This window comes from Cottoperca gobio, chromosome 3 (genome assembly GCF_900634415.1).
Source record: "Cottoperca gobio chromosome 3, fCotGob3.1, whole genome shotgun sequence".
NCBI lineage: Eukaryota > Metazoa > Chordata > Actinopteri > Perciformes > Bovichtidae > Cottoperca > Cottoperca gobio.
Window position 1 is genome coordinate 6,255,054 of NC_041357.1, and position 118,680 is coordinate 6,373,733.

At 41.1% G+C, this 118,680-nt stretch overlaps 3 protein-coding genes across 7 annotated transcripts; 2 read left to right on the forward strand and 1 right to left on the reverse strand.

Moving 5' to 3' along the window:
- The first annotated feature begins 685 nt into the window (after window positions 1-685).
- cep89 (centrosomal protein 89) lies at window positions 686-67,042 on the forward strand. Of its 5 annotated transcripts, XM_029428461.1 has the most exons (18): window positions 686-951; window positions 1,527-1,633; window positions 2,225-2,371; window positions 2,771-2,963; window positions 4,777-4,828; window positions 5,549-5,656; window positions 6,019-6,258; window positions 11,006-11,148; window positions 13,695-13,745; window positions 15,379-15,462; window positions 16,505-16,608; window positions 18,483-18,598; window positions 19,910-20,090; window positions 20,732-20,899; window positions 22,789-22,930; window positions 26,549-26,638; window positions 52,571-52,719; window positions 65,841-67,042. In XM_029428461.1, the coding sequence occupies exons 1-18, from the start codon at window positions 910-912 to the stop codon at window positions 66,148-66,150; spliced, it is 2,427 nt and encodes an 808-aa protein (XP_029284321.1). In that variant the 5' UTR covers window positions 686-909; the 3' UTR covers window positions 66,151-67,042. The 5 variants fall into 5 exon arrangements, with proteins under 5 accessions (XP_029284321.1, XP_029284322.1, XP_029284323.1 ...); XM_029428462.1 differs by lacking the exons at window positions 52,571-52,719; window positions 65,841-67,042 and adding an exon at window positions 38,201-39,160; XM_029428463.1 differs by lacking the exons at window positions 52,571-52,719; window positions 65,841-67,042 and adding an exon at window positions 38,205-39,160.
- Window positions 32,198-52,547, reverse strand: LOC115006309 (E3 ubiquitin-protein ligase RNF182). The gene is made up of 2 exons (XM_029428466.1): window positions 52,410-52,547; window positions 32,198-35,517 (listed from the first exon to the last, which is right to left on the reverse strand). The coding sequence occupies exons 1-2, from the start codon at window positions 52,471-52,473 to the stop codon at window positions 34,772-34,774; spliced, it is 810 nt and encodes a 269-aa protein (XP_029284326.1). The 5' UTR covers window positions 52,474-52,547; the 3' UTR covers window positions 32,198-34,771.
- A 9,685-nt stretch (window positions 67,043-76,727) lies between the features above and the next one.
- On the forward strand, window positions 76,728-118,041 carry abcc12 (ATP-binding cassette, sub-family C (CFTR/MRP), member 12). Its single transcript, XM_029426735.1, has 31 exons — window positions 76,728-76,849; window positions 78,706-78,762; window positions 79,035-79,183; window positions 79,766-79,912; window positions 80,371-80,518; window positions 82,219-82,455; window positions 83,277-83,450; window positions 83,961-84,108; window positions 86,862-87,010; window positions 87,768-87,875; window positions 88,469-88,699; window positions 88,785-88,856; window positions 102,850-102,974; window positions 105,392-105,464; window positions 106,009-106,212; window positions 106,933-107,067; window positions 107,204-107,300; window positions 107,861-107,911; window positions 108,903-108,995; window positions 109,104-109,207; window positions 112,403-112,585; window positions 112,730-112,956; window positions 113,392-113,529; window positions 113,782-113,971; window positions 114,055-114,144; window positions 114,254-114,443; window positions 115,117-115,276; window positions 115,380-115,458; window positions 116,181-116,294; window positions 116,922-117,086; window positions 117,167-118,041. The coding sequence occupies exons 2-31, from the start codon at window positions 78,712-78,714 to the stop codon at window positions 117,257-117,259; spliced, it is 4,125 nt and encodes a 1,374-aa protein (XP_029282595.1). The 5' UTR covers window positions 76,728-76,849; window positions 78,706-78,711; the 3' UTR covers window positions 117,260-118,041.
- Window positions 118,042-118,680: the final 639 nt, after the last annotated feature.

Sequence of the window (118,680 nt, forward strand, 5' to 3'; positions counted from 1 at the left end):
GAAAATGGCTGTATCTCAGAAACTACAAGGTGCACAATCAAGTATTTGGTTGGCCTATGTATAAACTCATAACAAGTTGAATATCAAAGACATTTAATGAACAAAATGTTTGAGTTTTTCCTATTTCTTTTCAAAAATTTCCTTACTTTTACTATTGATAAAAGTGTGATTTTTCATGTAAAAATCAAAGTTGTACTGTTGGTTTAGCTACTTACCCAAAGTATGTCTGTACCAGATTTCAAGACGTTAGATTAATAAGAACAAATGTTGTAGCATTTTTCCTTATATTAAATAGTCTTCTGAGCACAAATGGGTTAACAAATGTTAAGAACAAAGTGGACTGGGTTGAAGACAGATTTGTATGGTCTGTCCTGTGATATATATTTAAAAACTACTTTTAATATGTATTGTATGCTGAAGAGTGTGTGCATATAGTTGTTTTATCGTCGAGGAAAGAAAGAAAGAGAGTTTAAAAAGTGTTCCTGCAGTGTGCTAAATGGAGGAGACATCTAATCAACAAATGGAACGACGTCGCCTCCTATCGGCCTGGCCGGTGGTCGGTAAGGACGTCGTTGCTAGGTGAATCATATCAGTCTCTGATTGGCTTCTCTCCTCACTGTTAGCCAATCAGCACTACTTTTATAACAAGGTGCCTTTTTGTGGTGAAGCATCTAGATACGAGAAATCCAGGCAGCCTGTTGAATACAGTTAACCTAGCGTGCGCATTTTTCTTTCTCTTTTAGGGTAAAAGCGTAACGTTACAGATAATTTCAAATACGTGTCAATGTCAAGTAAACCTTTCTAATGCTATTTGAACGAAATAATGCTCGGCAAACGAGCCAAGCCGCTCGCCTGAACTGAAACAATACCTTTAGCCCGTGAAGCAGGAGTCAAAAACCTTTTTCCACTATGTTAAAATTCAGCTTCAGGAGGGAGAAGGACAAGGAGTTTGTAAGTTCCTAGTCTTTTATAAAACTAATTTACCTCGTCCTATTTCTAGCTAGCTAAACGTCTATCTTAAATGCTTTTTATTAATTTGATAATTTAGCTAACACTAACATAGTGTTAGATAACTTTACGGCTATTTAACGTTAGCAAAAGTTATAGGTTTCAGAAATGTTTAAGCTAACACCAGTTTTGCATCTTGTGTGGTAACTTTATTCATTTTGTTGACAGAGATAACACCGAGGGATTTATTGTTCACTATGTTACTGCTCTGCTGTTAGAGAGGCAGTTGAAGTATAACTGACGACTGAATACTGTACATGTTGTGACCAACATACAGCAACAGTCGTGTTTCTAGGAGGAAATGTCCACTGATGTAACTTCAATGTTTAGTGTCTTAAGTGGTCATGTTGTGATTATGTAATAATCCTCTCTCCCCTTCCACCTATATAGCCTCTTTGCTTTTCCTCAGTGTGGCTGTGAAACTTTTCTCAACCATTGTCATAAGACCCACATTGTGAGTGTTAATGTCTATGTGATGCTAAACTTCTCCCTAACCTTCCTCTGTGCGTGTTGTGTAGAAGCATATAGCTCATGGTTTGATCCCTGCCGCCTCCATTGCTCCCAAGCCTGCTGTGCCTCGCACCCCGCCCCCTCGCAGCCCAAACCCCTCACCTGAGAGACCCAGGTACCCAACACGTCTCCATCACCTCTAACCTCCAACATCCTTACATGTAGTTGTGTTTCCTCTGACATAATGTCCTTGTAAAACCACTATTTTAATATAATATTTGGCCTATTTGTTGATTTCAGTGGGAATTGAGCTCGTTATTCACATTTGGTTAAATTCACATCATCATTTGCAGTAGTGAAAGGTTCTTGCAGTGTTTGTGCACAACCACTGAATGAATTCAGAGAAAACACAGCTTCTCCTTTCTGTCTTTATCTCCCACAATGCAGTGTCTTTCAGGGGGTCTTTTGGGGAAATTAATGGGCAATATTCTAATAAAAGTTGAGTAGCATCTTGTTTCTAGATTGTAACAGATTGTTGAATCATTTACTCAAGTTGATGCCTCTATGTTTTCTCAAAAATGTACTCATGTGTCACGAAAAATTCAAATATCTGTTGGAGAAACGGTAGAAGTTGTTTTCTAACAATGTATCGCATCAATATCAACATTAGAAATGATAAACTATGACATGACATTTTGAGGCGATAAGCAGCATTTCTCTATTAAGTATCCGTCTCTTCATATGAATCACGTCTTTCCACTTACAGATCAGCCTTAGCAGCAGCCATCTTGTCTTCTACGCTCACTGGACAAACATGGGCCATCCCCCCTGTCCGGCCGAGATCTTTCTCTGAGAGTGGCCTTTCAGAGTCTTTCATATCTGAACCAAACATCAGCACAGCACTTTTCAACAGGTAAACTCCCTCTGACAAATACACCAGTTTTATCACAAGCTTTGTGACAAATTATTCTAACCTGATTCTGGACAAAAGCGTCGGCTAAATCAACTGTAATGTAACACAAGAGGAGACTCCAAGTTTCAACCTGACCTGGGGCTGTATTGATCAAGTGTGTCACGGTAAAAAGGGACAAAATAGTACACAATTGGTCCTACTTTAAGGAACAGCAGTAAGAGTATTTTGAGCCCTCTCAAATAGAAAACAGGATTTACAAGAGCAAAAGATGTGTCTTTGAAAAATTAAGTAAGATCTTTTTTTATGCAAACATTTTATTTTAGATTTCTCTCAATATCTTTAAAATATAGGTCTGGCTTTTCTTCTGGTTTCAATAATCTGTTTTGTTACCTTCCTCAGAGACAGATGGTCAGAAGATTTGGCGAGCCGACCACGCCTGTCCTCCCCTGACCATTCAGAGGAGGAGTTGGAAGACAAGGAAGAGGAGGTGGAGAGTGAAGAGGACAGGGAAGAACATGTTTACCAAACTCTTGACAGAGGGAATAATTGTTCAATCACAGAACCAGTCTATTCCCGGCCACTAAAACATAAGGTGAGCTTCTACAGAAAGCTGTGTAAGAACATTTTTGCGAGTGTTGCTCGTTCTAAAGCTGGAGTCGCTTAGTGGCCAGCAGAGCACTAGAACCAATAGACCCGTTTTATGTCTGGCATAGCAGGAACAGCACAGGTGTAATTAATAGCCTTAATAAGGACATTAACTGGAATGACCTGCTGAGACATTGTTAATCAGTTCCACCTGTGCCTTTGTTGCTATGCCGAGTCAGAATATCTGCTTATGAATGTTTGTGTTGAGGGAGGATAACTTTTCTTTGAGTATTGCGATACCAGTCTGATCCACTGGGAGGCCCAGTTGTACACAGAATATAGGTAATGTAATCTATTGAGTCTTTTTGAGTCCTTTTGATTGAAGTCATTTTTAAGGACTGAGCTTGCAGTGTTCAGATGATGATTCAGTGTTCCTGAATCACTGCTTATTTCTCCGTAAAGCTGTTTTTTTATGTGCCATTGCAGGTTTTCTATATTTGGCATGTATTTCCTTTCTTTGCTGAGACTTTAGCCTTTGTCACATAACATAGGTTTGCAGTGTTTGCCTCAAACTGACTTTGTAATTGTGATTTAGGATAGTCACTGAGAAGGCTAATAGTACTACTTGTTTTCGCAACAACATGCCGGCAATGTCTTTCTCTCTCTCCCAGGAATGCCTTTTTTTTTTTACCCCACCCAGTTAATTCTATTCCATGGTCTGTATCTGTAATGTCTACCTGTGAGATTTCTTCCCAATATCCCAAAGGTTATATCTCAAGAGTCTGCTCTCACAGACTTAAAAAACAAAAAACTTAGTTTATTGCTTTTTTAAGCAATATGTTGTGTCCCACCTGTGTTGCTATCGGGCTCCTGGGATATACTCATTGGGATATTGTTATCTTTTATTCATGTCATTATCCTGTATACTGCTACGTTGGGTGGCTAACCTATAACGGTCCCAATGGGCTCTGTTTCCCCCTGTCAGTTGTTTTTTCAGGCTAACAGGTCTAGCAGCCTGCTGCTTAATTCATCAGTTAACGTTAGCTGAAAATATTTTAGCAACACAGAAAACATGATGTTTCCATTCCCTGTACCATAAGGTGAGCACCCAGTATAGCACCCTGTGTTGCTATACACATGTAATCCATAAGAAGCATCAGGCCTTCTTTGTCATTCAGGGTGAGGATGTGATTTTAATGCACTAAACAGTACTTGTTTACGAAGTTGCCAGTTTATTAGGTATACCTTGCTAAAACTAACAGCTGTTTTTTAATTATTTGAACCATCCCATTTATATTAACGAGGGCGGGCTAAATAACAGGAACACCTCTCCATCTAATGCAATACAGTTCAACAGCACCACAAACTGCAGCCTCGGAAATGACCACGAATCAACACCTCTCTAAATAACCTTCTTGAAGGTACAATGTATTGCACAACTGTTGTATTAAACTGCATTAGATTTAGTCATAAACTGCAAATTCAGTGTATATGAATATAGTTTATTTTCTAATCATAGGTTTTGTCTCAAACTATTATTCTTCTGTCTGCCACATTCATGAGTTTCATTCTTTCTTTGCTTCTTTCTTGCTCTTCTGTTTCAACTCTTCCCTCCACCGAACACTGTGACTCATTCACACTTTGTCTTGCAACAATAAACGCACTGACAAGATCTTTTTCCCAACATTTTGACAATAGCCATGAACGCAGCAGTCTCTGAAATAGCATCGCACAAAAGGGATGGAGGCAGAGGGGCTTTGGAAATCTCTATCTGTCTGACTGACTGCCTGTCTGTTGGTTTCTCCCTGTCTGTCTTTCAGAACAGTACACCCCAGTTTTTTCAGATGTCTGGCAGAAGAGGGCCTTCTCCAGGTACAAGTGTATGAAAACAGTAGTAACACACTCATAAGCTGTCAGTAGTGGCAAAATAGCCCCACCTACAAATAGAACAAAATGCTGAGTATAGTGTAATTAGGTAATCCATCGTAAACTTACATTATATTGCGGTTTATTTAATAGTTAGCCTACATATTGTACAGCCCAATAAAACAGCCAAATATCTCTCTTTATAATAATAATTATATATAACTCTCAGTAATAACAACACCTCCATTAAACCTGTCTATTTAAAAGGTAATATAAATCGAGACATGCAAGTGAATTTTAGAAACTTCTCCCATACAAAGAAAAAGGACAGAATGGTAGATATGACTCCTCCTCAGCCTTTAGCGAGAGACGAAGTTACAGCTTTTATTCAAGCAAAATGTAGTTTCACAACAGACATAATGTAGCCTTACATCATAAACGAAAAGCCTCATTATAATTTGTATCACCATAGCTGCCCTCAGGCTGACGGTGCTAATTCAAATGTTTTATGTGTCCCTAAATGCTCATACCTTAATCACTAAATGTGGTGTGTGTGGTCTAAAACTGTGAATGCTCCATACAGACTGGCTGTTTTCTAAAGCAACACATTAACTCACTTTTACACAACAATATGCAGTTCATGGTAAATAAAGCACACGGGACCCAGTACTGCTTCTGCAATTGTATTCATTCAATAATAATGACATTATTTTTCTTATCTCTCAGATTTCTCTGAGGAAAGCAGTTTCCAGCCTCCTGAAGCCAGCGGGGATTCTTCCAAGAAGAAAGCCTGTGTCAGGAGGAGCCTTGGAAGTCGGAAAGAAGATGTGCCGGGTAGGTGTAAGTCCTAAAGTAGCCTGCTGTGTGTCCGTCTGCTTGTTATTTTGACTTGTTTTTTCTTTGATAAATAAATAGATAGCCAGCTTTTGAGTTATAGCACATCAGTAAAAAACACAGCTCAGATCAGACAAGATACACGTATTTCTCTTTCTGTGTCATTACATGACAGAACACTGAGATCAAAGTAGTAAATGTATGAGAGGAAAACTCAACCATTTTCTGAGATATTTGCATATTCCCATTAGTATTGTGTATTGAGACTACATTGTTTAGGAATACAGTACATTTTCACATTTTATTCAACTTAAAATATGTTTATGTACTGCCATTACAAGTATTTACCTTTCCTTTTACAGCTGCGCTACCCATCCTAACCACTGCCCATTCCAGCCAAGCTAAAAACCCAAAACACCCGACCCGGCTGTCTCCAGAGCCCAGCAAGTCATGCGATGAGGTGCACAGGGAGGTAGCGTGGGCCTTGCCAGAGAAAAACACAAGGATGGTAGATGAACAAAAGATTCTGGAGGAGAGGCTGCAACGGCTGGAGCAAGAGATCAATAACGGCCAAGCCGCATCAAACGCCAGGTTATCAGCAGGTAGTGTGGAGCCACTGGAGCTGTACGGAGGGACGGGAAGAAGAGAATCAATATAATGAAATAAGGAGGGGGAAAGGGATGAAGGGAGAGGGAAGGAAGCAGTGAGTCACTACAGATAGATGCATTTGCAGGGGGCAAATAAATATGGCTCTGATCCTTGAGCTCCACAGCACCTCCTCGACATGATGAGAAGAAGAGGGGGAGGGAATAATGTAAAAGAACATGAACAGGAAAACATCAAATAGAAAAAGAAATTGTCAGTTTAAATGGGTAGCAGGTTGATTTGGTGGTTGGAGACTCTGACTTCCTGGTGGGCAGAAAGAAGCAGCATGGAAAAGTACTAGTGCCATTCTCTGCAAGTGAATCATTAATTACATTCTCTTTATTATACCCAAAATTCTGTTGACGTTCAGGTTCAGCCGGCAGACCACATAGACAGTCAGAGCCATGTTGGAGAAAGACCAAAGCATCCTGCCATACACTGTAGTCGTGTCTCGTTTAGATTTCACCAGCCCTCTCTTCCTCCTGAAACTATCCATCCATCCATCCATCCATCGTCTACCGCTTATCCGGGATTGGGTCGCGGGGGCAGCAGCTCCAGTAAGGAACCCCAATCTTCCCTTCTCCGGGCCACATCCTCCAGCTCCGACTGGGGGATCCTGAGGCGTTCCCAGGCCAGAGAGGAGATATAATCTCTCCACCGAGTCCTGGGTCTTCCCCGGGGTCTCCTCCCAGCTGGACGTGCCTGGAACACCTCCCTAGGGAGGCGCCCAGGTGGCATCCTTACTAGATGCCCGAACCACCTCAACTGGCTCCTTTCAACGTAAAGGAGCAGCGGCTCTACTCCGAGTCTCTCACGGATGGCTGAGCTTCTCACCCTATCTCTAAGGGAGACGCCAGCCACCCGTCTGAGAAAACCCATTTCGGCCGCTTGTACCCGTGATCTCGTTCTTTCGGTCATGACCCAGCCTTCATGACCATAGGTGAGGGTAGGAACGAAGATCGACCGGTAGATTGAGAGCTTTGCCTTCTGGCTCAGCTCTCTTTTCGTCACAACGGTGCGGTAAAGTGACTGTAATACCGCCCCCGCTGCTCCGATTCTCCGGCCAATCTCTCGCTCCATTGTCCCCTCGCTCGCAAACAAGGCCCCAAGGTACTTGAACTCCTTCACTTGGGGTAAAGGCTCATTCCCTACCCGGAGTAGGCAATCCACCGGTTTCCTGCTGAGAGCCATGGCCTCAGATTTGGAGGTGCTGATCCTCATCCCAACCGCTTCACACTCGGCTGCGAACCGATCCAGTGACTGTTGAAGGTCACAGACCGATGATGCCATAAGGACCACATCATCTGCAAAGAGCAGCGATGAGATCCTCAGGTCACCGAACTGCAACCCCTCTCCTCCACGACTACGCCTCGATATCCTATCCATGAAAATCACGAACAGGATTGGTGATAAAGCGCAGCCCTGGCGGAGGCCAACATTCACTGGAAACGAGTCCGACTTACTGCCGAGTATCCGGACACAACTCTCGCTTTGGGCGTACAGGGATTGGATGGCCCTCAAAAGTGACCCCCTCACCCCATACTCCCGCAGCACCTCCCACAGTATCACCCGGGGGACCCGGTCATACGCCTTCTCCAGATCCACAAAACACATGTAGACCGGATGGGCGTACTCCCAGGCCCCCTCCAGGATCCTTGCGAGAGTGAAGAGTTGGTCCGTTGTTCCACGACCAGGACGGAATCCGCATTGTTCCTCTTCAATCAGAGGTTCGACTACCGGCCGAACCCTCCTTTCCAGTACCTTGGAGTAGACTTTACCAGGGAGGCTGAGAAGTGTGATACCCCTGTAGTTGGCACACACTCTCTGGTCCCCCTTTTTAAATAGGGGAACCACCACCCCGGTCTGCCAACCCCTAGGCACTGTCCCAGATTTCCACGCAATGTTGACGAGGCGTGTCAACCAAGACAGCCCCTCAACACCCAAAGCCTTCAGCATTTCTGGACGGATCTCATCAACCCCTGCGGCTTTGCCACTGTGGAGTTGTTTGACTACCTCAGTGACTTCCATCAGGGAAATTGACGATGATCCCCCATCAGCTTCCAGCTCTGCCTCAACCATAGAGGGCGTGTTAGTCGGATTCAGGAGTTCCTCAAAGTGCTCCTTCCACCGGCCGATAACCTTCTCAGTTGAAGTCAGCAGGGTCCCACCCTTGCTGTACACAGCTTGGATGGTTCCTCGCTTCCCCCTCCTGAGGTGCCGGATGGTTTTCCAGAAGCACCTTGGTGCCGACCGAAAGTCCTTCTCCATAGCTTCTCCGAACTTCTCCCACACCCGCTGCTTTGCCTCTGACACGGCAGAAGCTGCCGCCCTTCTAGTCCTTCGATACCCTGCAACTGTTTCCGGAGTCCTCCCGGATAACATAACCCGGAAGGACTCCTTCTTCAGTCGGACGGCTTCCCTGACCACCGGGGTCCACCACGGTGTTCGAGGGTTACCGCCCCTTGAGGCACCTAAGACCTTGAGACCACAGCTCATCACCGCAGCTTCAGCAATAGAGGTTTTGAACATCGCCCACTCGGGTTCAATGCCCCCAACCTCCACAGGGATGGCTGAAAAGCGCCGCCTGAGGTGTGAGTTAAAGATCCCCAGGACAGGGGCTTCCTCCAGACGTTCCCAGTTCACCCGCACTACCCGTTTGGGTTTACCAGGTCTGTCCAGAGTCTTCCCCCACCCCTTGATCCAACTCACCACCAGATGGTGATCAGTCGACAGCTCCGCCCCTCTCTTCACCCGAGTGTCCAAAACATGCGGCCTCAGGTCAGATGATACGAAATCGATCATTGACCTTTGGCCTAGGGTGCTCTGGTACCACGTGCACTTATGAGCATCCTTATGTTCGAACATGGTGTTTGTTATGGCCATTCCATGGCTAGCACAGAAGTCCAATATCAAACGACCGTTCGGGTTTAGATCAGGGAGGCCCTTCCTCCCAATCACGCCTCTCCAGGTGTCTCCATCGTTTCCCACGTGTGCGTTGAAGTCTCCCAGCAAGACTACGGAGTCCCCTACTGGAGCCCCCTGCAGGGCTCCATTCAGGGTCTCCAAGAAGGCCGAATACTCAGAACTGCGGTTTGGGGCATAGGCACAAACAACAGTCAGAGTTTTCCCCCCCATAACCCGAAGGCGTAGGGAGGCGACCCTCTCGTCCACCGGGATAAACTCCAACATAGCGGTGCTCAGCCGGGGGCTAGTGAGTATCCCCACCCCGGCCCGACGCCTCACACCTTGGGCAACTCCGGAGAAGAATAGAGTCCAACCCCTATCCAGGAGTACGGTTCCAGAGCCAAGACTGTGCGTGGAGGTAAGCCCCACCAGATCCAACTGGTAGCGCTCCACCTCCCGCACTAGTTCCGGCTCCTTCCCCCACAGAGAGGTGACGTTCCACGTCCCCAGAGCCAGCCTCTGCTGCCCGGGTCTGGTCCGTCGAGGTCCCTGACCATCACTGCCACCCATGTGACAGCGCACCCGACCCCAGCGGTTTTTCCCATGAGTGGTGGGCCCACAGGATGGATGGATGGGAGGCACCACGTAGCTTCTTCGGGCTGTGCCCGACCGGGCTCCGTGGCAAATCCGGCCACCAGGCGCTCGCTGTCGGGCCCTCCCTCTGGGCCTGGCTCCAGACGGGGGCCCCGGGCTTCCTCCGGGCAGGGTCTCTCCTTTCCTTTTCCTTTCTTTCATGAAGTCGTTTTTGAACCATTCTTAGTCTGGCCCCTCACATGAGACCAATTTGCCTTGGGAGACCCTACCAGGAGCACTAGGCTCCAGACAACACAGCTCTCAGGTTCATAGGGACACACAAACCTCTCCACCACGATAAGGTGATGGTTCCCAAAGCATCCTGCCATACACTGTAGTCGTGTCTCGTTTAGATTTCACCAGCCCTCTCTTCCTCCTGAAACTATAATAATGAATATGGCATTGTACTGTATATGTTAGACCACTAAGCTGTGATTTTGACTTTTCTTACTTGTAATTAATGCCATTCTTTGAGATTTCTGAATTATTATAAAATATTCTATTAAATATCATGGTATTCAGAATAAGAGTAGGGCTGTACCGAATGCTTCGAAGCTTCATTCATAACATAGATATTCAAACTCTAAATCAACATTCGAATGCTGTGCAGCTTTTTATTTTTTCCCTATTGTTTCTGTTTAAAGCCAGTATTTCTGAACTGTGTTAGATAAAAATGAGGCTACAGATTCCAGTGGAGGCTGCATAGGATTGTTTCCAACTAGTGTGATCCAATAACTCCAATATAAGTCCAAAAGTCAAACTTTATTGACAAAAGGTAGATGTAATCATTTCCAAAATTCACAACATGTTTTTATCAAACCAAATATTCTGCTTCTATCTATATTTGGTGGTGTTAATCCTTAAGAAAAACATTTTCACTGCGGTCAAAAAACAGTTTGCTCTGCCACTTGCCACACACAGAGAGGCACACATCTGTATTTATGGGCAATCTAACAGCACCGTAACTTAATGACACAACAATAACAAATGATGATGTCATAAAATATGACGACAGACGTTCAAAAATTCATTCAAAAACCTGAATAGAAGATTTAAATGTAAAAACAATGACATTCGGTACAGCCCTAAATAAGAGCGATATCTCAAAAGTATGTATGTATGTATGTATGTATGTATGATCTATAACCTGATCTTCCGTGTGTACAGGCACTCAGGCAGAGCTACTGAATTTGAGGCAACACGCTCAGGAGCTGGTGGATGAAAATGACGCCCTCAAATTGACAGTTCACCGCCTGAACGTTGAGCTGAGCCGTTACCAAACCCACTTCAGACCATTGTCCAAACAGGAGGTATAACCCGCTACAAGATAACACTTCTTACCTCAGCTCAATCAAATTCACAGTTTATGAATGAGACCTCCTGTAACCTGATTGTAGCCCCATTAAATGGTTATAGGCTCGTGCCTTGCTCAAGAGAATGTTGGTCGAAGGCTAATGTTGGCAGCCTTAAAAAGCTAACCTGTACAAGGAGTTCAACCAGGACCCTTTCTTAATCACTCAGTCTGTGTCACTCCAGCTCATGTTGCCAAAATTAAATGGAAACAAGTGTATGTGTTATAGTGTACTCCTCTGCTCTCTACAACGGACAATTTTTAGTCCGTATTATTACCTCCGCCAGGAATCCGTCGTGTGTGTGTGAGTGTGTGTGTGTGTGTGTTTGTCCACAGCCTCATATTTGGTGTGCTTATTTGCTCACTGCTCACTACTCACTGCTCTTACCCGTCAGAGGCCACTGCTTCAGTTTGGAATGTTTGGCTAACAGCGAACCAAACCAAACCAACTAAACACACAGCTGAGTATATCACCAGTTGTTTACTTCGGACGATTATTGTCTATTCGTTTTTCTAACTAGTTAAGTGGTCTGCCTCCGATGGATTCTAGCCGCTCAGCCTGTCCTCAGCGGAAAGAGAGAGGTAGCGGGATAAGTTGTAGAGCTGGCATATTTAACTCGTGCATTCAGGGTTTATTTTGACCAAACCAGAGTTGGTGATTGTTGGAACAGTTTAAGGTCTAATCAAGACTAATCATCCATCCATCCATCCATCGTCTACCGCTTATCCGGGGTCGGGTCACGGGGGCAGCAGCTCCAGTAAGGATCCCCAAAATTCCCTTCTCCGGGCCACATCCGCCAGCTCCAACTGGGGGATCCCGAGGCGTTCCCAGGCCAGTGAGGAGATATAATCTCTCCACCGAGTCCTGGGTCTTCCCCGGGGTCTCTTCCCAGCTGGACGTGCCTGGAACACCTCCCTAGGGAGGCGGCCAGGTGGCATCCTTACTAGATGCCCGAACCACCTCAACTGGCTCCTTTCTACGCAAAGGAGCAGCGGCTCTACTCCGAGTCTCTCACGGATGGCTGAGCTTCTCACCCTATCTCTAAGGGAGACGCCAGCCACCCGTCTGAGAAAACCCATTTTGGCCGCTTGTACCCGTGATCTCGTTCTTGACCCAGCCTTCATGACCATAGGTGAGGGTAGGAACGAAGATTGCCCGGAAGATCGAGAGCTTTGCCTTCTGGCTCAGCTCTCTTTTCGTCACAACAGTGAGGTTTGTGTTTGTTACTTCGTATTTTTGTACTTTGTTAGCTTCGGCTTTGTTTTCAATAAAGCTCGTTTTTTGTTAAAATCATCGTACAGTGTACTGCATTTGGGTCCTCACCTTCACCTCAGCGTGACAGTACAATCCGACCAAAGAAATGGACCCAGCACTTTTTGAGGACGATGATTTGTTTGATCTTCGGGTGGATTTAAGAGATCTTTCGAGGGAATGGAGATTGGCCGTCTGTGGAAGGGACCAGCAGGTCCTTCTTCGAGAGGCCCGCGCGCGGGCAGGTAGCTAAGAAGCCTTGGTTGAGGAGTCTTCTGCCTGAGGTACTCAGGGATTTCCTCAACCTCGCAGATCGGTCTGCCTTTCTATCAGCTCGGTAGACCTCCGTTCCTGCAGCCGGACCTCCACAGACCTCCGTTCCTGCAGCCGGACCTCCGCAGACCTCCGTTCCCGCAGCCGGACCTCCACAGACCTGTGCGGTCCTACTGAGCGGCTCCGCCCGCATCCTGCCCGGCCTCCCCGTCGGCCTCCTGAGTGACTCCGGCCGCATCCTGCCCGGCCTCCCCGCCGGCCTCCTGGGCGGCTCCTCCCGCATCCTGCCAGGCCTGCTTCGCCGTCCTCCAGCCTGCTTCACCGGCCCAGCCCACTTCGCCGGTCTCCAGATCGGCCTCTTCCCGGCCTCCTGCCCCGCCTCCTGCCCTGCCTCCTGCCCCGCCTCCTGCGGGCCTTGTTTTACACTGCAAAAGAAAGCTGGCCTGTGGTTTTGATCATGGCTACCTCATGCTATGTCTTCACACCAAGAGATCTCCTGCTCTCATCACCACCAGATTGCTTCGGCTGTCGCTTGATGTCTCTGCTAGTCCTCATTACTGGCAGCTGAAGTGTGGCAGGGGAAAGAAGAGATAAAGGAAAAGATTAGGGAGCAGTTTTATAGTATGATATCGTAATACAAGATAGGAATTGGTTTACTTAGCCAGGCTATAATTGAGCTTAGTCTGCTTCCATAGATCAAACAAACATTGTCATTTACTTTTCATTCCCCATTTGTTCTGTGGTTATAAAACTGTAATATTCTTTACTAGAAAAAATGTTGGATTAGCTTCCCTGTGAAATTCCTCAAGCTTCAAAATGTAAAACATTTTCAGACTTCAATCCTCTGGTTATATCAACATATGTTTATATATGTTTACTTTGTGTGAAAGACTAAATGTATAGCTATCATATTAACCATGGCTATGATAGTATGAAGACTAACTTTATTTTCTTTCTCTTTCCTACGCTGTCTCATCCAGGGCTCCAGAATCAGTGGCTTACCAAAGACAGGGTCTCCTCCTCCCTGGCTGGTCAGTATCTTTATATAGCTGTACACTACATTACTTAATATATGGCAACAGTCCAACCCTATGGCTGGTTCATGGTCACATTTACCTGATCAATCTGTTTAACATGGCTGGCTAATCCTTCATTTAATATGGCTTGTAGCGTCCAATAATGTCATAATCATTTCATGAAAATGTAATAAAATCTTCACTTAACTTGATCAATAACGTAGTAAAACCCAATAATGTAATCACTTCACTTGACCAATAATGTAATAAAATGTCCTGATTGATATTGTGATAACATTTAATTGAGCCTTAGTGTCTTGACAGGAGCTAAGCAGTTGCTTTATTCTCCCGTGCTTGCCAAAACAATTAGGCTGTGTGCCCACAGACATTTGACTGTACCATTCTCAATGCTAACTTTTCCTTATCAGACAAAAAACACCACAGTTGTAAAAGCACTCAGAAATTATAATTATAATTATAATTAAGCACTGGTTCTCAAACTTTTTTTGGTCTGGCCCCCCTTTAAAACTAGAAAATCTGTTATTGAATCCTCCCATCATAATCTGTGCAGTTGCAATCGAGTAAAAGTCTAAAAGTTTCTACTTTGAAATGTACTTATGATTTGAAACCCATTTTTGAATGCAGAAATGTCATAAGATCAGGTGAGGCAAAGGAGATGCTTCATTCAATGAGGATGACTGTTGACTGGGATGAAAAAGAACATTCTGTAGAGATTGAATCATTGTGTAACGTTAGCCGTCCTCCGCAGCTTCTGTCATCTTCTGATGGTGTCTGACTAAGATCCACTCTGGTCTAATGGATGATCCTTGAATGGGTATGGGTGGGTTGATTTCCAATTGAATAGGTATTTTCGTTTAAAGCCTCTTTGCCTGATAACAAAGTACCTGTTGTACATTTCCAGTTCTACATGAAGCCTCAAGTTTATATTTCCAAACATGAAATCAGTGTCAAATATTTTCAGTAGGCTGAAATGACACTAACAGTATTATAATGTTAGTATACTTGCACACTTTACATTTCTGAAAAAGCATACTTTTTTAACATGATTACATTAGCAGTCGAAATTATGACATCAGTTTTTTTGGGAAAATGAGCCACCTGAAAGGTATTACATTATCGGTAATAGTGTTATTACAATATCATTTGGGACTTTTGATTATAATAATGGTCAAGTTGTAACGACATTACATTTTCAGGCATTATTACATTATTGGGCACTACACGGCTGAATGATGATTTAAATGGTGCCGATTAAGTTGTTAGGTTGTTCAGCTGATGTGGATTGATCATGTATAATCATACATGCTCAGTCCGGTGACACAAAGCTGTTCTGATCAGTTCTGTTCAGGTTCACTAAAAGTTGCAGAAGGAAGAGTGTGCTTTATCTCTCAAAGGACCAAAGCAGAATGCCATGTTGTTCACTATCTGTCCACAATGACTGCAATTCTGCTGGATGGATGAAGAAAATAAAGCCCATTTGCACCTGGTATAGTCCAGATCTACCCACCACGGTGGCTAGTGGGCTGAAAAGTGATTTTTCTGCCTTGAATGAGCCCTACATGGGAATAGATTCATGGCTTTAATGTTGTAGCTAATTTGGATCATTACTCTTGGTCCTTTTTTGTAGCTTGACATGAAGTATTTATCTCCTCTGCTGCTGGCCTATGAAGACAGGATGAACGAGAAAGATGCACTTCTGCAAACTACTGAGGTAAAGTGTATGTGAGAGACGTGAGTGTGTGTGTTTCTTCTTATTATCCCCTCAAACATCCGTCTTCTGATCGTTCAGGAGAATGTCACGTGTTATCAGAGACACGAGCAGCGAACCGACCGGTAGCACAGGCGTCCCATATACAAAGGCTGAGTCCTTGCCACAGCGGCCACTGGTTCGAGTCCGATCTGTGGCCATTTGCTGTATGTCGTTCCCCTTCTCTCTCTCCCCCTTTCACAATCTGCACTTCACTATCATAAAGGCATGAAAAGCCCAAAAATATAACTTTAAAAAATGTTGTATTTAATATAGAAGCTAACAGGTTGTATTTTGTGATGTTCATAGTTTTTATTTTTAATTATCATCACAAAGTCGTCTCATGTTATTCTGAGCTACAGTGATGGAATACATGTGTAAAAGCATAAACACTGTGAGGAATCCCTTTGGGAATAATAAGACAGTAATGTCACATAACTTTCTAACAGACAAGATATATATCTTGTGCATGGAGAAATAAAAAAATAAACTGGAAAAAAAACAGGAATGCTTTTAGTCCGATTTTAAAACATGCAAACACAAACAACAAACAAATCACCTGTTTTCACAGATGAAGAAAAATTATCCTAAATAGCAAAAACAAAATTCCACCTAGCAAAAAAACCAAACATCTCATTCACAGAATATTTTTTTTTTTTAAAGGAATTTAGAAAGGCAAAAAATAATCGAGGCAAAACCTAATGTTTTACCTGTTCCTGAGCAGGTTAGCAGTGCAGCGTAGGTTACCATGGTGATCTACGCCTGTAAAAAGTGAGCCAGCTTGGTTGTGCTGGAAAACTTGAGTTTAAAGCAAAGGACTGCCGGCTAACCCACTAATCTTACGGGTGCACCCAGCTGTAGTTGTTGTCAAGGATTTGGTGTTGGAATGGGGACCCTTTATCCTGAGGGGTGGTCCTACAGTACTACAGTAGAAGATCGCTTTTATTTATTTATTTATTTTAGCTGTCCTTGAAATCATAAACCTTTATGTGTCTTCTTTCCACAGGAGGAGGTGAAGAGGTTGCGTGTTCATGTAGAGGAGGTGGTAAAAGAAAATGAGAGACTCCATGATGAAATTGCAAAGATCGGAGGGGTCGGCCAGAAGAACTGGTAAGAAGACATATACTGAGTTTGTGTGCGTTGGTTCAGCACTGTCAGCACTTGCTTGGCCGTCAAGATTCATTCCCCTGATGTAGTGAACATTAAATACCACCTTTATTCTCTTCTGTACCGCTGCTTGCCGGTCTCTGGGTCTGTTACTATAAATAAATAAAAGCAGTAAAACCTTTACATCTTTGTGCTCCGATATCTTCCCTGATACCACTCTGTCCTTCATCATCACTCTAGTTTGTAATTTTGCTGACAGCTACAAAGACAGCTAAATCCATGTTGTGAATTTGAAAATGATTACATCTTTTCAATACCTTTTGACTTTACAACGCTCTGGAGTTATTGGAATTGTTTGGATCACACGAGTCAGGCCCTTACTGTCTCCCTCTGTCTCTGTCTCTTCCTCTGTCTCTCTGTCTCTCTGTCTCCCACTGTCTCCCACTGTCTCTCTCTGTCTCTATCTCTTCCTCTGTCTCTCTGTCTCCCACTGTCTCCCACTGTCTCTCTCTGTCTCTATCTCTTCCTCTGTCTCTCTGTCTCTCTGTCTCCCACTGTCTCCCTACTGTCTCTATCTCTTCCTCTGTCTCTCTGTCTCCCACTGTCTCCCACTGTCTCTCTGTCTCTATCTCTTCCTCTGTCTCTCTGTCTCCCACTGTCTCCCACTGTCTCTCTCTGTCTCTATCTCTTCCTCTGTCTCTCTGTCTCTCTGTCTCCCACTGTCTCCCACTGTCTCTCTCTGTCTCTATCTCTTCCTCTGTCTCTCTGTCTCCCACTGTCTCCCACTGTCTCTCTCTGTCTCTATCTCTTCCTCTGTCTCTCTGTCTCCCACTGTCTCCCACTGTCTCTCTCTGTCTCTATCTCTTCCTCTGTCTCTCTGTCTCCCACTGTCTCCCACTGTCTCTCTCTGTCTCTATCTCTTCCTCTGTCTCTCTGTCTCCCACTGTCTCCCACTGTCTCTCTCTGTCTCTATCTCTTCCTCTGTCTCTCTGTCTCCCACTGTCTCCCACTGTCTCTCTCTGTCTCTATCTCTTCCTCTGTCTCCCACTGTCTCCCACTGTCTCTCTCTGTCTCTATCTCTTCCTCTGTCTCTCTGTCTCCCACTGTCTCCCACTGTCTCTCTCTGTCTCTATCTCTTCCTCTGTCTCTCTGTCTCCCTCTGTCTCCCTCTGTCTCTATCTCTTCCTCTGTCTCTCTGTCTCTCTGTCTCCCACTGTCTCCCACTGTCTCCCACTGTCTCTCTCTGTCTCTGTCTCTGTCTCTGTCTCTTCCTCTGTCTCTCTGTCTCCCACTGTCTCCCACTGTCTCCCACTGTCTATCGCTGTCTCTGTCTCTCCCTCTGTCTCTCTGTCTCTCACTGTCTCCCACTGTCTCCCACTGTCTATCGCTGTCTCTGTTTCTCCCTCTGTCTCCCTCTGTCTCTCTCTGTCTCTCTCTGTCTCCCACTGTCTCTCTCTGTCTCTGTCTCTGTCTCTGTCTCTCTCTCTCTCTCTCTCTCTCTCTCTCTCTCTCTCTCGCTCGTCTCTGTCTCTATCTATCTCTCGCTCGTCTCCTTGTATCTATAAATGTCTCCTTGTCTCTCTCTCTCTCTCTCTCTCTCTCTCTCTCTCTCTCTCTCTCGCTCGTCTCTCTCTCTCTCGCTAGTCTCCTTGTATCTATAAATGTCTCCTTGTCTCTCTTTCTCTCTCTCTCTCTCTTTCTCTCTGTCCCTCTCTCTCTTGTCTCTCACTGTCTCTTTCTTTCTGTCTCCCTCTCCCCCTCTCTCTCTCTCTGTCTCTCTGTCTCTCTCTCTTCTCTCTCTCTCTCTCTCTCTCTCTCTCTCTCTCTCTCTCTCTCTCTCTCTCTCTCTCTCTCTCTCTCTCTCTCTCTCTCTCCAGTCATCAGCTACAACAACAGGCCCTTCTGGTTCTGCAGGAGAATCAGGTTCTGATTGATCAGCTCGAGGCTCAGCATGTTAAGGCGAAGGCCAGCCACAGCAGACATCAGTCCGAAGGTACAATGACTAAAACAAAGCGGTACACGTTGGACGGCTGTGTGGGAGGCGCACCTACTGGAAGGTTGCACAATGTGAACACAAAGGCGGATTTTATGTTTATTTTGTTTTTTTGCACCTTCAGTCAGTTTTTCATGTTATAAATACCGTAATTTTCGGACTATAAGCCGCACCTGACTATAAGCCGCAGACGCTAAATTGACTGATGTGTATGTAGCCGGTCTGTAGCTGACACCACGATCGACTCTGCGTTGTGTTGTGTAGAACCAGGAAATAACGATGGAGAACTTCTGCCTGTTCAATCAGCATTTATTGTCTCTGACCGTTGGTGTTTTCCTTAATTTGTCCATAAATTACCGTTGAAACAGAAGAAACACATGGAAGTCATCATCATACGGTAACTCCACAGTCGGGGTTTTTGGACATGCACCCCTCTCTTCAGCGTATCCTTCTTTCCGTCTACCGAAAAAGTGGCGCGAACCCCCAGAAAGTGCCGGTTTCAGGAGTATCAACATAAAAGCATATTTAACAAAATAAGACTCCTCGAAAAATTTTTTCCATAATGAGGGTGTCTCACACACTGCCTCGCTCTCGTAATGTCCGTCTGTCTCTCGTACCACTCGCTACTTTTGCGCGCTCTTTCCCTGCATCCGGTGGACTGTAACCTGTAAAATCCATAGATTTAGGAATTCCCCTAGTGGCCGTTAGCTGTAAAATCCATAGATAAGCCGCACCGTTATATAAGCCGCAGGATCGCAAAATGGGGAAAAAGTCACGGCTTATAGTCCGGAAATTACGGTAGTCATTTCATAACTTAAAATGTGACACAGCAGTATTTGCTTTTTAATGCATTTTAAAAAAAAAGAAAACATCAACTGCGGATTTTGTTACTGAAGTTGAAAAGGAGGCTGTGAAGCACATGATTAGTGTAATCCGATGTGTCCTGCATAACCAAGCAGAATATCGAGTTATGTGTGGAGATATTCTGTAGCAGCCTGATGTAATGTGTGTGAGCGGTGGACAACAGATACTGTAAGAACCTCTCAGTCATTTATTGATCAATCCAGTCTGCTTTTCAGACATTTCTGTATTTATCAAATACATACACAATTATTTCATGTTAATACATGTTTTAAATTGAAATAGCCTTTGAGCATGTGCACCAAGTATGTAGTTTGCTCAGTGGGAGCTGAGTGAATTTCATAGTCAGGAAAATACCAAGCGGCCCTGCATTCGTTTCTCTGTTACTTTCATTTTGACTCTTTATTTTATGCCATTATACTTCTCCATCTCTCTTCCCTCTCTCTGTAGTTTCCAAGGTGTCTAAGCAACTAATATTGTTAGAGGTGGAAAAGCAGCGTTTGCAGGAAGGCCTGCAAGAGAGCAGGAGGGAGGCTCAGAACAATGGGAAAGAATTACAAATTCTGCAGGTCCGCCTGAAGGACGCCATCACCTGGGACGAACACTGCAACATCGCTGGGAAACTCAGACGGTAACGCTACAATGTATTTTTTGATCAAATATTTCTTTGTCTAAATATTTATCAATCAGGTTTGCTCCTGAACTGGGGCACTGTTCTTTTGTGATGAAAGAATAAGAAATAAAATAACTGAATAGTTTATATGGGTGACACACATACTCGCTTGCTGTATGTTAATTAAAGGCTGTACAGTTCCCTTCATATGGTCATCCAAAAATGCCAAATACCAGGACATCTCAGCTTCTTTCCAACAGAGTTGAGTTCACTTCAGTTCAGTTACTGCAATTACTAATTCAGTTTTCAATTGATTTGCAGCTGATAAATCAAGGAGAACAAACAGGAGTAGCACCTGAAGCATTGCATTGATAATTGCAATAGAGAGGGGCACTGGGATGTGACGAATACATGGATGTGGTAGAGCAGAATCCCAGCTGCAATTGCTTTAGTTATCTTTAATAGCCAGTGGGATTTAACAGAAACCTCTGATTTCCACCAGTTAATCAAAATAAGAAGTATAAGGATGTAAGTTAGCAGGATTATTAAAACTCCCTGTAGGTGTGTACATTTTTATAGGGATGGGATACACTTAACTGAAAAGTGTACACCCAGATGTTTTAGTAAAATGTGCTGTACGATCTGCTCTTGCCTCTCAGACAATCGGAGCAGCAAGACAGTAAGAATAAAAGTGAGACAGACGAGTTGCTTATCAGATTGTCCACCCTGCAAGAGGAGAATAGGAGTCTGGCTCTGGACAAAGCCAACCTGACTGCTGATCTAAAGACAATGGAGGCTGAGTGGGAACTCACCAAACAAGCCAACAGGTACTAAATATACAGCTTTCTTCGTCTGATATCATCTTACACATGAAGCCTATGACATGCTAGTCAGACAAAATTCCATCACGTCACCTTAAAGAAGTGTTTGACATTATTGTATTCTGTGCATAATAAACAGCTCCTTAGACTATGTTAATGTCATATCCTCCTTCAAACATACCATTTAATAAGACTGTGCTCAATACCTCCCAGCCAAGTGGTGTGACAGAGCAGATACCTGTTGACTCCACACCAAGTGTGGGAAAATGTTAAAAAAGAAGTTAAAGCTTTGTGAAGCTAAACAGGTACTGTAGCTGTCAAAATCACCAGAGGGTGGAGCTGCTCGACGGAGGGTATTACATCACTGCACATGTCCTGTCAAAAGATTTGACTATGCAAAGCGTTCTCATTCAAACCAAAGAGTAGGGCAGTACCGACTAGCTCGAAGCTTCATTCATAACACCGACACTCAAATTCTAAATCAACATTTGAATGTGGCGCCGCTTCTTTTTTTTGCATGTCTATTTACTGTTTACTGTTTACTTTACTCTGCATTTATGCACAGCTGCAAAAAAAAAGATTAGGCTACACTAATATTATTAGTATTATACCATTTGTAGAATTACATTTCAAGTCAAAACGTATTGAATTTATTTTATAGATCTTATTTTTATCTGACACAATATTCTTCTTTAATCTATATTTGTTGGCGTTTAGACTTTCAAAAGCAACATTTTCACTTTTGGCCCACACATGTATTAATAGAGCGGTCGAGCAGCAATCTAACAGCAATTAAGGCTGGACTTATATTACAACAGACATTCGTAGCTTCATCCGAAAGCCTCAATAGAAGCTTTAAATGTAATAAAAGTGTGTGTGTGCGTGTGTGTGTGTGTGTGTGCGTGCGTGCGTAGTGCTCCTGTCACTATTACTACTAGTATCGTTTCTATTATTGCTGATGAGACTAAAATGTGCGTTCAACACTGATCCAGCCAATATAAGTAATTGCCATGTTTTATAATCTGTTGTTTGTTTAACCTTAATTATTCTTATAAGTACAATAAAATAAAACACCTGTTTGTGTGTGCAAGGCAACATAATGTTTGGCTAATAATTACTGAATCAAAGTATGACCAGGAATTCTAATAAAATTAAAAAGGAAAAAACATGAAGTCCTCCTTGAATCAAATCGACAAACACTGAGTCGACAGTAGTGAGTATGAGTTGGCTACCAACTCATACTCATGTTTCTCAGTGTTTTCTGCATTCTCAGAAACAGAATCATCTCTCCTCTTCAGAGACGTGACCCATGTTTGAAAAAGTATGTTAACTCCACTCAAGTATAATTAAAATGATCATAAAATTCCGGGTGCAAGAAGTTTAGTTAGCATACTGTTCAGACATAAACTGAAGTTACCAGAGTGGCTCTTTAACAGCATTACACATCTTACCAAAGTTCACAGCCGGTTATATTTCTACAGTGCACGATTTATTTTGGTCAAGGATTACAGCTGTTCTGAAACGTGTTCTGGTCTCTGGCACCTTCCTCTGCTCCCTGTAGACCCGAGCTGAGAATAATGTGGACTTTCTCATTCTGAAGTGTGAAACTTGTCGGAAGGTGTTTGATTAACCAACAGTGTTTTCACCCCGTTCGCATCAAGTTGGCAGGGTCTCAAGATATCTTCCAGTAAACTCTTTGCCTCTCTTGTATTCCCTGTTCTCAACCACTGTACTTGTCCTGTTCCCGTAACCGCTGATACATTTTCTCTTCCTTTTTCCTCCTGTTTTTTTCCAACCTACTTTTCATTTCTCATTGTTTTTCTCTCTCTACATCTTTTCCCTTTACTTCTGTGTTACCTTATCTCTTCCCTCTCTCCTGTTTCTCTCTCATCCAGGAAGGCAGAGAGGAGGATGAGTGTATTGAAGAGACAGAAAGAAGAGTGTGTGGTGAAAGAGGAGAAGACTCGGCATTACATTGGAGCTGTCATTTCTGTGGCGGAGCAGATTTCCCAGGAGAGAGACCAACTAATACAGATGGTACTTCTGATGCTACTGATACTGCAGAAATATTTTGTACATCACATGGCACATACAGTATATAGTAGCAGTACTACTACTGACTACTAATGATATCTCTGATACATCCATCACTGCAGGGAAATGCGGTATTACACATTTTGACACTGCAGAGAGGCTGGTGTTAGACATGACAGGGCATTCACTGCTCCATTTTAGTCATCGACCACTCCCAAAAACATTATCGGATTAGTTGATTAACCGAGAACCCGACAAAAACAACATAAATATAATCAAAACCATCCGGGTTAGTTTTCCACTGCAAACACCAAGTGCAGTGTAATGTACAGTGTACACTGGAATAATATATATATGATTAAGTAATGATACTTAGTGTTTGTATGTGTTGATATAGAAATATAGTATAGTTTAGAGTTTTTAAATAAAACTAGAATGTCAGTTGGAGAGCACAGACCTCCGCCAAGCCAATGGTGCGTTCACATGTTAATTGTTTGGTCCCATTTCCCAAGTTGGGAAGTTGTTTTTTCGATGTCGGTGTGTTCAAGAGCTTGAAGTTGTAATGTGGAAACAGCATAGAAGAAGTGTTGTATTTTACTGCTCAGAGTGTTTAAAGAACACGCTGGTATCTATTTCACAGTTGTTGTTCCCACTTGAAGGGGTTGTTTACTTGTAAGTTGGGAATTATCAGCCGAAAACATAACCTCCTTAGTGGAGGTAATACATATAGTATGGCATATCGAATATATGGTGAAATGTATTTAAAATCCTAGACTATATTCTACTGCACTGTATTAATTCCAGTATGTTATATTTTATTTCCTGCAGTATTCCATATTTACAAATAGTAAAATACACATTTTGATATGCAATGCAAATTGAACAAATAGGACAACATGGTGTGGAGTGTTTATTGAACCTTTTAGGTTGTTGCTAGCTTAGGTCGTTGGCAACAGACGATTGAGCTAAAAGTCAGGTAGGGTTTGAGGGCAGTTCACATGGTGATTTGTTAGGCTTGTAACCGGTGTGGAAGCAGGTAGGATTAGAAAAACAACCACAGGAGAGCTGGCAGCCACCCAGCACATAAACTGGCAGGCAGGAATCAGTCAAATGCTTCAGCAACGAGGCAGCACAGACAAACAGCCGATAAGGCTTCGCTGACAGATGACAGTTGGTCCACAGAGGCAGAGAACAGTCTGAGGGCAGATTTTGGGAACCTTTTTGTTTTTGTGCCAGGAGTCGTTTGTGTCATTTATCAAAGAGGTGCAGTTTCCCTGCCACCTGAGGCGCACTTACCGTGTCATCGGTGACATACGGGATCATACTGCAAATAACGCCAGGTGATATGATAAGTGTGACTGATTAAACTTTCCTCTGAATGTGCTAAGGTGCCTGCAATAGACCTTTTTTCATGGCAGACATTTTGGCTTGTCATAACAGGAAGACACAGGTGTAATTGAAAACCATTTTTGTGAGCCAGTTCCAGGGGGATGGTTTCATGCATCCTGGCTCACCGTCATGGCTTACAGGGACACTTGATGGAACTGAGCCATCGTTAACCGGAATTTGAATCACCTGTGCTTCTCCTGCTATGACATGTTAACTCAAAATGTCTCTCCCTCCGTCTCCCCAGCAGTATACTTTGTTTCTTCAGTGACACTTCAGTTATTCCACCCATCCATCCAGGATACGTAGTTAGAAGAAAGATGTATGGCTGGATAATATTCATTTAATAATAACACCCATTGAATTATTACATGCAGTTGACTTGATCTACATGCAGAATCAGTGTTTTGGAATGAGCCGGACTGACATCTATTTTCTTAGTTTGTAATCTGTGTGTGTCTACACTGCACTCTGCTTCACTTGCAGAATGTGCCTTGAGGGTTTGTAAATCAGATCGCACTAGTGGTGGTGTGGAGAGGCTGGGTATCCCAATTGTAGCTCTTGCTTTTGAGCAGGCAGTGCATTCATACTAGAAAAATGAATAAACTTTGGCAGCCAACAGAAAGTATGGTATTTTTCCTTTGCCCAAGGCTTCAATCTGGTCAAAGCTTATAATCAATTAGGATGTTTACTACAGTTGATAATCTAGAGAGAAAGCGAGGACAGCAACACACGATAACTCTTTTTGATTATTTTACTTTTTTTATTTTTCAGCAAGAATAAATACGCACGCATGAAATTATAGACGACAAATGTATTTTTCTTGCTGTGGATTGTTTCATCTATTAACAGAAGACTCCTACTCCTCCATTAATAGCATCGTTTTACTTCTTTCAGAGAGCCTTGAAACCTGACTGGATTAGTACATGTCTAATGATAAATGTAACATAGTAGAGGAGGTGCTCTGTAATGTTGTCAGATGAATATACAGCCATAAGATATGTCATGTCAAACCAAACAATACAGCTAAATCTGAAACGAATAGAACTATAAATGCATGTACTCTGCTCAGTTGGCTGAGTGTGTGGCAGAGGAACAGAGAAAGATTTTTCTGGTAAATGTTAATAGATTCAGGGAGTTTGCCATAGCTGGCTCTTTAGAGGATAAGCAAGAGCCCGTCGTGTGTGGAAGGTCAGACTGACACCATTTCAGAGGCAGCACATCTAACGCTAACAAGAAGCGATTTGTTAGGAATAGAACAGGATGACCACAATGGTGTGTGTGTTGTGTGTGTGTGTGTGTGTGTGTGTTGTGTGTGCGTGTGCATGCGTGTGCGTACAGTACAGTAAAGGTATTATTTTTGGTTACCTGCTGTGTGGTGGATAGACATCATAGGTTGAGCAGTAGAGGGGTTTCTATGAGCAGATTTAAAGAAGACAGGCTGATCCATTTAATTACAATTGTTGTTGCCGTCTGTCTTCGACCTCCAGGATAATTATATTTATGTTAATATCCAAGACACTTTGCTGATGTTCAGCGTCTCGGCGGAATACAAAACACATCTTCAATTTTGATTTAGGTTTGCAGTCTGTTGCCTTAAACAATCCTGCTAAGTGTGCCATCAGTACACTGGAACCGTTTCAAAAAGACAGTTTATTGGATGCATTTGTTTAAGCTGAGAAACATAACATGTCGAGATGCTCATTATACAAATGCTCTGTAAATCATGTTATGCTCCAAAACATTTACTTTGAGTGCAATTTAACACTCTTTTCCTTAATCACAACCTATTTTTGAACATAGCTGATCTGGTTTGTACTCTTTGGAGGAAGAGAACAGTAGGGACACAACATCTGTGTCGGTCTTAATGAGGTGCATTTAAGATGTGCAATCACTTGGCTGTAAAACACCTTCATTATAGTGCACAACCTGGAGTTTAAGTCAGTTTATACTACATTGCTACATACAGCACAGCACTACCTGTGTTTTGTAGGCTGACGGGTATGTCACTATTGTTTTGATCCTCTTTCTTTTCATTTGGAAGTATCCTCATCCGATGCACCGTGTTTGTGCCTCACACAAGACTACTGGATATGAGTAGTTTCAACAGTCTTTCCTTTTTTCCCTTTATCCATCTCTCCTATAATCCCTCACTTCCTTCATCCAGTTGTGCATCCCCCCCGTGTTTCCTCTCTGAGATCAGTAACCCCCCGTCTTCCCTGTCTACCTCCCCAGGCTTCGGTTCTTCAGCAGGAAAAGCAGGGATTCGTCAGCAGGATTCTGAATGGCACAGTTCGATTCGGAAAACTACAGGAAGAAGTCAAAGTGAGTTACTTTATTCAAACATCACTTTCCCACCACAGTTAACTCCCCTAGAAGCTGAGGAGTTATGTGTTTTCTGTTCCACTGTGCCACTAACCGATGGCCTGAAACTACCCTGCTGCATGGCAGGCAGGTTAATCTGATTTTAACCCTGATGCAAGAGCAGCTTGTGAGGCCACAACTTCGGCTCCGCTGGTGTCTTGAGGGTCCACAATAAAAACGAAGCAGTTTACCTGAAGTTAATTTTGCCCACGATAACAGTCCAATCTATTTCCTATTGATCAGCCAACTCCATTGCACTTCCACTATCAGTCTCCACCACTCAGAAAGCATAGATTGATGAACACTTGTGTCTCTCTGATTGTTTTCTCTCAAGCTGAGCTCATTGACTTTCTAGAGCTTCATTTTCCTGTCTTTGACAAAGACACACAGTCAGCATGTTAAATGTAAGAAAACACCATCAGTGATAGCAGTTAGGGCTGCAGCTAGTACCAATTATTTTCAATATCGATTAATCTGCCCATAATTCTTTCAATGAATCAATAATCGTTAATAAAACAGAAAACAAATACAAAAATAATTGGCCATGACTTCACAGAGGCAAACGTGACGTCTTCCAATGTCTTGTTTTGTTTGACCAAAATTCTAAATACCCCAAAATATTTAGTTTACAAACGTATATGACAAAAAAAGACCAAGAAATCCTCTTATTTGAATATCAATTAAATGATTATCCAAATAGTTGCCAATTATTCTTCTGTTGATGCACTAATGGATTATTCGACTAATGGATTCACGGGGTCGTTGGGCAATGGACAGGACCTCACAGGCAGTCACACATTGTTTGATTGCATCCACTGTATTCCGGTTGTCTGCTGCTTACTGATACCACTAGTGCTGTACTGCAGTGGATCTCACACCTTTCAAGTCACAGCCCCACAGAATAATCATGTTGGTGTTTGCAAACCGGCATTAGCAGCCGTTTCTACGTGCCTCCCGCTGCCTTTTTTGAGTGATTATTGTTATTATCTAAATATTAAATGCAAATCAAGACTGACTGCTTTGTTTGTAATGACAGTTGTGTTTAGTTTTAACAGCTAGCACCGAGGCGTTGTCCAATGAGCTCCAGGCACTTCTCTCCCTCTGATTCTCCGTCAGAAACTCATGTGCAGCCCTCTTTGACTCTCACAAACACAATCAAAAAAATATATTCTAAGGCTAATTATATCACTGGCTAGTGGTTTACACTATTTTTACAGCTAGAAATTTACGTAAATAGTATTATTTTAAGCTAAATATATGGACTATATGTGACACTGATTTGCAGAACGGGGACCTGTATGCAGATATAGTACAAGACGGAAATAATTTAAAACAATTGGCAATGGGCAGATGATAAACAGGTTTAGTTTGGAGAAAATGCTAAGGAGGCAGCAGGTAACAGCAGCAGCTCGGTGTAGCAAATGTTTTAAAAGTTTGAGTTTAAAGGCAATATTATAAAAGGTACGGTCAAGACCAGCTCTAAATGAACAGTGACCTGACAGGACTTCTGTTGTGATTTGGCGCAATACAAATATAATGTCATTGTAATAACGTAGTTGTTACATGAAACTTGCCTCTTTGTTTAGACATGGCTTTAATATATAAAAAAAACGTAATTCAAGATTTGTTACAACAAATCTGTGTTTAAAGGAGCAGTGTGGAGGATTTAGTGGCATCTAGTGGTGAGGTTGCAACCAACTGAATACCCCTCCGCTCAGCTCTCCCTTTACCAGCATGTCGGAGTACCTACTGTGGCCTTCAGGTAACAAAAAGCAAGTTTAGTTGGTCCGTTCTAGGCTATAGTAGAATGACCCGGCAACATGGTGGACTTCGTAGAAGAGGACCTCCCTATATGTAGGGCTTTTTCTAATGCAACGAAAACACAACGATTCTTAGTTTCAGGTGATAAAACACTAATGAAAACACATTTATGAATATTATATTCAATTTCTGCCAATAAATCACCCGAATCCCTCCCCACTGGACCCTTATAATATCACCTCATCATTTATTTATTAAAGAATGACTAATTTCTGAGGTATGTTATTGAACTTGGATGTTTTTAACGTGCAGATGGCTGTATTAGTTTAGTCATGACTGATCGTGGACAGTAAGACAGAGCATCATTTTTCTCCTTATCAATCTGAGACAACCTGCAGGGATTTCATCCCTTTACATAAATCAACAAAGAGGCAATTCTATTAAATCCCCATGGCAACCTTTTCCACATCTACAATGCCGTCTTGATTTGAGTGTTTCCACTGCGGTTGACAGTTGTCCTGCAATACCACTGTGTGTGTGTGTGTGTGTGTGTGTGTGTGTGTGTGTGTGTGTGTGTGTGTGTGTGTGTGTGTGTGTGTGTGTGTGTGTGTGTGTGTGTGTGTGTGTGTGTGTGTGTGTGTGTGTGTGTGTGTGTGTGTGTGTGTGTGTGTGTGTGTGTGTGTGTGTGTCCTCCTTTTATACTTCATTAGACTTCTTTCCCTGCCAGTTAGACTACCAAGATTAGCATAAGGTAGGAATCATACTTTCCATTTCCTGGTTATGTCATAGTGGAACCTGCTGCAACACACAATGTGTCTTCATTATTTACCAAAACACCTAAAGATTATCTTCATTATTGGTTAATAATACAATTGTAATTGTCTATTATTTTTCAGTTAATCATTTAGTATAAAATGTAAACGAAATTGAAAAATTCCTCCCACAAGATCCAAGAGCTGAGATGATGTCTACTTTCTGCTCATTTTGTGCAACCAAAAGATATTGAAATCATAAGTGTATAAAATAAAGAACAGCAATCCCCATATTTGAGAGGATAACACAAAATCATTTTTATTAAATAAATAATAATTAGTTTATTGACTAATGGACAGATCAACTAATTGTTTCAGCACTACCAAAAGTAATCATGGCGTAATATTGGCCATTTATCAATAGTAAATAATACTTACCAAATACTAAAATCCCATGTCGCACACGATGATGGTAAGAATAGCAAAAGAAGAGGGAGAAATAGAAAGCGATCCAGGATTACGGACAACCTGATCCTGTTCTGAGTCTCAAGCCCGCACTTCTAAAAACATTTCAAAGTCTTCACAATCTTAAAATCAGGATATTCCTCATCAGAGGTGATTTCACTAAAACAAGCACATTTGTGGGATTGACTATGAATTCCACAAAGCATGAAGGTTGTGAGTGTCCTACAAAAGAAGAAGAACGTTTCTTCTATGCCAAGATGATCATGTTAAAATGACTAGCTCAATCAAAAATCCATCTCATATGATAGAGAATGAGATGTTATCCATGGAAAGATGTGCATGTGCAGCTGTGCAAAAAGATACCAGCACAAATGCAAGGTGAGGAAGGTAAAATTATCATTTTTTCCAACATGGTTAATGAAAATAAATCAAATGTACTCCAGGAACATCTTGGTTTGGATGTGACTCTCAAGTGACAGATGCAACATTTTTCCACCAGCGTATAGCATATAGTCAAATGACAACAAAAGTCCACAAGATGGAGGCTGCACATATTTTCTTCTATTCTTCTATTTTAAAGCTCAATGATTATATTATCTGAAAAGATATCTAAGTTGAATTACACATTTTCTTGCGTTACCCTTTAACCTGCTTCAGTCAGGTTTTCTACAGCACAGTCCCCTTTGTAGTCCAGTGCAGCTCATGGGTGCTGCCAAGCTCATGAGACGCTCTCTCTCACAGCAGCAGGTGATTGATTCTGAGATGGGAAGGTAATTCAAAGTTCTGGCTTTCACATTTTATACCAACCAGAAATGCTACAGAATTCCAGAAGTTGCTGTCTTCGTAGTGACCCCCTAAAAACTCTATACTCAACGCCAGCTCTCATTGGATTCTTATCAACCTATAGTGATTGCACAGCCTGTTGCCACCTTATTGAAAAGATGAAGATTGTGTGTGCTATAAAGAGAAGACAGATTGAGACTACATTATTCATGTGTAATTAAAATTCATGCTCCTCCATCTCCTTGAAACACCTGAAAATGTTGAATATTTTAGTGAATGCATGTATAAATATAGCGAGGTTACAGCTTTGCGTGACCCATCCCGCTTGACATCAGTAGGATGACTTTTCTTCCTATTCAAAATTCTCCCCCACCTTTAGTTAGCATTTCTTTTCCTAAACCTTCAATTAACAGTGATTAACCATAATCATAGGATCACATGGATACGTGTTGCTTCTATCGTCAGCGTGTTGTGACCTCTCACCTTTAACATCCTTGAGTTTAGTGTTTTGAAGAAATTAATGTTTCTTCTACCTCATTGGATCAATTGTGTCAGCTACTGTTTAAAGGCACTTTCTGGCTCCTATTTGAAAGCTGAACACAAGGAAGTGAGTTATATTCTCAAGGAATATGTTATCACTGGTCCTTGACAAACTACCCTTCACTACACTACACATTGTGTAATTAGAGAGAAAGAGTCTGATGATCATCATCAAACTGATGACGTGAGGTCTGTGGGTTATCCCAAGGAACCATGACCGTAGTGGTCAGCATTTTTTTTATTTCCCGCACCCAACCGACCCATAGCCAATCTGCACAGCACGACCTGCAAAAATATGCGTTAATCAACCACCCGACCTGACCCGCAAACCGCCAACTTTATGAATTATAGTAGTGCAATAGTCAGGACCAAGGACAGAGACAAGCGGACTTGAGCGCCAAGAGAGAGAAAGTAAGAGAGAGGGGAAGAGAAGGAAGGTGGACCATTGCACACAATGTTTATGTAAGTTATTAATAACTTACTCGAAACACTACTTTGTCACTTTTTGAGCTGCCTTCCCGAACCGATATTTTCTAGTAAGCTCACCAGAACCCGTCGACCTGCGGGCATCTCTCATATTCAGGGTCGTCTTATATTTGGACCTATGTCGTAATTTTCTTTTTATAGATGTAGGAGAGGAGTTTTATTTTGTTATGTAACCTGCTACTCAGCTCAGAAAGATGAAAGCAAGGTCCTGTAGATGTCAGAACGTAGAACCAGCGGGGCAAACGCTCCACTCAACAGCACTCTGTCCTACAGCTCTGCTCACTGAAATCTCTTTCTACTGTCTGACCTGCTGCCGTACTCTGTCATCTCTCACTTATTTGTTTTCTGTTTCTCATTATTTGTCTGACTCTAGCTGATTGTACTGTATAAAGCAGTCTCTGCACTTTATTGCCTTATTATACTATCATGCGGAGTTACCATTATTAATTGTGAAAGAAATTGTTCTTTAGTTGTCTTTGGAGCTATCGCTGTTTTAGTGGCACCTGAAAGTAATCTTGTGCAGCCAGCCAGACCTCCATCTCATCAATCTTGTGACACTTTGGATTATCTTGTTAAAATTGGTAAAGAGAATTTAGAAATCCAATTTCTTCTGTAAAATAACAAAGAAGCCAGAGCCTTCGTGATTTTATTAGTTTGAAGTATAACAACAGCGTCCTGTCTTGAGCCTGATTGTGAAGGCTGTGGTGACAGAATACTATATCAACCTGCGATGACGGGGATGTTGATTGTCGACGTAAAAAAATTGAACTGAATCATCAGGCAGCAGACAGAAGAACACAAGCAACATAGAAAATAATTCTCCATTTATTCCATTGTCTAGTAGCTTATGTGATCAGTAGTGTGGCACTAAGCTGAGCGCTGTCAGTAGATCATAGACCGAAACACAGGAAAACATAGAGGAAGTGGGTACAGAGACGGAAGGGACACAGCGGCAGAAAGAAGTTGACAAAGAAAAGAAAAGAATATATAGAACCCCAACATCAAAGAATGAACAGTACTTACAATATGTAAGGGTTTAGCACATAATGAATATTTTTTCCAAAATGCTACAAATCCATTTTGATGTGAAATATCATTACCTGAAATGTATCTAGAACTTACTATCCCAGGGCCCTCGATTATCAACACTGTAAAGCTAAGGTTCTAAATTGACTGTAAAATGTAGAATACCTGGGAGTACAAGACAGTTGGTAATTGTCAAATGTGTATAACTGCCCCAAGCACCCCCATAAGTGATGTGAATCGATAAAATCCCACACATTCTGAACCACCATGCTCATAAACAGAAAGTACAGATGAAACACTGAATTTATAGTCTATACCTTTCTTTTAAGTAGTGCTGTAAATGTCACTCATTGCAAGTACGACTGCGGCTGTGCAAGATGTCTCACACGACACTTTCGACACACTAAAAGGTATGTTTTGGTCACAGAGCTATAAGGTAAACTACCTTTGGTACACACACGAGAAGCTTAAAGCTTCAGCAGACTTGATCAACATTTTTTTAAATATACGTGTCATGTACTCAGCAAAGCATTTGAGGTTACATTTTTTTTTTATCTAATAGTTTCTAAAACAACACCATAGTTTTATTGTGACCTTCATTCCAGAAGTCCATATGCCAGGATGTAGGGGAGCGTTTGTCTTGCATGCAAAATAAAATGAAGATGCCACATAAATAATGCACACAACCTTGAGCTGTCAAACAACAACAAATCCACATGGCTTTTGTATGGCAGTATGTGCATGTGACTTACAGCATGAAGGTAACAGGAGGACTCCCATAGCCATCAAAACATATCCATTAAGCCAATGCTTTTCGCAACCAGTACCACAAAATACAACAGAGCAGCCTTGCTATGTTCAACCCAACAAGGAACTGAATGGAAAGGCTGTTGCTTAACATTAAAAGAGTATCAAAAAACCTGAGATATGATTCTGGTTTATACCTCACATGCACCAAATCCATTCAATACAACAAATCTGAATGGGGCGTGTGTCTATTTGTGGCAGAGGGAGAGAAGTAGAGGTGCACATACAATCAGCAATACTAACACACGTATGTCCAAAGGCAATGTTGTGACAGTAAAATAATGAACACATAAAAATGATGGCCAATTCATAGTTGATTTGGAATTTGGAGTTGAATTAGTATCAAGTCCTTGTTGAAACGTGCATTGCAAGCAATTTTCTTTTTTTTTACCTGGAACACCTTAATAATAAATACCTTTAATATTCCTTGCATTGTTCAACAACACACAGAAATCAGAAAGTCGCTATTCTTTCAATTGCTAATTCATGACCCGTCTTGTCACATTCCCCTGGAAGAGCAGTGTTTGGACCAGAATATAAAGATGTTGCAACAGACTTATATCAACATGTTCAACAGACAGAAGATGTCAGTGCGCCGATGCTTTTCCTCCATGCATTTCTAGGAGCTGATGTTAAGACCAGTATCATAATTAACATATATTCAACTTTGTGTTACCTGTAGCTTTAACAGAGAGAATAAATATTTGGTAACATGTAGTTCCACCATGAATGCTTGCTTTTAGACATGAAGAACACTAAAAACAAACATTATATAATAATATCTGCAGTATTTGCACATTTGTGTTTAGAGTTGCCTTTGATTTTAACTGGTGGCCAAAATTGCCTCTAACATTGACTCCCTTTCAATCCCTTTTTGTTATTGAGAAATCACAATTATCCTGTCATACTTAAATGCAATTGTTAATTAACTTTAGAACATCCAAAGTAAACCAAGGAAATAATCTAAGACTTTAAATATTAATCCCACGTTTCACGCAAAAGTTATTGCATGCAAGAATCTTGTTGATACACAGTGTTGATAAATGAGGGACCAGGACCGTCGTTATGTAAGCCAAAAGTTAAAGGTCTGCTTTAAGATGTTATGCTAGACTACGTCATACACACAGCACAGAACAAATAAAGGTTACAGAAATACATCACAGAATTCTAAGGTATAGGCGCTGCTCCAACTAACTCATCTTGCCAGGCGCTCTGTTCCTGTTGGCCAAACTGGTTTCTGAGTTGCTGTCGGCCTAACAAAAGCACGGAGCAATGCTAAAGGCAGTCTTCGGTCTCTTAACTGGCCCATTATTTGCATGAACATAATTGACTGGTAGGCTTGTAAAGTCTGTTTAGGAGAGGGCATCATCTTTAACTTTAGGCCTCCTATCCATTCACAAAACACATCAAATACCTGTTTATCGCATCTGACTTTCTCCCATCCTACGTCCACCAGTTCTCGGGTAGCATCCTATCAGCCCCTGGAGGAGCAGTCACACATGCCCTGGCACAGACACTGGCAGAACCCATAGACCAGGCAAACTGTCAGGCTTGATGGCACCAAGCTAACACATACAATGCCCAGGGTCACTCTCTGGATCACCAACAAGTAGATTCCTAGAGGCAGTGAGCCAAAGTACAAGAAACCCAGCAGCCAGACCAGGATGCGTGGGACATGATTACAGAACTTGGACAGGGCGTCCTGATCAGCTGGCCCATTTGAGCCCATTGATACGGAGTCCAGGCTCTGCTCAGCATAGACGTCAGAGCTGCCATTTCGACTTGGGGAGTGTTGCGAGTCCCTCTGCACTTCCATTATCGTGATGACCAGGCAGTTGGAGGAGTCGTGAGACGGGCTGGAGGAGGAGAAACTCGTTGGAGTCAGAACCACCTCTTTGTTGTTGTCGGAGCTCCATGATTTGTCCCGCATTGCCAAGTGTGACATGATGATAGCATCATCAGGGAGGGCTGACACCTCGTACTCTGTAATCTCGGTTTGGTGTCGGCAAAAGGGGCATGAGATGAAGCCTGTGCCGTCAGCAATGTCCAGGATCTTAACAAGGCAGCGGGCACAGACCCGGTGCAGGCAGTCCAGGATCTTAGGCTTGCGGTTGTGGGCATTGTAGCGTTGGTAACAGATTTTACACTCTAATTCCTCTGGTGGAGGACAGTCCTTCTCCTCTAACTCAGCCTGAGGACAGCTCATCTTCAAGTCATATTCTGAGAAAAGTGAGAAAAATATAGAGGCAGGGACACATTGAGAAAGAGAGTTAGCAGGAGTGTGGCATGTATACAGATCAGCATTACTAGAGACTTTGACTTGAATGTTGAATGGAAACAAGCTGTTGTTTGTGACTAGTGTATCTCCCAGCAGGGTCTCTGCCTTCTTCTGTAGCTGCTTCTATTCTCTGAACCTGCTAGTGATGAATGATTTATGGTTTGGGAGTTGGATCAAGATGTTATCCCAGCAGCTTTTGTGACATAGCAAAGCCAGGAATGCTATTGATCTTTGGGGAGAAGTGGTAGGGACATCTGCACCGTCAACATTTTTCAAGTTAGCATGCATTTGTGCCTGTTAATTCAGGTCAATTCAGGTCAAAAGCAGGAAATAAAATCGTTATTACAAAACTGAAAATTGTTGATGGAAAAATATGCAACTTAAAAAACATCATTGGCCATTCATTTTCCCAAGATGTGATCCCAAACAATTTAATTTATGTTTAAAGATATTTGCAAATACTTGAAGGGTCTTCATTGTCACACGGTCAAGATACATTTTACAAAGTAAAAACAGTAAAATAGAATAATATAGGCACCATTATTGATCATATATCATATTTCCATCCCCAAAAATGATCATATAACTTCTAAATTGCTTTTGAGGGTAAATTGAATTCCATCTAGAAGAGATGTGTATACCTGTGTTCCTCATTCATTATGACCATGTGTCTAAATGCATATTGGATATATAAACTTTGGAAATATGTAGTTTCAATAATTCAACTTCATATCTTTTTTGTCATTCTTGTTAAGTGACTAATAATTCAGGGCAGTGTGTTCAGTGGTGAAATTAACAAGGTGGTGTGGAGGTAACATCGTAGTAGATGGTGGTGTTATGGTGCAGTCGCTAATGATACGGGAATGCTAAGTGTTGATGTTGTTTTAGATGTTTGCATGGTGATATGGTAATACTATGTTGATAAGATGGTAATGTACCAGTACAATGGTAGAATATTGATGCAGTAGTACTTTACTAGCTCCATGTTGTTGGTTCAGTGGTGGCTTGGACTGATGATTAAAGATAAAGCTTATGACTTTTATATTGTAATACCAACTCTAAAAAGAAAACGCTACCTTGGTATGTGATTACTGATATTGAGCAGTAACACAGTTGTTTGTTCTAGCTAGAAAATATACCATCACATACTGTAGGTATAACACACTAGTAAAGCTTACAAGCCTCATAGACTTGCTTTTACAAGTAGCCTAATTCTGCCCTTTTACACCCTGATGAGAAAGCCATCTGAACTTAAAATGTAACTTGGCAAGAGCTCCTGAAAGCGACTCAATGGGCATTATTCTACAACAACACAATCAGCCATCGTTGTAATACTAAGCATAAAGCACAGAAGTTGTCACTTTATTCTCCCAGGTCATTGAGTTGGCAAAACCAACATACAACAATTAGAGAATAAAAAGATACAATAGAAACCAATAACCAATTTAATTCTGCAAACATTCTGTCGTGATATAGTGACCAGATCAATTTCCACCACTGTCACATTTTTGTTTTGCTTTTATTACAAAGTATATCTGAGCCATGCTGTGTTCTCGGATAACTCACTACCAGAGACGAGGACTGGAACTCTATTCTTCAGTAAAGCAAAACAACCACGCTCTGTATTTCTTAGAATGTCCATGAGGGCTGTGAAATATGTGTGATCACAATAAGGGACACAATGCTGGTCCATAATTTTCAGATCACTATTACATATTCCCAAGTCCCAGGAATCAGAGACACTTTCCCCTCCAGTCACTGACTTCAGACATGGCCATGTGGCAATGGTGCTTCTGTAAGTGTACTGGTGTAATGTGTAAAGACGTATCTCAACAGCAATGTGCTGTCCTATATACTGTATTGAATGACATATATTGTTTAACTTGTATTGGTCATCTAATTAACTGAGTTACAAATATGACTTTCTTTGTATAAGAACAATCTCAACTCTCAAAGTAGAACTTGAACGATCTTGTTCATCAAGGATTATGTAGACCGTCATGTTATCACCAACTATTTTGAAACTTCTTATTTCCATTTATCATATGCTATTTTTGTTTTATATGTAAAATTATGTTTATATTTCCGGTCTATTAAAATTGAATGAGGTAGGAAAAGATACAATGTCATGATTGAAATTGATGGATTTTTATTTGATATAAAAATCTAATTAAATATGATACTTTTTATCAAATACCTCCATAACGATATCGTGATGATACTGTAGAGTTGATTGGTGCTTTCAAAACATATTAACACCATGAGTTTTTTTATAGTCATCAGTAATGTGGATAAATGACTAAGTGGGTACAGGCAAATAATAGAACAGCTAGAACAGTCTGCTAAGTTCAGAAAATAACATCACTTTACTGTAATGCAGCCTTTTAAACCACGAAAAGACAACAGTTATGCCATATTACAATATTATGATATCCAAAAGCTAAGGCGATATCTATTCTCATATCACAATATTAACATAATATCCATATGTATATAAATCCATAGTATTCCATCCTGCTCCTAAAACTAGGATGGGTTAAATAGTCTAAATATCACTGTGTGTGCTGTGTACATGTGTGTGACCATTAAAAGAACATTTGAAATTCTCATTTCCATTTCCACAAGTCAGCGCTTCTCTTGCATGCCTCAGCCGTGCAGCTTACACGTCTCATTGAGGTCAACGCGGCAACTGTGACCTTCCTGCAGTAACATGGAATAAGATTGTTCTGCCTTGTTATAAAAGCGACCGACATTGTGTCCATTGAGGGGCCACCTGGAACAAGTGCTGACCCCATAGTGGCACAGATTGGGCCTCCACAGAAAACAGCTACATTACCTCTCGTTCTCCTAGTGATGGTCATCGTGGACACATTTGCTTTCCTAGTGTGGTGCTAGAGCCTGCCACAAGGGCAGTGATGGAAGGTCTTCATGGTATCAGAACTCTGTGGTGATGGGCTTGTGCTATCTGTCGTGTATGCCCTTAGGTCCAGATTTATTTTGTTAAATTATGTATGATTCAAAAAAGGTTTAAAAGGTTTAGAATTGTTTTTGTAAAACCTAAAAGATCACTAAGTGCTTCCATGAACTGCAGTTGCAGTTACCTCAGTCTTGTTGTTACTTCTTACTTTACCTCTTTATTTGGTCATTAAAAAGTCCCCCTCCCGTCAGGAAGATGCTATATAAAGAAAAGCCAGTCATTCATTCATTCATGACCATGAAATATAGATTGAATAGGTGGATGTTCCTCTGACAATCGCCCAGCAGGCCTCTCTGTGACTTGCTGACTGTTAAATATTTCAGCCAGCAGTCTGTTGCGTTAAAAAGCCTTCAGAAACATGTCAGAAACATGTCAGGAAGAAAAAGCTCCTGCTGCATCAATCCCAGGGGCACGTCCACCTAGACAAATACATGTTGTAAAGGGCACTGGGATTGTGCAAGAGAAATTCCAGCTGCAACATTAACTTGAACATAAAGATTACAATTGAAAAAAAGGCGACCGTGTGGAGTTTACATTGTAGACAAACATTTAACCTTTTAACCAGGAGGATTTGTGTATTGTTAAGGCATAAAAATGTATTTCTTATCTCATAAAACATATTTTTGTAATGTCTTGAAACATCAATATTGTTTGAGTCAGCTTATTTTCTTCTTTCTATGCTCTTTTAATGCAAACTGTCAATATGCAGTACCGCTTTCCAGTTGCCAGAAATGTGAATTGAAGTTTCCAGTATATCCAAACATCTGTTTATCCATTTCACACCTCCAGTTAAACTGTATACAAACCAATCAAATGTGTGCATGTCACACTCCCAGTCATTTGTTGTACACCAGGTGTCAGCTATTCATCAGTTAATATTTTAAAAAGCCAATAAAAAAACAGGACTGTCAACGGTGAAGTGGAGACAGGAAACAACGGCAGAGGGAGGGGCAGGACATGAGACAAAGGTCCTCAGTGATGTTGCAATTATGTAACCACTTGGCTGTAGAGCCTTTAAATATATTTTAAACACTTCCAAAAAAAACGTCATGAACTCTGTTGTTTGAGTTGATGATTTATTGGCGAGTGTGCCATTGGGAGGTTCATGGTCAGCGAGGGGGAACATCACTATTAACTATTAACTATTAACAAAGCTATTAACCACTACAGGCTAATTCATCACTATGCAACCCTTTGCAGATCAGATGGATGTTGTCATCTGGGACAACAATGGTTTCCACTGGGCTGCTCTGGTTCAACAACCTACCATGATTTTCCATTCTTTATCTGCTGCCAGATTCTCCATTTCTCAACCTTGAAATTGTTTTCAGTTTGGTGTTGAAAGGTATATGAACACAATCAGTAGCCTACCCATGAGGAATCACTCTCATGGCAGAAGAGAAATCCTAAATCAGAGTAGTGTAGCCCGTAGGAAACAAAAGACTGTAGTAAAACACATGCATAGCATTTGTGGTGTTGCTCATAGTTCTCTGAAGGGATATTTTGAGTTTGGCTTCACTGCCTGCCACCATGTTGTTCATCACAGAAAGCAAGAATATAATTGTCATTAAATGGAATGCAGCTGATAACCCATAGAGTGGTTAACTAACAAATCAATCTACGTCTACTAGTCACAGCAGTGCTGGAAATTCCACATGGAGAGTGAAGAACACAACCTTCTGGTGTTGTATTTGGAAACTGTACCACTAGGCCATGACGACCACCCATATATGTGTTCATTACATATGTGTAGATATATATGTGTATATATATATAAATATATGTGTGTGTATATATAAGTTTTGTACAAGTTTTACCTCAACTGGAGTCTAGTAACTATTTAAGTTGGTGGCGAGGAGACTTAGCCTAGTGTCTGACAGACGAGTTAACTAACTGGCTAGTTGACTGATTTATTGACAGCTTGACTGATTAGTTGGTCTCCAAGGTAAATATGTTGAATTTGAAAGGTGAAACATTGATTTGGCCTTAACAGTTGTGTAGCTTCACCATGGAAGAGGAATAACACAGGGGAGTAGGTGGACCGAAGCTGACATTTGACATGTAGTAACTGATTGGAGGAGATTTAAGGGAGCCTTGATGCTTGAATGGATGAAATTGTGTTCTTGCTCTCCATAGTAATTTTATTTCCAGTTGCACCTTACTGTAGCACACGTCTGGGTTATTCTATTGTTCTCCGGAAACACTGGAGAGATAATGGAATTTTCAGGTGGCAGGTTAAGCTGGGCTGTGTAAAGATTAGGGAGACTACTTTTTAATCAGAAAATGTGGTTTGAAGTGTCCTTGAGCAAGACACAGAGGTCCACCTTCACTAGTCTAGAAACAGGTGTTATTTAGGCACACTACACCGGAAGCTTGCCTGCTATCTAAGTTGTTCATTGCAGTTAATCACTAATGTGAACCTTTGACCTGTAAGCATTTGTTAAGCATGTTGTTTTTTACAGTACAATGGGGTTATTGAAATAACATCGCAATTTGATTTATTCTTACATGACAACAAAGAAACACAAGCACAATTCCATAACATGACACACATTTAGCCTGTGTGAATTGAACAAAACAAGAAATAAAGTAAGTCTGAATTAATGGAGCCTCTCCATTTATTGTGAGATGTCATATAGACATACAGTACCAGTCAAAAGTGTATATGTCAACATATAACATAATCAAGCTATGAAGGCCATGAAAAATATCGTAAACATCCACGAGAGGACCTTATTGCTCTTCTTTAGACGAGACGTCATTTAAGCTAAAGACTGCTGAACATGCATACCTGTCCTACCCTCTTCAGATGGCTTGAGAGTGCAATTCGGTTACAGTCTGAAAGCAGCTGTGGAAAATAGATATGTGTACTAGATACTGAAGGATACACCTCCCATGTCACTGCATTATCTGGTGCACAGTGAATGAACAGTCTGTAGCCTACATTGCAGTGCAACTACCTTGGGATTCATCAGTTGTGTCACTGCCACCTAGCAGACATCCAGCAGATGCTCAAATGAGCATTGTCTGTTTCCTCATTAAATCAGATGATAATTTCCCACATGAAGTTAGAACCCAAGACGAACGACAGCATCAAAACGACATATGTTTAGATCAGGCAACAAAGCCCTCTAGTGGCCATATTAACCCTTGCTCGGATCACACCCATCTTCGAACTCTGCCTTTATTTTGATCTTAACTTCACATTTGTAAAGTTTAGTGAGTCGTGATTGCATCTTGCACAGTTGTGAAGCTATCACGTTGACAAAATGTGTCCACACACAGACAAACAGGATAAAGCAAGAAGTCTGCCTCGGGGGGAGATCAGGATGGATGGGTGTGTCAACAAGGCATCAGGCTTTAATAGGGGAGACCGCTGTCAGTTTCCCGTTTCATACTGTTTTCTGTTAACCTCGTTCCCTTTACCCATGACCAAGGTCCTCTAACCTCCTCTAAGTAGTCATTTTAACCCAAACCTCGATATTTCCCTAACAGAAGTACTTATTTATAACCAATTCTTGATCCCTCCCTGAACCTAACCGAGTCATTCATGTGCCTAAACCTTATTTATAGCTTTGTCGCATCATAAAATGGATTTATTAGTCCACAGTGATTTGTAACGGTTTCAAAAGGCACTGACAAATTATGTTTTCCTGGCGATAGGGGCGTCAGATGATAAAATATGTCATTCTCAAGGGCAGTAACTTATAACGCATTTTGTCATTCAATTTGTAAGATTTGTTGGTTAGAACATTATGTACCTCTGAGCTCTCATAGGAGGTCAAACAAGGATAATGTTCCCATGGGGAAGAAAAAAAAGTATCACTTTGAATTATTCTACAAACCACTATCTGTAAAAAGTCGATACTTTTTCTAAAAGCAAAAAGTGCTTTGATCAACATGCTTTGTTGCATATTGGAAAATACTTTGATCACCAAGATGAAAGCAAAGTCTAAGCTGTGTTATCACAGCTACAGAAGTCTGCACAACACTGAGCTCCAGACTCTTGGATCTGCACCTTTACCGCCAGAATTACACGACAGTCAATATTCCCCATAGATCTTGGAAAGTGAAGCTAGATGAAACACTGTGTTAACCTGCATTTAAACCATATGACAAGGGGAACATGATAGATGTGCTCTCTTCTTCAAAATACCATTTATTTAGCTTTTAGCTTGTCATTACTGCTTGGTAGCTTGGTGGGTTTAGATTTAGACTTTGTCCGATTCCACTGATAAAGTTATAGTATTTTGGGGAATTTTTTCCTTACATGTGTCAATCAGAAAACGTTAAAACTCTCCATGGGACTTACAGCAAAACAATGGGGAATATACCACCGACAACATTTTGATTGACAGACTTACAGTAGGCATCCCACAACACATATAGAATGTCACAAAGAAGCCCCTAATGCACCCCACGGTTCTTAAACTCTTAGCTGGCTGGCTGGCTGGCTGCCTGTGTGTGTGTGTGTGTGTGTGTGTGTGTGTGTGTGTGTGTGTGTGTGTGTGTGTGTGTGTGTGTGTGTGTGTGTGTGTGTGTGTGTGTGTGTGTGTGTGTGTGTGTGTGTGTGTGTGTGTGTGTGTGTGTGTGTGTGTGTGTGTGTGTGTGTGTGTGTGTGTGTGTGTGGTGGTGTGTGTGTGTGTGTGTGTGTGTGTGTGTGTGTGTGTGTGTGTGTATATTTGACTGCATGTACATCGAGGAAGCCATTTAGATACAGTAGACAACAGTAGAAGACACAGTCATTTTTAATGTCTAGATCATCAATATTACAAGCAACCATGAAATTTTAAAAACATAGTGCTCTGATCATTTAAAATCTTAAAGTCTCAGTGAGCTAGGATGGAAGTTCAAGAACTTGACAAAAGTGGATTTGGTTGTTTGATCTATCAGCAACTTAAGTTGTAATTTTACTTCTGCAAAGATAGATGTAAACTTAAATCATGATGAAAACATTCAGTTATAATATGAATATATTCATATTTATTTTATAATATTTGGCTCATATTTATAATAATCTCTATCTGTTACAAAGATGTGTGGACCTTAATGAATGCATCTGACACTAACAATATTCTGTCAGGACTACAGTTGTCAAAGTGTATTTCATCATAAGCAGCAATTGCTGTATGTCTGAGGATGTGGCTCAGATCTAGAATCTCCCTGCCATATAAAGGCACGCACGAGAGTCAGAGCAGAACCTGCTGCAACAACCGAGGTGCTATAATGTTGAGAGCTAACAGGATATGGAAAAAGTGATTGAACAAAACACAAGGTAATTGACAGGTAAATGAAGAATTAAGTGAATAAAAGGGGTAAGGTAGTTACATTCTGTTTAATGATGTAAGGAAGCGGCACAATGTGTTAATAGAGAATTTAAAAAGGTTGAGTAGCCGGCTCCTCACTGTCACAGGCATACTTAAATAAGATGGAATGATGCTTCTGTGTCAGTCCTGCAGGCCACCATAGTAGTGAATTCAGAAGACTGACGCAACATTAGATGAATCTGTAGTACAAAATGTGATACAGCAACAATGGGAAAATTAGCTCTGGAAACTGATTTGGTTGCTGGATCACAAAATACAACTTGCTGTGCAATCATATATACCTGAAGTAATCATTTAATTTACTCTGACAGAGAGCAGCGATCACTGTGATCCGGCTTTGCTGGATCATTAGGATGATCATTGTGCATTGTTCCATTGCTTCTGACCAATCACCTTTCTTGTGGCCTACAGAACCCACAGAAATAGCCTCTGTGACACTGTCCCAAGAGCAATAATGAGAGCTGAGAGTTTGTCAGTGTGCACAGTAGCCAACAAACTGATCCAGCCACTGTTGACAGTGTGGCCGTTTAGAACAAGCGTCATTAGATGTTGTAAATTACTTGAATGTCATGTGGTGGTTGACCGAGAACTGTTGTTTCAGAGCAAGGAGGTCTTAATCTAACTTAGCTGTTGTGTGGTGTCATGTTCTCCTTGTGTTCATGCAGGTTCGCTTTGGGAGCACCAGTTTTTACTCCATACAAAGGCACAGTATGTCATTTCTGCCTCTCAATCAAAACAATATCAAAAGATGGACTTTGATGACGTCATGAAGTAGTGTGGGCTCATGGGAGTTGTTGTCTTTCATTGTTGAACAACCACCATTGTCTTTCTGACGTTACTCAGGGAGACAAAGCTAAATCGTCTTCCGCGGATAGCCGACGGGTTCCAGTTGCATTTCGGCCAGTGCAAGCCCAGTCAAATGTGATTGGTCAGCACTCCACGGACTAGGTGTGTGTTTGTGTGTGTGTGTGTGTGTGTGTGTGTGTGTGAATGGGAGATATCTGTGTTTATGTGCAGTTTTCATTGAGTTATCCTTTATTCCACAACCTCCACAAACCTCCTCACACCTGTAGACTTCCCCATACCACAAGAGTGTCACTCCTAGATTTCTAACTAGAAGTACATGACAGCAGAGACCTGTGAGAGGTGGCAACACAGACCCTCTTTGACATTGAATTCTATGTTCACACCACTAGCTCAGAAGGATAAATCAAATCAAATCAAATGTATTTATATAGCCCAATATCACAAATTACACATTTGTCTCAGTGTGCTTTACAGACTGTACAGGATACGACACCCTCTGTCCTTAGACCCTCACATCGCACAAGGAAAAACTTCCTAATGGCATAATTCCTAACCTTTACTGAGCCAAGAAAGGTTAGCTGACTTACAGTAAACGCTTACTCTGCATCACAGTCGGGAAGTTTTACATATTCACATCTTGGAGCTGCCCAGATATTCACTACTGTTTAGCCACTGTTAGATGCCTAGTACATGTTTTCTATCCTTCAATGGTTAACCATTGGGAGCCAACAAGTACAACCACAGTGTTTTTCTGTTGGCCTCTGGGAGCAAAGATTACAGTCTTGCATAGTCTACCACTGGAAGCTGTCCGGTAAAGAACCAGTACAGTAGGAAACATTCAGTATCTTGCTTCTTCCTTCAGCTACAACTTTCAGTGCATGCCTGCAGCAGGTGAGTTAGTTTCATCCATTCAATTCCTCTACTCTTTTCTTTTGTTTCACTTTGCTCCCTTCCAATGTATCCCCTCTTATTAGATGCTGTAAGATTAGGTGTAGAGTAGGGTGTCATGTAGTTGAAGTCTGCCTGCCCCATGGAACTGCCTCATTACCTAATGACAACCTATTTCAGCAGAGAAGGTCAGTCAGTTTGCACATGCAATTATGCTTTATAGCTGAGAGAATGGAGCTATTGCTGCAGGGAATTTAAACATTTGGATTTGTGAATTAATGAATGAATGAATTGGATGAAAGGTTATGCATGCTGTTGATAGTGAGGTTGTGAGGTGTTAATTAGAATAATGGCAGGTTGGCAGATAAATGGAGAGTCAGGAGTATATACAGTAGTAGCCTTTAACACAAGCTAAAGATTTACTCTGTATTCAGACAGTTAACTGCAGTTGCTGGCTGCAGCACAAACTGTATTTTAGCGCAGGGCAGGACATGTCAGTGCTGATACATGGCTGGCTTTAAACAGGTGGTAGGACCCAAAGGATCAAATGGCTTTTCATATGGACCAACAAAAGAACCAGGTGACTGGTCAATTTAGAAAATAAGCAGAGTGAAGCTTGAGAGCAAGTTCAAGCAGAACATTTAAGTGTACTGCTAGTCACTGCAACATACAGTATATCAAACGCTAACCCTAACCCCAGGGGAGAGTTATTATTGTCAGATCTCAGTCTGTAACCATATACATAACTTATATCCACACACATATCCATTAAAAAAATGTAAAAATGTACTTCAAACGTTAATGCTCATATGTAAAGTGAAGCATAATAAATGGAAAGCTAATGCAAAATATAGCACAATTGTGACTCTTAATGTTTTTGACTGACAGACCTCAGTCCCTGCTGTGTGTGTGTGTGTGTGTGTGTGTGTGTGTGTGTGTGTGTGTGTGTGTGTGTGTGTGTGTGTGTGTGTGCGTGCGCTGAATTGTTCTTATTGAAACTTGTTTGGAGAAAGAAGTGTTATGACAAGAAATAATGAAAAACATCTGTAATACAACTACAACCCCCCCCCCCGATCAAAAATACTTGTCTGCTCTGAATTTTTAGTATTTTTTGTTGTTACTGTGTGGAGAAGGTCAGCCAGCCTCTTGGCTACAGCTAGGAGGGGGGATATATTGGTTTGGCGTTGCTCAGCTCAGCTTGTTGTAAGGGCTAAATGTCATCGCTTCAGCTGGGCTGATGCCGTCGCTGTGCTGCCTCCCTGGGGGGGGTTGATGCAGATTCAAGCTTTGGAGACATTTTGCTTTCTAGGTTATAGTTCTCCAACAGAAAATAACAATTCCATTCATTACTGAGCACAACTGGGAATGTGCATGCTGGTTTGGGAGAGAGTTCGGGTCAAGGCTAAGGTACTGGCCAGGCCAAGTACCCATTATATGATAGGACTAGATCCAGACAAGTTTCAGATAAATATTTACAATCCACTTGTCACCAGGGCCCTTCAACCACGCTGCTGAAACCAACACTGTTGAGTGCATCTTGAACATGTCTGGCAAAGATGTTTGATTTTGTGAGCTACTCGATGTCTTTGACTTCTCTTACTGTGCACTGTAACTATCCTCTGTAGCAGACCTTGGCATTGTACGGCCCACGGGCCACATCCGGCCCGCGTGAGGACAATCATAAATTATAACATATATGAAAAAGTATATATATATTTTTTAACAGCACCCTTTTCAAAATAAAAGCAACACCATTGTATTGCGTGCATGGTGTAAATAACTTTCTAACTGTGTTGCTATTATTTTGAAAAGGGTGCTGTTTTTCTTTATCTACGTTTGCGCGCCGCACGCGTGAACAGCTACAAGTGATGCGGACCGGCGAGCCCTCAAAATGTCCGCTCACACCAAAATAAGAAAGATTGATACAGAATGCCGCGTTTTCAAGAAGACATGGACTGCTAAGTATTTATTTATAGAAGTCAAAGGTAAAGCGTGTGCTTAGTTTGTGGTGCGCAGGTCGCTGTGTTCAAGGATTACAATTTGAGTCGCCGTTCAAGAACTTGTCTGATGAAGAGCGGGAAAAGGAGTCGCGTGCTTTGCTAGCTGCAAAACCAACAAGGACTTTTTACAAAACATTGCACATCCAGAGATGCAGCTGTCAACACAAGTTATGTCTAATCCCACAAAATCACTAGAATAAGTTTATCAAGGAGTGTTTGGTGGATTCTGCAGCACTCATATGTCCGGAGAAAAAGGAGGCATTTGAGAAGCCATGCAGTCAATGAGAGGGACAAACAGGGAGGGATGTGTTCACGGAGGTAAATACATGTGTGGACAAGTTGGGACTGAAATGGGACAAGCTGGCAGGCGTGACGGATGGTTGTCCAAATCTGACGGAGAACAATGTTGGACTTTAGAAGAGAATGCAGTATGAAGTGACAGAAATGAACCCTGAACAGAAACTGGGTATTGTTGCATTGTGTTATACATCAGGAAGTGTTGTGCAAGTCAGTTCTACAAATTACCCATGTTGTTGATGTTGTAACTAAAATAGTTAACTTCATCAGGGCAAGAGCATTGAATCAGACAGTTTGTTGCACTTTTGGAGGAAAATGAAGCTGAACATCGAGACAGGCTACCTCACAGCTGTCAGGTGGCTCAGCCTGGACAAAGAGTGTCTGAGAGAAGAGAGTCAAGACTTCTGTGTGAAGAAAGGAAAAGACGTCCCACAGCTTTCAGATGCAGACTGGATGGCAGACCTTGGTTTTGCTGTAGATGTGACTGCACTAATGAATTAACTAAATGTCAAACTGCAATGCAAGGGCCTTTTTGTGCATGAAATGTACAGCGCACTGATGATCAGCTGTCAGCTGTCCTGCGCATATCCACCTCAGACATTCAACCAGATTTCAGTGCTCTTGTTCAAGCCCAAGACAGACTGGATTGAAGTGAAGTGAACTGAAAAACATCAAAAGCACTTATTGCTTTTTGTATAAAGTTGATTCATTGCTTATCTTTACATACTGTAAAACACCTTTTCAGTATTGGTTTGTGAAGATTAACATGTTAAAAATGAAATACTGATGTAATGATTGTTTTTACTGTTTATTACTTCTCTAGGAGTATTTTCCTATTTGACCCACTCCACAATTTCATATATTTATTGGAAGAGAATATATTTATTTTTTTAATTACCAGTAGCAGCTAATCAACATATATAATGTACTGCTTTTTACAATGGGAGAAAATTAATATTGAGCAGAATTAAGTTCAATTTATTGTTGATTCGGCCCTCCAACACAGCTCGGGTTTCTCATGTGGCCCCTTGTAAAAATGAATTGCCCACCCCTGTACTAACTGCATGCAGCAGTTACAAGCAGCTGCGACAGGCTGCTCTGTTTCCACTAAGTTTTGTATAGAATAGACCACAAATTGCAAGCGGTCAATATGCAGACAGACAATATACAAACTGGGAGTCAAGCAGTCAATCATAGTGTCACAAGGAATGTGTCTGACTGATTAAGTATCTGACCTGGATTTTACTTACTGACATTTACCAAACACTGTGGTGTGTGTGTGTGTGTGTGTATGTGTGTGTGTGTGTGTGTGTGTGTGTGTGTGTGTGTAGGCGTGTATTGCTCATGTTGTGGGGACATAAATCTTTACAAAGTCACATTGTGGGGACTCGTCTTCCTTTTGGGGACAAAATGCAAGTCCCCATAATGTATATCATTACATTTTAGGTTTAGGTTAACCTTTTTTTTTGTACAGGCTTCACCTTCTAAATTACAGTACAGGAAATAAAGGCCTGCCCACCTGCAAAGGTGACACACTCGCCTCTCTTCTACCACTGACCACTTCTCCACAAATAATGTCTAGGAGGTTAATAGGTGGCAGAATATGTCATCAGCTACCACCCTGCCGTGGGCTGACGTACTTAGCAGTCAGCAACAATGACAGGCTATTTTCTGTCATTGTTGCTGCCCTAGGTCACAGGCAAAGATGGGGAGCTTATCTTGGTCCTTACATATAAAATCTCTGACTCTGATTTCTCAGTGTTTGAGAAAGCTAGAAAGTAATTAATCAAACCACAGCCAACAATAATTTTACCAGACATTTTACGATGTTTTGACAAAGCTGCCATTATTTCTAAAAAATGAGCAAAATAACCAATATAACTAGAATTTATAAGGTTTGTCATTTGATGGTACAATAATCTGTTAGCATTTTTAACAGTGTCAACGTATCAACTGTCAAATAATGTGTAGTCTACAGAGCAGGTGGGCAATTAATTTTTACAAGGGGCCACATGAGAAACCCGAGCTGTGTTGGAGGGCCGAATCAACAATAAATTGAACTTAATTCTGCTCAATATTAATTTTCTCCCATTGTAAAAAGCAGTACATTATATATGTTGATTAGCTGCTACTGGTAATCAAAAGAATAAGGATATTCTCTTCCAATAAATATATGAAATTGTGGAGTGGGTCAAATAGGAAAATACTCCTAGAGAAGTAATAAACAGTAAAAACAATCATTACATCAGTATTTCATTTTTAACATGTTAATATTCACAAACCAATACTGAAAAGGTTTTTTACAGTATGTAAAGATAAGCAATGAATCAACTTTATACAAAAAGCAATAAGTGCTTTTGATGTTTTTCAGTTCACTTCACTTCAATCCAGTCTGTCTTGGACTTGAACAAGAGCACTGAGTGTCACTTCATACTGCATTCTCTTCTAAAGTCCAACATTGTTCCCCGTCAGATTTGGACAACCATCCGTCACGCCTGCCAGCTTGTCCCATTTCAGTCCCAACTTGTCCACACATGCTATTTACCTCCGTGAACACATCCCTCCCTGTTGTCCCTCTCATTGACTGCATGGCTTCTCAAATGCCTCCTTTTTCTCCGGACATATGAGTGCTGCAGAATCCACCAACACTCCTTGATAAACTTATTCTAGTGATTTTGTGGGATTAGACATAACTTGTGTTGACAGCTGCATCTCTGGATGTGCAATGTTTTGTAAAAAGTCCTTGTTGGTTTTGCAGCTAGCAAAGCACCGACTCCTTTTCCCGCTCTTCATCAGACAAGTTCTTGAACGGCGACTCAAATTGTAATCCTTGAACACAACGACCTGCGCACCACAAACTAAGCACACTTTACCTTTGACTTCTATAAATAAATACTTAGCAGTCCATGTCTTCTTGAAAACGCAGCATTCTGCATCAATCTTTCTTATTTTGGTGTGAGCGGACATTTTGAGGGCTCGCCGGTCAGCATCACTTGTAGCTGTTCACGCGCGCGGCGCGCAAACGTAGATAAAGAAAAACAGCACCCTTTTCAAAATAATAGCAACACAGTTAGAAAGTTATTTACACCATGCACGCAATACAATGGTGTTACTTTTATTTTGAAAAGGGTGCTGTTAAAAAAATTATATATACTTTTTCATATGTTATAATTTACTATTGTCCTCACGCGGGCCGGACAGGGCCGGCCAAAGGGCCCGCGGGCCATACAATGCCAATGTGGCCAAAACTGTAAGCCACACACAAGTGCATATAATTAAACCACAACCACAGACTGAATCATAGGAAGTGTGGAATATTATTGCTTTAAAGTCATTAAGGAGGTGCATAACAAGTAGTTCACAGCAGCACCTAAATGTATTAGTCATTTGGATAAGAAAAGTAATTTCTCAACTATTCGTTTCAGCTACCTGATGCCCTACTGTACGTGATCCCTCGGCTTAACGTTGTACTCTCCCCACAGCACTCAGTTATTACAATGACCAATTTGCCATAATTAATTTTTAATTAATTGCCATAAGTTTTGTAGGGAGAACCATTAATGTCTCATTGGTTGTGATTTGTTGGCTAAGGAAAAAAACATTTGACATCTGTAGGCGTATTTCTGATTTATAAAGAGAAGCCATGTTTTCAGTGCTTTGTGGTTGCTCCCTGTTGCTTTCTGTGTACAAAGGCAGGAACAGTTGGGGGTCAAATGTGCTTTGTGTGCACACATGTTTAGATAATTACAACTCACCTTGTCTGGTATCATAATTACTAGATAGAAAGAAGGGATAGGATGGCCTGAGAAGCACAGCCTTATAGATAAATCAGTATCAAATCATCATCTATCACCAGTATTACAACACAAGACACTTTGCATAACTGCTCCAGTTCAAAATGTCTCAGAATTAAATCCAGACATGGCCGCTTCTTGATAATCCATAATTGTTTAGAGTGAAAGGGTCAAAACAACTTTGCAGTTTATCAAGCAGAACGTGATAAACTCCTATGCGGGAACACACACACACACACACACACACACACACACACACACACACACACACACACACACACACACACAGAGGGCAAGCACACACAGTGTCTGTCCTTATACAGACCTTGTTTTTTCTCATTACCAAAACTCAGCAACACGCAGTGTCCACCCTCTCTGTTTCTTCTTGTGCATCTTTATTTTCCTCTTGCTTTCTTCCAGTGATTTTTTTCATTTATTCTTTCTTTACTTTATTGCCATAACTGTTATTCTGCATAAACTGAGGCAAACTAGTCCATATAACAATAAACATGTATGTCACTTGTATGAGTGTGGTTCTGCAGTAGTTCTGAACTGTCCTCAGCTCAACCGCTGCTGATCTGCTGATACAACCACCTAAATATCGCTCTGAAACAGAACTATTATTTCCTAAAAACACACATCCAAACAAAAAAACACCAAATGCAGTAGAAGTACAGATGCAACCGCACCAGCCTCTCCTTAGCAGAGCTGCAGGTTAGTGTGTGTGTGTGTTCTGTTCCTCACCTTGTCCCAATATGTGTGACTCCCCCTCCTCCACTCCAGTTGTCTCTGCAGCACTGTCCTTCATGTAAATCCGCCTCCTTCATAGCAACACTCCACATCTCATTCCTCTGTGTGTGTGTGTGTGTGTGTGTGTGTGTGTGTGTGTGCGTGTGTATTTGCAGGTGTACCGGAGGCAGGCATCAACCAGACTCGCAGTGTTGGAGGAGGCAGCAGAGGGGAGGACAGCTTCTTACCAGAGGGAGATCCTTCACCTGCAGAAGCTGCTAAGAGAAAGACAGGACGCTGAGGAGAGACTGCTGCAGTCCAAACGGTAGGAGGGGAGCGAGGGGAGAGAGAGAGAGAGAGAGAGAGAGAGAGAGAGAGAGAGAGAGAGAGAGAGAGAGAGAGAGAGAGAGAGAGAGAGAGAGAGAGAGAGAGAGAGAGAGAGAGAGAGAGAGAGAGGTTGGAGGAGAAACGGTAGGAAGCAGGCAGGCGGAAAAAGGGAGGAGGATAGGGATAGAATGTGTGAATGAAAGGAGGAGGAGAAAGAGAGATGAGATGTGTGTGTGTGTGTGTGTCGCCGGAGGGAGGGCAGAGACAGCAAGAGGCAGCAGTAAAGTGTGCATGCAGACAGAGCTGGTCACATCAACAAAACAATTGCTGACAAGAAACAGATAGAGATGTCTAGACAAACAGATCGGTTTCAGCCTTTCTGTAAATCGTCTGGCTTTTTCTTCCATTGTGTCCCTCAAAAAAAGTTGAGCAAATTATCGTCTGATTTTAGCTTATCATAGATTTATAAATCACATGGACAGTCCGGTAGAGAAATGCAATAATTTCTTCGATTTAATTCAGAAACGTTTTTACATAGTTTTTCCACCAGAGAGCACTGACTCAAATGCCTTGCTCAATGCATCCTGCACATGCTTTGGTTTCAAGCCTTTAGTAACAAAATTGAAAGTTGCTATTACCAATATATTTGTATTAACAATGTATCAAATAGCTCTATGTGTCTGCTGGATGTGTAAATAAGAATAATATGTCAATATATTCTTTACAGCTTGTTGCACTGCCTCCAAGTGGCCAAAGTTGTTAGCTGTTAGATGTCAGCTACCGTATAGCAGCACTGTCCCGCTTGGCTAAATAACGGAGTTATAAGCTAACGGATCGGAGGATGCATTGACTTACATTATGATGTGTTCAAGCTCTATTCAGTAAAAATGAGTATACGGTCAATTATAACGTTACCATGAGCTGTTAAAAGGTTGTTTTTGGTGAGAAATGTGAATACAAACACAGTCGTTAGAAGGAGATGTTGAATCCTGGTATTGCACTAGTACCATTGGTCTTTTTAGTGTTACTTTTATTGCTATTATTGCTACAATGTAGAGGAGCCAAAACCAAAGAATTTCACTCAAGGTGTAACAATAAAGGAATCTTGAATCTTGAAACCTGAAGCCAAGGAAGAATCTAATTCATTTTGGAGTGGATCCGAATCACAGGGTAGATACACACATTATGTTTTTATTTATAGAAAGCTCTCCAAGTGCCCTTGTACTTTATGTGATGTGTTCAGTTAAGTAACGAATCTCGACAGATTTATCATTATACTTCTTTTTGTTTTACTCAGATATCCTTATCTAGATCAGCCTTGACGTATATTAGCAATTTAACTTTACACAACACAGTGCCACCCACAACATGACAACATATCAACAAGTATGAGTAACCAAGACAGCAACAACACAACCTGGTAACGCAGAAATAACATATTACAACACATCACCTTTCTAAAGCGAGACATCAACTCCTTTGTTACTCTGCGTCTAATCGCCACAGTTTTTATGTTTATGTTGTGCGGTGCAATTTCTACTCTCATCACTGTAGACCACGGACACAGCAGATCAGACAGCTCCATTCTAAATTTCTCAATCAACACTAAATCAGGTAACCCCCTCAGAGCCGACTATTTCTACCAATACTAATCCCCTATTCTCACTCAGAGATGATGGATTGCTGGGGGCGGAACCACCGTATCTGATTCTCAACAGGATTTGCATTAAGTAGTATGTGAAGCATTTCATTTAAGAGCTACAGAGAAAGGCCTACTGCTGGACTAACATGGTAGGCTGGTGGGCAATCATTGGTTTAGGTAAATGCACAAAGAAGTACATTTCTATCTATTATGAATTGTATTTATGGATACTGTGTGTGTGTGTATACAGTATATATATATATTGATTCTTTTGAAATACTTGATGCCAGTATGTCAGAAGTTAAGAAGAAAAGAGCAATCTTACAAATGAAGGCTGCTTGTAAATGATAATCCTCGGCCATTGCATTAAGCTAATTGAATTGTCTTGGTGAGGGAAAATATCTGAAATGTTGTTATAGGAAAGGGTTTTATGATATTCTTACTGCTACAGTGTGACAGACTTGAAAAACTTGACCTGAAGCAATCTACCACTTCCCCATTATTCCCCCGTTGGTATGTCTGTTTTTAGCTCAGTCACTGGCCTGCTGCCTGCTGCTATCAAATGAAAGCTAGCTAATCAGATTGTTAGAGGATCCTGTCCTGCTCTGCCCGAGGGCATCGTAATGACAATTCACGCACACAACCACACACATCACTCACGCCACTTGCACCGGCTTTACGACACCACAGACCGCTGCACGGCTGGCCTTGTGAAACTGGATTCACTCCCAGATTTACCAAACATGCACCCCACCCTGGCACTGTGAATCATTGGGACGCATGTGGGTGAAGCCCTGACTGACCTCTAAATAATTAACCTGAAGATCTAGTTTTATTACAAAGAGCCAGCTCAGAATGCTGTCATTGGAAACTGTTTGGAAAAAGGCTGGCACTTGTGAAACAGGTTACTGGATGAACCATCTGCTGCATCTGCAGCCACAACACACTAGTGCACCAGACACAGCAACAATTTCAAACTATCGGTGTAGCTGGTGTTGAGTTTCTGTTCTATACTTGTGTATTTGAGAAACAAGGTGTCCCTTGTTCTTAGCTGGAGCATTAGGAGTTTGGCCAAGTATAGCCATCCACTCGGCTGAAGTCAAACTTCTCACCACCACACAGACGAAAAATCTATCTCTACTCATTCTCCTTCTCTCTGATCCACAGCTTTGTATTCTGCCTGTGCTTTCGCAGCAGACTTGCTGATAGGTTGTGATTGCCGCCTGCCTGCTGAGTTCTGCGTAGCCTCCAGAGAGGCAGCACTGCCTGAGACTTCCAGGAGCTCAGGAGGGCATTGAGCCTTCAGATCACTTTTTCCCCTGTAAAAGTGTATATATATCCTTACCATAATAATGGTACTTTAGCAGCAACATTACCATGGTGTGGCTCCTGTGACCGCAGTTTCACATGGTTGTCGGAGAATCTATGGTGGCCTTCGGGTAACATAAAAACTGGAAAGGCCCTATCTAAAGCCAGAGATTTAGTTTACCCATTTTGGGCTACTGTAGAAACATGACGGTGCAACATGGCGGACTCCCTTTGTGGATATGAAGAGCTCATTCTAAACTAACAAAAACACAACGATTCTTAGTTTTCTTGTGATAATACAGTAATGAAAGCATAACAATGATGTTAACAAAGCCAGGGTGCAGGGTAAACTTGTGTCAGCTTGGGGAAACACTGGCTAATTCTGACCTAAATTCCGTCTTCCTCCTTACAGGCATGTTGGAGCTTGTGTTTGCTGCAGTCTTAATGTCTCCTGTTTTCACACACTGAAAAACAAGCAGTGTAAATTGCTGGCTTTATTTTATGTTAATAGCTTACACACTTGGAACTTCATGCATAATAAATGGTAAAGCCCATGAATGCGGATAAACACATTTTAGTGGTATTTAAATATCTCTTGGTTTCCCTTCAGGTTCAGGAGTTGTTCTGAGGACCAAAGAGGATCATGGCTCAAGCTCCATTCAGCTTTTGTTACTTGTCCCGTTGGTAGCGACCATTAGAATTTGTAAGAAAGGCACACGTGCTGATTTTCTTTGTCAGGGTCATGCTGTGACCATGTCTTTTATAACTCGTACTTCCTTGTAGTGGCTCGGTATTTTAAAGAAAACTTCTGCTAAAGTACTAAAGAGAAGCATAGAATTGACTGTGATGGATGGTACATTGTTTTTTTGTTTTGTTTTGTTTTACCTATTGCTCTCCAGCTTTTCTCTCGAGGGTTTGTATTATGGTTGTGGAGGTGGAAGTCTGGCATTGATGCACAATAGGAGTACTTTGCTTATAGCAGCACTCTGCTCACATAGATAATCTATAATCTGTTTGTAAAGCTGCAATTTAAATACAATTTCTCAATTCCACTGAAATAAACCACACTGTGTGTTGCTAGTGTTACAATATAATTTACCTTGCAATTCAATATCACCATATTTGAACATATCATATGGAGAATAAATCCAGGACAGAATACCTTTGTTAAATATAACTGAATCTATAAAGCAAAGTTGATGCTAATGACGTCCGAGTATCGGCCAAAGCATGCCGAACGTCTCATTTAAAACTTGCAATGGGACCCTCTCCTAAGAAATCAATCTGAAAAAAGCCAGATTCAATTTAGAAAAGCCAATGACTGTGAATATTACAAACAGTTCACTATTACTCAGCCGTAGCAGTATCTGTCTGGATCTCAGACCATTTAATGAGCCATTTGCATTTGCGAAATGACACTCTTCTCTTTATTTATGGAACAGAAGAGACTTTGTTGGAGTGATGATTAGACACTGATTGTCTAATGCTACTGCATGTGTTTCCCCCCGTGGCTATAAACCCCTCTGCTCAGCGTCTGGGCTGACAGGGCGAGGATGGTGAGAAGGGAGTTGTTCTGTTGCAGAGCGATAGACCAAATCCTGAGATGGCTGCAGCTCACTGAAGCAGAAATTGTAATGGAGATATACTGAGGTAGTCGAGCTGCCGCTGAGCTTTTCGCGACAGGTCAGAATGCAGCTGTGTGGCCTCGTGGTCACCACAGCTATCCCACCAAAACACACGCTCCTGATGAGTTTTCCATCTCTTATAGCTGCGCGATTTATCTTTGTATTTTGTCTGAGTAGCTTCGAAGGAAGCAATGAAGATTGTGGTTGCCATGGGTAACGCATGTGTGCATGCTGTTTGGGTTGAAGGCAATTAGCAGACAATGGAGTTTGTGACGGTCTTAACTGAAGGAAGTGTTTTTATCCTGTTCTTTATTCAATAAGAAGGATAGCATGTTTCTCTCTGTTTCCCCACACGGTCAAATCAATGCTCTTAAGATAAATGTGTGATCTCAGAATCAGAATCATCTCTTGTCTATTACAAACTCTTCATAACTTTCCTGATGTGGTTCTCATGTGTGTGACCTTCTTTAGATTTGATACGGTTAGTTTGGGTATCACATTGCAATTATTCAAGCACACTAAAGAACTCTATCTTACAACATACCCATATCCAGTCATCCCCGCCTGCGTGAGCTGCGTCTCCCTATACCGGCAATTGATTGGTTTGTAGGTCTGCGTCTGACGTCGGCGTGTTGTCATTGCTCTCCCGTCCTCTCGTATCCTCTCTCTTTCTCATCCTCTTGGAAAATAATTGAAAAGTGTTCAAAGAGAAAATCGTTTTTTCCAACTGACTCTTTATAAAGTCATCGGGCCCAATGTCAATTAAAGATCGTGTCTCCTCTTCTCCCCGTGTGCTGCTGCTGCTCATTCTGACGAGACAGCCGGACAGAACTTGCTGTAATTGGTCTGAAAGCCCTGATAACATTTTCTAGTTCGCACTACACACAAAGTGCAGCTAAAGCTGATGGGAGTGTCATTAGTTTTGCTTGTATTTGGTCAAAACCAAAACATTGGACAAATTAAAATCTTGAAGGGGACATGAATGTCCGTACCAAACTTTATGTCAATCCTTCCAAAAGTTGATGCGACATTTCACTCCAAACCACAAATGTCAACCTTGTGATGGCTGTAGAAGAAACTTCAGGGGAAGTCATAATGATATATTGTCTGGCCACCATGACTGCTGTGCAACATCTTGACAAACCGTTTTATAGAAGGAAAGACGTTATCCTAGATAAGTGAAGTTTTGGAGATGAGGAGACCTCTGCGGATCATTTGTCTCCTGAAATATGAACAATGAACTAATCTTAATCTGGAGAAGCTGACTGCACGATAAACTCTCATTATTGTTATTGTTTTGATTGAGAGCCCCCTAGCGGCAGAAAGTTACACGTTTAAGAGGAAACACGCTAGAGCTCACATACATAATAAACTGTAGAAACAATATTTAACACCAACATTTTTAATCATTTTAATTTGTCTTGTTTCTCTGCTTTAAAGGGCCTACGACATGATAAACATGAATTTCTACTGATAATAGTAAATGCTATTTGTGGTGTAAAATGATGTGTTATTTATGACACAATGATCGCAGTATTTAATAAATCATGATTTAGTATGTCGACCACCAATGTTTACATTGCCGCTACCGGAAACAGCCGACGCCGTGTTCTGACGTCACAAGTAGAATACAGTCCACCAGTTGAAGACACAGACAGCACGGCAGACGTGGCGATGTCGGACTCTGGCTCGGATATTTCAACAGAATCAAGTGACAGTGAGTCGTCAATAGACTCGTTGCACCTTCAAGAAGAGGAGTTTATTAAAGAGGATGCCGGTGTTGTGGATTTAGATCATGCGGGCGAGTTTAACGTGGTGGAAACAGGAGCAGCTCGAGACACATTATTCAAGATGGAGACACAGACGGGAGCGAACAGGCGGATGAACGTGACGGTGATCCTGGATTTGGCGGAGATCCTCTGCGACAACAGAACACAGACAGGTAATATATACATTTGACTATAGTTCATAGAACTTCTCAATATATAGTAAATACATCATAATAAAACGTAACATTATCCTCGATCGTAAATAGATCACAAGCTGAAACGGGTAACAAGTTGCTACGAGATAGATCTGACCTCCAGCTCATAAGCCTGTTATGGTCGTACGGAGGTACGACCATAACAGGCCTATGAGCTGCTAACGTCGTCAAACACAGGCATATAAATAGTATGACATTAAGATGACGTTAATATTGGCCTTTTTTCTGGATATTGCATATTGTGTACATGTCCTTACCACTCTTCTTTTGTACATTTAGGTGTACATGTGAAAACTGTACAATTATGGAAGCAATTGAAAAGCTGCTGCCAAGAAAAGGATGTCATGGAGGAATTCAATGAATATGAGGGACATGGTGCAAACATAACCTGCATAACAGATCACCCAGGATTCCAATCAAAGTGTCTGGATGTTTGGGTGTTGCAGACAGCCTACCAAAGGTATTTGAAGAGGGACAGACAACAAGCAGGTGATCAGCCACATAATGAGTATGTTATTTGTGTGCACAAATGTGTAGAGCTCAGAAACTTTGATGTATTTATGGGGAGTCGAATGGTCACTCTGCCAAAGTTACAGAATACATAGATAAATAAGCAAATAAGGTTGAAGTGATTACCATTGACATGTATTATCTTGTATGTTACAGAATGTATCACTATGTGGCATACCGCCGGTGAGATCTTGTTGGGGAATACTTGTTAAGAACCACAGACTACCATCATGTGCCATTCAAAAGATCTGTGCTACGTTTCCATCTGACGACTACACGTCGTTCAAGTATCAGCACTTTATTAGAGTCAATAACAAAACACAATATCAGTTCAGTGATTGAATCTGCTTCTATACAGCACAACAGCATCCCTCTTGTTTGGTTCTTCCACCGATTGCTGAGTGGATCTGGGACTTCCAAAGGTTCCTCATCAACATTGTCTTGGCACAAAGCATTGAGTCTCGGTCAAGAGTTCAGTAACATACTCTGCAAAAAATATGTTGTATGTATGTATGTATGTATGTATGTATGTAAATATATATATATATATATATATATATATATATATATTATGATGCTGATCTTTGGAACAACCAACCTGGATTGGAACTTGCAGTCCAGCTGACCTGACACGTGGTCGGGCCTGCATGGACTTGTGGTGTATCCGTGGAGTGGATCCGTCTGCACAGAAATTTCTTTCTGACATGTCTGAAATGTACAAAACACAAGTTTACTAATAAATCTTTGAAACCAGCTTGAAATTGTATTGCATGTTTAAACATGTCTGCGTAAAGACAATATCTAATAACATTCATAATAAAAGATGTGGTTGAATTGATTGAGAGAGCAATGATATCAAATAAAACAAATATATGAATTACATGCATGTGGTGATTGTATTTTTAACACGTCATGTGCAGGTCTACTGGAACTACAACTGTAATGTACAGATGACGTACAGTCTGTATACTTACTGGTGTACACACAGCTTCCTCCCCAGTGTGGATGTCCAGTAGATGGTCGCTGATCATACAGGTATCCTCAGTTCTGTTAGTGGCTTCATTCACCAATGTTTCAATACCTCTGTAATAATAGGGTGATAGTTAAAAGTTAAATAGACTCACGCTTTTACTCAAACTACAGAATAAAACGGGGAAGCCTGTTATAAACATTGAATCTATACTTAATTAAGCTAATGAAGTGTAATTAGCTAAAGTTATTAATACTACAAACAATAACACACATATATCGGCTAAGGCCTGGTGTAAACTCGTTACATACAGTAGGCCTAGACCGATTATGGCTTTATGCTTGAAACAATAAATACAGTAAACAAGTAGCACGGCTTACCTTCGCTCTCCCTTTTAGCGAATGCATTTCGTCATCTCTTTGGTGGTCTCTCATTTCCTTGGCGAGCATAGTTTGTTCGAAACACGATCTCTCAAAGTGCTGCCCACAAATCATCAGTTTCATCGACGCACTTGTCTTATCCATAAACGCGACATTTTATCATCTTGTGGCCACAGAAAGCTAGATTTGGAGACGGCCCCACATCCCCATACAACACATCGCTTCACAATTATCCTTGACGATCGGTTGTTGTCCGTTCTTTCTCGTAATAATTGACAGCAGTCTTTGCTGGACGCTTCAACGCAGACGAACGCTGGCGGCGGCTGTAACGCAGACGAACACTGGCGGCGGCTGTATTCTACTTGTGACATCATCGCCCGAACATTGCCGAAGTGGATGCTCTCGGCGCAGCGATCGATTGTTGTTAGTGGAAGTCATTTTTATGCTGTTATGATCGTGATTTATTACGAATACATCAATATTAAAAATATATATATGGCACATTTCACAATAGATATGCAACCTCTATCATATGCCAAGCCCAATAACACTGACGAAATATCATTCCGTAGGCCCTTTAAGACAGAAAAGAAAGAGATAAAAAAGTGCCTCCCAAACCCTTATCGATGCATCATAAGTAGTGGTTTATTGTCCAGCTAAACTGAGTCATCGTTATTCATTGTTAAACCAACTTGGCCCTCTAGTAGCTTTGAGCCAGAGGGGGGAGGTACCGTGCGTCATCCTCTTCAAACCAGCAGGCTGGACACAGATTAAACTGTAGCCTTCTTGGAAGACAAGGATCTTTAGCCTCTGACTTCATTTTAAATACACATGTACAACATTGTTGTAGTACAGTTATGCTGATGTTCTCTCCACTGTAATAAGTGGCTAACTGAGTCCAGACAGGGCAGCATACGACGTAAAAGCTTTAATCCATCAACCATTATCTGAATAACAGCTCACACAGGTAATTACGTGCTGTCTCCTTGGAGCTGTTATACTTGTATGTCATCACTACTAACTCTTCTTCTTTTATCTCTGTGTGAAATAGTAGGTTGTTATTTGATTCATGAAACCAACAGGCATAAGTATAATGAGAGGCACATGATCGTAACCTGTATAAGCAGAGAGGAACTTCAGCCTTAACATGGAACCTCAACATCAAACTTTAAAGGCACAGGAAACGCAGCAAATTGAACATTAATGATACACACTGCTCTGTCATCGTATATGTATGCAGGTATGTGCGCAGGTGTTGACATGTGTGAGGGAGGAGCATGAAGGAATAATGATAAGTAATAATAATATATTATCGTACTACAATGACAGATGTCTGTGTGTGTGTGTGTGTGTGTGTGTGCGTGTGAGTGTGCGTGCGTGTGTGTGTGTGTGTGTGCGTGTGTCTGAGTTTCGATTATATTGCCAACCCTTGCTATAGACACTATGGGTAGCGCATGCGCTTCAGACGCTAACCGCTAACATTACATTCTCCATCTGTTGCTGAATCCGTCCAAGCATCTCCTGTAATCCAAACACATAATCCACTAAAGAGCACGTGTTGAAGTATTATTTTAAATATATCCGGGGAATTGACTCCTCGTCTCTTCTGAAGAGAAGTAAAAAGCAGTCCGCCGCTGCTCCACTTCCACACAACACATCGCTTTCTACAGTTATTGGTGTCTTCCTGATTTTAGCATAGAGTTGTTCCGGAAGGAAAAGTCCAGAAAACAGAGTTTTATGGCATCAGTTGAGTTTGAATTTGTAAACACTTTCAAGTCAGAGCCTTTAACAATCATACAGTCCGACAGTTATTCCCATATGATAGAAACCCTTCACTTGTTCCTGCATTGTGCCCGGTGAGTTCATTTAATGAAAAGGTGCGTTTGTGCTTTAGCTAAAAGATGATTACTAACACAAAGGTGAATGTTGTTGCCAGAGGGATGTAAAACCATCAGGCACACTGATTTTAAAACAACTTGATGTTTTATGTATAAGCTCTAACTCAAGGTGTCATTCTGGCCACAATTGAATGTGTTTGTGTGTGTGAGAGATGTGTGAGGTTTAATCCAATCCTACGGATCGTTTGTTTTACCAGGTTTGAACACTGCCAATCAGAGACGTTTAGCATGCTAACTTAACCATCAGTGCAGGTCACAGAAACCGATGGAAACACTAATGTTCTGTAGGCAAGAAAACAGGCAAATGTGTTGAGCCGAAGCTATTTATTCAGGACATTTCAGTTAAACCTGGTTGCAATTTGTTTATATATCTCCCTGACAACCACAAACAGATAGAGAGGTCAAAAGAGTATCTCCTTCCATCTCTGGGGTGGAGCTTGTAAAGTGTCTGCCACTGTCACAGTGCTAGAGAGCCTGCTGTTCAGTCACTGCAGCATTACAGGGATGGTTCAGTGTATTACCTACAGTAGACGGTACAGCGCGCCCCCAGTTTAGAAACACAGACATGAGTATGTATTGTATTGCAATGTATTGCTGTAGACGGGGGCAGCAGCTAACGTATTAAAGCCACCTAAAAAACCGCAATATTTAGAATATTTTCACCAAAAATAAAAAATGTGGACAATAACACAAACTAACGAACCCATTGAGCAACTTCTGTGTTCTGCAAGGTAAAATTACTTATTAATAAAAGATTTAAAAAGACTGTCTGACAGGAAGGTAATGCGGTGAAAATATTCTAAATATACCGTACACTTAAACTGATATTGATTTGTGTACCACATAGAAACAGTGAAATGTGTTAGAAATTCTTTAATATCTGCTAGCATACTTCAGATATGTCAATATATAAATCATATATATATTATATATGTAATATAAAAATAATATATATATTATATATATATATAATATAAATAATATATATACATATATATAATATAAATAATATATATATACATATATGTATATATATGTATATATATATATATATATATATATATATATATATATATATATATATATATAATATAAATAATATATATATATACACATTATTCCCTCACAAAATACAAGCAGAAAAGACTAAAGATACACAATTCTAATGGCGTTCTGCCATTTCAGACGCCTCCCAACCAATATACAGATCTAAACCAACCCTTTACCAGTGCACCCCTCAAACAACAACAGTCCTAAACATTGTAACTTTCCTTCAATGTTCAATGTACTTTCATCTTACAGCACAGGTAACATGCAATGTTATTGCTGTCGAGCAAACTGACAGAAGATATCATTTATTTATGTCGCCCATTATTCAGCACATCCTGTCTCATTATTTTGCAGTCTGAGAGCTACCTTTTCCAACTTTATTATTTATATTGCTTCAGTCATCCATTCTGACTTTCTGAGAATAAGCAATACAGTTTTTCATGATTACAGTCTTTGTGACCATACGTCACGAGAAAAAGATCTTCTTGGAGATACTCTACTTCAGTTATGCAAATCTCCCATGGACATCATTGTGGTGTGAGTGGAATGGCTATGTGACTGTGGATCATTGTTTCTTTGTTATGCCAAACCAAGGCATGTGCTTCAGGCACTACTTTAGAAATAATTGGGAAAAGAGATAACGCATGCAATTGTATTCCCAGCAGCAGCCCAGTGTTTTTGGATAAGGAGGAGTGAGGACTAGGCTGTCCTGAGTTAATCTTGTTATGCACAATGTAGATACAAGTTTGAAATGGAGCTGTGGGAGCTACTGCAGCAAGTATGTCCCCAGGGTGTCACTATTGTCTTCTGTAGTCATGATGGTGGTGGCAGTTGCACAGTAGAAATCAGCAGATACTGTGACACTGGTTTAAAGAAGATGATACACTGAAAATAAATCGGCTGTTGTTTTCCACTGTATAAGAAAGAAGAGATATACCTTTAGGTCTTCCTGTGGTCAGCCTAATCACGTACTGCAGCCACAGTGATGTATGAATGAGCTTCATGACAGCAATGCTGCATGTCACCTGTTATTCCAGCTAAAAGCACCTTCCTCACTACTACGCACACTCGCCTTTAATGTGTAAGAGCTACCTCAGTCTGTTCACCTTCTGCGTTCTTTCATTCTCCTGCAGTTCTGCTCAGGAAGCCCTGAGAGGCAAGTGAGAAAATAACATTCTGGTGGATGTTTTTTAAAATCTGATCTAAATTATTGTCTGTCCTGTTTATGATTCAAGAACAGGCAGAGAGAAAAAGGACAATTTTTTTTCATTTATAAAACGGGTGGAAGAAAAAAGCGTTATGTTATGGAACTTGACTGTCATGTCTTTGTTTTTGCTAGAGATGTATTTTAATCATATCAATACATGTATCTTGTGTTAAAAGCACATGGAGAAACTAAAACTCACCTGGAAGAAAACATGTCGTGCTGCACTTCAGCCTCTTGTGGCCTAAATGAGTACTACAACAACAAGCACTGAACACAAAAAGTAAAACAAAAAAAGTAATTCACCTGCCAACATTTATTTTTCACCTGTTCTTAAGTCATAAACACAGGAGAGAAAACTATTTAGATCAGACGTAGAGAAGGGGTCACCAGATTGGTTTCTCTCACCTGCCTCTCAGGGCTTCCGTACTACTTTTTTGTTAAATGACATTTTCAGAACTTTGTTGTGTTTTTTATTTTCCTATAAGTCACCCAATCAGCTCGACTTATTGGCTTCCTTTTCCTCTCTCCTCTCTTTGCTCCTCCAGAGAAGTAGAGGAAGAGCTGGAGGTGGTGTGGCAGGCAGCAACCAGGGAGAACCAGCAGATGAGGGAGACTCTTTTGGACTCGAGGCCCACTGCGGAGCTCCCCAGCAGTGTCCCTTCTGGCTGGCCTTCTCAGGCTCCGGATGAAGCCACTACATCCACCCGACATCAAGCACACAGCTCCGGGCTTCTCCTCTTCACCTCTCATGAAAGCCCTGGTCTGAAGAGAAGGTCCATATTTAAAACTGACTCAGATCACCAAAACAACTCCTTGGACGAGAAGCAAAAGCATGGGCTGGATTTCTATTGCTAAGATTCTTGGAGCCATAAACGTATAAATGTCCACTCATAATGGCAACATAGACTGGGTAGATAACTGCATTAGTTACAGTTCTGAATATGCCAACGTACAGGCATCTTTCCTAAACTTGCACCATCCTTTGTAAGAAGCTCATAACTGTATTTAAATACATTGTAAGCTCCTCTGGTGGAAGCCTGTATGGACAGTGAAGGGGAGGCTATAGTATTCTGGGTAAATTCACTTCAAACTGGGTTTGGACACAAGGATTGCAGTAAAACATATAATACACTGGAAGGGGAAACAAATCATAATTAAACAGCTCACTTTACAACACAGCTCAGTTTTGACAATGTGGCCAAATATACCTGACATCAGTCTGGATATTCAGGAAGACATTTTATAAAGATGTGTTATCTATTTGGGTTTTATAGACCCTGCCATATATAATAGATGAACAATTTCAACCCACTAGTGGAGAAAGTAGCATTATTTAGCTTGATTAAGGCTATTGTATCTTAAAGAACATAGCCAACGCTGCAACCTGCTGGGCACAGATGGTAATGGTATTATCATGGTCACAGTGGTTCATGGTACTGAACAGGCAGACAAGGAAAAGCTACAGGTACATGAGTATGTTCAAAATGATCAAAACAACAGTGACTGATTTAGAAGAGATACTGTTGATGTTTTTATAAGCTTGTTTTGAAAATAATAAAAATACAATAAAAAAGGTTAAACAAGTGTTAGAATCAAATAAGTCTTTGCACAAAGAATGCACATCTATTTATATATGCTTGGCTCTATTTTACTACCTTTTTTTAACTATCAGTTTATATTTTGCCACGGGCCTGATTTAGCTGAATTTGTTAACTGATTCTGACTTGCAATTAAATCTGCTTTATACACAGTGGAAGTGACTCAAAGTGATATTTGTGTGGATACTTTGTATTAGATTAATCATTTTCTCACTACAAAGCAGTAGTGAAACCTGTGGGCTTTTATTGTTGGGAGTGCTCCCTATCAAATGCAGACATCACACTAACCATCGACTAAGAACGTGTCATGACACATAACACCACTGCTTTATTACACTGATACCACAAGGCAGAGTACTGTCTGCATAGAGATGTACCACAAATCCCTGCTGACGGACACACACCAGCGTGACGGAGGTGCAGTGGCTCAGACACGTCTGATAGCTGTTAAGGGATGGGGGACCCTCCTAATAGCTGGTGTAATAAAGTGCAGCTTGCCAACAAATCAAAACAGGCAAATAATGGCAGAGGCAGGCAGAGTGTCATCAGCAATAAACATTTATACATGTATGTATAAATAAACAGCAAATAACGTCATAGTGACTGCTTTGTATCTGCCCTCCATACATATACAGTATATATAAATGTATAAACAAATGTAAGTTTCTGGCCACAACAAAAGCAGTGTTACGTACGAGAGACTATCACACATTGCAGCAAAACATGATTCATGACTGACTCTGGTTACATATCTTAGAATTCACCCGATTGGGAAATTTTTTACATTAATCCAAAAACACAGATTTTAATACAGTTTTGCTGTTAAACGCGGCCGCCATGTATTTCAATTCATCAAGACTTTTCTCCATTTTTGGATTCTTGGATCAGCATTAAGGCATGCGAGAAAAACCACGACTGTGAATTATTACTTTAAATACGCTTTTAAAATTAATTTGAAATTGTAATCTAAGCTGTATGTTTATTTAACTCTCAACGTTGTCCAGTATTCAAAAGTGTACCAGTCTAACAATCAGCTGATAAAACCAAAACACAGCAAGGTGTTCTTTCTCTTTCCTCCGCGGCACCGGACCAGCACCGCATCCCGCTGCATCGGATGGCTGTCTGAGGACTGAACTCTTTCTTTAATGGCAGAGGTCCAGAGTGTCCAAAGTAAACACAGTTATTGCATGCAGCGACCAGCCTTCACAATAGGAGCAACAAGAGCTAACTGTATCACTAACTGAATCAGCACACAGACACAGCGACACGCCGCCACAACAAAGACAGCACACTGCTTTCCTTCATCTCAAAGGATTCTTCAGCTAAGCTAACAGCTGAGAGCTAAGTAGCCTTTCCATTCATGAACTGAACCTCCAGTGGGCATAGTATATTATTTATTATAAAACGGACATGTCAAATCAAGCAATCTGATTGGTTCTTAGCCGTGGTATAATGAGCGTATATCACGGGTAGAATTGTAGTTACTTTTCACAACAAGTCAGTATCCCTCCGCGTCTGAGAAAAAGCTACACCGTTACAGCTGTTAAATTACGTCCGTTAAGAAACAAACTTACAAAGCTTTACTCTGGAGGAGTGGATCGATCAGTGCCTATCTCCAGAGAAAACAGCCCCTAAAAGACGACATGCAGAGCTACGTGAAGAGCAGGTAGACCAAATGGAAAAAAAACAAAAAGAACATCGTGAAGCAAACAAAATGCAACGGAGGGACTATTTTATTTTGAACATTATTATTTAATAATAAAAACTATTTAAATTGGAGTGTGTATTTTTCTTTCATATTGCCACACTTGGTAACCGTTTTATAAAAGCAATAGCTCACGACAGGCCATGGTATATGGTCATTATATCACAGTTAAGGGGGTTGTACCACGCCCCTTAACTGTGATATAATGACTATATACCACGGGCTGTCGTGAGCTATTGCTTAAGTATACAGCAGGGACGTGCTCAGGGGAGGCAGGGGAGGCAGAGTAAAAAAGTAAAAAAACTAATAACAGTAAAATAAAATGTAAATGTGTATTTGTCCACCGGTCTGTGCTATAAATACATTTTCTGTATGAGTCCAATATTTTTGATCATTTTTATAGTAAAAATCGCTGCATTCGCGTATTCTCTGTTCAGATACAGGAGAGCTGAGGCAGCGACGAGCTGAGCCTCCCCTCGGATTGCGCAATCCCTCGCAAACTAGGTTGAGCCAATATAATGTTTATAAACACTTTTATTATGCGTCCTGACTTTCCATAGTCCAGTTAATGTATGTAATGTATGTGTGTAACATATTTAGTCTTACTGATGTGACATAAAGCCACAGTAAAAAGACACCAGGTGAGGCAGACAGTACTCTGCCGCATTGAAGAGGGCACACGTGAGCCCACAGGTTCGTGTAGCTGCTTCTTCTACCAGAGACGGTAAGCGCCAACAAGCTACTGCTAGCTAACATCAGAGTCACGTGCACTGTAGCACCGTTTAGTTTGGTTTTTTTTTCCAACTGACAGCCAACATTTTTACAAGTAAAGGTAAGACCACAATTTTATTGAAAATGTGGTCTGACTAAGAGAAAACAATCCAATATTTAAATTAAAAACAAAATTTTGACCTTAAATAAAATATTATTTTGTTAATAGTGCAGTCTGTATTGAAATTAATCAAAGCATCAGACTAAACATGCTATTGAGGGTGCCGAGTAAATATCTCTGAGCCGCTATAAATGTAACGTTCTTTTTTGGCCAAATATGTACCTTACCTGTGTGTGTATAAAGAATGCTGATATGAGACATGAAAAATGACCAGTAGTCAATGTTCATGCTGCCAAGAAAATGGTGAATAAGCTACTCAGTTGGGTTCATAAATTTGTAAATCTGACTGAAAGAGTCAGTGCCTCCCCAGCCATGAACCTCACAGCACTGCTCTCTTTCTTGCTGTGTTATGACACCGGGCTGTGCTGTGATCGTGGCTACAATCAGAACCGCAGCTCATGTGACATGCTCTTTCCCAAAAATACTTTTCCCACCTTCACAAGTATTACAAAAGAAACAACTGTTAAACAAAGAAAACAAATTACAGAAAATCACAAACCTTGCAAAAAATTATCTTTGTATTTTGGCGGTAAGGTCCAATATAAACCAAAGTCACCAAGAGCTGTATCAATATAGTAAATCTGTACCATGCACAGGAGCAGGCAGCCAGCTGTACTAGGTTGTACATAACATTTATTAAACACACACTTTTGTCCACATTGGGTTTTTCTTTTACAATAAGTACATTCAAATTCAAAAGCAACAAGAGCTAGACCTGGAGGTGGGGGGGCAGGTTCAGGGGGAGAATACAGTAGAAAGAAGAGTATTGGTGGCAGTTTCAGGGGGTAATTAATATAATAAATAATCTTAATCTAGCAAACAAATGTCTTCTTATTTGTCGTCTTCTTCTTCTTCAACAAACAAACTTCTACTCATTGAAGATCAGGAAAGGGGGCAACAGAGGGTGATAACATGCAGCAAAGGGCTGCGGGTCGTATTCAGATCCTGGACCGCTGCGGCAAGGACTCAGCCTTCGTATAGAACTATTTTATATCTTCTTTTTCTATTTTATATATTCTACCTGCCTCTTTCTTTCAAACTAATCTTTAGTGACACTTGTCAATAGCCAGAACGGTCCACATGGAGACCACCGTCCCTAAACACCCATGTACAGTACAGTGTGAGCACTCAGGTCGTGATCTTTGGCTTTAGATCACAGACGATGTTCAGTATGAGTAGGAATTAAACACCGTTTCTAAAATCATATCATATCAAAATCATATCAGCGTATGCCCAGTTTAACTGTCACTATCTAACCAATCTAAAGGTATGAGGCAGCATATTTTAGGAAGCTGCTCGAAATGCAGATTTGGCATGATTTGTGTCACAGTCTGCTCCAGTACTTCCTACCTCAGCTCATTCCCTGTTACCAACCCTGCCTGTCTCTGATCTACCCGCCTTGTCGAATCCCCGGATCCACCTGTAGTGATGGGCAAATTAAGCTTTTGTGAAGCACTGAATCACTTCAGCCAATTGTTTCAAAAATGGGTTCATTACTCGAAGCTTCAGGTACAGCGACTTCTACTGGCGAAGTGCAAGGCTGCAGTGGATTTAAAGTATCCTTGCCTTGAAAATTCACACATACAGAAATCCACCATTTCATCCAGAGTCAAAATAGAACTTTTTAATGCACAATCCCTAACCAACAAATCATCTTTTATACAAGACCACATCATGGACAAGGGAATAGACTTTATGTGCCTTACGGAAACGTGGCAACAGCCAGAGGTATACTCTGCCCTAAATGAAGTCTGTCCCCCTGGCTACAGCTACCTAGAAAAGGCTTGCAGCACTGGTCGTGGTGGCGGCTTAGCAATAATACACAGAAAATAACTGAAACTGTTCCCCTTGCCTCTGCCTGTACTATCCTCATTTGAATGCCTTGGATTTAAATGTAAACCACCCTTCACCCTGACAATACTTCTCATCTACCGATCACCGAAACCCAACTCAGCTTTCATCCCAGAGATGCACGACCTTCTAACTACACTCTGCACTACTTCTGGAAATATTATAATAATTGGAGATATAAATATTCACGTTGACACCCCCTCCTGTCACTATGCAGCCGAGTTCCTACACCTTCTGGACTGCCTCAACCTCATTCAACATGTTGATGTCCCCACACACACTAGGGGACACACACTTGACCAAGTCATCACAAACTCTGCCCCCATCCCTAATCTATCTGTTTATGATCTGGGTGTGTCGGATCACAAGGCCATCACAATGGATCTGCCACTCCTGCTTCCCTACACTAAACCAAAACGTCAAATCCATTTCAGAAATCTGAAAAACATCAACCCGGACACCATGACCTCGGATCTCCAGCATCTCTCCGCTATAAATCTCACATCAGTCAATGAATCTGTGGACTTTTACAACAAATCTCTGAGCAGTCTCCTGGATCTCCACGCCCCTGTCAAAACCAGAACAGTCACATTCTCACGCTCAGCTCCTTGGTACACCTGCGAGCTGCGGAAGATGAAGACAGCGAGGTGTGTCCTCGAGCGGCGCCTCAAGGCTTCAGGACTCACTGTTCACAGACAGGCATACCGAGACCACCAAAAGGCCTACGCAAAGTCCCTCAGAGACACACGGTCACTTTTCTACTCCAACATCATCAACAATAGCCCTGGCAACTCCAAGCTACTTTTTTCCACAGTAAATCATCTCCTCAAACCTCAAACTCCCTTGCACCAAGACACCACAGAGGAGCAGTGTGACAATTTCATCGCATTTTTCAGAAGAAAAGTAGATACCATCCGCTCTTTCCTTTCCAACTCCGTTGCTCTGCCAACCCCCAGCCCGGACCTACCCAGCCTCTTTGCCGCTTCACTGACATATCGCAGCAATAGGTTGAGGCCATCATCAAAAAGATGAAACCCTCCACCTGTGCCCTGGACCCCTTTCCCACAGCCCTGGTCAAATCTAACATTTGTGCCATAAGTCCCCTCATCACTACAGTGATAAACCACTCCCTCCAGTCTGGTCATGTTCCATCCCCTTTAAAAACTGCTGTCATCAAACCACTCCTCAAAAGACCCACCTTAGACCCAGATGTCCTTGCCAACTATAGACCTATCTCCAACCTACCATTTATATCACCTGTGGTGTCCCTCAAGGATCTGTTCTGGGCCCCACTGTTTTCACCATCTACATGTCGCCCCTTGGTCGTGTCATCAACCGGCATGGAATATCATTCCATTGCTATGCTGATGACACACAACTCTACATCAGAACTAACTCAACCCCCTCTGCACCTCTGCCATCATCCACATTAACCACCTGCCTGGAGGAGATAGAGGCGTGGATGAAGCACAATTTCCTCCAATTAAACAGCACTAAAACCGAAGCCCTTCTAGTTGCCACCCCACATCAGGTCCAGTCCTCCTCCATAACCTGCATCACCTTCTCCGGTTAGAACATTCCACTCTCATCAACAGTCAACAATCTGGGTGTTAAAATGGATCCTCAGCTGACCTTTGAGGCCCACATCAGGCAACATGCAACATGCAAGAACTCCTTCTACCACCTCAAAAATATTATCAAACTCCGCCCCACACTCTCTCTGTCAGATGCTGAAAAGCTTGTCCATGCCTTTGTCTCCTCCAGACTTGACTACTGCAACGCACTTCTCATCGGGATTCCTAGCAAAAACATCCAGAAGCTGCAATACATCCATAACAGCGCTGCTAGGATCCTGATGAGAGTGCAAAAGTACGAACACATCACACCCATCCTCAAATCACTGCACTGGCTTCCGGTCTCACTCAGGAGGATTGATTATAAAATCTCCCTTTACACCCATCAGTGCATTCACGGAAATGCTCCATCCTACCTCAGAGAACTGCTCACCCCACAAACCTCCACAAGAAACCTACGTTCTATAAAGGCTAACCAAGCTCAAAACCATGGGAGATCGCGCCTTCTGCTCTGCCGCTCCCAGACTGTGGAATGCTCTCCCTGAACATCTGAGGACACCACAGACTGTGGATGCTTTTAAAACAGGCCTAAAAATGCATCTTTTTAACAGAGCATTTTGTTAGACTTTAACCATTTTAAAGTGTTGTCTTGTCTGCCTATCAAATGTTTTTATTTTATTTTTTAAATGTATATTTTGCTCATCGTTTTTACTCTGTAGCACTTTGAGTTTTGCTTATGCAAATGAAAAGTGCGCTTATAAATAAAATTATTATTATTATTATTATTATTATTATTATTATTATTATTATTATTATTATTATTATTATTATTATTATTATTATCTAAGACTGAATATCATGTTCTATTTAAAAATAAAGATTGATGATTGTGTGTATGTGTTATTGAGAAGAGAGTGCTAGGAAAAAAATGTGGGCTTTTTATGCCTTAAATGATAATACAGTCTAAGATTGGATAGAGAGAAGGGGAATGGCATACAGCAAATAGCCAGGGGTTGGATTCGAACCCCAGGCCGCTGCGGCAAGCACTTTGAATGAGGGATGCCTGCTCTACGAGCTGGGGCAGGGAATGAATATGTGGGATGTAGATTTGTTTTCTTTACTTGCTTTTGGAACATATGATGCTGGCGTGCATATAAATTGTTTCACTAGTTGGCTGGCTGCATAATGATCCAATACAAACGCAATACCAACAACTCAACAGAAACAACGCATATTACGACAACAACCCACAAATTTGCGGTTATAAAGTGTTGAGGCGCTTAAATTGGACTGACCACAAGAATTTGGTGTACATCCAATCGGCCAAGAGACTGAACTCCCGGCAGGCCAGGTGGTCCCTATTCTTCACCAGGTTCAATTTTTCTCTGTCCTACCGGCCTGGTTCCCGCAACGTTAAACCAGACGCCCTGTCTCATCTGTTTGTGGGAGGGGAGGACTCCGTCACTGAGCCGGACCCCATCTTTCCAGTACCCCACTTGATGACCTCTCTCACTTGGGAGGTGGAGGAGAGGGTCAAAGCCGCCTTGAAGAATCAGCCCGGTCATAGTTCCTGCCCAGCGGACCGCCTATTTGTTCCCCTGGACCTTAGGTCTGACGTCATTCAATGGGCCCACAGTTCCCGGCTCACCTGCCACCCTGGGATCCAACGGACTAAGGAGGTCCTTCTGCGGAGATTCTGGTGGGCCACCCTGGAGGAGGACACTCGTGGGTTTGTCAATGCGTGTCCCATTTGTAATCAGCACAAGCCGTCTCACCAAGCTCCTGCTTGTCTTCTGCTACCCCTACCAGTGCCCCATCGTCCCTGTTCCCACATCTCCCTAGATTTTGTAACCGGCCTGCCTATGTCCAACGGTCATACCACCATCCTGACGATAGTGGACCAGTTCAGCAAGATGGCCCACTTCGTGCCGCTGCCCAATCTCCCGTCGGCCAAGGAGACTGCGGAACTGGTTCTGCTGCATGTCTTTCAGCTCCATGGACTCCCTACCGATGTGGTCTCCGACCAAGGACCCCAGTTCACGTCCATATTCTGGAGGGAGTTTTGTTCACTCCTGGGGGCCACCTGTCAGCCTGTCATCCAGATTCCACCCACAATCCAATGGGCAGACAGAACGGAAGAATCAGGAGATGGAGACGGCACTTCGGTGCATGATTTCCAAACATCCCTCGGCCTGGTCTCAGCAGCTCCTGTGGGTAGAATATGCCCACAATACCCTGGTCAGCTCAGCCATTGGACTGTCCCTATTTTAGTGTGCCTATGGGTTCCAACCTCCACTGTTCCCCGCATTGGAGAAGGAGGTCTCCTGTCCTTCCGTCCAGGATTTCATTAACCACTGCCAATGAACCTGGACCCAGGCCAGAGCTACTCTCCTCCACTCGACGGACCGGTACGTCAAGGCTGCCAACCGCCGCCGCACCATCTCCCCCACATACCTAGTGGGCCAGAAAGTGTGGCTGTCCACTCTGGATATCCCGATACGAGTGGAGTCCAAGAAGTCGGTTCATTGGTCCGTTTGAGATCCAGGAAGTGGTCAACCCCGCGGCAGTCAAGCTTAAGTTGCCCCGGTCCATGCGGATACAATCAACCTTTCACGTTTCAAGGGTTAAACCTGTGCAGGAGAGCCCACTGGTCCCGGCTGCTCCGCCTCCCCCGCCGCCTCGCTTCATCGATGGAGGTCCTGCATACACCTTTCGCCGCCTCCTTCGTTCCCGCCGCCAGGGTAGGGGTCTGCAATACCTGGTGGACTGGGAAGGCTATGGTCCTGAGGAAAGGAGCTGGGTTCCTGCGCGACACGTCCTGGATGTTGATCAGGGAGTTTCACTGTCGTCAGCCTGACCAGCCAGCTAAGACCACCCCACCCATAGGGGCCCCCACTCAACTGGCTTGCTCATCTTCTTTGTCCGAGGCATCTGAGGATGACAGTTGTTGTGGAATTTTTTCTGCTTTACTCTGGAGAGATGTATATAAAATCAAATAAATGGTGATAGAGACAGAGTTGTCTTTGTGCATTTATTTGTGGCCACAAATGGCACCAGTTTCACAGAATACAGCATAATCTATGGAAGGGCACAGGTTGGAAGAAGACACATAGGCATTTTATACAATTTGGTTTGGAGACGAGGTGATGAAAAAACACAAGGGGCCGAGCCAAACTGCCCTTTGATGCTTGTAAGGTAATAGTTATGTAAACAGAATATTGGGTGATACACTCAATATTCTGTCTCAGTATGTTAAACAGTTTGATCAGGATTTGGGTGTGTCCTGTCTTTTGTTTTGATCAGGATTTGAAACATTTGGCTGTGTCCTGTTTTTTGTTAGTTCAGTATCAGTCTAATCAGGATGCGTCTGTCTTGTATTAACATGAAATGGCAGTTGGCCCTGGTTTGATTTGACCGGCACTCCTATGTTAGCATCAAATGGCAGTTGGCTTGTTTAACATAGGAAACTTATATAATTAAAATAGTAGACATTTAAATTGCTATTACCTGTGTATCTACAATTCCTGTTTTCACTGTGTGTTGCATTTGGGTTCATACACTCTCCGTGACAAATTTGTTCTTCAAAAACCAACAAACACCATTGTTGATTTTCTAAAGTGAAAAATAAAAATTTGAAAGTCTCCTTTGACTATCCTTTAGCCCTGACGAAGACTTGGCAGAGGTTTCCCAAAAATGGAATTCTTGTACACTTTTATTTGTTTAATTTTTTTGGGTTCAAACAAACGTTGTCACCCCGCCTGATTTTTATCATTTAGTTTCATCTTATTGACATTGTCCTCTCAGGGTAAGGAGGGACATTTGCCTCTGAACAGGCCAACCTTTGATCTCTATATAAAGCAACTTATGTAAGGCAGGGTAACATGTTGCTCCAGTATTAACAAGCTGTGGTGAGTCTTTCTCGTCCTCCACACAGGTAATGTTTCATTTTAATACTTCAGTTGTATTTCATTTGGATTAGTTTTGGTTGTTTAGTTAGTTTTTTAGGTCAGTTATATACATTTGGGTTTTGGTTGTGTCACTGTATTTCAGATCTAGCACCTAATGTTCAGTTTAATTTTAGTTGAGATTATTTTCATCACTTTGTTTTACATACACTACTGTTTAAAAGTTTGGAATAGCCTGTCACAAAATCTTGATAGGTTACTGACTACTCTATACTTCTGAATGATCTTTCATGCTTTTAGGTTGTAGAAAGTCTTCTTTACAAATGTTTGTTATGTTGTATCAAGGGTTTGCAATAAAGTAATGTTTTGTACATGCAGAACCAGTCATTTGTAAAATAAACTGGAAGTTTAGCATCTAAATGTGTGCAGATTTAAACAGTTTCCTGTTTCTGTGTCAGGAGCACAATACTGCCTGTAACAAGCTGCAATTAACAGGCAGCGTGTTGCTTTAGCAAAGCTCTTCAACTTCACAATAGAAATCAAAGGTTGGTCCAGAGTTAACACTGGTGTAATCAGTTCAACATATATTGTATTGACAAATCACAAATCACAAATTTATGGAAAATAATGCCCTCCCATTAAACGTCCCTGTTCCTGTTCCCTGTTCCCTGTAATGTCTGGTGTTATGTCTGCCATACAACTAAAACACGTGTTATACCTGATAAGAAACACTCCATACATTCAGTTGTATTGCTTTTTCAGCTCTTCATGTGTTTCACTGTACGATAACGAGAGTCACATTTGACTGTAGGAACTTTGACACAGTATAATGGATGCCAGACAGATAGGAGCGGGCTCCTGTAATTCATTGACTCATTGTATTGCATTTTCATTAAAGGCATGAAAGGCATGCTTCAGTTCACGTGTGTAAGTGTAACATTCACAGAGAAGCAGTCTTGAAAATCTTAGATGTCAAGCTCCCTCCAACAATACAAAGTTGGAACAAATAAAACAACATAATCCTTTATTAGTGCAACAACAGGAAGTGAAGAAAAGCAAGATATAATAAATCATTAAAACAGTAAAAAAATATAATAAATAAGTAAACTGTTTAAAAACACAACAAAGTGTCTTTGAAAGAGGACAAGCAGAATGAATTAAAAGCAAACCCAGAATGTAATGTCCCCACATGAGGACGCAGGGAGAAGGCAAAATTAATGCAAAAAGAAGAGCAAAATAATATAATAATATAAGAGATATATCTATATAGAAATAAAATTAAAGAGCATAAAAATAGATATATAAAAATATTTAAAGTGATTATAATAATAATACAATGACTTTCAAATTAATTCTGTTGCTTGCTGGCAAACCGTGTGGAGATTTAAGTGATGTGGGCTGTCCTGTTAGAACTCCTGCGGCTGAATTTTGAACAAGTTGCAGGTGCCTGATGTCTTGTTCAAGAAGGCCTCCTGTCACAAGGCCATTGCAGTAATCCAGTTTGCTGGAGATAAAAGCATTAATACATTTCTATTTTAAGTCATAACTGTTCTGACTTGGACTTTGTTTCAAATGTGATAAAATGCTGATTTTGTTTTTGCATGACTGATATAACTTAGGTCGGAGGTTATTTAGGTAATTTAAAACACAAAGGTTCTTAACCCGCTCGTCTGCTTTAAGTGCCTTATAAAGGTAACGTGACAATAGTGACGAACTCAAGAGTTCAAACGTCTCATGGCCTGCGGGATGAAGCTGTGCCCGAGCCTGGTGATGCCTCAATGTCGATGCTGTTAAAAGTATCTGGGGAAATTAGGCTTCAAGCAATGTTTCTACTTCAAGTCTCTTGTTGGCTGGTGATTTTGCATGCTTTCTGCCCTCGGTACAGGACAAAATGACGAAAGACTATTCTTTGGAGAGGAACGGTACTCGAGGAGTCTCTTTTGTAAGTATAGAACAAACAGTAGCTTCCTACCAGAGCCCTCCTGGCCTCTTCACATGTTGCTTTCCCTTGTGTGAGATATTTTCCTCTGCTATTGTTTCTCCTGCATCCTGTGTTTTCTTTGCAGATTTGTTTGATATTTTTTTTTAACTCTTTAGCTGCAATATTGGCAAAATGATCTCTCTCTCTCCCCCCAGCATCTCTGTTTCAACTTTGTTCAACTCTGCCTTTCTGTCTCATTCTTTCCCTCTGTCTTATGTATTCATGACTTAAAGATAGAAGACAGTTTCCGAAAGAGAAATGGATCCGCGGCCTCCAGTACAGGACCTGCCAGTTCCGACAACAGAGAAAGAGCACACTCCCTGTTCGGAAAATACAACCAGAGCGTACAGACCCTCAAACCCTTCCGCTGGTCCTCCTCCCAGTCAGTGTTATTGATTACATAATTTGTCTGTTTTGATGCTCTTATATATCATTTCATAAATATTTCTAAACCTTCAATGCATGGCGTCCACTACAGTGGACCACTCCGCAACCTCCTGGTCTCCTTAAACCTGCATTCCTTCTAATGTCCAGCAGGGGGTCCAATTCTATAGAAGTCTATTAGAAAATGACTCTACTCCTCACTTGATTTGTAACCTCAGTAAACATTTCCTTGATGAGTTTATGTCTCAATCACTAGTTTCAAGTCTTCTTCATCACAGCAGGATGTTTATTTAGTCAATTCTGGTCACATTTAGAGCAAAATAGACGATAAAGCAGCGTATGCTTATTACAATCTGGATAAAAAGTATTTTTAACGTGTTATTCAGTTGAAAAAGTTATTGCCATGATTTTTCACTTCTTTAAAAGTAAAACGAAAGATAAAAAAAGAAAAAAGACTTTATGATCTAATAATTCATGCATAAAGGGTTAAGCTAACATTTTTACAGTCCTACAGTTCTATTGGCTGTGTGCTACCACATATTTTTACCCATTGCATATTGCGTGATGTTCCCATGTCCAGGTCCCACCCTCTGGACAATGCCGGTTTCTTGTCCTTTACAACCTTTGCCTGGATGACCCCCATGATGTGGGCCTTGTTCAGGAATAAACTGGACATGAGCTCGCTCAACCTGTCTCCTTTGGATGTAGCCGACATCAGCGGAGAAAGGTTTGACTCTCTTCTTGCTGATTCAAGTGGTGGGGTTGGGGGGGAAGGGAGACACTTCAGGTGAATAGGGTAAACATTTTAATTAGATATCAGATCAACATCAAACTTCCCCATTTGATCAGTGACATTAAGACAATTCTTTTTGGATTAAAAGTATTCATAAATGTTATGTTTAAATATGCAAATAAGGCATTATCTAACGCTAACTTTTGGAGAATTTAGGAGAAATCTACAGACGGAAATAGACAAAGTCAGTAAAATGAACACCTTCATGTGAATTTTGAATGTTTTCTTTCCTCTAGTTTGTAAGAAAACATAGTATGGAGGGAAATTAGCTCAAACTCTCAAAATTGACCAGTGCTTGAAAGAACAGGGAATGTGTGCAGTATGTTTTTCACGAGTGTTACTGTGTATTTAAGTTATAAATTAACAAGGCTGATCGTGTGCATTGTGCACAGGCTCCAAAGACTCTGGGAGGAAGAAGTGGCCAATGTGGGCCTGAAGAAAGCCTCTGTGGTTCGAGTGATCCTTCGCTTTCAAAAAACCAGGTTGATTCTGTCCGTCTTTGTTGGCGTCCTTTCCATGATGGCAGCATTTGTGGGACCGGTAATTTTATTTCAAATTGAATATCAACAGTGCCTGTGCTTCCTTTATCTGCCGGATCCAGTGGCCTTCTCTGGAGTTAGTCCTAACATCACATTCATTGTAAATGTGGAAGTATTTAGATCTTTTTCTTAAGTTAAAATACCAGTTTAACATTGTAAAAAATACTCCTATAGAAGTAAAAGTTGTGCATTCAAAACCTTACATAGTAATAGTACTAGTATTATCAGCAGTGGTGCAGTGGTGGAATGAACTTAAGTACATTTACTCAAGTACTGTACTTAAGTATAATCTTGAGGTACTTGTACTTCACTGGAGTGTTTCTATTTTAATCTTCTTTATACTTCTATTCCACTACATTGCAGAGGCATATATTGTATATCTTTTTATTCCACTACATATATTTTAAAGCTTTAGTAACTTTACAGATTTTGGTAATCAATACAAAATAGGATCAACTAATAAATAATGATGACTTATGATTATTATTATTATTATTTTTATTTTTTATTGAAACATGAAACATAAAGTGATGAACACATGAATGCATCAACCATTTTAATTCAATAATTTAACTTTTTTTAAATTATATTCTGCATAATGAGTACTTAAAGTATATTTTGATGCTAATACTTTTACTTAAGTAACATTTTAGATGCAGGACCTTCATTTGTAACACAGTATTTATACACTGTGGTATTGCTACTTTTTCTTAAGTGAAATATCTGAATACTTCTTCCACCACTGGCTAAATAAATGTACATAAAGTATAAAAAGTACTATATGTATTATACAGAAAAAAAGATCCCTGTGACTGATATAATGTGACATTATTAGATTGTTAATATTGTTGTATTAATGTGGAAGTAGCATTTTACTGTTGTGGCTGGTCGAGGTGGAGCTAGTTTTACAATGGCTTCTTTATGCTGTTCGCTGGTTTAGTCCATCGGTTTCCAACCTAAGGGTCTGGCCCCTTCCAAAGGATCACAAGATGAATGTAAGGGGGCGTGAGATGATTAATAGGATAGGAAAGAAGAATAAACATTCTACACACATCTTTATTCACATCTTGGACTTTTGCTTTTCTGTAAAATATTGTCAATATCATTTTATCTTTTTGAGCCTAAAATAATTGTTTAGAAAATGCTCACAACTCATAGACATATTAAACATGAGAAGGGGCCCCAGCTCGTCACTGCTCGCCATGACCCAAACAATAGAAATCCACTGGTTTAATCTTTAAAATAATGTTTTATATTTTATGAGCTTATCGTATGTTTTTTATATAAAATCTGAAACTGAAAAGTAATTAGTTACTACAGCTGCCAGATACATGTATCAGAGTAAAAAGTACAATTTCCTCTGAAAGTAGCAGAGTACTGTATAACATAAAGCTCAACAAGTACAAGTACCTCAAATTGCACTTAAGTATAGTACTTGAGTGATGGTACTTTGTTACTTTCAACAAAATACGAGCTGTTTGCTGTGCATGCCTCAGTGCTGATGGGATGTGATGGGGATTTACAATTTACAGAAACAGAGCAGGCCAAGAAATGCATCTTAAAGGGATATTTCGGATGTTTAAAGTGGGGCGGTATGAGGTACTTATCCATAGTCAGTGAAATACCTTCAGTAATGTTGTGAATGATAAAATGGTTGTTCAATGCTCTTTTCAAGTGTTACAAACCTCTCTGTCCTCTCAGGCTGTTCTGGTCTATGGGATCCTAAACTACACTCAGGCCCCAGAGAATTCCACACTACTCCATGGAGTTGGTCTGTGCGTCGCTTTGTTCGTCTCAGAGTTCTTCAAAGCCTTCCTAATATCCTTGCTGTGGGCGGTGAACTTGCGCACTGCAGTCAGACTGAAGGGCGCCTACTCTTCAGTGGCCTTTCAGAAAATCATCTCTCTGCGGGTGCAGAGCGGCATTACAATGGGAGAGGTAAAGACTGGGCTACATACATAAGGGCGCATGCTTATTTAATGTGAGGTGCCAACATTTCTCTAGGAGAGGATCACCAGAATTGCTTCACCCATCATTTGTGATATGTTCCTACTCTTGGTGGGCAGTAGGAAGTAGTGTAAATAATGGGGGTGATGTAGTTATTTTTTAATATTTTAGTTTTCTCTCTATATCTGTATTAAGTGTGTTAGAAGACTTTATGATCATGTTGGTTATTCAAATAGAGACCAAAACTATTCTTACCGTTTACCAATTACTTCATGTTCTTCCTCTATTATGAAAAATAACTTAAATAATATGAATAATATATTGTGTAATATTTAATGAACCAGTTAGATCCCAACAATAAATAAATTCAGGTTCAAAATTCTTGTTTCATTTTGTTGCCCTATTAGAGTCAAAGGTTTTTACAGAGGAAAGTTTAAATATCTCTTTGTATCACTCCATAAATCAGAAAATACAGCCATAAAGCAACCTGTGATATAAATCAAGCTGTGAAATATATGTGAACAAACCCCTCTGTGGAAACCTTCAGAATATAGAGTGGAATGAAACTGCAGTTAATTATTATATTGAAGGTTTTCAGGAGTTGTTCTGCATAAAATCATAGGACCAAAGCATCCTTCGTGCGCATGTAATTGGTGTTACATAATGTGCTTCTTGAATAATGCCTTTTGTTATCTAACATTTTATTTGATATTATTGCATTATTTTTTAGTTTTCTGCTTAACCTTGTTTGTGATAGATATCTTGAGGAATTCACTATTACATGTGTATTACATCCCTTCTCTCCCCTACAGATGATCAGTGTTTTAACCAGCGATGGCCACAGGTTATTTGAGGCAGTATTGTTTGGGAGCTTCATATTGTCCACCCCGGTGCTCTTTATTATGTGTGTTATCGCTGCCTGTTATGTTCTGGGCTACACCGCACTGACTGGAGTCTGCACCTACGTCATCTTCTTGCCCATACAGGTCTGTACTTAGAGACTGTAAATATAATTCATGAATGGACATATTTTCATAAGCAGTGTAATATAAATACATCCAGATTTTAGTAGTGGCGCATCACAATTAGAGCTATAAAAGGGGGATTGCAATTATCAAAGGATATTACAAATATGGTCAGCAAGAAATACATTGAATTATTCCTAATGTCCCAATATAGACCACGACTAATGTGTGGTGTGTGGACTGGTCTAAATCATCACAGATTTAGTATATTGGATTTTGGGTTGTTGTTTTTTTTTTAAACTATGATCCTAATTCATTTCCAACTAAACTGTGCTCACTGTCATCCTGACGGATACTGAATTAACAGTGAGTGCTATTTAAAGGCATTAGGCATTTATATAAAGCTTTCCATGTAGCATGGAAGGTATTTTCCTTTACTAATTCAGTACAACCATAAATGTACTATATATTTTCTTCTGCAGCTTGTTTCCCATCATCACTAATATCGATATTGTTTTTCTCTGCCTCCAGTTTGGCTTGGCCAAGCTCATTAACATATTCAGATGGAAAACCGTATTGATAACAGACTGCCGTGTTCACACAATGAATGAGATTCTCAACAGCATCAAACTAATCAAGATGTACGCCTGGGAAGAATCCTTTGAGGAGAAGATCATAGGTATGCTTATTGACGTTGTCTTCCAGTCAGTCAGGCTTGTTTTTTAATCTTTCTTTTATACCAAATGTCAAAGACATCATTTAGACCAGGGGGGGGCAATTAATTTTTACAAGGGGCCACATGAGAAACCCGAGCTGTGTTGGAGGGCCGAATCAACAATAAATTGAACTTAATTCTGCTCAATATTAATTTTCTCCCATTGTAAAAAGCAGTACATTATATATGTTGATTAGCTGCTACTGGTAATTAAAAGAATAAATATATACTCTTCCAATAAATATATGAAATTGTGGAGTGGGTCAAATAGGAAAATACTCCTAGAGAAGTAATAAACAGTAAAAACAATCATTACATCAGTATTTCATTTTTAACATGTTAATCTTCACAAACCAATACTGAAAAGGTTTTTTACAGTATGTAAAGATAAGCAATGAATCAACTTTATACAAAAAGCAATAAGTGCTTTTGATGTTTTTCAGTTCACTTTACTTCAATCCAGTCTGTCTTGGGCTTGAACAAGAGCACTGAAATCTGGTTGAATGTCTGAGGTGGATATGCGCAGGACAGCTGACAGCTGATCATCAGTGCGCTGTACATTTCATGCACAAAAAGGCCCTTGCATTGCAGTTTGACATTTAGTTAATTCATTAGTGCAGTCACATCTACAGCAAAACCAAGGTCTGCCATCCAGTCTGCATCTGAAAGCTGTGGGACGTCTTTTCCTTTCTTCACACAGAAGTCTTGACTCTCTTCTCTCAGACACTCTTTGTCCAGGCTGAGCCACCTGACAGCTGTGAGGTAGCCTGTCTCGATGTTCAGCTTCATTTTCCTCCAAAAGTGCAACAAACTGTCTGATTCAATGCTCTTGCCCTGATGAAGTTAACTATTTTAGTTACAACATCAACAACATGGGTAATTTGTAGAACTGACTTGCACAACACTTCCTGATGTATAACACAATGCAACAATACCCATTTCTGTTCAGGGTTCATTTCTGTCACTTCATACTGCATTCTCTTCTAAAGTCCAACATTGTTCCCCGTCAGATTTGGACAACCATCCGTCACGCCTGCCAACTTGCCCCATTTCAGTCCCAACTTGTCCACACATGCATTTACCTCCGTGAACACATCCCTCCCTGTTGTCCCTCTCATTGACTGCATGGCTTCTCAAATGCCTCCTTTTTCTCCGGACATATGAGTGCTGCAGAATCCACCAAACACTCCTTGATAAACTTATTCTAGTGATTTTGTGGGATTAGACATAACTTGTGTTGACAGCTGCATCTCTGGATGTGCAATGTTTTGTAAAAAGTCCTTGTTGGTTTTGCAGCTAGCAAAGCACCGACTCCTTTTCCCGCTCTTCATCAGACAAGTTCTTGAACGGCGACTCAAATTGTAATCCTTGAACACAGCGACCTGCGCACCACAAACTAAGCACACGCTTTACCTTTGACTTCTATAAATAAATACTTAGCAGTCCATTGTCTTCTTGAAAACGCGGCATTCTGTATCAATCTTTCTTATTTTGGTGTGAGCGGACATTTTGAGGGCTCGCCGGTCAGCATCACTTGTAGCTGTTCACGCGCGCGGCGCGCAAACGTAGATAAAGAAAAACAGCACCCTTTTCAAAATAATAGCAACACAGTTAGAAAGTTATTTACACCATGCACGCAATACAATGGTGTTGCTTTTATTTTGAAAAGGGTGCTGTTAAAAAATATATATATACTTTTTCATATATGTTATAATTTATGATTGTCCTCACGCGGGCCGGATGTGGCCGGCCAAAGGGCCAGATGTGGCCCGCGGGCCGTACAATGCCCAGGTCTGATTTAAACCCTTCTCTTTGTGTGAACACAAACCAATCGGGAAAGATGTGCGTGCTACTTTCCATGTTTCATTGTCCAAAAGTAGGGATTTCTAAAAGCAAAGTTGAAGGGAAATTGTTGGCCACCCTTACAGGAATCTGGAGATGGTGTAAATTGCGGATGCTGAAGTAGTTTATTCAGAACATTACGTTTTAATACGTTTTTTTATCCGTTTTTGATGAAAAAGCAAATAGCTATGCTGCCAGAGGCTGGAGACGAGCCTGCAGCTGCCACATTCTCTCCACCTAGCACCGCACCATACACAGTGTGGTCTGCCTACATAGACGCTCTGACTGCCCTTGCCTCCAACAGTCCTTGCTCTATGTGGGTGTGCACGTGCAGCATGTGTTTGTTGACATTTAGCTTCATATCTTACCACTTTATTTACATTTCAGCTACTGTCCTACTGAGCTGTCTGCAGCCCTCAGCCTCTGACTTTTGCTTGCTTGTTAGACCATGGTCACAAATATATACATTTAGTTGACTTCCACTTTTCTCACAATAATAAACATTCTTTTGAAATAATAATGATAATAATACATTTAATTTATAAAGCACCTTTCATAATAACATGCAGCTCAAAGTGCTTCACAGAGGGGGGAAAAACATAAAATACATAAAGGCATATAAGCACACAAGCACCTATATCAATATTCATAATGCATTTCATTTGACCATTTATGGTCAGTTGTGGGATTGTAGTGGGTGAGATATGGGGCTCTTCCATGTGTCCACATTATCCAGTTGATTATGATTAATACAGGAAATATTGAATGTGTCATTTATGTGCACACAGTTTTATACATCTGATCTTTTGGAATGGACTTCACACGGCTCTTGTGGCCATTTAAAGTCCAAATATTTGCTGTTGTCTCTTTTATAGACCTCCGGAAAAATGAGAAGAAACAACTGCTGAGGGTCGGTTACGTCCAGAATGCCAATACCAACATCACCAGCATCATCCCCACCCTTGCCACCGTTCTCACCTTCATTGTACACACTTCGCTGCACTTAGAGCTCAACACGCCTGATGTGAGTACGGCAGCACTGCAGCACAACAACCTCTTCCAACATGCCCACAGTGTTATTTACATGGTTGATAGAGGTGTGTTGGTAATAGGACATACAAGATAACAAGTTCTCCCTCCCAACTGGTCAAATGCTGACGCTTGATCAGGATCATGTTATTACCTTCACCTTCCTTTTTCAACGTGCAGGGTTGTCAGTTAGACTTCAACACGTGGTTAACGTTGTGAATTCAAACACAACTGCTTAGATAGGTTTTATATAAGTATAAGTCCTGTGTTTTTTTTACCCATCCATCCACTCTGACCTCCTCCCTGAATTAACTTTGGCGCTCTTTATAATACTGACAAGACTTCGCCATTTACTCCCCATATTAATGACTAAATCCACTAGAGGCAGCCCCGCTCATGCAAAACTGACGCTATAGCGATACGTGGAGCATCATAGTTTGACATGTCGGGCCAATAGAGATGGAGAAGTCTGTAAGAAGTTGTACAGAACAGAGAGCACTGCCCATTCACAGCATGTAAGGTTCTGACACATCAAATAACCATGTTTTCAGATGATTATCTAGTTTGGTTGCCAATTATTCATGATGAACGCACCTTTTTCCTTTGTTTGATGGAGCTCGCCCTAAACCAGAGCAAGCTACAGACAAGCGCTGGCCATTGGAGCATTGTGTCCCATTTAAAACTAATGTATGACTATGTCAGTGTTGTATACTGTGGGGTAGTGTTTGAGCATCATTCTTTGTTATTACCAGGCCTTTACCACCATCGCCATCTTCAACTCCATGAGGTTCTGCCTGGCTTTACTGCCCCTGTCTGTGAAGGCCTTGGCTGAAGCTGCTGTATCACTAAGTCGCCTTAGGGTAAACTCCTCTCTTTGTGTCCTGCTCAGCACTAATGGCATCGGTTATTAATACTAGTAGTAGTAGTATTCATTGCTACTCTGATTTTACATGTTATTTTGCTGTACGGTTGTAATATATTATGCTCCAGTGAGATATAATGATATGTGTATATGGTTTCCCCTCACCAAAGCTCATAATCACCAGAATAACATGATGGAGTTGTATGAATTTTTTATTTTATCTTTATTAATTTGAAACATAATTCACAGCTTGTTTAGAGTATAACAGTTAATCTCAACATAAACAATGTATATTTTTACCTGTAGTGCAATTTATCAATCTAGATAGTTTTGTTGTGAGTTGCTGAGTGTTGGAGATACCAGCTATACAGATGTCAGCCTCCTCTGAATTGTTTACACTTATACATAATGTTTAGATGGCACTCAGCTTGTGATGCTCATAGCACCCAAACGATATTTTTGAAAAACTCAAGAGCAATGTCTCTTTCCGATATCTCCAACAACTCACACCAAAACAATCTAGATTTTGGGGTGAACTGTCCCTTTAACGTGTAATAACAACCTCATAAATACAATGTGTGGCTGTTTCAGAAAATATTGATGATCCAGAATCCAGAAACCTACCTGATCCAGAGAAAAGGAAGTGACTCAGCCATAGTGATGAAAAATGCTACACTTTCCTGGACAAAACCAGCCAGCGAGCCAGATCCCCCACCCAGCTCAGCCAATGGGGTGAAGGGACACAAAGTGGAGGGAGTGTTCCAGAATGGGAAGAGTGAAACCTTGCCAACCCTGAGAAACATTTCCCTCACACTGCCTAAGGTGTGTTTTACCACTGATAAGGATAAATGAGGTGAACTAGGTTGGCTTAAATATAAACCGATACTCTCTGTGTTATCTCGTGAAGGGCAACCTGCTTGGTGTCTGTGGCAACGTGGGGAGTGGAAAGACATCACTGGTTTCCAGCATTTTGGAACAGGTTGGCTACTCCTAATGTCTTTTTATCTTTTTGAGTTGTCTGTCCATCCGTTCTTCTGTCCATCCCATTCTCGTGAACCCGATATCTCGGGAACACCTGCAGGGAATTCCTTCAAATGTGGCACAAACGTCCTCTTGGACTTAAGGATAAAGAATCACATTTCAAAGATTCAAAGGCACATGCACAAAAGCTACAGGGTAGTTGTTTTCAATGAAAGTCTTAAGTCCCAGGCTCCTCCAACAATGCAATTTACAGTGTACCTCAGACTGAATGAAATAAAGTAATAAAATAAGTAATAGTGCAAGAGACATAAAGGTGCAAGTAAAATGCAGGAATCAGTAGAATATATACATATAAAATAGAACAAGATAAAACAGACTAAAATGTTAAATACTGTACAGTGGCTTTAGATACTGTATACTGCAATAATATATAAATATGTGGCTATATGGACTAAACAGATGTGTACTATAAACATATGTAAGTAGTGACACTTCACAGAGTACAGCAGTTCAACAGTCTTATGGCCTGTGGAATAAAACTGTCCCTGAGTCTGCTGGTCTTGGCCCGGATGCTGTGTGCCAGACGGCAGCAGACGGAACAGTTTGTTGCTCGGGTCATGGGGGTTTTAATGATCCTGTGTGCTTTCCTCCTGCACCGCCTGGTGCAGAGGTCCTCCATGGATGGCAGCTCCATCCTGGTGATGTGCTGAGCAGCTTTCACCCTCTGTAGAGTCTTACGGTTGAGGCGGTGCAACTACCGTACCAGGCTGTGATGCAGCCGGTCAGGATACTCTCTCAGGGTATCCTGGAGTCCATGTTGAACCTCCTCAGCCTGCGGAGGAAGCAGAGCCGCTGTCTTGGTGATGATACAGGTGTGATGAGTCCAGATCTGGTCCTCACTGATGTGAACCCTGAGGAACCTGAGGCTGCTGACTCTCTCCACCGTAGTCCCGATGATGAGGATGGGGACGTGTCCCTCTCTCAGTTGCTTCTTGTAATCCACAATCAGCTCCTTAGTTTTTTCAAGTTTAGGATCCAGTCACAGAGAGCGCTGGTGAGCCCGAAGTCCCTGAGCTTATGGACGAGCTTGGAGGGCACAATGATATTGAATGCTGCACTGTAGTCAATGAACAGTTTTTTCACATGTGCTACTCTGATCCAGATGGGAGAGGGCAGTGTGGAGGGTGAGGGCGATGCCGTCGTCTGTGGACCTGTTTGCTCTGTATTCAAACTGCAGAGAGTCCAGTGAGGTCAGGGAGGGAGGAGGTGATGAAGGTTTTGACTAACCGCTCAAAGCACTTCATAATGATGGAGGTGAGAGCAGCTGGACGGGTGTTTTATGTCTTTTTGGGGAGAGGAACGATGGTGAACTGTTTAAAACATGTGGGGACTACAGACTGGAGCACATCTGGCAATTGAACTGCACACAGCTTGAGAGCACGGTCAGGTGGATTAATCCGTTTGAAAGATTTGCACACATCTGCTCTGGTGAAAAGCAGTGGGGATCCTGAGCCTTCTGTACCGCCACAGCTGGAGAGCTTTCAAAACGTGCATACAAAGGTGTTCAGTTCATCTGGGGAGATGCAGACACTTCCTTTCTTGTGTTGGAGCCTTAATAGTCAAACTCCACTTTGTCTCTATAGTTTTTTTTGGAAATTTCAGTAATCAACCAAATCACCAACGCTGTGTGCGATATCCCGTGCTTTAAGTTTAGCACCTCGCCGTTTATCCAGTGCTTCTGATTTGGCATCGACGTCTTTGCACCAGGGCCTGGCTGAAATAGTGGCAGAGGTAGTTCTGGTGGCGGCTCAGTGTATATATATTTATACACACAAATAATATGCTAATATCAAAATCACAATATCTCATAACAATATCTCTCTTAATAACAAACATTCACTGACTATTCAATTCAAAATCAATGGCCTATCAGATCTCAATAAACATAAGGTGTTGTATAATATAATATTATAATTTATACATTTATAATTGGTTCTAAATAGGTATTATGGGCTCTCTTCATTCTATATACAGTGCTTCTAATCGTATTATTTAGGCTTACACTTCTAAACAACGATAAGCCATCATATTAGGGGGATTTTTGGAAGGAAACGTGCTTATGTGTCATTTACCCACCTGAAAGAATAAACAGAAAACGATCAGTGAGTGGTCTTTATTGTTTTTCTTTCTTAAACCAGTAAACAGAAAAGCGACTGCAATGCTTTATTGTTTTTACAATACTCAATTAGGGGTGAGGGGCTTACGGAACTCTCGGAAGTATTTGTAAAACAAAAATTCTCGTTTGGTAAAAGACAGGCATTGTAAGAAAGCTTTTGATTATCGTGGGAATGACTGAGGTGGAAGTGTAAGGGCTGTTCAGAGAGGCGTTCATGCTCTCAGAGCCTATAAGACTAGTTGTATTTATTTTTCAAAGAAAGAAGACCACCCTGTTTGTGTGTGCATCTTACATTGCGTCCACAATTCCCTTGCGTCTCTCCGTGCATCCCCGTTGGATGGGAGGAAAAAAACATACGAGAGGAAAAGAGGAAATGTGTTTTAGAGAAATATCACTTTCCTCTGAAGCGTCACGTTAATCAGTCTCTTTCTGATCACAGCTGGATCAGCTGTCAGTCAGCTGTAGAGACTTTTGACGTTGTTTATCTCTGCACACATGTGCACTGTGTTTATACTAATAAATACACAGTTATCAGTGCAGAGCAGCAGCGTCCAATCAGTAACTGATATGCAGTAAGGGGGCGTGTCGGCTGGTAATGTCTCTCGAGTGATAAGGCAGCGAAAGTTATTATTGCTCATATATCAACCCACTGTCAAATATGTCTACCATCAAACTGGAGTAGGGCTCCAGTGCTGCCATACTGTCCACCCACCGGAGACACGTTATTTTCAGGAGCTATCAAATAGATTTTGCTTTGAAATTACTTGTGAGAGTTCCGCCCGCCCCTCGCCACTAAACCCAGGCAATGTCCATCTGACCATTGAGTAAGGTAGTAAGCAAAAACTAAAGAAACATTGAAGTCACTTTTCTGTTTACTGGTTTAAGAAATAAAAACAATAGATTCGCAGGAACACGGATTGCAAACCCACAGCTTTCCCCACAGTTGATCTCGTGCTTACTAACGTTATATTTAAACAAAAGATGCTTGAAATTGAATGTGGGTGTCTGTAAATTGTAAAAAAAATAAAAAGAAAGAAAGAAGAAAAGCGATTAAATGTAAGTATTAAAGGGTAGGAAAAAGCTGAAGAACTCGGAGCTTAAATGTCGAATCAAAACAGCAATCTCCTGGTGTAATCTATATATTTATTTAACGCAATAAGTCAAACAAAGAAAATATTCTCAGCTGAGGACACATTTCGCGTCGCCGTTTCCATAGACCGCATGGCTCAAAAAGCCCCATCGTTGCGGTCTCACGGCTCCGCTCCAGGGGTGTCCAAACATTTGAAAATTCGCATCTAATACATGGAGTAGGCGTTGACCTTCTCCTCATTGGTCCCAGTTTGGCGCCTACACGCTCCTCCGTCAGCAGTCCGGAAGTGATGGTTTGTTGACCTGTTACTCTTAAAGGGGAAGTGCCCCTATTATGTTTGTAATACATAGTTGTGCAGAAAATACATAATTGTGCAGAAAATACATAATAGTGCAGAAAATACATAAAAGTGCAGAAACATATTCGTAGTGTCGTAATACATATTGATTGAGGTAGGACAAATACATGTGATAGTCTTTCCAGTGTGGATTAATGAAGATCAGGATTAATTTACCTGACAATTCCCTTTACACACCATTTATGGTGTGTATAATCTCCAGTAAATATAAGGCACCGAGTGGTGTACAAATTCATCATATGGTATACAAGAATACATTCATAGTGCACTTGTTTTTATTCCAGTCATAAAAATACCTTCTGTATAAAACCAAAGAACTTCATTTGTTATTCCAGCATAAAGACAATTAGCTTCAGTATAATAAAAAACACTTCCAGTAAAAGACAGTAAATATTAGTAAACTTTTAATGTCTGTATAAGATTGTAATATCTGTATACGACTGAGAGACTGTAACTACAATAAAGTCAGTGGCTTCGGTATGGCAGCAAAGAACACTTTGTAGAGTTATTCACACGAAATCATCTTCCTCCTGGCTGTCGTGTTCCTGCTCTATATCATAGTCTATGAGTACCCCACTGTTTGATGCTAGCTCTTTGCTGAGTCTGTCAAGTCCTTTCAAAGCTCTGGTAAAGGATCCATCAGGGGCTGTGTTATTTGGGATGAAAGTACAACACAGAGCCAAACAATTTGCAGACACCCCCTTTTTCAGCTAGCACCATGTCTAATGCAATTCCGTTCTGTAATCAGGCTAGTTCTATCAAATTGCATAAATCTATGGAGAGGGGCTGATACTCGTGTACATTTGTTTTGTGATTGTGGAATCAATCAATCTCGTCATGCGGCTTCTAATTTATGGTATATAACAACATTCCACATACAGTAAGTATTTAGAATCAGAATAATCTTTCTTGTCATGTAGGTTTTCACCTACAAAGAATTTGCTCTGGGTTAGCTGGTACATGAATATAAAAAATGCATAAATATTTACAAAATATAAATCGGTGGAGATAATGTACAAATTAATATTGATATAGCTATTAATGCTGAAGATACCAGTGACATGAGAACTCTCCATCTCCCGGACCGTCTTTCCATAGCATCACCAGACTAATTCTCTACCCCTGAATTCTCTGCTAATTCTTTATATAATGTTGTCAATCTTTGTAAGGCTCTAGTAACTGATCTCTCTGAAACAGTATTATTTGATATAATTGTGCAACAGGATGATCCAACATGGCACACACACACCTCCTTTCTCTGCTAGGAGCATGTCTAAAGACATTCTATCATGTCAATAAGCTGGAAGCTGCTTGTTGTTCAGCTTGTCCCTTAACGGCATCCCTTGTAATAATTAATAAACCTCTGTTAGATGCAATGAATGTAATTAGTCCACATTCTTATTAGTAGTTGCCCATCATAAAAACAATGAGTCAAAACCTGCTCCAATTTGATCTCTGGCACTCCCCGGGGGACTCCTACTGCATCTCTTGTATGCTGTGGAGCTGAAGCTCTCCCCAGGTGCTGTGTTTCTCTTCAGCCGAGTTCAAGCTCACAAGAGTTTGACCTGTTGTGGGCCAAACATAGAAACGCTCGACCAGTGTCATCAATGCACATATTTCAGTCTTGTGCTATTGGTTCTGTGAGTTGGAAATCTCTTAATGAGATTTTTGCAAATTGGGCTGAGTGGTTCTGTTACACTGTGCATCATTGTTAACAGACAGGTTTACTCTGTTATTGGTCCGAGTATTACTGGGACTGGGCTTAAAGCAAGGAGGGGCCTGACTGGTAGACACACACACACACACACACACACACACACACACACACACACACACACACACACACACACACACACACACACACACACACACACACTATATTTACTGAGCTAGTGGTATACAGTTTGCAGTCAAGCCACATATTCTTCTCCACATATCCTGTCTCCCTGCTATTCTATTTCTTACTGTAGTAACTTTATATCCTTTCCTACTGACTGCTTGGAGATTGCAGTCTTCTTGTTTTCTACCTTTATCCTAAAGTGTCCTTGTGGACCTGCTCCTAAAACCTCTGCTGCCTAAAACAAACAGTCTCTAATCTCTGGGATGCGATGAAACGATGGTGAGGAATAATGGATCACAATCATTTATTTTCTTACATGTCACTCCTCTCCGTGGCAGCTGTGTTCCTCTGCCCACCTGATCTGTTCTGCATATTGTTAGGGAAGAGGGACAGGTTATTACGTCACAGAAATCAAATTTGATGTGGTTGTGCAGTCTCAGTTGTACAGGGCTATACTCACCCTCCTGTGATGACTCTGACCCCCATGTCACAGTCCCCTTCTAAAACTTCGGGTTGTTGAATCTTCACTGATGGTGAGACAAGCGCCCCTATGGGTACCACCTCCCTGTGTAGTCAGACTTCACCACGAAGAGGTCCAGTTTCTGCTTCATGGAGTCAGTGTCTCTCACAGGAGTGGTGATATATTTATGTGTCACCAGGATATATTTTTCTCTCCCTCTTCTTCCTTTCCAAATGGTGGTATATTTCTAAATATGGCTCTGATAGTTTTCCCGGCACAGATAGGGAAACTTGACATGATTTCCAATGTTCTTTTATACCATTAGTCTTTCACACTTATTTACATCAACACTGATTATTGTACCCTAAATGTTCTTATTCTGTCTAATGTTTTATGTCTTTGCAGTGCAAGTACTTTGGCCTGCAATTCTTACATAAAGCTTATTATCATATTATTATTATTATTATTATCATCCTTTACACACATTACCTTATTTTACAGTTCATTTAGCTGTAAACACTTTAGCTACTGTCATAGTGTCTACTGTATGTGTTGGAAATACTTCAGCTCATTTTATACACGTCTATAATCGTTAAACTATATTTATTTCCTTCATATTTATTTAGTTCAGAATATCCGTTTCTCGGCATTCGGCCTTTGAATCAAATGCTATGAATATACTCTATTAATATAATACTCAATATAATACTCCCCTTTTGAGACATGGTCAAATACCGTGTCTCAATACACACATTTATATATGTTCTTGGTAGTACTGAGTTCTTCTCTGGTCAAGTGTTCTTTCGTCAGTCGTCTCTGTCTTGTATGTAATTATTCTTAGTCCAAACGGCTTGTTCTTACTTTGTAGCTGCATTCTGCATCTCTTTCAATATCTCTGTCTTGTGTTCTGGCGTGTTTGTCTTCTCATTTACATATTGTTGTCTACTGAAACTGGATCAGTTCTTATCATATGTGTTGTGCCTTTATATAAAGCAATATACTTTGGTAGCTTTACTGCCTTCAATAAGTCTTCTATTAGAGTGAGTAATATGTTTGTTAGTCAATGTTACCATACCTTTATGCTGTACTTGTTGAGCAAACACATGTTGAACATGCATAGTCACTGTGTGTGTAGATATTTACAACTTTGTCTTTCTTTAATCTGCATGTCTCTGTCAATGCTATCAGTTCTGCTGCTCTGCTGACAGATGATTGGGTAGAGCTTCTGCTTTTAATACGTCGGTCTGTGTCACTACAGAGATCTTGTCACATTCGGATCCTCTAGGTTACTTTACATGATCCGTTAACAAACATTTCTATCTCTGGTTCTTCTTAGGGAACGTCAGTCAAGTCTGGTCTTGGTGAAGTTCCTTGTCCGTCTCTGTCGTTCAGTCATGTGATTCTCCGTCCTCAGCTGTTGGAAATAATGTAGATGGATCAAAGTTGTACATTATTCTATAGTCAGATGCGGTTGTGAAAACGAAACTGACACTGCATGTGTCATTGTTAAAGTCAATGGCCTGAATAACACTTGATGCAGAGGCCTGACCTGCCATTGAAGCTGCAGTTACTGCTCATGTGCGGTCAGGCATTGTCTTATCTACTGGGTCTAGTTGTGAAGAGTAGTGAACCACTGGTCTACTCTTATCTCCATGGTTCTGTGTTAATACTAATGTCATGAAGTCTGCTGTTTAAATAAAAGGCTTCTTATAGTCTGGTATTTCTAAAACAGATGAGTTTACCAAAACTTTATTTTCTTAAATAATTTGTCAGCTGTTTCATTCCCTATTATCTTACAAACTCTCTTCACCATATTTCTTCCTCATGACATTTACGATCGGACCCTCAGGAGCTTCTAGCTCCCTACACTGTTTAGACTAAACTCTCAGAAGATTCTATCTCCCTACTATTCGTCTGTCGACGATTATAGTCTTTCACAAAATGTCATGAGGTTTGAATATTTTTGGGAGAGGTGGGAACGGACAGCCATCCAAGAGGGAATCACGCCGGCCTTTTCCGTGACCGTGTGTGTTAAATGGGTTATGCTGACACTTCTTGCTTAGACAGATACCATCTCTAATATGGCCTGATACTAAAGTCTTTTATTATTATTTATTATTCTGAACCTAATCTATCATTAGCTGATTGTTTTTATTTTACGCTCTTTATTCTGAGTATTTTGCGGCTCTGTTCTGTTCTAATCATTTCTGTCTGCTCCAGAATTACACAAAAAGTCTACATATCTGTCATCCACACACTTAAACATGTTTTCTCAAAAACATATAAGAGACAGTTTTCTACACTTTACAATTCAGCCTCCTTTAATTGACTATGATAGTGTGTGTGAATGCAGATATACGACCTGGTTCCGGAAGTGTGGATCCCCGTTGCTGGGGAGTCATGTTCTCTTGTCAGTCCTTTTTCTCACGTCAGTCCTTTTTCTCACGTCCGGTCTACAGTCTGGGGTTCTGGTTTCACCTTTTTCTTCTCTTTAGCTTTCCTCAATTCAATTGGATTTTAATTGTAATTTACCAATTTGTCTGCTGGTGCACGGTTTTAAATTTAGGTGCGCTTTAATTGCCGTCCTGTAGGTGGAGGTGTTTAAATTTTGTAAAGTTTCTATAAACTTTTAGTTGTAGTCTCAATTTTGTCCACCAGAGGCATTTATCTATCAACCGGATGTGGGTTTTTTAAATTCCCCCCGGATGAAGAAGGATAGAAAATGGAGGTTTCTTTGTTCTAAATTTTCTCTCCTTCCAGTTTGGAGAAAACTCGCATTTTTGGTTTTAATCACTCGGTCACTACATCACTTATGCATTTTATTTCCACCCAAAATGCTCCAGCATAAGACTCAAGGTTTAGTTTATCACAATTTACTTTCACATGCCTCGTAACCATAAATAGGCGGAATTAGCGACCCAGCATCACGTGGCCACCGTTAGCTGGTCCTAATCTCTGAGGCCTTTCACAAAAACGTCTCCTTCTTTCACGTTTTTCCAACTTAAAACTACTTCACATACACTCCACGGTTCTCTTTGATTTCACAACCGTCCCCCAGTCAGTTTGAACAGTTTTCACCCGTTCTACAAACTCCAATGCATTAGCTAAATATCAACGCTAGCTTAGCCTCGCCTTAGGCCTGCTTTAGTCACACTTTACTCACAACAATACAACAATACACAAATCTTTACATGTTTTACACTATGCTTGCCGCAAAGAAGATGATATACAACATCTGAGACTATGAGGCGATCGTCATCGGTTCTCACGTAATTCAGGATTATAATCACTATCCTCCTTTGGTAAACAACACTAGCTTCTAAGCCACGCTTCCCTTAAGTCTTTGAATTAAACTATACCTATCTGCCTTCCAAAGGACTTCTTTAACATTAAACTAACTAAGCTTTCTTAGCTACCTTCCTTAGGTGTTTTCGTATTAAACTATATCAATGCAAGCTTACCCTAAGCTTTATCCGGTACCAGACCGGACACCCTACCTCGGGATTTGTTTGATTAATCTATAAATTCTCTCAGAACTCTAACCAGACTGCGCTGGAGCCCTCCCAAGGCTTTTAATACATATCGTTAACACAAATAATATTTTCGATGCTTGTTCTTATCACTTGTATTTCAACATTCAGGATTGCTTTTTATCGTTTAACAGCAGTTGTATTAGCTATGACCGTCGAACATTGTTGCTGGCATTCATTAATAAATTTTCCTAGTCTACCTGCAGTGAATATTTGTTTCAACCGGTGTTCACTCTCACCTGATCTTTTGCACGTGCAATGAATACCAGTCAACGATACTCGGCGATCGTTCTTCACTTCTCCTTTCGGGATGCCCACCCAGGGACGCCAATTAATGGGTAGGAAAAAGCTGAAGAACTCGGAGCTTAAATGTCGAATCAAAACAGCAATCTCCTGGTGTAATCTATATATTTATTTAACGCAATAAGTCAAACAAAGAAAATATTCTCAGCTGAGGACACATTTCGCGTCGCCGTTTCCATAGACCGCATGGCTCAAAAAGCCCCATCGTTGCGGTCTCACGGCTCCGCTCCAGGTGTGTCCAAACATTTGAAAATTCGCATCTAATACATGGAGTAGGCGTTGACCTTCTCCTCATTGGTCCCAGTTTGGCGCCTACACGCTCCTCCGTCAGCAGTCCGGAAGTGATGGTTTGTTGACCTGTTACTCTTAAAGGGGAAGTGCCCCTATTATGTTTGTAATACATAGTTGTGCAGAAAATACATAATTGTGCAGAAAATACATAATAGTGCAGAAAATACATAATAGTGCAGAAACATATTCGTAGTGTCGTAATACATATTGATTGAGGTAGGACAAATACATGTGATAGTCTTTCCAGTGTGGATTAATGAAGATCAGGATTAATTTACCTGACAGTATCCTCTGGGCCACACTCATAAACTATAAACGTCGGCATCTAACAAGCAGATGCTACACGCAGCATCGATGTCTGCCGCTGTCGTGGTTATTTGCCTCAGCAGCTGCCACCGAGAGTCTGTATTCTGCCCTTACAGCGCGTATCCCTATGCGTAGCTAAACAGTTAGCTAACATGCAAAAGTCCTCCAATAAAGATGCAAGGTTTGCTTCCTTGACTTAACTTTTCTTCTTTTACTTTGTAAAACTGTAACAATACAGAAATAAAACACATAAGTATGCAGGCTTTACATAACAGTGTTTCCCCTAGGTTTACGGTTTTGGGAGTGTAGGTGTGTGCGCACGTGTGTGTGTCAGCTGCGAAGCCCCGCCCTTCGTAAAACGGAGCGAAGGAGAGAAATGCGCAAAGTAGACAGTAAACACTGAAACGTGCACATAAATTAGATCAATAGCATAAGCGTTTATTTTATTTAATAAAAGGGCACCTGTGAGTGTGAAAAGTGAGTTGTGAATAATGAAAAAAAAAAAAAAATTATTTAAAAAAAACACCTTGAATTTCAGGCAGGGCTCTGGGCCCCAACGGTAGGGGAAACACTGTAACATAGTTCGTGTGCATGTGACGTCACGCTTACGTCCCAACCCGTAAATCAGCCATGTTGGATGATATACACAACCAAGACGGCGCCCGTTCGCGTGGGAGTTGCTGCAACGCTTCGTAATTTTCTTTGTATTTAAACGTCTAAGATTGAAAGAAAATGCCAATCGTGTGCGCAGTGTATAACTGTGGTCATAACGCTACTCGTGACCAAGAGAAACGCTTCTTTAGATTTCCTAAAATCATCAAAAACAAGGATCCACAAAAGAGAGATGAATTGCTGTCTACCGAACGCCGTCAGCTGGTTTAGCAACATAACTCGTGAGGATTTAACAGAAGAAAAAGCACAATTCACCCGTGTGTGTGGCGTCCACTTTATATCTGGTAAGAGCTCATGCTAAAGCTATGTTTTCAATGTTTACGCTAAACATTTGTGCTTATGATATACCCGAACACTGAAGACCTTACTTCTTCATATCGCTGACTGGTAAATAAGGCACTTTCTTTACATGTGATGCCATTTGCTCTTTTCTTCTGTGCATGTTTTTGTTTGGCTTATTCTTGAGACTACTTCACTTGCGAAAAGCAAAGCACCAATGTGAGAACATGCTTTGCTTAATCCAGCCATACAATCACAGAGTGAGAGGATAACATCGCCGCTCTTCTCACTCACAAACCACGGCTTGAGCGGTGTATCTCGAGCTCTTTGAGAGTGATTCACACGGGCATGGACGAGCACCCTGTCATCTTTCACTGGTTTGGTAAGAAGACTACCAACCCAGCCAGAAACAAAGACATTGAACAGGTGTACTGAGACTGCGCTTGAACATACTTGGAAGTGCGTTGGACTGCACTGAAGCGCTCACCTACAACAATGGGTTCTCGACTTGACTTCACGCTTTCAGCATCTGCTTCTTCATAAGCTATAGCTTCAGCTGCAGCTGCAGCTCTTTGGCACTGGAGCAGATGGAGACTGGCGTCAAAGTCAGCTTTTTGCTTTATCACGCCTGCCCTCTGTTTCATCATGTCAGCTTCTTTTTCAGCATAAGCTAATTGAGCATGAGCTGCTTTTGCCTTGGCATAGGCTTTTGTGGCTGGCGAACTTGTTGCTGATGATCGCTGAGACGATCTAGAGGCTGCTCTGGATGAATATGACTTAGCATCAGAGGCTTGAGGATGTTCTTGCCACTTGGCTGTTTGATCCACAGTCTCTGCTTGCTGTTCTCCACTTGCTTCTTTGTGAGTAGTGGTGTCTTCATTATTATAATTTTTCCCTGAGCGTAGACTCATGTTGGCTGTGTAGTGTACTATTACTTGAACTCACCATGCTCTTGTCTTTTTACAACGCTATAAACATAGAATTAGGCAGCACAGTCTGTAATAGAACAGTGACACTATAATACATCAGGATTATCATCATGATTATAACAAAGGCAACATATGAATGCGTTTACACTTCACACAAGAAGAAATGGCACTAAAGATTGTTTGGAGTCTATTATGTTTTCTTTTTCCGAGAGATGCTGATACATAACTATGGTTGGAGGGAGGTTCGTCCCGAAGCTTGCCGCTTTATTTACACCTTAAAGAAGCGAGCCTCATTCAGCTGAGTGTGACTATTTATTCTTTGCAAAGAAGGATCATCAATCATACAGAGTGCAAGCAGTCTGCGTGAGGAAGAACCCCTAAAAAAAGTGTGTTCATGTATTTTACAGACAGTCAGGAGAAGGAGGGATGGAAGATTGCCACAGTTGGCCCACAAAGAAAGGGAGGAGAGAAAGGAGCTGTGGAGAGTTCCCACAGTTGCAGGTGTTAGACAAAATAAAACAGGGAGTAGAGAGGGGAGGGGGAGAAGACTCACCCATTTGGGATAGACACGAGAAGAAAGGGTGGGAATAAGATAAAGTTACAGAGATATGCTGGGAAAGACAGAAGTTCTTTGAACCAAGTATTAAACAATACGAATTTAACATAGACATGTGAAATGTTCCATTACAATTAGAACTAATTAGAATTTGGTGGTCAAAAGTCAAGGTAACTGCGATCTCACAATTTCACACAAATGTCTAATAAGATAAAATGAAGTGATGACATTTTATGAACAAACGTTCAAATTTCCTGTGACATCATAATTTTCTGCAAAATAACACTTTAATGGCCATTATTCAATGCCATAACTCAGGGACAGAAGGCGAGAGTGTGAACATATTTCACATTTAGTCAGATACTGAATTGGTGACACTAATCTTTGGACGTATAGATGCTCTGTGCTGTGGTTGAAGTTGTGCGACCTCATTTTAGAATTTGCAAACTTTTTTGCAGCAACATAAATATTTTAAGCATCGCCATCCTTACAACTTTAGTTTTCTGTAAATTGTAGCTTTACTGGCCAAGCATGTGAACGCATACAAGGAATTTACATTTACACACGAATGCAGCAGAACAAAAAGAACAATGCAAACAAAGTCAATTTTATTCATATATCACGATCTCTCTGCAACAAGCTGCCAATCTACCCCAGCTTGTTGTGGAGAGAGTGAGAAGGGTTATCTAAGATGACTTTAATTTAGTCCCTCTCCTTCCTCTCCACACTGTTCAGTTCCAACCTGATCATTCTTCTAATCAGCCAGTTGTTAACTTTCAAGCGTTGATGCCACTACCCCAGCACACAACCTCGACGAACGACAGAGCTCTGGTTATTCACTGGAATCGTACATGTCAATATAGTGATTCCATTTCACCACAACATACACTTAACACCTTTCATCAAATCCCTTTAAAGTCTTCACGATATGAGTCTGGGCAGACATGGACGTAAACTGTAACTTGACTGGTATGCAGAGGCAGTATTTCTAGTTTGTCATTTATTTCCTTTTACAATCTCTGACATAATGTTTGACATTTCTATTGGCTGTTCATTTTCACCATTTGCCACTCTGTTATGCAACTGTTAAGTAAAATGACACTTCTTATTTACATTGTGTTACCTCTAAACCAACTGTAACTGTTGCTATGTGACATATAGTAGCTTTTTCTCATGGTTGTCTGCTTATTTTATATTCTAGATGCACCTTCTGCAGGGCTCCCTCACAGCTGATGGGACGTTTGCCTATGTCTCCCAGCAGGCCTGGATATTCCATGGGACTGTTCAAGAGAACATCCTGATGGGGGAACCTTTCGACCAGTCCAAGTAGGTTATTACTTATTATTTGTAACTGCAGACATTTGGATAAGGAAGCAATGAGGTATTATTCACTAGGGGATACCCTTTGTGACGTTAATATGTTACTACTGTTCCTTATTAGGACAGGCACACAAATGGTTAAACAAGGGTTGAAAAGGTCGTTCTCTTAAGGGTTATCTCACCTGAAATGTTTAACTAGCAGTGTTAAAGTAAGTTACTCTTATCTGTGTGAGTTCACATCTGGCAAGGTAGTCAAACAAGAACAGAGGTCATCTGGTTATTGTTTTATATAAATCAATCAAGTTACTGTTATTGTCCATCTTACCAAACAGAATTATCAAAATGCTGCCAGAGATGGCAGGACTGTTGACCTGTATTTTTAGTCACGTCATTCCTCTTGGTATTTATGACTGTAGTCATAGGCCTATAGTTGCGCTGTAAATGGCCTTCTGACCTTCTGGATTGCCCAGTTTCATGCGGCTCTTCAGTTCACATCGAATTTTATTTGTGTGTAGGTTACGTGTGTGTATGTGTGGTGTCAGTATGAGAGCATGACAGCGCGTCTAATTGTGATGTGGCCCAAGAGCCAATCACAAAAATGCCTGCGATGCAGTGAACCAATCAAAAAAACCTATCGTTGAGTAAACACTATCTGACCATCTGAGTTCGATCCTAAAATTGCAGGGAAAAAATGCACAGCTAAGCGAAAATATGAAGATGAACATAAGACGTTTTTAGTAGAGTGGGAGAGTTCATATTCATATAGAAATGCTGCCTGACCTAGTGCAAAGTGCGTTTGTTAACAAACTGAAACAGTTTAAGACACTTCTTCAAAAGGGAGAATTAGCGCATTTTCCCTCCCTGCTAAAGGCAAGCGGCCAAGCCACCGGTGCCTCCCTGAGAAAGCAAACAGCCTGATATGCAACATTGGTTGAAACCCTGCACGAAAGCTTTGCGACCCGGTTCCATGATCTACAGCTGAAAAGGTCACAGATTACGTTCCTCGTCGACCCTTTTAATGCAGAGACGGACTGTTTGAAAGCCCCGCTAGTCGCGGACGAGGCGGTGGCCCAGTTGGAGATGATTGAACTTTCTGAGGAAGACCGACTGAAAACCTGTTCTGAGGGAAGGGACCCTTGAGTTCTGGAAAACTGTGCCAATGGAGAAAATATCCCAATGTCAAACGGGCTGCACTCAAGCTACTATCAATGTTTGGGTCAACACACGTCTGTGAGTCGGTGTTATCTCCCCTGAAACACGTGCAATCAAAGTATCCATCTGTTCTGACTGACACACATGTGAAATAAATGCTTCGAGTGACCACAACGGAATACAAGACAGATTTGAGGAGGATTGTTCAAGGCAAGGAATGTTAGAAGTCCCACTAATTTAAAGAAGCAACATGCATAGGAAGATAAAACACACTGAGAGCTTGTGTGTGAGTGCACACAATGTTCATTGTTGATAATAACTGGCCTCTGAATACTGGTAGGAGAGGTTTAATTCAATTTCTGTCAATATTATGGTGTGTGACCTTTACAATAAATCTGTCTGAGCAGAGCTGTGTGTGTGTGTCTGTGTGAGGGAGTGTGTGTCTTTGGGAGGGAGGGTCTTTGAGTGTGTGTGTTAGATTTTAATTGTTGTCTGTGTGAGAGAGGGGAGGAAGAGAGTGAGGGAGCACAGAGAAAGGCTGAGAGGTGGGGGGGGGGGTGCGCATCTGTGACTGTGTGTATGATGTGACTCTTTGCAGTAACATAGTACATTTTTTGGCTCTTAACCTCTGACTGGTTGGCCACCCCTGCACCAGACCCTGACGTTACAAACAGAAATGCTGAATTTCTGACCCTTGTATTTTCTTTTCAACTCTCTTTTATGTGCATTTTTCCGCAGAAATAGTGAAATATAAGCAGCGAGATTGCTCTCACATTAATTCTCATAAACTGACAGACCGTAAGCACAGAATCATGTTTTTCAAATACCTGTGTAATGGCAAATTTCCAATTTCTAATGTTCCAACGTTCTTATACCGTCTACACAGGCAGGTGTGTGTTCTTACGCAGATATAGAGTTTCCGGTCGATTAAGAGCCTATGAAGTTTTGATTGTAGGTTTATTGCAGATGCAAAAGGTGGTGAACATACCGGGTTTCCCAGTGCTGTAGCCGAGGTGTAGCTGTTGCCATTCCAGTTGTAGATATGGATGGTTTGCGGTTCTATGGATGTCTGTTCGTTCCTGTTTGTCTGTATGATTGTCTGTCTAACGCAAAATGGCTCCTACAACCTGTATTTTACAATTTTACAAAATGATACATCCCATTGAAGTCTATTAAGTAAACACTAAACCATGTCTTCACAATGGCTCTGTTGAATACACTATACATGGCTGTGCGTTGACTTTCAGGCCGTTCCTTGTCTTACTCTACAGATACGACAGAGTTTTGGATGTCTGTAGCCTCAGAGCTGATCTGACAATCTTCCCATATGGTGATCAAACGGAGGTAGGAGCTCTCAACTCTCCACACTGAATATTTTTATGCTTTTGTAAAGATTTCTTACAAGCGTAGTAGTATTTGTAACACTAACACCCTCTGATGTGTAGCCCCTTGTTGACATGTGGATTCACAAAAGATGGATAAAGATAAAGACCACCAAATGCTGTTAATATAAAATGTACTTGTCTGTTGTAACAAAAAAACATCAAGTTTTAGTTTTACAAGTTCACAAGAGCCTCTCACTTTTACAAATGGAAAGTTACATGGATGAGGTTAAGTCACAAGTCTTGGACATTAGTGAAAATAAAACTAGATGTTCACGGCGACAAAACACAACAAGTTTTGCACGACATAAACCATATTGTGGTAAGTCCAAGTCTGACTGATATTTCTGAGTTTACTTAAAGCTGGGAGTACCTTGCTGTTCACTGTCAGTTTCCTTATGCACTTGCCCCTTCTTTTTATTATTTCCATTAGTAGAAGTGGATTTTGTGATGTACCAGACTCTGTTGCCAGTGTTCTCAGTAGCTTTCTGCTGTTTTGTTGACAGATTGGAGAGCGAGGGCTGAATCTGTCAGGGGGGCAGAAGCAGAGGATCAGCGTGGCCAGAGCTGTCTATTCCAATAAAGACATCTTCCTGCTCGACGATCCACTATCTGCTGTCGACGCCCATGTGGGGAAACACATCTTTGAAGAATGCATTAAGAAGGAGCTTTGTGGAAAATCGATCATACTGATTACACACCAGCTCCAGGTGCAAAAATAGACAGTTAATTATTTTTAGCAGATGAAAGTGTTTGTTGTTGTAATACTCATTCCGGCCACAAGAGGCTGAAGTGCGCCACAACCCCATGTTCTAAACAGGACTAAAAGCATTCATGTTTTCTTCCAGGTGAGTTTTAATTTTTCCATGAAATCTAAACCCACGGTACATATATTAATAATAAAAATAAATTGCTAGCCAAAATAAAGACATCACAGCAATGGTAGATGGAGAAATGAATGTGGTCGTGGTGCACTTCAGCCTCTTGTGGCTGAAATACGTTTTACAAGAACAAACACTTTATCCTGACAAAATGAAAATCACCTGACAACCTTTTTTTTAACACATGGACATTTTTTTAAAGAACTTCTAAAGATATTTTCACTTGTTCTTAAGTCACAAACACATGAGAGAAAACTATTTAGATCAGATCACCAGATTGTCTCACTTGGCTTCATTGAGGTGTAACAATAACATCATTTTTTTTATTTTAGATTAAAAGTTATATACCATACTATTCTGGTAAACCCCAAGGTAAATTAAATCACACACCAGGAAGTGGTGTCTGATTGCTGCCATTAGTATTTTCTCTATCATGAGTTCTGAGCAGTATTGTAAACCACATGCTGTTTGAGACTGTGTTGGGTAGACCTCTGGCCACAGTGCTGGGATGCTGTTGTTGACTTGGTTGTCCTCACTTGTGTCTGTCAGTATCTGGAGTTCTGCGATAACATTTTGGTTCTGGAGGATGGCGAGGTGCGGGAGGCTGGAAACCACCAGGCCCTGATGAAAGACAACGGACGCTACGCTCAGCTCATCACCAACTACCAGATGGAACAGTCCAAAGTAAAAACCTGCAGTAGTGTAGCTATTACGTCTCTTTCCTTATTGTTTTACTAGCTCAAACACAATATACTGCAACATGTGAGCTGTAAACCAAATGTTGAGAGGTGATCACAGTGGTCTTGCTTATCATTTACAGAGTCAGAATGAGGAGGAGGAAGGTTCGCCCCAAGACGCTGCCACGCTGAAGGACGTTGTGCTAACAGATAGCACAGAGAGCGGCTTAGTGAACCCAGGTGTGGAAACCAGGAAAAAATGTTTAATCTAAAATATGTGCTCATTTGTGATGCTTCAATTTATCATTAGAGAACTGGCTGGAGTTCATTATAGAGTTTAGTACGAAGACATTCTCTGCTAGCTGGAGTTCAGAGAGCAGAACCAGTCAGAACATGGTCATCGGGAGGTCGCAGGATAGATGCAACATGTTGCTTTATCTTGATGTTGAGTCGTGTCATGTTGAGTAGACTGAAAATAACTGCTTTGTCATCACTACTTAACTTTTGACATAATTCTCTGTGGAGCTTGTAAAGGAGCCAATGTTTAACCAGGAGTAGATAAAAGGTAGTGCCAGCAGTGCATCGAGCTAACAAAGGGACCTTAGATGACAAAAACAAAGACGATGAAAAGCTGTGTAAAACAGCAGATAGGGCAACAAACCTAAACTCTTGACTATGAATACACTGTTCCTAGTGTATTATTAGGGCTATGTCTTTATTATAGTCTACAGTTTAGAGATCACAGGAATTTCTTTTGTCATTTAATTTACATTTCCCGCCACATCTGTGCTTCATTTCAGCGTTCGACATGTCAGACGAAAAGGACGATGCAACGACAGCTGACCAAAAATGTGAGTACAAAACTATATATTCTCCATACTCTAAAAGGATGCCACATGGTTATATTTCAATATGGGAACCTAAAAGGCTCAAGGGTACCCCCCACACACATCTCACATGTCATGGCTTTATTGATACAATGAGGTTTATTACCCAGTAGTGCTGCGCCCTCCTGCTCACTTTTACACTCTATATACACGTATCACATACAATATTTAAAAAGAAAATGCCTATTCTGTTTGCAACATAGTACTTTGTTTTACTACATATTATTGAAAAGCTTTACTCTGTAGTTGCCCCCAGCCCCTCTCCGAGTCAGCGCACAGCAGGCGGTGGGATGACCATTTCCGGCTATCACTCAGGGAAACTCTTGTGCGGAGGAGGCAGAGGGAGGGACTGCCTATTACTCCAAAACCCCTATAGTTAAAGAAATGTCCCATTGGACCGTAAGCCAATTTGTCCGTCAGGCCGTTATCCCAAAAACAAACGCCCAATGCTCTGAAAATAGCCTTCACACTCTCCCTGCAACAAACAGAAGCACATGAACTTCCCTTCTTTCAAACCCCCCAAACCTGCACATCAAAACAAAGCTTAGAACCTGTTTAAAAAATAAATAAAAAAGAAGTTGTAATATTGGATTTACCATGATGTGTGTACCAGCCACAGGTTTCAGGAAAAATTGAGTTTCTGATTGTTTAATGTCCTCCAGTTAAAAGAGGGTGTTGGTGTTTTTAGTTTTTTAGTTTTTTAGTTTTTTAAATACCAATAGTCACTGACAGTCACTTTCAAGGCACAACAACTGCATTGCCAATAGATATTAGGTTAGAAAACTACCACATTTGCCCGAATCAACATGGCTTCTGGTATAAACCACATCCGGTCTTCTCTCTGAGTACACTTAGGATCTAGTTTGGATCCAATGTGTCAGGACACAGGCTGATTTACATGGAAGTCACTTTGATTATGCTATGATTCTATAACAATCACTTTCATCCCCTGAAGCTGTTGTGGGTGACCAGCTGGTCAGTCAGGAGTCCGCGACGGATGCTGCCATCTCCTGGAGAGTCTACCATCAATACTGCAAGGCAGCTGGAGGTCTGATTTAGCACACACACACACATTGGCACGATTCTATACAATAATACACAATTCACGCATGGACAACCTGGTTGATGATTGTTTGTTGTGACTGTGCTGCTGCAGGCTACATCGTCTGCTTCCTCACCATCCTGAACATTGTCCTGATGATTGGATCTACAGCCTTCAGCAACTGGTGGCTCAGCTTCTGGCTGGGGCAGGGTGATGGGGTGAGAACTACACACACACACACATGATGATGACCACATACATATACAGTGGCAGACTACCTAACCACAGTGACTGATAAGAACCTGAGAAAGATATTGACAATTTCCAGACTGAGTTATCATACTCTGGCAATAGAGAAGGGCAGACCAGACATTCATGCCTGCTCAGAGAAGAAAGGCTGTGCATTGTGATGAAGGAGCTGTAGAGAATTACAACGGAAACACGGCAAGCAATGGCAAAGTGCGAAATACATCCAGAGAATATCCGCAGTCATGGATGGATTACTGAACGGGCCTCCTGGACACAGGCCTATGGGCCCAAAGTGTCAGCGATCCCCTGGTCTTCTAATAATACACTAGGAACAGTGTATTCAAATCAAAATCAAATCAAATGTATTTGTATAGCCCAATATCACAAATTATACATTTGTCTCAGTGTGCTTTACAGACTGTACAGGTTACGACACCCTCTGTCCTTAGACCTTCGCATCGCACAAGGAAAAACTTCCTAAAAGAAACCCCATAATTAAAGGAGGAAAAATGGAAGAAACCTCAGGGAGAGCAACTGAGGAGGGATCCCTCTCCCAGGACGGACAGACCTGCAATAGATGTTGTGTGTACAGGATAAACAACATAGTACAAATACAACATTTGACAGAAAATTATGTTGTGTTGAAAAAGAGAAAGTTTGGATGAATCCAGGAAAATGTCAAAAAGGCTTCCCGGTGTCCAGCAGGACCAGGTCAGCAGGCGCAGCCACGATTCCTGATCCTGACGTAAACTTTATCAGTGGCAACCTGCCACATGAGACACAGAAACTCTGGGGATGATACCCCGGATGATGAGTTAGTAACATACATTTACATAAATGCATACAGATAGAGAGGGAGAAGAAAAGAGGGAGGGGAGGAGAGAGGAAGAGAAGGAAGAGAGCAGGGAGGTGTCCCCGGGCAGTCTAAGCCTATAGCAGCATAACTAGGGGCTTATCCAGGGCAAACCTGAGCCAGCCCTAACTATAAGCTTTATCAAAAAGGAAAGTCTTTAGCCTACTCTTAAATGTGGAGAGGGTGTCTGCCTCCTGAACACAAACTGGAAGCTGGTTCCACTGGAGAGGAGCTTGATAGCTGAAGGCTCTGGATCCCATTGTACTCTTGGAGACTCTAGGAACTACAAGTAACCCTGCAGTCTGGGAGCACAATGCTCTAGTTCTAGCTCTAGTTTATAAGGTACTATGAGATCTTTAAGATATGCTGGAGCCTGACCATTAATTGCTTTGTAAGTCAGGAGAAGGATTTTGAATTGTATTCTGTATTTTACCAGGGAGCCAGTGCAGAGCAGCTAATACAGGAGTAATATGATCCCGTTTCCTTGTTCTTGTCAATACACGTGCCGCTGCATTTTGGATCAACTGAAGAGTCTTAAGCGACTTTTTGGGACAACCTGTTAACAATGAGTTGCAGTAATCCAGCCTTGAAGTAACAAATGCATGGACTAGTTTTTCTGCACCATTTTGAGACAGGATGTGTCTTATTTTTGCAATGTTACGTAGATGAAAGAAGGCAGTCCTTGAGATTTGTTTTATGTGGGAGTTAAACGACAGATCCTGATCAAAGATGACGCCAAGATTCCTTACGGTGGTGCTGGAGGCCAAATTAATGCCATCCAGAGCTTCTATGTCATTAGAAAATGCGTTTCAGAGGCATTTAGGGCCATGTATAATAACTTCAGTTTTGTCTGCGTTTAACATCAAAAAGTTGCTAGACATCCAAGTTTGTATGTCCTTAAGGCATGCTTGAAGTTTAGCCAATTGATTGGTTTCATCTGGTTTAATTGATAGATATAATTGGGTATCATCCACATAACAATGAAAGTTTATAGAGTGGTTCCTTATAATATTACCCAAAGGAAGCATATATAAGGTGAATAGAATCGGTCCAAGTACAGAACCCTGTGGAACTCCAAGACTGACTTTGGCTGTCATGGAGGATTTATCCTTCACACATACAAATTGAGATCGCTCAGATAAATAGGACTTGAACCAGTTTAGTGCGGTTCCTTTTATGCCAACACAATGTTCCAGTCTCTGTAGTAGAATGTCATGATCAACAGTGTCGAAAGCAGCACTGAGGTCTAACAAGACAAGAACAGAGACAAGTCCTTTGTCTGATGCCAATAGAAGGTCATTGGTAACTTTCACCAGTGCCGTCTCTGTGCTATGATGAACTCTAAATCCAGATTGAAAAACCTCAAATAAACTATTATTATGTTAAAAATCACATAACTGTTTTGCAACTGCTTTCTCAAGGAGTATTCATAGTCAAGAGTTTAGGTTTGTTTCCCTGTCTGCTGTTTTACACAGCTTTTCATCAGCTTTGTTTTTGTCATCTCAAGTCCTTTTGTTAGCTCAGTGGACTGCTGGCACTACCTCTTACCTACTCCTGGTTAAATATTGACTCCTTTACAAGCTCCACAGAGAATTATGTCAAAAGTTATATGTAATAATTAATCCATTTTTTAAATTTAAATAATGACTAATTCCTTTTGATTTTAATGCCTTTTTGAGATAATGTACCTACTTCATTGTAGTGCCAGTTATTATCAACTCTTATTTATGATTTTATCAATATTAATAGTTTTATTGATATTATTTATAATTAATAATAGTTAGATACCATACTTGCTCATACCAGAACCCCAACACCGCCAGTGGGACATAGACATATAGACATATAGACATATAAACAGATAGACATATAGACATTTATAAATGTATCTGTACTTACCATATTCTTATACTGTGATCCACAACAGGGTATTGACTGATCACACATGAACAGTTCTGAACAATGAACAATATATTATTAAATATTCCATATATCTGCACTATATGGTGACAATATTCATAATAGGATAAAACAATGATTCTGGTAGATAAACAAGTTTGCTCACCTGGTGGTGCGGGCGCACCACGCACCAAGGCTGAGTCGTATCCGTAGCCCAGGTCCGTAGCCGACCTGCGGCCCTTTGCTGCATGTTGTCCCCTATTGCTCCTCCTTTCCAGATGATCTAACTCCTTAAATAAAGGCATTACATTTCCAAAAATAAATAAATCTTGAAAGTTGAGTGGTGTTGATAAATAATCTCTCTGGCCCTGGTCTCCACTAGCATCATATCTTTTTTTCTGTTTTCCCCCAGTCATTCAATAACACAACTTTAAACCAGGGTGACGTCTCACAAAACCCAGACCTGCACTTCTACCAAATGATTTATGGCGTGATGATGCTCGTCATGGTGACACTTGCCATCATCAAATGCTTCTCCTACACTAGGGTCACCTTGAACGCCGCCTCCATACTCCACAACACCATGTTCAAGAAGGTACTATTGAAAATACCATCAAACATAAGAACATTATGCTCATTTATCCACAAACAATGTGTTTGGTGTTTGAAAAGGAAGACTTCGTTCAGACCAAGGAGCTGCCGACGATAAAGTTTTTTTTGTTTTGTTTTCCTTTCTCAGATTTTCTCCAGTCCCATGAGTTTCTTTGACACGACGCCAGCAGGCCGTATTCTCAACCGCTTCTCCAAAGATCAAGAGGAGGTGGACTCTGTGCTTCCCTTCCACATGGACCCTTTCTTTCAGTTTTCTCTAATGGTCACCTTCACCATTATCACCATCGCAGCTGTCTTCCCCCCCATGCTGGTAGCTGTGGTTGTTATGGGAGCTTTGTTCACCATCATTCTCTTGTGAGTTGACACAAGTCCAAACATGACAAATAAAAGATTTCTACGGGGACTGTTGGAAAATAGGATCGTAGCAATTCACACTCTGGAATCTGCTGATTATTTAGTAAAATTCATTTAATTAAAAAAGATTTAGATTTGTATTGAAAATGTTGCAAATCTTAAAAGCAACATATTCTGTGTCAAACTCACTGGTAAACACAATGCCTTTCCTGTGACTATTTCATAATATAAGTCAACTCGTGTTTTGCCAGTTAAATACTTTTGTTCGGTTTGTATTATTAGTAACTTCACAACATGATTTCCGGGAATGTCACCACAGTTACCCAGTTTGTAATTGTGCAAATATAAAAATTGCAATACTTTAATTAGTGGGGCTAAGGTCCAAACACCATTGTATTACCTCATTCGGTGATAGATGGCAACATTCCTCTGCAGCATGTTCCAGAGGAGTGTCCGTCAGATGAAGAGGATGGAGAACATCAGTCGATCTCCCTGCATCTCTCTCACCACCTCGACCCTGCAGGGCCTCAGCACCATCCATGCCTACAACATAAGAGACAGCCACATAAAACTGTAAGATACCAGAGTTCCTCAACATAATATACTTTATGTTTTTGCTATTTGTTTGCTGACCTTTCAGTCTGAGAATGTATGCTGAGTGTTAACTCTTCTCTGCTCTACGTTCATGCCGTCCAAAAGCAGCAGGTGATGTTTTAGTCACAGTGTGCGCTCCTGGTCTGCGTTGTAAACACTGTTTCACTGATCGTTATGGTGAGGCAGTACTGTATGTTCACAAACCCTGCCACGTCCTTTATTATGATGTAGGTTCAAGTCACTGAATGACATCAACTCCAACCACTACCTACTGTTTCACTGTGGGACACGTTGGCTCTCCTTCTGGCTGGACTTCATGGCTTGCATCATGACCTTGTTGGTGTCTTTGTTCGTCGTGCTCAGCAGTAATGACTTCATCAGTCCGTCTATGAAAGGCTTGGCCATGTCCTACACCATACAGGTACATTTGGACAACAACTTAATGAACATTTGGTTTATTTTTGTAAAAGACACATTACAAACTGCAACATGTGTGTTGTCCAGCTGACAGGCATGCTTCAGTACGTAGTGAGACAGTCGACTGAGGTGGAGGCGAGATTCAACTCGGTGGAGCGGCTGCAGGAATACATCACTGTGAGGAATAATGACTCTACTGTAATGTTTGTACACAGTTGACTGCTATGACCACCAATCCCCCCCACCTATCGCCCCATTCAAAGTATTTGTTCTTTATTGTGTACAGGGTTGTAAGTCTGAGGCGCCCAGACACGTAAAGGATGCTCAAGTCCCTCAGGACTGGCCAAAGAGCGGAAGTATCACCTTCCAGGGCTATAAGATGAGGTACAGAGAGAATACACCCATTGTCCTGAACGGGCTCGATTTTTCCATCCGGGGTGGAGAGAAGCTGGGCATTGTGGGAAGGACAGGCTCTGGTAAGACCCTGACTCCAATAGTTTTTATTCTTGATTTTGTTTTTCATACAGGTGGAGTTTGGTGTTAATGGGCAATTCAGAAAATGTTTAGATGACATATTAAGAATTATAGTTTGAAGAAACTATTACTAATTACCATAGAGTTGAAATCCGCCCACAATTTAACATATTTGAAATGAAAGTACAGTAAATCATGATCATAGTCTATATTGATCATAATGGATCTTATACTCAAATGTTGATAGCCCTGCATTGCAGCATCTTTGGATTTTAAGGTCTAGTGTGTAGATTTTGTGACATCTAGCGGTGAGGTTGCAGATTGCAACCAACTTCCGTCACCCTTCCATATCCCACACATTCTCACTCTCAAGTCATCAAATGCGGCATCCATATACTGACTTTTCAAAATAAACTGCTGTGTTTTTAGGAAACAACTTGGTTAGATTTGGGCAACAAAACTACTAGGCCAGTTTTAGGAAAAGATTCGTTCTGGGCTACTGTAGAAACATGATGGTGCAACATGGCGGGCTGCTTGGAAGAGGATAGATATGAAGAGTTCATTCTTAGCTAACGATTCTTAGTTTCAGGTGATTATACACTAATGAAAACTTAGTTCTAAATATAATTTTTCTATTAAGGCTACTATTCTTAGGTACTCATGCTTTGTGTGTAGGGAAGTCCTCTTTAGGCGTGGCTCTGTTCAGGCTGGTGGAGCCAGCAGCAGGAACCATCCTGATAGATGGCGTGGACATTATGGCCATTGGTCTGCAGGATCTGCGCAGCAAATTATCGATCATCCCCCAGGATCCTGTGCTATTTATTGGCACAATCAGGTAACCACAGCTAACCCCTAGCTTTTTGTTTACACACAAACACACTCACTGGGGTGGTTAAGTCACTGGCTCGCCAACTATGATTATGCATGTTTGTTTACAGGTACAACCTAGACCCCTTCAATAACTACAATGATGGGGAGATCTGGGCGGCGCTGGAGAAGACCTACATGAAGGACTCGGTATGTTCGGCGTACAGTATGACACACAGTACATTAACATTTCCACTTTGGTCATTTATCTAGACTAAATCTTGTCAGACAGGATACAGCCTTTTTGTCTTGGTCTACTAGTTTTCATTGATACTTTCCCCTAGACTTTTGTCATCTGACTTTGCAATCACTTAGAGACACAGTGACAACGTTTTGTGATGCATATCTTGAATTGTAATTCATTTAAAATTCAATCCAAAAAACTTTATTTGTCCCTTGAGGAGCAATTTGCCAAGGTAAGTAGAGTAGTACAGAAACACAATAACATAACACAAGAAAAATTGAAACAAATATGTAAAAATGCAAGGGTAAGCTGTGCAGTTTATGATACTATATAAAACTCAAATTGAAGAATAACATATACACATTATGTTAATAATGATCAGAATATAAGAATGATAATATTAGTGTATAAAGTAACGTTAAATAAAGCACTTAACTAATGACAACAGTACAAGTACCTCAAATGTGTACTTAAGAACAGTACTTGAGTAGACATACTTGCTACGATCCACCACTCTAGTAGTCATGGTTTTTCTCATCTAATTCTCAGCAAGAGAGTGAATAAGCAGATTTTCCAAAATGTCAAACTATCTCTTTAATGGGCTGTTTGATCACTGTCAGTCTAGGTTACTCTTAGAAGTGATACAAGCTGTAGTAGAAGTGCTATGAGTATTGTTATATTTCCTCAGATCTCCAGACTGGAGGGGAAATTACAGGCACTGGTGCTGGAGAACGGAGAGAACTTCTCTGTCGGAGAAAGACAACTGCTGTGTATGGCTAGAGCTTTACTCCGCAACTCCAAGGTTTGTACATGTATCCGCCTCTTCTGCAATTTTGGAGACCATTGGCTATCGGTGTGACGACGATTCATAGAGCGTTTTTCTCCACTGCATGGTACGACTCTACACGACTAGACTAGGCTCGTTCTTTTTTGGTTTTCCACTAGAGATAGTTTCTGGTACCTGGCACTTTAATTAGTACCACCTCAGCTAGCACCAAGTGAGCTGAGGCGATACTAAATGGTGACGGGGTTCGGGTATACCCAGCGGTTATCCGACCCAAGACTTCATTGTTCACAGTCCGATTACGAACTTCAGACGCGAGAATGAAGTTGGAATTGAGAGACGACGTCTCAGACCGGATTGTTTCACAAGTAGCCAAAAGGCTAAGCTAATAAAAAGCTTAATCGTCATTAGACGATATACAATGGGTTCCAAAATGGCATATCGGCCAATGTGTTCTGCTGTTTACCTGCATTCACCAAAGCCCGCTCATACGTAATTGGTCAATAGTAATCAGACTACAAACGGTAACCACAACACTTTTGATACCAAAATCGTGTCCTGTTTCCTACAGACTCTTCCTTCATATGCAAATATCTGATTATAGAGATTACATCTACACTGACTGTCCCTGCTGTTGTCCAACAGATCATTCTATTGGATGAGGCAACAGCATCCATTGATGCAGAGACAGACGCCTTGATCCAGAACACCATCAAAGAAGCCTTCCAGGACTGCACCATGCTCACCATCGCCCATCGTATCAACACTGTGACGCACGCAGATCGTATTCTGGTTATGGACAACGGAGAGGTAACAAACAAACACAAATACACAAAGGTAGGTTTGTTTGACCTTAAACCTAGACTTATAGTAAGTGTTCTGTTCAATAGGTGGCAGAGTTAGACCCTCCAGATGTGCTGAAGCAAAGACCAGACTCGCTGTTCTCCTCACTCCTCACTGCTGCTAACACTGTGAACACCTGAACCACAGAGGCCCTGTGGCACCACAGCACCACTACACACATTTATACCTGTAACATGATAGTAGTTATTCAAGTACACCACCTATATTAACCACACCTCTCATATTGTAATCTGGACTGGTGTGCTTGTATCAGTTGTAACTGAGCAGCAGAGATGGGGCTTCTACAGAAGCTCTGAGAGGCAAGTGAGAAAGAATAAATTGGGTGATCTGTTTTCTAAGTCTGATCTAATTTTTGAAAGTTTTTTTCCTGTGTTTGTGACTTAAGAACAGGCCAAAAGAAAGGTATGACAGTAATGTAACATAACTTGCTAACACCCATTATATGTACTAAGTTTAGAGTGCATGGAGAGATTACAACTCACCTGAAAGGAAACATTAATGCTTTTATTCCTATTTAGAACATGTGTATGTCAGCCTCTTGCGGCCAAAATGAGTATTACAACAACAAACACAGAAAATGTGTAAACTGTGTAAATAGTGATGTATTTATCTACCCTGTCTGCTGAAACAAATACATGGACAATGTTATTTCATAGGATTTTTAAAGAAGTGTCTATGAATGTATATTTATTTATTGATTTTCTATGTCTTTGTTTACTGACACTTTGCAAACTTCTGTGTGAAGTTTTGATTTGCTGGGTGAAAATGCACCACATGTACAGTATATGCAAAACATTTTGAAATAGCTATTGCATATATTCATCATATTTAAATAGAATATAGAGTATACTGTTGTAACTCATGTAAGATAAACTGACTGCAGACAATGTTGCTGCTTGCACTGGGTGGTCATAAATCATGTAAATATGTAAGTTTCAGTTACACTGTGTGCTGTTTGCAAAGTTTTCTCCTTCCCTGTCATCTCTCGTAATTTCCAATTTAAAAAGTGTACAAACACATTATTACCTTTTTGTATGTAATATCGAGATCTTCGTATTGCTCATTGCTTATTTCTGCTGGAACTAATTGACCCAACACCCACTATCCTCTTCAGTGAAACCATTAGGAAATGCGGATTGAAGGGGTGATGAGGGCTAATGTTCTATAGCTTTTATGAAGTAAGTGAATTTGCTTGAGGATCAGTTCATACAGTAGAGAAAGTTTGCTACTAACAGTTCTTTTAAAAGAGAATTTCACACATATGGGCAGCAAATCTAAGCAGTGTCTTATAAGGAAGAAGGTTTTTCTGCTGTGAAATCCCATTAAGGCATGACATTCCTTTCATCTGTGCTTATTGTGTTATAGTGGTGAGGTCTCGTCCCCGGCCTGCTCTTTCAATCCCTGCTTTATCTCTCCAAGCTCCATCCTCACATATTCCCTGCAAGATACAAATGACGGGGATACACTATATACATATCAAGATATATCATTTTTACACATGAAGATATAAATGGAAAAAAGCATGTTAAGAGCTAATCTA

What these genes read in the sequence shown, in the direction of transcription:
- cep89 (XM_029428461.1), top strand. Translation starts at nt 910, where the DNA reads ATGTTAAAATTCAGCTTCAGGAGGGAGAAGGACAAGGAGTTT. An exon ending in TCGGAAAGAAGATGTGCCGG is followed by an intron (nt 5,657 to 6,018) that starts GTAGGTGTAAGT and finishes TTCCTTTTACAG; the next exon opens with CTGCGCTACCCATCCTAACC. An exon ending in AAACGCCAGGTTATCAGCAG is followed by an intron (nt 6,259 to 11,005) that starts GTAGTGTGGAGC and finishes CCGTGTGTACAG; the next exon opens with GCACTCAGGCAGAGCTACTG.
- LOC115006309 (XM_029428466.1), bottom strand. Translation starts at nt 52,473, where the DNA reads ATGAAGGACAGTGCTGCAGAGACAACTGGAGTGGAGGAGGGGGAGTCA. An exon ending in GTCACACATATTGGGACAAG is followed by an intron (nt 35,518 to 52,409) that starts GTGAGGAACAGA and finishes CACTTTTCTCAG; the next exon opens with AATATGACTTGAAGATGAGC.
- abcc12 (XM_029426735.1), top strand. Translation starts at nt 78,712, where the DNA reads ATGACGAAAGACTATTCTTTGGAGAGGAACGGTACTCGAGGAGTCTCT. An exon ending in TTTCCCTCACACTGCCTAAG is followed by an intron (nt 88,700 to 88,784) that starts GTGTGTTTTACC and finishes TATCTCGTGAAG; the next exon opens with GGCAACCTGCTTGGTGTCTG. An exon ending in ACAACACCATGTTCAAGAAG is followed by an intron (nt 112,586 to 112,729) that starts GTACTATTGAAA and finishes TTCCTTTCTCAG; the next exon opens with ATTTTCTCCAGTCCCATGAG.